The following is a 144,179-nucleotide window of genomic DNA, read 5'->3' as shown; positions in this document are numbered from 1 at the left end:
TATTTCTTCAGAGGAATTGGTTCTAAAATAAAATTCCAGTTCTTCATTTATTAATTTGTCTATTTCCTTATCATGAAGGAGATCTTCATTTAGTCTCCAATTATGAAACGGGGGTGTTTGATTGTTTTGTTTTATTCGTAATGTCACCGGGGCATGGTCCGAGAATGTTATAGAACCAATATTTGTACTTTCGACCTCCTCTAAAAACCTATGGTCTATAAAAAAATAGTCAAGTCTTGAGTACGTCGCGTGCACGGGGGAGTAGTAAGTGTAATCCCTTATTTTTTGATGTTGCATCCTCCAAACATCAACTAGTTGAAGCTGATGTAATTTTTTTTTAAGTTTATTCAACCATACCCCTCCTGTCCCCCGAGCACGCGACGCACTGTCTTTGCCCGGCTCAAGGCATAGATTCAGGTCTCCTGCCAGGATAATCCTCCCTCTCCTGAAACCCTCTAGCTTTAATAAAGCTCCAATTAGATATTTACTTGAATAGTTATTAGGGCAATAGATGTTAGCTAATGTATATACCTCACCGTTTAGTTTTCCCCTCAAAAACAAAAATCGGCCCTCAGGGTCAGACATTCTCTCCTCTATCTGGAAACGGGTTTCCCTAGCAAAGCCGATCGCTACCCCTTTTGCTCCCCTAATCGGGGAGTCGCTATAGAACCACAACGGGTAGTCCCTTGACAGAATCCTCTGATTTCTCCCCAGGTATAGATGTGTCTCCTGGAGGAAGACCACCTCAGCTTTATTGGATCTCAGCTCGCCCATCACGTTCGCACATTTTATGGGCGAGTTGAGCCCCCTCACATTATAGGATATCAAGTTAATTACAGCCATTTATTTCTCTTTTCAAAACCCCATCGCAACTGCCACAGGAGACGAATAAGGTTTGTACTGGTCTCGCCCCTCCCTTGCCCCCCCCACCCCCCCTCCCCTACACCCCCCCACACTCCCTCCCCCCCTGCTCTTGGAGGCATCCAATCTCCCCATAGCCCTACTGACCGTGGCCTCGCCTTCTCCACCCGGCCCTACGGTTGGCCCCTCAAGGGTTGAGCACAGTGCGGAAGCCTTGCATCTCCCATCCCGCCCCAGGAGCTACCAGGCCCCCCCCATTCCCCCGTCACCCCCCCCGGAGCACATCCCCCTCCCCCCCCAGGACTCCGGGCTCTAAGCCCATTGCCACCCGCCCCCCCCCACCCCCAGCCGCACAAATCTCTGACCTACTAGTCAAGGGATAGCTAACTACAATTTCTCCTCTATACTCCTCTCCTTTTATACACAGGTTTCCAATTTTGTGTATCTTCAGTAACATTTTGACCTCCCCCTCTCTCCCACCATCCCGGGATTTCTATGGGTGGAATGTCCAGCTTGCGGCAGAAGTTTTGGGTCTCCTCTGGGAACCTTAATGTCGCTGAGCGCCCGTCTTTTTTCCCAATCAAACATACTGGGAAGCCCCAGGAGTAGTGCACTTCTCGCGCTTTAAGTTGTTCCAGTAGAGGTCTGAGGGCTCTTTTTCTTGCCCGTGTCTCATTCGCCAGATCTGGATAAATTTGTAGACTGGATTCCCCGTATTTCACTGATTGATTCTTTCTCAAACTTGCCCTTATTTTTTCTTTGTCTTGATAGTTATGGAACCTCACTATCACATCACGAGGGGTTTCCCTGCTAATCTGAGCTGGTTTCCTAAGTCTAGCCTGTCTAGTTTGACGGGCTTGTCATTCAGTTTGATTAGGCCTCCGAAGATTTGATCTATCTTTTCCTGTAGGTTTTCACCCTCCCCTTGTGGCTCTGGGAGGCCTCTAATTCTCAAATTTTTTCTTCTACTTCGATTTTCCTGATCTTCCAATTTATATCTTAAGTCTCTTTGTTCACGCTGCATCTCCTCTATCTGGGATCTCAGTATTCCCATCTCTGTCTTCTGGCTCTCAACTGCCATCTCAGCCTCTTCCACTCTTCTCAAAATGTGACCCATATCCCCTCTTATAGCTTCTGTTTCCGCTCTAATAAAAGTTTCCAACCTGGCGAACATCTCCGCTATATCATTCTTCGTTGGCATGACTCCTTCCCTTTGGCTCTCCATTGGGGCTTCTTCTAAAGTTGCCAAAGTCGCTGAGTTTAAACCTAGGGATTCTGCTTCTGCTGCCTGCCTCCTTGTATTAACTTTGGACGGACCGTCAGAGATTTTACTTTTAACTCCCGGACCCTTCCCTGGACTTATATTTATATTATCCTGTACCATGTACTTCCTTATCGTTCCTGGGCTTGCGCTTAATCTGGCGGACACCCCAGTTGGATTAGTTGTTGCTGTTGTTCCCCCCCTACTTGTTTTTCCTCTCATTCTTGTTATCTTTCACCTCCTTAACTTTATTTTACTCTATCAGAAGCTGAGGTTGAGCCGCCACTATGTCGCCCCCCCCCCGCTTGATGGGGAACACAAAGCAAAACTTGCTCCACTTATCTTAGGGGAAGTCAGGGCCTGTACCACCAGTGGCGTCTTCACTTGCCTATTTGGGCTAGTCCCATCCTTTATATGTTTTAAAGATATTTCTCCAGTCACTAGATGGAAATCCCCAATTCAGCAAGTAAAGGGTGAAGTTGTTCTTACTGGCGGTACTGTTATCCTCGAGATACTGTTATACAGCCCTTATCATAGAGCTTATCCCAGAGTCCAAGGGCGGCGGGTTTTTAGATTTTTACATATAGATTATATAAACATAAAGCCGTTTTCAAAAGTTCTCCAAATGAGGATTAAATTGTTCCATATATTGATATAGCCGTTTGATTCAGCAAACTCAAAGCCAAACAGTCCCTTCACAAGCAATTCAAGCGGAGCCATCTATGATAATTCACTCATTGTATATCCATAGGGACTTCAGCTACTCTAGAAACATACAGATAAGAAAAAGGAAATCTGATTCTGAAAACAGTCCCACACGTCTTCTCCTTTAAGTGGATAAAACTTTTATATAAAACCCTCCAAGCAACCTTGAGAGAGCAAATTCAAGACACTTTCAACGGTTTAGTGCACTATTTGGGAGAGATCTGAAAAATATTATACACATCCTTGTCCATGCCTGTACTGCCAGAGTTTTACCTTTATCTCTCCAATGACATTACGGATTTCATATTGATACTCCCGCCATGTTGATATGTGTAAGGCACTTACCCTCTCCTTCCGTCTATTCAAAGTAACTTGTCACTTATCTGAGGGTTGCCTGTCTCCACTTTCTTCAGCTGCTTCAGTGTCCCTTGATGTCTGTCAGCGGCTCCGTCTGTGTTTCCTCACTCCATAGGCTTGAGTCAGTGCTATCCGGTGCTGTCTCAGGGCTCCCCTGCTTGCTGTTTCCACTCCCACCTCCTCGGATACTGCTCAGCCAAAGCTCCGAGGCGAGGAGATCTAACATAGACGCGGCGGGGGGAGGGGGGGGGCGCAACGGGGGGGGGAGGGGGAGCTACAGCCGCGATCATACAGGGACCTAAGTCCCGCGGCGTATCCTGGGGGTAAGGGGTTAGGGGGCTAGGAGGCGGCCGCCCGCACCAGAGATACGGGAGCCATTGTCAGCGTCCTTGCCCCGCCGCTGACCACGAGGAGGAAGGAAAGACCCGCATCCCAGAGCGATGAGGACGAGGTCAGCCCGACTTCCGCATCCGACCCCTCCCCTCACGTGAGGTGAGAATGGCCAGGACAGTTACTGTTAGCCCCCTTTAGGTCTAGGGTACCCCCCTAACCCCCCCTAATAAAGTTTTAACCCCTTGATCACCCCCCGTCACCAGTGTCACTAAGCGATCATTTTTCTGATCGCTGTATTAGTGACGCTAGTTAGGGACGTAAATATTTAGGTTCGCCGTCAGCGTTTTATAGCGTCAGGGACCCCCATATACTACCGAATAAATGTTTTAACCCCTTGATTCCCCCCTAGTTAACCCTTTCACCAATGATCACCGTATAAGTGTTACGGTTGACGCTGGTTAGTTCGTTTATTTTTTATAGTGTCAGGGCACCCGCCGTTTATTACCGAATAAAGGTTTAGCCCCCTGATCGCCCGGCGGTGATATGCGTCGCCCCAGGCAGCGTCAGATTAGCGCCAGTACCGCTAACACCCACGCACGCAGCATACGCCTCCCTTAGTGGTATAGTATCTGAACGGATCAATATCTGATCCAATCAGATCTATACTAGCGTCCCCAGCAGTTTAGGGTTCCCAAAAACGCAGTGTTAGCGGGATCAGCCCACATACCTGCTAGCACCTGCGTTTTGCCCCTCCGCCCGGCCCAGCCCAGCCCACCCAAGTGCAGTATCGATCGATCACTGACACTTACAAAACACTTAACGCATAACTGCAGCGTTCGCAGAGTCAGGCCTGATCCCTGCGATCGCTAACAGTTTTTTTGGTAGCGTTTTGGTGAACTGGCAAGCACCAGCGGCCTAGTACACCCCGGTCGTGGTCAAACCAGCACTGCAGTAACACTTGGTGACGTGGCGAGTCCCATAAGTGCAGTTCAAACTGGTGAGGTGGCAAGCACAAGTAGTGTCCCGCTGCCACCAAAAAGACAAACACAGGCCGTCGTGCCCATAGTGCCCTTCCTGCTGCATTCGCCAATCCTAATTGGGAACCCACCACTTCCGCAGCGCCCGTACTTCCCCCATTCACATCCCCAACCAAATGCAGTCGGCTGCATGAGAGGCATTTTCTTTATGTCCTCCCGAGTACCCCTACCCAATGAACCCCCCCCAAAAAAGATGTTGTGTCTGCAGCAAGCGCGGATATAGGCGTGACACCCACTATTATTGTCCCTCCTGTCCTGACAATCCTGGTCTTTGCATTGGTGAATGTTTTGAACGCTACCATGCACTAGTTGAGTATTAGCGTAGGGTACAGCATTGCACAGACTAGGACACACTTTCACAGGGTCTCCCAAGATGCCATCGCATTTTGAGACACCCGAACCTGGAACCGGTTACCGTTATAAAAGTTAGTTACAAAAAAAGTGTAAAAAAAAAAATATATATAAAATAAAAAAAAATAGTTGTCGTTTTATTGTTCTCTCTCTCTATTCTTTCTATTGTTCTGCTCTTTTTTACTGTATTCTATTCTGCAATGTTTTATTGTTATTATGTTTTATCATGTTTGCTTTTCAGGTATGCAATTTTTTATAATTTACCGTTTACTGTGCATTATTGTTAACCATTTTTTTGTCTTCAGGTACGCCATTCACGACTTTGAGTGGTTATACCAGAATGATGCCTGCAGGTTTAGGTATCATCTTGGTATCATTCTTTTCAGCCAGCGGTCGGCTTTCATGTAAAAGCAATGCTAGTGGCTAATTAGCCTCTAGACTGCTTTTACAAGCCGTGGGAGGGAATGCCCCCCCCCCACCGTCTTCCGTGTTTTTCTCTGGCTCTCCTGTCTCAACAGGGAACCTGAGAATGCAGCCGGTGGTTCAGCCAGCTGGCCATAGAGCTGATCAGAGACCAGAGTGGCTCCAAACATCTCTATGGCCTAAGAAACCGGAAGCTACGAGCATTTTATGACTTAGATTTCGCCGGATGTAAATAGCGCCATTGGGAAATTGGGGAAGCATTTTATCACACCGATCTTGGTGTGGTCAGATGCTTTGAGGGCAGAGGAGAGATCTAGGGTCTAATAGACCCCAATTTTTTCAAAAAAGAGTACCTGTCACTACCTATTGCTATCATAGGGGATATTTACATTCCCCGAGATAACAATAAAAATGATTAAAAAAAAAAAAAAAATGAAAGGAACAGTTTAAAAATAAGATAAAAAAGCAAAAAAATAATAAAGAAAAAAAAAAAAAAAAGCACCCCTGTCGCCCCCTGCTCTCGCGCTAAGGCGAACGCAAGCGGCGGTCTGTCGTCAAACGTAAACAGCAATTGCACCATTCATGTGAGGTATCACCGCGAAGGTCAGATCGAGGGCAGTAATTTTTGCAGTAGACCTCCTCTGTAAATCTAAAGTGGTAACCTGTAAAGGCTTTTAAAGGCTTTTAAAAATGTATTTATTTTGTTGCCACTGCACGTTTGTGCGCAATTTTAAAGCATGTCATGTTTGGTATCCATGTACTCGGCCTAAGATCATCTTTTTTATTTCATCAAACATTTGGGCAATATAGTGTGTTTTAGTGCATTAAAATTGAAAAAAGTGTGTTTTTTCCCCAAAAAATGCGTTTGAAAAATCGCTGCGCAAATACCGTGTGAAAAAAAAAAATGAAACACCCACCATTTTAATCTGTAGGGCATTTGCTTTAAAAAAATATATAATGTTTGGGGTTCAAAGTAATTTTTTTGCAAAAAAAATAACTTTTTCATGTAAACAATAATGCCCTGTACACACGGTCAGATTTTCCGATGGAAAATGTCCGATCGGAGCGTGTTGTCGGAAATTCCTACCGTGTGTGGGCTCCATCGGACATTTTCCATCGGATTTTCCGACACACAAAGTTTGAGAGCAGGATATAAAATTTTCCGACAACAAAATCCGTTGTCGGAAATTCCGATCGTGTGTACACAAATCCGACGGACAAAGTGGCACGCATGCTCAGAATAAATAAAGAGATGAAAGCTATTGGCCACTGCCCCGTTTATAGTCCCGATGTACGTGTTTTACGTCACCGCGTTCAGAACGATCGGATTTTCCGACAACTTTGTGTGACCGTGTGTATGCAAGACAAGTTTGAGCCAACATCCGTCGGAAAAAATCCATGGATTTTGTTGTCGGAATGTCCGAACAAAGTCCGACCGTGTGTACGGGGCATAAGTGTCAGAAAGGGCTTTGTCTTCAAGTGGTTAGAAGAGTGGGTGATGTGTGACATAAGCTTCTAAATGTTGTGCATAAAATGCCAGGACAGTTCAAAACCCCCCCAAATGACCCCATTTTGGAAAGTAGACACCCCAAGCTATTTGCTGAGAGGCATGTCGAGTCCATGGAATATTTTATATTGCGACACAAGTTGCGGGAAAGAGACAAATTTTCTTTTTTTTTTTTTTTTTTTTTTTTTTTTTTTGCACAAAGTTGTCACTAAATGATATATTGCTCAAACATGCCATGGGAATATGTGAAATTACACCCCAAAATACATTCTGCTGCTTCTCCTGAGTACGGGGATACCACATGTGTGAGACTTTTTGGGAGCCTAGCCGCGTACGGGACCCCGAAAACCAAGCACCGCCTTCAGGCTTTCTAAGGGCGTGAATTTTTGATTTCACTCTTCACTGCCTATCACAGTTTCGGAGGCCATGGAAAGCCCAAGTGGCACAAAACCCCCCCAAATGACCCCATTTTGGAAAGTAGACACCCAAAGCTATTTGCTGAGAGGTATAGTGAGTATTTTGCAGACCTCACTTTTTGTCACAAAGTTTTGAAAATTGAAAAAAGAAAAAAAACATGTTTTTTCTTGTCTTTCTTCATTTTCAAAAACAAATGAGAGCTGCAAAATACTCACCATGCCTCTCAGCAAATAGCTTGGGGTGTCTACTTTCCAAAATGGGGTCACTTGGGGGGGGTTTGTGCCACCTGGGCATTCCATGGCCTCCGAAACTGTGATAGGCAGTGAAGAGTGAAATCAAAAATATACACCCTTAGAAATCCTGAAGGCGGTGATTGGTTTTCGAGGCCCCATACGAGGCTAGGCTCCCAAAAGGTCCCACACATGTGGTATCCTCATACTCAGGAGAAGCAGCTGAATGTATTTTGGGGTGCAATTCCACATAGGCCCATGGCCTGTGTGAGCAATATATCATTTAGTGACAACTTTTTGTAAATATTTTTTTTTTTTTTGTCATTATTCAATCACTTGGGACAAAAAAAATAAATATTCAATGGGTTCAACATGCCTCTCAGCAATTTCCTTGGGGTGTTTACTTTCCAAAATGGGGTCATTTGGGGGGGGGGTTGTACTGCCCTGCCATTTTAGCACCTCAAGAAATGACATAGGCAGTCATAAACTAAAAGGTGTGTAAATTACAGAAAATGTACCCTAGTTTGTAGACGCTATAACTTTTGCGCAAACCAATAAATATACGCTTATTGACATTTTTTTTACCAAAGACATGTGGCTGAATACATTTTGGCCTAAATGTATGACTAAAATTTAGTTTATTGGTTTTTTTTTATAACAAAAAGTAGAAATTATCATTTTTTTTCAAAATTTTTTCCGTTTATAGCGCAAAAAATAAAAACCGTGGAGGTGATCAAATACCATCAAAAGAAAGCTCTATTTGTGGGAAGAAAAGGACGCAAATTTCGTTTGGGTACAGCATTGCATGACCGCGCAATTAGCAGTTAAAGCGAAGCAGTGCCAAATTGGAAAAAGACCTCTGGTCCTTAGGCAGCATAATGGTCCGGGGCTCAAGTGGTTAAAACATTGTTATGTCTGGTCTGGGTTTAATAAACCACTTAAGCCTTTTTTTTTTGGCACTTTTTGTTTACAAAAACAAATAACTATTTTTTGCTAGAAAATTACCTATAACCCCCAAACATTATATATATATATATATATATATTATATATTATATATATATATATATATATATATATATATATATATATATATATATATATATATATATATATATATATATATATATATATACTGTATATTTTCTTTTAGCAGAGACCCTAGAGCAGTGGTTCCCAACCTTTTTGGCACTGGGGACCAGCTGCGTGGAAGAAAATTGTGCCAAGGCCCGGCAAGGTGTGTGGGGGGGGATGGACGCACACGCGGGGGGGCGGGGGGTTAAGCGAATTTCGCAGGCAATTTATCGGGGCAATAGCTGGTGTTTTGCTGTTGATATTCAATCATCAAGACACCATGGTTGGTATGGTGTCAGAATGAATGAAGCGTATTATTTCTTATATTACATTGTAATATAAATGAAATAGTTCAACTCACCATAATGCAGAATCAGTTGGAGCCCTGAGTGTGTCACTCAGGGCTCCAACTGATTCTGCACTATGGTGAGTTGGAGCCCTGAGTGTGTCACTTTCCACGTTGCCTGCCACTAGATGAGGAATGCCACTTGCCACGCTTGCCTGCCACCAGATGAGGAATGCCACTTGCCACATCACCTGCCAGTGCCACCAGATGAGGATTTTCACTGCATTGGTGACACTGGTTCAGTGATCGTTCTTGAGTGAGGGCAGGAAAACAGAGATGCGGTGTGGGCGGTGAGAGATGATGTCACCTCTCTGCTCCCCGCCGCACCGCCGACATTCCTCACGCTGTGAGGGCGTTAGAGCGGCGATGCTAGGTAGGTGGAGAGAGATGTCATCTCTGCTTGCCAGCCCGCTTCCCTCACCGATCCACCGGTTAAAATGTCATGCCACCTGCCGCGGCCTGGCTGCAAACACGCTGCGGCCCGGTAGGGGGCCGCGGCCTGGGGGTTGACGATCCCTGACCTAGAGAATAAAATGGCGATTGTTGCAATTTTTTTATGTATTTACACGTAATTTTTTTTTGGAAAAAATACTCTTTAATGGATTTCAATGCAAAAAAACACAATATATAACCCAATTTTCTGGTAACGTATAAAAGATGATGCTACACCCAGTAAATAGATACCTAACATGTCACGCATTAAAATTGCGCACTCTCCTGGAATGGCGACAAACAAAGATACTTAAAAATCTTCATAGGCGATGCTTTCAATTTTTTTAAAGGTTACCTGTTCAGCGTTACAGAGGAAGTCTAGTAATAGAATTATTGTTCTCGCTCTAATATTCTTTTTTTTTTTTTAGGTTAGATCTGCTACAGATATATTACCGGAATTACACACAAAAAACTATTTGACAAGCAGCTCTGCCGCTCAGGTTGTGATTTTTCTTACTACTAAAAAGCATGGGGGCTATTCCCTGTCTTTTTTGGGTCTGGAGCTTGGCCAGACAGAGTGAGGGTGGGTTCCCTATCCACCATTCTATGTCAGGGATTCCCCAGCGTAAAAAAGACACGTGTACTTTGAACAGCAAGAAGATTCAGATTAAATACATTTTTATTGTTGTGCCATTGTAACATCAACAATTCTATTTGTTATAGTAAACTCTACTTAAAGTGGATGTAAACCCACTCTCATAGTTTCTAAATTACTTCCATAGTGCTGATCTATAAGGATATACATGCCTCCTGCATGTATCCTTACCTGTCAAATATTTCCCCTTTAGGTGTTTGGAGCCCTGCAATACTCCGGATTCTGTGGGTGGGTCTGTTGTCCAGGGCTCAGAGGGCAGGGTCGTGATGTCAGTAGACTCCCTGCAGACCTCTACACTCCCCTTGGCCAGGCATCAATATTTCTTACACTGAACTTCTGCTGGTCTCGTGGATTATGCCCCATGATCACTAACATCCAGTCAAAACCTAGGAAGTTCACCACATGACTTCAACATGCCCAATCATGCTAAGGTGTGGAGTAGCCAATCCTGGGAGAACTGGAGAATAAAGGAGGGGGTGGGTGAAGTATTCAGAATGCCTCTCTCACACTTGTGCATGAGATAAGGAAATCACCTGTCACTCATAGCAAGGGGGAAGAACTGACACCTATTTCTCTGTGTGTCTGTTTTATCTTACTGAAGAAAGATAAGAGGATTGCTCAGAGCTGGATTACCTCTTGTGGCAAGACTGGGCCCAAACAAAATGACATCCTCTGCTGTAACAGATATGAGTCTTAACTAAAAAAAATGTTTTTGGGTTTACATCCACTTTAAGGCTAACTGCCAAAACTAAAAATGTCAGCATGTCATCATGTCATACAGCAGCTCTCAACATGCAATTATACAATTGTAATATGATGCAGTGGGGGAGGGAGTGATCTAAATTAAAGGAGGAAAAAAATGGGGGGGGGGTAAAAGGCATCCAATGAGGGGGATGGCCTAGCCACGCTTCCAGGTTTATTAGATATGAGGGGACTATGAATATATATTTATATATATATATGTCTATATATATGCATTTGTCTAGTACCTCGGAGTGTCTGACCCAAATGGTCAAACAGATATAACTATTGCTCTTGCTCTGATATTCATGGCGACACTGATTACATGTGCATGCATGACTTACGTATGCGTTCTCTTTTGCACGTGAGAGGGATGGGGGGGCACTTTACATTTTTTTTATTTTTTATATTTACACCATTCCTTTAAGTTTTTTTTATCACTTTTATTTTATGTAAACATTCCTTGTAATAGAAAAAAGGGACGACGGGTCCTCTTCATGAAGAGATTTGGGGTCTATAAGACCCCAAATCTCTCCTGTACTTTTAAAAGCAAAAGATAAAAAAAGGTGATCTTTTGCTAAAAAAAAGTAGTTTACTTTTGCCCAAGCCGGAAGTGTCATGACATTGCTCCAGTCCTCCTAGATCAGGATCTCCAAACTACAGCCCTCCAGCTGTTGTGGAACTACATGTCCCATGAGGAAACACTGACATTCACAGACATGACTAGGCATGATGGGAATTGTAGTTCCTGAACAGCTGGAGGGCCATAGTTTGGAGACCCCCTCCTAGATCATAGAGGATAGCCCTCCCACATCATAGAGGGTAGCACAGTGGTGTAGCACTTTCACCTAGCAGCAATAGGGTTGCTGGTTCAAATCCCGACCATGACACCATCTGCCTGGAGCTTGCATGTTCTCCCTGTGCCTGTGTTTGGTTTCCTCCGGGTACTCAGGTTTCCTTCCACATTTCAAAGACATGCTGATTAATTAGATTAGGTTAATTAGATCCTGTCGAAAAAATTGGCATATGTGTATGTGTTTGTAAGCGTGTCGGGACCCCGTGGGGCAAAAGGACCGCGCTATACCGCAGATGGACACTGGTGGCAAAAAGCGCCCTGAGGCAATTCAGTTTGCATAGGTAGCGCTATACAAGTCATTCATTCACAGAGGTGATCAGTGACGATCTGGTCTGTTTACCTCTATGGCGAGCCATCAGATTTTTTTTTTCATTTTTTTTCATTTTTTTGAGAAACACTGACAGAATGGGGGGTGGGGTAGGAGGGATGACAGCTCCCGCTGATTCTGAAAGCGATCCAATGGCTAATTAGCCATTTGGACTGTTTTCATGGGAAAGAGAATCGCTGGCTGAAAAAAAAATACTTCAAAATCACAATGTATATTTACGTATTGCATTGTGGTAATGGTGTATGGAAGAACAGGGCTGTGATGCACACAGGGGGTGAGGTGGTGAAAATCCATTTCTAGGGGCAATAAATACAAGATAAGGATGATATGACAGCCAGACAGTGGGAGAGTGGTATCAGCAGGGTTATGGGTCTCACATATAGTGAACGGTTCATGTCCTACTTCCCAAGCCGTCAGTGCCCCACAAATCGCATAGCTCCCAACTGTTCCTGATTTTGTGGGACTGTCCCTTATTTGGAAGTCCCTCTGTCCCTCATTTTGGTCTGATCTATATCTTTTTTTTTTTCAAATTTTGGGTGGAGTTCCCTCTAAAGATTCATACCAGACCCAAAGTGCCTGCATTGTCAGGATCAAAGTCAGATCCCCGTTCATTGAAGTCGGATGGATGTCGGACTTCAAGTCGCAGGGCAAAGTCGGATCCACAGTCGTAAGAGTGTGAACCCGGCCTAATGGCTGTGTGTTGAGTTATTTTTATGGGACAGCAAATTTACACGGTTATACAAGCTGTACACTCACTACTTTACATTGTAGCAAAGTGTCATTCCTTCAGTGTTGTCACATGAAAAAATATAATAAAATATTTACAAAAATGTGAGGAGTGTGCTCACTTTTGTGAGATACTGTATGTGTGTATATCTCAAATATTTAGGGCACCCCCTTAAGTTAGGGTCTAGGAGGTCTAAACTTTGTCCTTGAATCTGGTTGTTTGGTATTATTCGTCTCATTTGTAAGTTGTTTTTATTGTATGCACTTTTTGTTGCCTCTGTTTTACTACTGTTTATTGGTACTATTGTTGTTGTCCTACTCTGCTGGGCATGAGCCTCGGGTGTCAGAGAGTGCAGTACTGCCTAGTGCATCATTAACACCGGGAATAGGGGGAACCCAAGCATCAGCAGCTCATTTTGGGTTAAGTGTTGCACCAGCCTACTTCTCTCAATCAGAGAAAGCCTTGTATTCATTGAAAAAAATACAAGGCTCCTCTTAAATTGCGGAGATGTAGTATGGTTGACTCCTTCTATATTTGTCAGTCGAAGGGAAGTCTCTGGTACCGCTGTCAGAGCACAGCGCCACTTAGGCTGCATTCACACCTGATCAACACGATTCCACCCGCAATTTCAAATCGCTGCATAACGCGGGATGCACCCCAATCACGCCGCAATTGTCCCGCGGCAAATCGCAATGCTTGATGCTGTTGTCTAAAAGAAGCTCATGTTCCTTTTTGAATGACAAGGGGGGTAGCACGTTGCAATTGCAGGGCAATTTACCGCCTGACAATTGTGGCAAAATTGTGGCACAATTGGGGTGCCATTAAGAACTAATGGCAGCGCAAATGTATCCCGTATTTTTTAGCAATTTTAAATCACAGGTGGAATCAATGCGAATCCGCCCACGATCAGGTGTGAATGCAGCCTCACTGTACACAGCTCAAGCTGCTACAATATATTACAGCCTAGGCGGCAAGCAGTCTGTCCTATCCAAGCTGACCCATATTATTTACACCCTTCCTAACTGTGCCATAGCCGAAGGATGGCTACAGCGCGGCGCCTTGCATGCCCTGTGATCACTGTGTCCTTCAGAAACAGCCAATTACAGATTGTGGTAAAGGGTCAATCACAGCGGCCCTTTACCATGTGAGCAGCTGTGTCCAATCACAGCTTATCACAGTGTAAACAGAATTTCCGGTTATCGGCAATCCTCTCCTCATGCTGGAGCCAGTAACCAGCAAGCCTCACAGGGGACATGCACACAAATCAGGGCACCGACTATCAATGCTATCAATGCTGCCCACCAGTGCCACCTCTTTAGTGTCACCTATCAGTGCTGTCTCATCATTTTTATAACAGAAACTAAGAAAACTATTTTTTTTTCTCCACATTCTATGTCTTTTTTCATTTGTTTAGCAAAAAAAAAAAAAAAAAAAAAAAAACCAGTGGTGAATAAATACCACCAAAAGAAAGCTCTATTGGCCTCAAAAAAATGATACAAATTTCATATGAGTACACTGTAGCATGACCACGCAATTGTCATTCAAAGTGAGACAGCACTGAAAGCTGAGAATTGGCCTGGGCAGGAAGGGGATTTTAAATGCCCAGTAGACAAGTGGTTAAAGTTCCAGGTAGCACTGAATTCTCTTTTAAGTGTTGGTATACACAGGTGTTTGCATTTTTTATCTGAGCTGTATTTGTGAAGCATTTTTGAAAGTATTTGAAATGTATTGTTTGCAACATTTTTCTATTTAAAAAAATAAAAAATAAAATTCATATGAAATGCATTGTTATACAAAACAGGCACTGTTTTAATTTCCCTATGAAGTCAATGGGAATGTAGTGTGAACAAATGATAAATCATCTGACGTGTATCTCAAATGCAAGCCATTTTCTTGCTGTGCTTGACTTGCTTCTGAGTCTATGTATGCATACCAACACAGCTTGTTGCAGATATTTACCATTGCAAGCATTTCACCAGCAAGACACATATTTGAGGATTTCCCACCTAGTTCAATTGACTAACCTGTTGGCAAATGCAGTAAACAAAACTTTCAAATTTGCACATTTGTCTTTTTACCAGTCAATTTCAAAACAAACACAAGAGGGCACTATAGCTTATGTAATATGTATTACAGAATACAGTACGGATATAAAGCTTAGTTCTTGATGGAAATATAGGAATGCCAGTTACATAGAAAGGCTAAGAAACTGATATTCAGTTGAACCACATTTTCCAATACACTTCCTTTATTTTCTCAATTTGGTTGTCAAATACAGTGTTAAAGGATAAGTTCACTTTTTGGAAAAAAATTATAAATGCATTTTTTTGGAGGTTAAAATTTTTTTGAGCCTGTAAGCATTGCCCCAGCGATGGCAGATTACTGGTGCCATGCAGGTCTCCAGCAGATCTGCTTGTCCCTACATCCCATACGGATAAGCAGATAGAATCTGATAGGAAGCATGAATAAACTACCAGCGCCGTGGTAGTTCATTGAAAACTACAAGCTGACAGCCACAAAGGCTGCTGGACCTTGTCATTTTCCATGCACAGAGCCCTGTCAATCAGCGACTTGGCCAGAGACCCCCTCAGCCACTTTTATATTTTTAAATTGCGACAGCTAGCTTCCCCACGTGTTAGCTCTGCTTCTCCATAGAGTTACTGTATATTGTATCCCATGGTTTTAGCGCACTTCCTGAATGCTCTTGCATGCTGCAGGTTTGGTGCACGTTCAGAAAATGCACCAAGCACGTGGAACATAATAAAACTCTACAGGAAAGCTAATCCGCTCCAAACTCACAAGTACGCTGAACTTCTCCCATCTTGCAGTCAAACTGCACAGCATCAGTGTGAAAGCAGCTTTAGTATCTCAAATCTCACAATAAAATTCTCCAGCAAATTGCAGGTGTGTCTTCTGCAGGGCACTGCAGGCAATAGACATTAGAATAAAATAGAAAAAACCCATGCCCAATGCAACGTATTCATATCTATTGCTAAAAAATACTTCTTTGCATGATACAAGAGTGATAGGATGGCTCTCTTTTGAATATGTAGCACCCCAATATTGCTTTTTCATTAGTTATGAATCCAATATTGCTTTTTCATTAGTTATGAATAGTGTGCATGATGCAGACAAAGCCTTCTCTGCATGCAGTAGGCAGGCATAAAGCTGGCCATACACTATACAACCTGACTGTACAATTCTGTACAACCCCCCCTAAGTTTACCTAAACTATGTAACATAAAAAACCTAAACAATCCATTCAGTTAATCAGGCACACCCTTCTGCTACATATTTAAAGAGGAGGTCCAGCCCCCCTCGCCAGGAAAAATTAAAAGTCAGCAGCTACAAATAATGCAGCTGCTGACTTTTAATATATTGACACTTACCTGTCCAGGGAGCCCGTAATGTTGGCACCGCAGCCATTCCTGGTAAGGGAACTCGCCGTGAAGCCTTTCGGCTTCACAGCCGGTTCCCTACTGCGTGAAGCGCACTGCACTTTGTAATTGGTCCGGTGGCGGAGGAAGGAGGGGGCAGAACTTCCGGGAGACGTGCAGCGGCCTCGTCTCCCAGAAGTGGGAAACAGTACCTGTCAAAAACAGGTATCTATTCCCCCTGAAAGGTGCCAAAGAGGCACCGGGGGGGGGGGGGGGTAGGGGACGGATAAGCAGAAGTTCCACTTTTGAGTGGAACGCTTTAAGTCTGGTTCATTATAATAACCTGGTGCACTTTCAGTGCTCTAATGACAAAAGTTGTAGTGTTTGTCTCCCTTTAGAAGTAAATCCTTGGAGAGTATCTCAACAAAACTAAAATTTCTATTGAATTGGATGCTTAAAATCTTATTTGCATCTTTGTAAGCCAATTACACAAGAAGTAATTACATTTCTTGAGAGGTTCTGTAAGGGGTTCAACTGTCACTGGCAGGACTGCTGATAGAAATCATGGGGCCTCGTTCAGCCTACTTGACGGGGACTCCGTCAGCCCCACCCGTGGCCCCTCCCCAGACCCAGCCTTGAAACAAAGGGGCAATGAATGTGCATCCCTAACTCAGAAAGGCATGATGACGTACATGTATGGGATCCAACCTGCACGTGTCACCCTGCCACAGTAAATGTACTGAAGGTGGGTGGCAAGCAGTTATAGGGAAAAGGTTGGGGGTGGGTTCACACAACAGGTCTGATCAGATCTGCCTGTCCATTTTTCAGGAGGACCTTATCTGACCCTCTATTCACTGCTATAGAGCGATGGATCTAAACAGACTTGTGTCCATTTACACCCGCCTACCTATAATCCAATCTGCTAAACAAAATGGAAAGGGATCCATTCCCCTCCATCTAATGGATCAGATTGGGGGACAGTTGGGTGTAAACGGACACCCGGTTTGTTTACACCAGCCACCCTTAGAGCAGAGCGGGCTGTGTGGACACGGACCTGTCATCTTCCCACTCCGCTCAGTGGGAGATCAGCGGCAGATCCCCCCCCCCCCGCTGAACAAGCGGATTTTGCCCCATGTGAAAGAAGCCTTGATAACAAACAGCAACACAGGCAGGCCACTTGCCCTCTGGAAGATTCCCCCCCCCCTTCTTGACCAGCCCATTTATTGCGATACGGCACTTCATGACTTTAACTGAATTGCGTGGTTGTGTGATGCTGTACCCAAATAAAATTGATGTCCTTTTTTCCCCCCACAAATATAGCTTTCTTTTGGTGCTATTTGGTTACCTCTGCGTTTTTTACTTTTTGCACTATAAACAAAAAACCACCGACAATTTTGAAAAAAAGATAACATTTTTACTTTCCGCTATAAAACATATCCAAGAAAAAAAAAAAGAAGCTCTTCCACAGCTAACCCACTGTACACTCAAAGCGTCACCCACGCTACCTGCTGGGTACCTGACTTGGCTCTGAGCTAACCCGCTGAATCCTCAATCCTCTGGGTACCCGACTTGAACTCTGAAGCTTTCCCAACTTGTTCACCGTCCCCGGCTAGTGAAAAAGGCCGCTCTGGTACTTCTTCAGACTTCACAAACCTGGCCTCTGATAACAGGAGTAGTTGTCCTTACTGGCAACAGTGTCGCCTTTATCTCTGACCTCTTTTTCCCACTAGCCTCTGGTAACAGGAGTGGTCGTCCCATGTGGCAACTGCTTCTCCTTCACCTCTAGCAACACTCGGTTCCCCGTCCAGCTGAACCTCTGAAACAATCATTCTTCCCTCGGGCTGAGCCTCTACACGCGTGGCTAGGCCTCAGGCTTAGGCCTAACCTTCAGCTGCTGCTTCACACACAGCCCCAAGGCCTCAGCCTGGGGCTAAAAAAACACTGATTACCTGTCTCATTCCCCTTAAATAGACTATCCCAGAATGCTTAGCCTGAACTCACTGTGGTCTTGTCATTCTAATGCCAAAGGCAGCAGTACCACCTATTGACAGAAGAAAGTAATGCCCCACATTCAGGTTTAGGGCAGAAAGTCAGTGGATAAAACTACCAATTATCCAGATTAATTACCACCTAGCATAACTAAATTTTTTAGCAACCCTGCCTAATATCAAAGTGCTACACAAGTGTTTTCTTACTGTGGGGGAGGTGTTTTTACTAACGGAAGACATAGATCCTTGTCCCTGCTTAGCAGGAACACAGAATGGTTGTCCTCCATACTGACAGAATGGTGATCTGCCTTATTTACATAAGTAGGCCTGTGTATAGAATGATCAGCGGATACCGGGGGACATAGAGTTCGCCGGACCCACGGATTGGCTCCAATACCCAGTAATGCAGGATCATATGTATTATATATATATATATATATATATATATATATATATATATATACACACACACACACACACACACACACAAATGATCCTGTAGAAGTAGATCTGCTATGGGGCAGTTGGCAACTGGTTAAGATCAACAGCATTATGATAACACACAGGCACGTTATCATGGCTCTGGCTGGCAGTGCTCTGTAACAATGTAGTCACTCTGCCAGGAAAGGCAAGCCCAGGCCACCATGCACGGAATGCGCCCTAAATTGAAAAATAGTCCTTCCACTCCCAGTCTCCCACCAGCACACATCAGAGAGGAGGGGCACAGAAAATGAAAAAATACACCTCCCTAAAGTAATTGGAGTGATGGAGCAAGGGGGTGCAATTCAGAAAGGCTTTATTTTTTTATGCTGCACTCTGAGATTGCCTAGGCCCCTCCTGCTGAGCTGAGGATGCTGGGCCCGGTTGTACTGGCCCATCTGCGGCCCTGGTCATTGGATCCTATGGGTGTGGTTGGGAGCATTGGGAGACCATAAGACTGCTGGCGGTGGCGAGCGCGTGGCTCAGGAAATGACGTCACATGCATGGTTGTGGTTATGCATTTCAAGGAGGGGCTACCTCTTTCTCAAACTAGTATTGGTTCAAGCAAAACCTCCACCATCAACCATCTTCTGGTCTTCCAATGATCTCCATGGCTCCCATCCACATCCATAGGCTCCAGTGACAGCTGAACCCCGCTCAGCTCTCCCACATCTGGGTGTTTAATGTACAATCCCATGTGAGGCAGAAGACCCAAGTTATAAAAGCTCTTAACCCTTTACTTCGAGTTGCTATTTACATAGCTTGCTTTACACTCACCTATTGCTACGCTTATGCCCCGTACACACGATTGGAAATTCCGCCAGCAAAAGTCCGATGTGAGCTTTTGGTCAGAAATTCCGATCGTGTGTATGCTCCATCGGACTTTTGCTGGTGTAATTTCTGCCAACAATAGATTGAGAGCAGGTTCTCTATTTTTCAGACGGAAAAAGTTCCTATCGGAAATTCTGATCGTCTGTAGCAATTCCAACACGCAAAATTCCTACGCATGCTCGGAAACAATTCGAAGCATGCTCGGAAGCATTGAACTTAATTTTCTCGGCTCGTCGTAATGTTGTACGTCACCGCGTTCTTGACGGTCGAAAGTTCAGAGAAGGCAAGCTTGAGCGGAATTCCGTCGGAAAAACCATCCAAGGTTTTTCTGACAGAAACTCTGATCGTGTGTACGCGGCATTAGTCTTCTACCCCCAGTGGTGTCTCCTTTGCATTACAGCTGCAGGTGCTGCAATCTCTCCCAGAGAAGCTCTTCCTGTTCTGCGAAGGTCCATCTCCCAAAGCTGACCCTGAATGATGTTTCTACATGTATATGTCTGATATCACTACACTGTCTTGAAAGTTGCAAATTGTGTGAATATATGAGTTTTAATACTGCTACATTCAGATGCGGCCTCTTTTGTTCTTCTCTATTACTGTAGGACATTTTCAGGCTCTTGAGAGGTGCTGCACTACAGTGTTTTGGATTCACTACACCACCTCACCCGGACCCCCCCTCCACTGTTATGAAGCCCATAAAAAGCTCTGGTGCAACCAATTACCTTCAACAGTCACATAATTAGTGAAATGATGTCCACCTGTGCGCAATCTAAGTGTCACATGATCTGTCATTACATATACACACACCTTTTTGAAAGGCCCCAGAGGCTGCAACACCACAGCAACAGGCACCACTAACCAAACACTGCCATGAAGACCAAGGAACTCTCCAAACAAGTAAGGGACAATGTTGTTGAGAAGTACAAGTCAGCGTTAGGTTATAAAAAAAATATCCTAATCTTTGATGATCCCTAGGAGCATCATCAAATCTATCATAACCAAATGTAAAGAACATCGCACAGCAGCAAACCTGCCAAGAGACGGCCGCACACCAAAACTCATGGACCGGGCAGGGAGGGCATTAATCAGAGAGGCAGCACAGAGACCTTAGGTAACCCTAGAGAAGCTGCAGAGTTCCACAGCAAAGACTGGAGTATCTGTACATATCACGACAATAAGCCGTACGCTCCATAGAGTTGGGCTTTATGGCAGAGTGGCCAGAAGAAAGCCATTACTTTCAGCAAAAAACAAAATGGCACGTTTTGAGTTTGCAAAAAGGCATGTGGGAGACCCCCAAAATGTATGGAGGAAGGTGCTCTGGTCTGATGAGACAAAAATTGAACTTTTTGGTCATTAAAGAAAACACTATGTCTGGCACAAACCCAACACATCACATCACCCAAAGAACACCATCCCCACAGTGAAACATGGTGGTGGCAGCATCATGCTGTGGGGATGTTTTTCAGCAGTCGGGACTGGGAAACTGGTCAGAGTTGAGGGAAAGATGGAAGGTGCTAAATACAGGGATATTTTTGAGCAAAACCTGTACCACTCTGTGTGTGATTTGAGGCTAGGATGGAGGTTCACCTTCTAGGAGGACAATGACCTCAAACGCACTGCTAAAGCAACACTTGAGTGGTTTAAGGGGAAACATGTAAATGTGTTGGGATGGTCTAGTCAAAGCCCAGACCTCAATCCAATAGAAAATCTGTGATCAGACTTAAAAATTGCTGTTCACAAACCAAACTGGTTTGTGAACAGGAGCTGGAGCAGTTTTGCGAAGAGGAATGGGCAAAAATCCCAGTGGTAAGATGTGGCAAGCTCATAGAGACTTATCCAAAGCGACTTGGAGCTGTGATAGCCGCAAAAGGTGGCTCTACAAACTATTGACTTTAGGGGGGTGAATAGTTATGCACATTGACGGTGTGAGCGGGGGCTTACCAAAACTATTTAATATGAGCACCCACCTGAAAGATACAATCAGTCTGTATCCAATCAGGCAGGCCCTTACACTGCACAATTGTTGGTAGATCTAAAGGAGATTGCACAGATTGTACGATGCATAGTGAGCTTAAATAAACATGTTCTACTTACCTGCTGTGTGCAATGGTTTTGAGCAGCCTGGATCCTCTTCTCAGGTCCCACGTTGGCGCTCCTGGCTCCTTCCGTGCTGTGGGGGCACCCAAACAGGCACACGCCCAAGCTGCAGCTCTGTGTGTCTATTCACAAACTGAGCCGCTGCTTGGCCCTGCCCCCTCCATCTCCTGATTGGCTCACTGGCTGTGATTGACACTGCCAATCAGGAGTGCAAGTCTCCAGAGAGGCAAGGCTCTCGTGGACATAGCTGGATCAAGAATGCATGAAGGTAAAAAAACCTTGTCCCTTTACAACCACTTTAACTCTTGGAAGGAGCAGTCTCCAGCGTTGTTATCTTGATCTTTCACTACTTGGTGAACCAGTGACCTGGAACAAGACTGTGCATATGCTTCTTCTGAGGTCAGTGACTCAGCAGTGAAAAGTAAAGATCATGGTTTAAAAAAAAAAAAAAAAAAAGTACGTAATACGTAATATTAATTGACAATGTTCACTATTGAACATTGCAATGCACTGTATTAAACAGTTCACCATGAAATGCAATTTAAAGCCTTTTAATTGATTTCGGGCAAAAACGCAAAAGGTGTAAATCCAGTCAACAGCACACTCCAGTCAAAGGGTTAGAGCCCTGGACCTGGTATGACTGTTGGTAGAGAGGTGGCATTGCTCATTATCATGCACCTGAACCCGGCAAGATTTGATCCATCTCTGGCTTTAGAAAGCACTCAAAAAACAGAGGATCAACTTTGCACCGGCAAATAGCATTTTTAGGCTTCATGAACAGTACTGCTCATAAAACTAGTTTAGGAGCTTTTTGCATTTTTTTGCAGATGCACCTAAACTCAACTCCATAAAAGCCTGCGTCCATGCACAAATAGACTTTTAGGATCGTTTAGGAGCTGCTGCATTTAGGGAAGGTTTAACCTTCCTCTCCCCAATGCGTAAGAAATCGCAAAAAAAGTGTCAAAAATCGAGTTAAAACGCGACGCGATTTTGCAAAGTTTGCCGTTTTCCCGCAGCTGGCGGTCATAATAGGCTATGTGTACATAAAGCCTTAAAAAGGTTTGGTTAGCAGTAACAGCCACCATATTTCTCACCACAGATTTATTTTATAGTTATTTTATTAACCACATAGCAAATGCCCTATAGCAGTTTTACTGCTACAGGGTGGTAGCCATGTGCAGGATCGCATATATTTTCTTGGTAAAGGGTGCGAATGCGCAACACTGGCAGCTTGCTCCCCTTGTAATTACAGTATTCACAGCGGGAGCCAATGGGCGAGTAGCGCGGGCCTGATGTCCTTAGATACAGAGTCAGAACAGCAACCTGCCTATGTAAACAAGGCAGATTGACGTTCTGTCAGGAGGGAAGACATGGACCCTGTGTCTCTGTCAAAGCACCTCCTACACTGTAAAAAACACTAGCTAGGCACAGAGTTAACCCCTTTGATTGCCCCTGATGTTAACCCCTTTCCCAGCCAGTGTCATTAATACAGTGACCGTGCATATTCTTAGAATCGATTACTGTATTAGTGTCACTGGCTCCCCAAAAAAGTGTCAGTGTACGACTGTCCACCACAATATCGCAGTCCCACTATAAGTTGCTGATCGCTACCATTACTAGTAAAAATAAATATAATTATCCTTTAATTTGTAGACGCTATAACTTTTGCGCAAACCAATCAGTATATGCTTATTTGGATTTTTTTTTACCAAAAATATGTAGCAGAATACATTTTGACCTAAACTTAAGAATTTGATTTTTAACATTTTTTTTATTGGACGTGTTTTATAGCAGAAAGTAAAAAATATTTTTTTCCCCCAAATTGTCTGCCATTCAAAATGAACAGCTATGCAATGCATCAAAGTATGCATTGAGGTTATGTGCGTGGCCAGTTTATAAGAGGTTATGTTTTAACAACATCTATATCTAATAAGGAACATAAAATAGATAACTTTGCATACACTATCCCAGTAAATCAAAATAGCTCAACTCAGTAAGCCATCCCATTCCCCATCAAGAAAGAAACAGGTTTTCATTGTAGTTGGCCTACACCAGGGGTATGAAATTTAAATTCAGGTAGGTCCAATAAGTAACATTTTCTTCCAGCCGAGGTTTGAATCACAAATTTGTGAGATCCTTCAGATCGGAGCCCCCTCCTCTTATATCACAATCCCATTCTTACCAGTTTCCTTAATCTCCCCTTTACAACAGTCCCCCACTTCATGTTAGTTTCCTCTTCACAGTGGTGCCCTCTGCCCCCATTCACATCACCCTTCCACCACACCGGTGTCCAGTGGACCATTCACATGACCCCCTTCACTCTCCTACCTTACATGGGATCACAGAGCAGAGAGCTGGATGCAAGACAGCTCTGGACAGAGGCAGGAAGCGACCAGAGTTAATTTTTCATATTAACAAGCTTTTGTTCACCCTGTGCCCTAGCAACAAATCACCTGCTGATTAACTTTAAAAGGTAACTCCCCCCTATCCGGAGCTGTCCTACCTCCAGCTCTCCTCTCTGCTCTGAGAAGAACAGTGGCAGAGACTTGGGGAAAGAAGTGGCTTTTAAATGGCAGAACTGCTGCGGTCTGGATGGGACAGTGACTCAGTCGGCATCTGGACTGCGGTCCGCCATTTAATAATGCCTGATCTACACCATTTCTAAAAAGAACTTCAGTCAGGATAAAATTTGTTCATAAATTTAGAAAATTATTATCTGGTTATAGCTTTAGCTCAAGAGTTAGGAAACCAACTGTAGAACATATTCCCTGGCTGCACAAAAGCACCTGCTGGCCTCTAGTTTAAAATAGCCGTCTCTGGAATTGGAAAATGACAAAAAATAACCATGGTTAACCTTCATCTGTAATGTAATGTTCTGTGGTGTGAAGTCAGGATGGGCTCAGGCGTGTTCACAGCTCCATGTGCCCAAGTCTGCCATGAAGCTTACACTGCGCAGCGCTAATCACAGACAGTGAGACATTGCCTGATCTCTGCAGCCACGGATCGGGAAATATCTCACTGCGTGTGATTAGCGATCCCGAGTGTAAGCCTCCTGGCCGGCTCGGGCATGTGGAGCTGCAAACACGCCTGAGCCCATCCTTAGTGTGAAGCAGTTAAATATGGTCATAGAGCTACCATTACCACCTGCATAGTTACCGTTACTCAAACAGCAGAAGTGGACATGAAAATAAGTACAGAATGTTGGTCAAGTAAATTGAAAACTAAATATATAAAAGACAATGTGAAGCTTACTCATGCAATATCAACTAAATATACTTCGCAACATAATTTCATATATTTATTTAGGGAACTTGAAAAAAAACAAAAAAAACAAAAAAAAACCAAACACTTTAATCCTCCATTATTTCCAGTCAATTGTACAGTATTATAAAAGTCTTTATGTCCTTAGTGCTTTTCCCTTTGAGAAACATACAAAAATGATGAGTCAGTTGGGCATACATAGATTAGGGCTTTCTACTTTCACAGGACAGCAGATAACTTTAGTTTTGGCATAGGGTAAAGACAGTTGAGAGACTGTATAACGTTAACACTGCGATCGATAACATGACGAGTACAACCAAAGTAAAATGCAGCAATCAATAGAGAGTATGGCATAAAGACATCTTTTTCTATGCATGTTCTTAGTCTTTAGAAATCGGGATAACTGTAATGCCAAAAGAACTATAAAAATTGCAATGTTTAAGATTAAAAATAATCTAGTATAGGAAGCAGATATGGATGCAGCCCCATTATGTGTAGTCAATGTGTGATAAGGACCATATCTGCTGTAAGAACCAGACTTTTGTCTAACTGATGGTTTATCCACAAAGTCCAAAAGATCTTTCATTTCTTCATCTTCATTGACTGGAACTTCACTTTGAGCCAATGCCATTGCTTTTAGCCGTGTTTGCTTTTCATTTACCTCTATTTGGGAAAATATATCTGGAACAGCATTGATAAACTTATAGTTCCTGGCTCCCTTTCTTGTTCTTGTTATCTTGCCCTGTTGCTTCTGCTGTTGAGATATGGCAAATAATTGTTCAATTGCCTCCTCTGTATTCCTTTTATCTGAAAACCTCAGTAACCTTTCAGCAGTCTTCCTAAAACTGGCAGTATTTTTTACATGCGACAAGATCTCTTTTTCCATTTGTTGAAAAACAGGTTTGAAGTGCTGAAGATTTTGCTCCACGACTTTGACATAATCCTTAACCTCAGGGGGAGAAAAACTTTTGATGGATGAGGTTTTATCAAATACAATCTTTTGTCTGTCTGCAACTATTTTAGCATAGACTGACTGACTTGGAGTATCTCCTGTAAAGAGGTAGACAGCATAAGCATGGTCACTAGTTGCAAGGAACACGTCCACTTGCTGATAATCTCCATGAACACTAAAACTTTCAACATCAATAGAAGGTCCAATAAAAAGATATATTGAACGTGTGATTGGTTTCCTGAGATGGGTTGTGACATTCACATAATTAGTTCCATTATACGGGTAACCCTGGGGGTAGTTTATTGATGTGATGACAGCTTTTTCACTCAAGCCAGTGTCATCCATCCAGTACATTTTATAAATATTTTCCTTGTGCCTAAGTATTGCCCCATGGACACCATCAATAGAGGTTTCCTCAAAAGGCAAGTCTACATTGTGGAAAAAAGTAGTTGTTGCATCTACTGGGCTACTATGATCCAAGTGTATATGGTCAACAAGTAGCAGAAGCTGTGGATGGAGTAAAACTAGATTTCTTTGAACACTTTTTAATTTCAGTTTAGGGCTGTAGGCTGACACACTTTCACCCCTGATGAAAACAACTCCATTTTTCTCCATTGCTGCCATCACCGTTCCATGAGAGTCAGCTGCCTCCCCTTGCTTATATTTTAGCCACTTTGAAGTGCAGTCCTCAGTCACCTGTCCTTCCCAAGGAGCAAAGCAGCTTTCTGACTCGGATGGTGAAAACATAAGGACGTTATTTAAAAACGTATATTTTGGTCCATATAGGGCCTCCGTTATAAATGGAAATCCATTAGGAGCAAATGTAAATGAATTTTGGTCTGGGTGCTCATGGCCAGCATTGAAATTCCTCCATCCCTTCACCCAATCTTGGTATTTGTTTTTGTGAACAATGTCAAATATTGCACGTCCTCCAAGTTTTCCTGATTTGAAGGAAATAAATGGCCTGTTGATCTCTGCTGGTAAAGAGCTCCCATAGGTCACTACTCCCCAGTCTTCAAATACATGCAATTGTGGAGTCCCAAAGTCTGGTGGGGGTGTAGGTGTCAATGAAGCATCATACCTAAGGATGAAAAGATAAGGGACATTTTACTACATTTAAATACTAACAGACAAATCAAGTCTTGGCAATTTAATAGCATATCATTTTTGCATAACATTTTACACAATTTGGTTGCTACTGGTTTACCTTTTCCTTATATTACTTATACTGCAGACAGGTGGCCTGTACAGGCACTATAATGTACCTGTACATCGCTGCTTCCTTCCAGGTTCAGGGCGCGTGAGCACACGCCTGCCCACCAGTTCTGCTGTGATTGAACACAGTGGGACTTAAGCCTAGTACACACCAGTAGTTCTATTTTGTTCAACCCAACAGGGCTGAACGAAAAAACAAAACAAAAACAAAAACCAGACAGCTCAAGAGGAGCCGTTGTACTAACTATTTGATGTTAGTACAGTGATCTCCCCTGCTGTTCTATTGTATTCTGACAGGGGGACAGCCCCCCACCAGAACACTCCATCAGTGCTCTTAGGCTCTCGGCAGACCTTTTTTGGTCATGCTCCTTCAACAACTGGACCGACCCCAGTACAGTACGAATGTCAGCTGGTTTCTACTGGACCTGCTTATGCCGGCTGACATTCAGGCCATGTGTGCTAGGCTTTAGTCAGAGGGTCCCAGGCCATTGATTCATGGCCGTGACCTGCTGACTGGCTGTGGCAAATTACAGCCCAGAGCTCTGTATTGACAATTAACACAGGGCTCTGTGCAGAAAGAATGATCTCTGTTTCTTATTCCTGCAAAGCAGAGATAAGAAACAAAGATTTCTTTAGTAAAAATCAAAACACATTACACATTGTTAGGCACACATTTAACCCCTCGATCGCCCTAGATGTTAACCCCTTCCCAGCCAGTGTCATTAGTACAGTGACAGTGTGTAATATTAGCACTGATCACTATATTAGTGTCACTAATGATGTCAGTTAGCCGGTTTCCACAAAGTGTCAGATTGCCCGTCACACTATTACAGTCCCACTATACTTTGCTGATCACCGCCCTTACTAGTAAAACAAAAAAAAAAAGCCTATATACACACACACAGTGCCTTGCAAAAGTATTCACCCCCCCCTTGGCATTTTTCGTGTTTTGTTGCCTCACAACCTGGAATTAACATGGATTGTTTGAGGGTTTGCAGAAATTTACAGAAAATGCCCACAACTTTGAAGATTTTTTTTTATTGTGAAGCAAACAAATAGGACAAAATAACAGAAAAAGTCAATGTGCATAACTATTCACCCCCCGAAAGTCAATACTTTGTAGAGCCACCTTTTGCGGCTATCACAGCTCCAAGTCACTTTGGATAAGTCTCTATGAGCTTGCCACATCTTACCACTGGGATTTTTGCCCATTCTTCCTAGCAAAACTGCTCCTTCAAGTTGGATGGTTTGCGGTTGTGAACAGCAAACTTTAAGTCTGACCACAGATTTTCTATTGGATTTAGGTCTGGGCTTTGACTAGGCCATTCCAAAACATTTACATTTTTCTCCTTAAACCACTCAAGTGTTGCTTTAGCAGTGTGTTTGGGGTCATTGTCATGTTAGAAGGTGAACCTCTGTCCTAGCCTCAAATCACACACAGTGGTACAGGTTTTGCTAAAGAATAACCCTGTATTTAGCACCATCCATCTTTCCCTCAACTATGACCAGTTTCCCAGTCCCAACTGCAGAAAAACATCCCCACAGCATGATGCTGCCACCACCATGTTTCACTGTGGGGATGTGTTCTTTGGGTGATGTGTTGGGTTTGCGCCAGACATAGCGTTTTCTTTGATGGCCAAAAAGTTCAATTTTAGTCTCATCAGACCAGAGCACCATCCTCCATATATTTTGGGAGTCTCCCACATGCCTTTTTGCAAACTCAAAATGTGCCATTTTGTTTTTTGTAATGACTTTCTCACTCTGCCATAAAGCCCAACTCTATGGAGCGTACGACTTATTGTCGTCCTATGTACAGATACTCCAGTCTCTGCTGTGGAACTCTGCAGCTCCTCCAGGGTTACCTTGGGTCTCTGTGCTGCCTCTAATTCATGCCATCCTTGCCCGGTCTGTGAGTTTTGGTGTGTGGCCGTCTCTTGGCAGGTTTGCTGCTGTGCCATGTTCTTTCCATTTGGTTATGATAGATTTGATGGTGCTCCTAGGGATCATCAAAGATTTGGATATTTTTTTTATAACCTAACCCTGACTGGTACTTCTCAACAACATTACCCCTTACTTGTTTGGAGAGTTCCATGGTCTTCATGGCAGTGTTTGGTTAGTGGTGGCTCTTGCTTAGGTGTTGCAGCCTCTGGGGCCTTTCAAAAAGGTGTGTATATGTAATGACAGATCATGTGACACTCAGGTTGCACACAGGTGGAAATCATTTCACCAATTATGTAACTTCTGAAGGTAATTGGTGGCATCAGAGCTTTTTATGGGCTTCGTAACAAAGGGGGTGAATACATACGCACATCCCAATTATCAGTTTTTTATTTCTGCTAAATAGTTTTATGTATATATTTTTCTAATTTTACTTCACCAACTTAGACTATTGTCCTCTGATCCATCACATATAATTTAGATTAAAAGAACATTGAACTAAAGGCTGTAATGTAACAAAATAGGTAAAAAGTCAAGGGGGGGGTGAATACTTTTGCAAGGCATATGTATGTATGTATGTATGTATGTATGTATGTATGTATGTATGTATATATATATATATAGTGGGGACGGAAAGTATTTTTTCACTCTTTGTTATATTGCAGCCATTTGGGGATCCTCTGCCATTCCTCCTTGCAGATCCTCTCCAGTTCTGTCAGGTTGGATGGTAAACGTTGGTGAACAGCCATTTTTAGGTCTCTCCAGAGATGCTCAATTAGGTTTAAGTCAGGGCTCTAGATGGGCCTTTCAAGAACAGTCACAGAGTTGTTGTGAAGCCACTCCTTCATTATTTTGGCTGTGTGTTTAGTGTCATTGTCTTGTTGGAAGGTAAACCTTCGGCCCAGTCTGAGGTCCTGAACACTCTGGAGAAGGTTTTCGTCCAGGATATCCCTGTACTTGGCCGCATTCATCTTTCCCTCAATTGCAACCAGTCGACCTGTCCCTGCAGCTGATAAAAACACCCCCACAACACATGTACCAGGATACATTTTGGCCTAAACTTAATAAATGTGATTTTATTGGATGTTTTATAGCAGAAAGTAAAAAATAGTCCCCCCCCCCAACATTTTTGGTCTTTTTTTGTTTATATAATAAATAAAAAACCCAGTGTTGATCAAATACCTGCAAAAGAAAGCTCTATTTGTGTTATAAAATTTAATTTGGGTACAGTGTTGCATGACCATGCAATTGCCAGTTAAAAGTTGTGCAGTATCGAATAGCAAAAAATAGCCTGGCCATGAAGGGGGTAGAACCTTCCGGAGCTCAAGTGGTTAATGGCCCATGAAAACTTAAAAAGCCATAAAATGAAAACATGAAACAAACCAAAAAAAAAATAATAATAATGAAGTTTTAACGTGCAACTCCAACCAGAATATTTTGTTCTAGTTATGGGTACAGTGTTGAAGGGTTTTTAATTTTTTTTAAATGAGGGCCTCACCACAGAACCCAGTGGTAACAAATACAGATAGGACAAAGTCATGATCATAAGTCTAGCAAGCTCTGTAAAGGATACTGAATAAACAGAGCAGAAACAATGGGGTAAATACAAGCCCTCTATCGATAAGATGTACATAGGCATATTATAGTACTGTATATATATATATATTTTTTAGAGCCCTATTCAACAACATGTAGAAGGCTGAGGGCACAGCTCTCGTGATCGCTCTTCTTACCAAAGAAACTCTGTGTGCAAAGTGCACCAACGCTGTCCTTTGGCAGGTGTCCCTGGTCCTTCTTGCACCCTGTTGGCCTGGATTTGTTCTGCCAACCAATTTCCACTTCCATTTCTCAGAACAAATTTATCCAAAAATACCAACTGACTCTCTGGACCATAGAACCAGTTATAGTTTGAATCTGCTATGGCAACTGTTCTCTGAAAACCTAAAACACAGCACACGGTATAAAATCAATAGATACTATATTGTAAAGTGAAGCCATTATTTTGCAGAGATAGTATTTTGCAGATGGAAAATTATATATGTATTAAATAATTCACCAGATGGTCCAGCTGCACCACAAAATATATTATGTATAATGAGCAGTAAATTACAATAACGATGGGTAAAATTCTGAAACTGATGGAAACATTAGATGAAAATGAAGGTTATTTAAAACAAATAACATAACAAGCATATAACAGGGCCTTTGTTATGAAAGACTAAAATGCACAGTAATGTCAATAGAACAAAATGTTGATCATACTTTGTAGTTTTAGCAAGGACTGAGGATAGATAAAAAAAAAATAAAAAACTGGTCGGGATGTCTCTTAAATTGGTCATGAACCTGCAGATCTTGTTAATGAGCCTGGCTATCAGATGAACAGATCCTAATAAAGGTAGCAATTTCCTAATGTTTGAACAGTATATCAAGTTCTGCATATAAGCAATTAAAAGGACATCTAAACCCATCAGCAAAAAACAATATTTTGCAGCTTATCAGTCTTTTGAGGTGGTGGATTTTGTTTATTTTTCTATGATTTTTCAGTTTCTAGAAAAATGTTCTGCTAGTACAGAAAATTCATGTTAATCTGCTTAGAAATGCAGTGTTCTTGTGATATATGAAATGAACTGCAACCCATGCAATGGAGATGAAAGAAAAAGAGTAAGACATGTGTACTCATAATCAAAAGAGCAACCTAGAGTGACAACTACGGCAATCCCCCCCAGATACAATGGAGTGAGCATAGCCAAAGTAGAACAAGAAGTGGGTTATTAACCCATTACCATGTATGCAGCAGCAGAAAAAGCCTTAAAAGCAGTTGTTACCCTGGACAAAAAAAAAAAAAAAAGGGGGATCAGGTTTCTTTAAAGCACGAATAAAAGCACAGTACTTGTGCTGTGTAATTTGGCCTCTTCTATCACCTAAAATACCTGGTTGATCCTGCCTGAAAATGCCCTCCCCCTGTAAACTGACGATGGTTCATCATGGCTGCTGAGCCCTGACACCGGGGTCAGTTTACATTCCTCCATCATCCGCTGCTCTCATCTCTGCTCTCCCCCGTCCTCTCCCCCTCCCTGCCTGTCAGCTCTGTGTGAGCCGCCCCTCCCCTTCTAGCACCGTTCTAAGCAGTATAAAAAATTACTGCCCACAATCACTGCCAGCCCCTCTGCTAGGATAACATGTAGTATACAGTGTATGCCTTTTAAAATTCTTCTTCTAAATACCTTATTGCTCCTCACCGATGAGCGGTCATGTGACCGCCCATCGCTGTCTTCCTCCGATGTATGCACTACAGAGGGAGGGCACGTGACCCCCCAGCAGACATCAGAGGGAGATCCTGAGCCCCTCCCTCTGTAGTACATACAGCGGAGGAAGAGTGCGACGGGCAGTCACGTGACCGCTGATCAACGAGGAGCAATAAGGTATTTAGAAGAAAATTGTTTTAAAAAAACAGCATACACTGTATAGTACAAGTTATCTTAGCAGAGGGGCTGGCAGCGATTGTGAGCATTGTCTTTTCAACCCCTTTAACACCCAGCTGCTGCACATATTGTATGCGTCTATGGAGAACTGCCATTTTGTGCAGAGGGCACCATTTGCACTGACATGACAACTGTGACAGCCAATCACATCAGTCACATGATCGGGAAGCCAACCTTCATCATTAAGAGGCTGTTGGGGAAAGTGGTTAACAGGATTTTCAGGTGAAAATAAAAAGGAAAAAAATGACTGAAAAAAAACCCAAAAAACTATGCACTGTTTTTGGGTTTTGATATGCTTTAAATTACAGATGCAGCCTCGCACCAGAATCAGATGCCACAGATACTGTACATCCAAATGACCTCCGATTGCCATAACTGCTCTGTGTATGCACACCTTTGGAACACAATTTATATACCGGTATATTTTTTAAAAATTTTAAACTACTTTTCTATAGCTATATTGAACATATTAAAGCTTTTGGTGACCAGATCAAAATTTTCCCATTTTTTACTTACAGCTTTCAGAGACCATAAAAAGACCCACCCAAACTGACATTAGCCAGTGCATCCCAATGGGAAATAAATTTAAAAGAGCCAATAAGAGTCCTGGCTTAACTCCAAAGTAAAAATGCATATAAAAGCAAGGGAGAAGGCCTTCAAAAAATAAAAGGCTGAGGGGATCATAATCAGCATTCCAACTTTACAAAGAATGCAACAAGAAATGTAAGGGTTCAATCAGGGTGGCTAAGATAGAACATGAAGGGCACATAGCGGGAGGAGAGTAAAAAAAAATCCCAATAAATTCTTTAAAGTGGGGTTCCACCCAAAAAAACAAAAATATCTGAAAAATTCTAAAAAAAAAATAAAAAAACATTTGGATATTTTTTTTTTTAACTTACCTCTAAATGCCTGTTGCTAGGTGGTCCCTCGTAGTCTGCCTCTTCCTTTGCCTGGGCTGGTGACATCACTTCCCCCTCGGCACAGGAAGGGCTCGGCTCTGCTCCCTCCCTCCTGTCAACCATCTGGGACCCATTACAGGTCCCAGGTGATTGAGCGGCCAATCACGGCGCCGCTCGTGCATGCGCAGTGGGTGCCAGGCTGTGAAGCCACAGCCCGGCGCCCACAGTTGAAATGGCGGCGCCGACGAGCGGAGGGGGGGGACGAGCGGGGCTTCGATTCACCGCATCGCTGGACCCTGGGACAGGTAAGTGTCCAATTAAAAGTCAGCAGCTGCAGTATTTGTAGCTGCTGACTTTTAATTTTTTTTTTTTTTAATGGAGCCCCTGGGTGGAACTCCTCTTTAAGTACGTAAATAGTAAGAAAGGGAGGTCAGATCATATTTGTCCCATAAACAATGGTGAAGGGAATCTGGTTACTAAGGATGGAGAGAGGGTGAATGTATTTAATTTATTCTTCTCCTCAGTCTTCACGAGGGAAATGGGGGGCTTCAGTAACCAAAACTGCAATGTTTAGCCTCATGACACGTCACAGGAAGCACCCTCATGGCTAACAGAGGAGAGAATTAGAAATAGACTTAAAACTTAACATTAAGTCAACGGGACCAGATGGCTTGCACCCGAGGGTCCTTAAGGAACTCAGTCAAGTAATTGCCAGACCATTGTTCCTAATTTTTACAAACAGTCTACTGACTGGCTTTTCTCCAATCAGCTGTTACCATTCCAATGTAGCACCAATATTTAAAAAAGGGCCAAGACACATCCCTGGGAATTACAGACTAGTTAGCCTAACATCAATTGTATGCAAGCTCTTGGAAGGGATATTAAGAGACTATATACAAGATTTAAGTAATGACAAGGATATCATTAGCAGTAACCAGCATGGATTCATGAAGAATCGTTCTTGCCAAACCAATCTATTAATCTTCTATGAGGAGGTGAGTTGCCATCTAGATAAAGGAAGGCCTGTAGACGTGGTGTATCTGGATTTTGGAAAAGCATTTGATACAGTTCCCCATAAACGTTTACTGTACAAAGTAAGGTCCGTTGGCATGGACCATTGGGTGAGTACATGGATTGAAGTGGCTACAGGGGCGAGTTCAGAGGGTAGTGATAAATGAGGAGTACTCGGAATGGTCCGGGGTGGAAAGTTGGGTCCCCCAGGGTTCTGTCCTGGGACCAATCCTATTTAATTTATTCATAAACGACCTGGAGGATGGGATAAACAGCTCATTCATGTATTGGCGGACAATATCAAGCTAAGCAGGGCAATAACTTCTCAGCAGGATGTGGAGATCTTGCAAGAAGATTTAAACAAATTAATGGGGTGGGCAACTACATGGCAAATGAGGTTTAATGTAGAAAAATGTAAAATAATGCATTTGGGTGGCAAAAATATGAATGCAAGCTACTCACTAGGGGGAGAACCTCTGGGGGAATTTAGGATGGAAAAGGACCTGGGGGTCCTAGTTGATGACAGGCTCAGCAATGGCACGCAATGCCAAGCAAACTGAATATTTTCATGCATTAAAAAGGGGATTAACTCCAGAGATAAAACAATAATTCTCTCACTCTACAAGACTCTGTCCGGCCGCACATGGGGTATGCTGTCCAGTTCTGGGTACCAGTCCTCAGGAAGGATGTGCTGGAACTGGAGAGAGTCCAGAGAAGGGCATCAAAACTAATAAAGGGACTGGAGGACCTTAGTTATGAGGAAAAGGTTACGAGCACTGAACTTGTTTTCTCTGGAGAGGAGACGCTTCAGAGGGGACATGATTTCAATCTACAAATACAGTACTGGTGACCCCACAATAAGGATAAAACTTTTCCGCAAAAGTGAATTTAATAAGACACTAAAATTAGAAGAAAAGCAGTTTAACCTTAAACTGCATAGAGATTTCTTTACTGTAGGCAGTGGTTTCAGTGGGGAGCATCGATAATTTCAAAAAACTATTAGCTAAGAACCTGAATGACCACAACATACAGGGATATACAATACAATACAATATACAAAAATATAATGCTGACATAAAAATCACACACATAGGTTGGACTTTTTTCAACCTTGCCTACTATGTAACTATACATTTTCAGAACAGGAATCATTGAGTAAAAAGATGGTGCTACTGTAGGTCTCATGATATTTGCACAAATGTTGATCAAATAGATATTTTTGATAAAAATATACTAAAATTATTAATACTACATAAACAAAATTTCCAAATACCTAAAAATCTAAAAAAAAAAAAAAATCACAAAACACACAACTTATTAAATTATTTGTAAATTTTAAATTGTGCCTCTTTGCAAAACAGTGAAAATTAAAGGTTACCCCAGTCCCTGCCCTCAAGGAGCTTACAATCTAAGACATATACTAGGGGCAATTTAGACAGGAGCCAATTAACCTACCAAGATGTCCTTTGGAGTGTCGGAGGAAACCTAGACAGGCACAGGGAGAACATGCAAACTCCAAGCAGGTAGTAATGTGTTTGGGATTCAAACCACCAACCCTAGTGCTGCTAGTGCTAACCACTTAGCTAGTTAAAAATCTTAAAGGGATAAGTTCACCTTAAGGAGCATATTACATGTTACACCTATATTTAGGGTGTAACATGCTCCTATCCATCTACCTCCTGCCAACAGTGCTCCTCTCTGTCACAATTTTAAAACAGCACAGTTGTCGCAAAATGCGCATTTTTTTAATTTTTTTACAAAAAGGTGAGCTTATCCCTTAGCTGCACTCCAGTCTTGCCTTCAGTCTTTGACAGCTGAATGGTTTAAAAATTATTTAGCCTGATTTCCTTGCACACTCTAAGCTTCTCAAAGTGTGCATTTGAATCTGTAGAAAGTGAGATAGAATCCCGCCTCATTTCCTGTCCAGAGGATATCCAGCATCATCTAGAACAGAGGTTGTTAACCTCAGTCCTCAAGTACCCCCAAAAGGGCCAAGTTTTGGGAACTTCCCTTAATAAAATAGCTGTAATACATGCCAAGCAAAAATCCAGATTTAAAGCACCTGTGCAATGTGACAGTAATCATGAAAACATGACCTGTTAGGGATACTTCAGGACTAAGGTTAGGAACTACTCATCTAAAATGTTCCTCCCTAGCCTTACTATCCCTCTCCTTCTTTGGAACACAATTCTTTCAATCATGGAGGCTCAGCATTACATATGGAGTTCTGCATGCAAATGCAATCTGCTTATGTGACACCTATAGGCAGTTTGATACATGAAAGAGCCAGTCTACTGCTTGCATCAGAGCTTAGGGTTCTTATGATGGGTACCATGTGGGGTGTTATAATGGTTTTAGGGAACAATGTACAGCACCAGTGGCAGCTAGTGGTATATTTTTTGGGGGTCGGTCGAGTCACCCGCATCTGCCCCTGGTTGCTCACCAGCCCCGCACTTACCCCATCTATGTCGCGGGCAGCGCTTCCTCTGGGCGGTGGCTTTCCCTGTGTCTCTTCCATCTAGGCATCAAGGCGGCTTCCACCGTGCGTCTCCTCCCTCCCCCTTCTAGGTAGCCAATGTGATCGCTTCTCCTCTCGGGCCAATAAAATAGCGAATATTAAATATGTTATTGTCACACAACTGGGTGGGCTCAAGGCGCAGTGCTCTGCGCCCCCGGCCCACCCCCTTTTTAAGCCAATTAGAGCCTCGGGCTCTAATCACGTGCAAAAAAAAAACAAAAGAAAAACCATTGGAATCCATGCATCCAGCATGTAGATTAGGGGCCGGGTGCATGAATTAGGGGGGCTGTGCCCCTGTGCCCTGTATGGACGGGCTGCCACTGTACAGCACCCTTCTGACACTTACCACCAAAATGATCTGCCTGCATTGCGTAGAGAAGCATAGAGACCAAGTGATTATGTCACTAAAAAGGTATGTAATGCAAATGGAGATTTTGTTTAAAATGGTCACTAGGATGTTGGTGGGGTAATGGAAAAATATAAGCAGAAGAAACTTCAGTTTTTATAAATGAAAAACACAGATGCCAGAGTTTGCTCTGGCAGGTAAACAATTCTAATCTCAGGAATATAATTTCATGTCACACAAGTTGCAATATTTGTTAAATCAGTTTAATTACATACACAAAAGGTCCACTTTGCCATAGTGGTAAACTGAAAATGAGGATGGAATTGTAATCTTTTCATCCTATGATCAACCTCAAGCACTCAAGACATGCAATTACAGTGCCGATTCATGTTTTGTATGGTTGTAGTGGCATATAGTGCTTTGTAAACAAACCAGAACAGCCAATTCTTCAAAGAATACTTGATGGACAGAGAGGACAACTTTGTTCAAAAAAAGCCAGACACAGTTATGCAAGCACTTTCCTAAATGCCCTAAGTAAATACAAAAAGTAAAACAAAAGGCAATAACAAAAAGGCAAAGTTACACCATGAAAATACACAGCCATTCAAGAGAAGGGCATGGTTTAAGACCAAATCAGGATGCAAGGGGGGGATGTTAGATGTACTAGCAAATTTAGATACACTAACAAATTGAAGCCAAACTCCAGCTCACACTTTAAAGCAGTTACAGCAAATGGGTCTTTCCTTTGGGGATAAATGTTTTACTTCAATAAAAGCTGACCATTGTAAGCACCAAAGGGAAAGAAAGCCTAAAAAAAAAAAAAAAAAAAAAAAAAAAAAAAAAAAAAGGGGAAAAAAAAATAAGAAATGCAGCCAACACATCTAAGAATTGGTAAGCTGTTATATAATAAAGGTTTGCCTTTGGGTTTAATACGTCTGCGCTGTTAGTATCTATAAAAGTCCATGTTTTGGTAGTAATTACCTAGTGATCCTGCAAGTTCCCTATAAACATTGGCAACCCTATTGTGGGTAATTTACCTCTTCTGCGTTGCCAATTGATGTGCACATGCTCCAGATTCTGTGTGTAAAAGCTGAAAACTTCCTCTTTCGTCCACAGCAATCTGCTCTGTGTGACACTTCTGAAAGTCATGCAGGGTGACCCAAGGATGTGTTGCGTTTGATATAAAATATACAATTTTTCTATAAGGCCCCTTTCACACTGGGGCGGTAGGGGGCGTCGGCGGTAAAACAGCGCTATTTTTAGCGCAGTTTTACCGCGGTATTCGTCCGCTAGCGGTGCGGTTTTAACCCCCCGCTGGCGGCCGAAAAAGGGTTACAACCACTCGTATAGCGCGGCTATAGCCGCAGTATTACCGCGGTATAGCAGCGCTGTCCCATTGATTTCAATGGGCAGGAGCGGTTTAGGTGCGGTGAATACACCGCTCCTTCACCGCTCCAAAGATGCGGCTTGCAGGAGATTTTTTCTTCTCCTGCCAGAGCACCGCTTCAGTGTGAAAGCCCTCGGGCTTTCACACTGAACAAACAGCGGAGGCTGTTTAGGGGCAGTTTGCAGGCGCTATTTTTAGCGCAAAAACGCCTGCAAACCGCCCCAGTGTGAAAGGGGCCTAAGACTGATAAAAACTAGTCTGATTGCTATTCTAACAGAGATCAGGTTTGTCTGAGGATGTTTCTCAAACTAATGCCTTAGTAACAATGGGAACTGTTGACAGTTGGAAGTTTGGTTGTTTTGTAACCATTGTCAAACTGGTAAACAATAGCCCCAAAAAAAAAGAAAGGGGAGCAGTAAAGACTGATAGGAGCCCACTCAACACCGATTAACACCGAAGGACACTCAAATCTGTAATCAGTGAACAAGAAGGTGCCTGTTCTCCAGGAGCAACAGAGATCGTGAACACAGTAACTGGAGCAAAGTAACTTTTGTGTATTTCTACTGTTACAGGCTGTTTATTTGATAGGCATTTTGCTAGTTATAGATATCTGTCAGTCTTGTATTGTATTCCTAATATTGTACTAGTTTTGTATGTACAGCATCTTTTCCTCATTGCTCTGCAGTTTATCTCTGCTATATTTGTGAATAAGTGGGAGGTGCTCTGGTGGTCACATGATTGAAATAAACAAAATCTAAATTTAAATATTATGTAATCCTTTTTAAATATGTGAACAATATCCCTTCTGATAGCATGGGCTGTGAACGGTCCTCTGTGGAGAGATTTGGTGTCCAAGACCCCATTTCTCGCCTCTGGTTTCCAAAGCAGCTGATCAGAGATAGGTTTGATCCTTTGCTGTTCAAGCTGCTAATGCTTGTCAACAAATAAACCACAAACCAGAAGTGATAAAATCTTTGTCGCTTCCGGTTTCTGATATCACACAGTGTGAGGAACAATATATCAGTTCCTCTCACTATGTGCAGGGAAGCCAATGCCACTGTTTGGATCAGTCCCAGGCTCCTAATGAGACAGGAGAGCCCAGGAAAAACGGCGGTGGAAGTGGGGGGACCCCTGCCTGAATAGCTGCTTGGATCAGTTTTGTATGAAAGAAAGTTGCCAGACAAAAAACGAAAACACAGTACTAGGAATCACAGTTGTAACTTCAACCATGAAGTAATTAGAGAAAGTCCTGGACAGCCGCACTCAAATTAATATGTTGCCTTTATTAAATAAAAGTCATAAAAAATAAAGGCCGCAGCAGAAAAATGCAGGAAAGCTATAACTTCAACCATGATCCCGGTATAACCACCTCAATACGAGGCCTATATATTCGCACAGCAGTACTGAGTTGTTTAAATAGCCGTACAAAATAAAAAAGGACAGCTAACACATTCCTTTAGATGCCAAAATATAAGGTTTTTAAAGTTTGATAAGGTCAAATGAGGAATTGCGTCAGGTTTGCGTCTGTTTTTTGTGTTGCTATCACAAGTGCTTAGACCAAAAGATGGTCTAAGCAGTTAGTGCAGTGACTGATGGGCAGAACTTATGCACATAGAGCTATAGAACATATACAAATGGTGCAGCTACTTCCATTCACCATGCTTTGTTTTAGAAATTATTATATATGTTTTGCCTTTCATCCTTTTGTGGGTTCCGATTGTCTTCTGCAATCTCTTTACAGCCTCTGCGTACAAATTAACAGAGTTAACCTTCAATACTTATACCTCCTAAACCATGCATTAGGCTAAAGGTAATGAGCACTGGATAGTTAATGATAGAAAAAAAAAGTCATCCATTGGAACGAATCCCTGTACGGTCATATTGGCAGATTCAGGGTGTGGAAAAAAAACCAGAGTGAACTCATACACAGCACTCAATGAGGGAAGTATCTACTTATTAACCTTGATCAGTGCAGCAAGCAAAGATGTCTTCATAGACATCTTGATGTACCATGATGTGTGGCATGCAGTTACTGGGGCCACCACAGTTCTCCAAAATACCAAACCAAACCCTGTAGTCCATAAGACATTAGGCTAAATACCACAGTGACATTTTCATATGAAAGTAAAGTTATTAAATACACCACTTTATCTAATGTCTCTTACCTGGCAGGATAGTTCTGTACATAAACGCAAAATGCTCTTTTAACCAAGGATGGTTGAAGTGGTTGATATCAAAATGCCTTTGGACAAGAAACATATACTGAAAAAGTGATCTGGTGGTGTAGCTGCCATAGGCCACCCCTTCATAAAGTGACCCATCCGTCACATCATTTAACAGGACTATGGACTTCTCCATTATGGTGAGAACTTGTTTTGTCCAGAAGTAAGCTTCTTGCAAGTACCCTGTAAAAAGATGAAAAATTGAATATTATATAATATCTATTAATATCACAGCCTGACTATAGTACGTTAGCTGCCTAAATATCTCCATGACATCTGAAAACAAGGGGTTTATTAAAAAAAACAACCCTTTAATCCCTGCAAAAGAAGACTTACTATACTGACCCCTTTGGTGGTCTGTGCTACCGATTATTGCTCTGTTAAAGCACTACAGCCTCTTTGGCATTTTTTGCTTTTAGGAGTAAGCAGTGCCTGCGTACCCCACCATGAAGTTGTTTCATCCCCTGATCCCAACATTACTGCTGTGTTGGGAGGTACAGGAGTTGGATAATGGAACTACAAATAAAAACACGTTTTTGACTCAAGCAAAGATGGGTAGCAAAGACCAGCTGAGAGAAATATACCTCTTTTCAATGGAATAAAGATTTTTTTGGGTGGCAACAGTGTTACTTTAAGGATAGTTGTTTCGGAAATCATTGCTTTCTGTACACTGTACTTAAGGAATATATTCAGAGCTAAAAGTATATTCTGCCTTTATTTTGCCTTGCGTTCTCTGGTCCCCCCCCCCCCCCCCATCCCACCCTCCATCAGCATGCCAATGACATTTTTAAATACGGTCAGGTCCATAAATATTGGGACATTGACACAATTCTAATCTTTTTGGCTCTATACACCACCACAATGGATTTGAAATGATACGAACAAGATGTGCTTTAACTGCAGACTTTCAGCTTTAATTTGAGGGTATTTACATCCAAATCAGGTGAACGGTGTAGGAATTACAACAGTTTGTATATGTGCCTCCCACTTTTTAAGGGACCAAAAGTAATGGGACAATTGGCTGCTCAGCTGTTCCATGGCCAGGTGTGTGTTATTCACTCATTATCCCATTTACAAGGAGCAGATAAAAGGTCCAGAGTTAATTTCAAGTGTGCTATTTGCATTTTGAATCTGTTGCTGTCAACTCTCAATATGAGATCCAAAGAGCTGTCGCTATCAGTGAAGCAAGCCACCATTAGGCTGAAAAAAACAAAACAAACCCATCAGAGAGATAGCAAAAACATTAGGTGTGGCCAAATCAACTGTTTGAAACATCCTTAAAAAGAAAGAACGCACCGGTGAGCTCAGCAACACCAAAAGACCTGGAAGACCATGGAAAACAACTGTCGTGGATGACCGAAGAATTCTTTCCCTGGTGAAGAAAACATCCTACACAACATTTGGCCAGATCAAGAACACTCTCCAGGAGGTAGGTGTATGTGTGTCAAAGTCAACAATCAAGAGAAGACTTCACCAGAGTGAATACAGAGGGTTCACCTGTATTCACCATAAGCATTGGTGAGCCTCAAAAACAGGAAGGTCAGATTAGAGTTTGCCAAACATCTAAAAAAGCCTTCACAGTTCTGGAACAACATCCTATGGACAGAGACCAAGATCAACTTGTACCAGAGTGATGGGAAGAGAAGAGTATGGAGAAGGAAAGGAACTGCTCCTGATCCAAAGCATACCACCTCATTAGTGAAGCATGGTGGTGGTAATGTAATGGCGTGGGCATGTATGGCTGCCAATGGAACTGGTTCTCTTGTATTTATTGATGATGTGACTGCTGACAAAAGCAGCAGGATGAATTCTGAAGTGTTTCGGGTAATATTATCTGCTCATATTCAGCAAAATGCTTCAGAACTCATTGGATGGTGCTTCACAGTGCAGATGGACAATGACCCAAAGCATACTGCGAAAGCAACCAAAGAGTTTTTTAAGGGAAAGAAGTGGAATGTTATGCAATGGCCAAGTCAATCACCTGACCTGAATCCGATTGAGCATGCATTTCACTTGCTGAAGACAAAACTGAAGGGAAAATGCCCCAAGAACAAGCAGGAACTGAAGACAGTTGCAGTAGAGCCCTGGCAGAGCATCACCAGGGATGAAACCCAGCGTCTGATGATGTCTATGCATTCCAGACTTCAGGCTGTAATTGACTGCAAAGGATTTGCAACCAAGTATTAAAAAGTGAAAGTTTGATGGATGATTGTTAATCTGTCCCATTACTTTTGGTCCCTTAAAAAGTGGGAGGTACATATACAAACTGTTGTAATTCCTACACTGTTTACCTGATTTTTATGTAAATACCCTCAAATTAAAGCTGAAAGTCTGCAGTTAAAGCACATCTTGTTTGTTTCATTTCAAATCCATTGTGGTGGTGTATAGAGCCAAAAAGATTAGAATTGTGTCGATGTCCCAATATTTATGGACCTGACTGTATAACCTTTCCGCTTTCATTACATGCCTTATTTTAGACACAATGATGGGACCAGCAGGGTGCATTACACAGCTTCCTGAAATCATCACAGCATCTTGCCTCAGTACGCTCAAGAACCTTCAGCACTGATGTAAGAAATGGGTTGGCTCTTGGGAGGAGTTATGGAAATATGAAAAGTCCTCAACGGATTGGTGTACCTAGGAAGATACACCCACATGTGACTATGCACCTCAATGACTGAAATCCAAAAAAGTAAAGGAATTGGGCCAGGGACTGCAAGCCTGGGGAGCAAAGTGCTAGATGATACTGGATGTCAGCAAGGAAATAAGGCAAGCTCTGAGTTTTGAACCTGCATCTTCTAAGGTATACTGTGAAAAGCTCAGTGTGCAGTAAAATCAGAGTGAGCAGTTTTATTACAGGACTGTACAACTGTGCAAGACTAAATTAACTCAGCTATAAAAAAGTGATTTCCTTTTTGTATTCTGAAGTGAAGAAATGTACCGTAAATATCTTCTACTTAAGGAGGGCACCACTGTGCTTCACAGTGAATTAGTGCCAGTTTGGTTCTACTTTCTCAGGGCAAGCCTTTTTTGGTTATACTTCTCTCGTGGGTCACAGGAGTGCAGCTACTTTTGCTTTCCTGTGACCCAGAGTCAACTTATAGCGGAGCTGTTGCTCAATGTTAGCTGACATGGCAGAGCCACTCCAGACTCTGAAAGGATCCCGACCATATTGTCAGAATCCACGCAGCTGCCTAAATGACAGCTGACCCCGTTTCTCAGCATATGGGTGATAGCCGAAGCCAACTGCACCCACCCACCCCTTCTCCAGCGAACGCTGGACGGGCAAAGAGGAGAACAGTGACCTACAGTCACTGTTCTCTGTTCTGAGAAGACTGAGAGCTGAATGATCATTGGTCATGTGATCACTCAGGTCTCGGTCTTAGCCTTGGTTCACACATATGCCAAACTGGCTTTCTATAGAGCCAGTTTAAATATATGCGGGCCAGCCGCAGTGCATTTGATACAACTAACAAAATCGCATCTAAAGTGGAGAACGAAAACACACTGGACCCGTTTGAAAAAAAAAAAACACAATGAAACCATGCCCGGACATGTGTACACTGCGCCTTTGATGTAGGACAGCTGCAGCATCACATCGATGTTTTTTTTTTTAATATACTCCAAACTTCTTAAATTTGTATGTGCAGGTTTTTGCATAAATTAAAGAATAAAAGAAAACAGGATCAGAGAAAACAATTACACGAATGGGATAACTAAGAATTGTTATTGTCACATCTTCTTACCTTGATTCATCATGACTAAACTTCCTGTTAACAGTGCTACACAGTTGGTAGGTTGATGATTGTGGAGATACTGAAACCCCCATCCTCTCCTGTATGACGTTTCATACATATATCCTGAAGCATTGGCAATGACCTCAAGAAACCTCTCTTTTTGGTGCTTAGTAAAAGAGTCATACAAAAAGTCATAAGCAGTGGCAAAGGCCACAAGAGAATGTGCCAGGGGAACCTCATCCCAGGGAGCATCTTTCACCAACCTAACATAAGAAAAGAAAAACAGGATAAATGTACAGTGTTTGGGTTCTTTCAAACCGTTATGCCCTGTACACACGATAGGATTTTCCGATAGAAAATGTGTGATAGGACCTTGTTGTCGGAAATTCCGACCGTGTGTAGGCTCCATCACACATTTTCCATAGGAATTTCCAACACGCAAAGTTTAAGAGTTTGCTATAAATTTTTCCGACAACGAAATCCGTTGTCGGAAATTCCGATCGTGTGTACACAAATCCGACGCACAAAGTGCCACGCATGCTCAGAATAAATTAAGAAACGAAAGCCATTGGCTACTGCCCCGTTTATAGTCCCGACGTACGTGTTTTACGTCACCGCGTTCAGAACGATCTGATTTTCCGACAACTTTATGTGACCATGTGTATGCAAGACAAGTTTGAGCCAACATCCGTCGGAAAAAATGTATGGATTTTGTTGTCGGAATGTCCGATCAATGTCCGACCGTGTGTACAGGGCATAAGCCTACAAATTAAGGCCCCTTTCACGTGGGGCTGTCCGTTTTTACTACTCCACTTGCTCAGATGACAAGTCCGTCTCTGCACGCTGTGCACGAATGGACCTGTCAGAGAGACCGCTCTCCCCTATGGGGGGGATCGGATGATTATGGACCGCCTGTCCGTTTTCATCCGATCCACTCCTCCAGACGGATGGAAAATAGGACATCCATCCGTCTAGATTTTGCGGAGCGGAGCGGATGTCAGTGGACATGTCACCGCTGACATCCGACGCTCCATAGAGCTGTATGGAGCGACCATTCAAATCCGCCTGAAAAAACTGACAGGCGGATCTGAACGGTCTGCACATAAGAAAGGGGCCTAACACAAATGACTAAAAACACAGTTTAACCAAGGTGAACTACAGTTTCAAGCGTGTGTGTGTACCAATACCAACAGTAAAATAATTCCTCTTAAGAAATGTGTGATTTACTGGTTGCCATGGCAATATTTGTGCAATCTGCTATACTCTATATTGTATTGTCTTTTTGCTTGAATTTGCAATAAAATTTAACAAAAAACGTAAAATAATCGAAAATATGTTACCAACATTTTATATTCCTGATATGTGCTTGTACCATGTACTTGTGTTTAAAAAAAGTAACCTGTTCTCCTCATGTTGCATCCTTTGTGTGAAATACTCGGTGATCCTGCCAGTCTCCCTGCTTTCTTATTTCAAACTGACCACACTAGGCATAGAAGCATATCCTTTTCAGCGTGGACAGTTCTCTGGCTGAGTGAGCAGCCTGTCTGTCCACTAATGGCTACCCCCCCCCCCCCCCCCCCATGTACAGCCATTCACTATGAAGATCAGTGTCCTGTTGTCTCTCCAAGCCCTTTATTGCAGCTGAGAATAGAGATTATAAGAAAAGGTATTCAATAATATATATATATATATATATATATATATATATATATATATATATATATATATATACACACATACACACACACACATACACACACACACACAGTTGTGCTGAAATGTTTGCATACCCTGGCAGAAATTGTGAAATTTTGGCATTAATATCGAAAATATGACTGATCATGCCAAAAAAAACTCTTATTTAAGGATAGCAATCACATGAAGCCATTTATTAATACATTGTTTTTGGATCCTTTTTAAAATCATAACCCATATCACCCAAATGCCCCTGGCCATGTTTGGTCTTGGTACAGGCACAGAAGGTGACTCGCACAGGTTAAAATGGCAATTTTAACCTGTTCCATAAAAAAGCTTGGTTACAATATGCCCAACACCTTGACATGCCTCATTGGCTTTTTTGTGGCATTGGCGCAGTAAAGGCTTCCTTCTGGCAGCTTAACCATGCAGCTCTTTTCTGTTTAAGTATCAATGAATTGTGCTCCTTTAAAAACAACCACACCGTCTTTTTGGAGAGCAGCTTGTATTTCTCTTGCGGTTACCTGTGGGTTTTTCTTTGTATCCTGAGCAATTCTTCTGCCAGTTGAGGCTGCAATCTTTCTTGATCTACCTGACCTTAGCTTGGTATCAAGAGATCCCCAAATTTCCTACTTTTTAATAGGTGATTAAACAGTATTGACTGACATAATCAAGGCTTTGGATATCTTTTTATATTCTTTTCCATCTTTGTAAAGTTTCATTACCTTGTTACGCGGGTATTTTGACTGTTCTTTTCTACCTCCTCATGGTTCAGTGTCTAGCCTGCTTAGTGCATCCATGTGAGAGCTAACAAACTCATTGACTATTTATACACAGACACTAATTGTGATTTAAAAAGCCACAAATGTGGGAAATTAACCTTTAATTGCCATTTTAACTTGTGCGTGCCACCTTCTGTGTCTGTACCAAGGCCAAACATTCCAGGGTATGTAAACTTTTTATCAGGGCCATTTGGGCGATTTTGGATAGCATTATGATTTTAAAAAGGATCCAAAGAATCCAAAAAACGATGTGATAAATGGCTTCATGTGATTGCTATGCTTAAATAAGACAATTTTTTTTGGCACGATCAGTCATATTTTCAATATTAACCACTTCACTACCCGCCTATAGTCATATGACGTCCTGGGATGGGATTCCCGGGCATCTAGGGGGCGCGCGCGCCCGCCGCGCTGCTCGGGACCCGATGCGTGTGCCCGGCGGCCGCGATGTCCGCCGGGCACCCGCGATTGCCCGTTAACCGGGCCGGACCGTGGATCTGTGTGTGTAAACACACAGATCCACAGCCTGTCAGCTCTGAGGAGAGCAATCTGTGTTCCCAGAACGGAGGAACACTGATCGGTCTCCTCCCCTTGAGCGTCCCCTCCCCCTTCAGTTAGAATCATTCCCTAGGAAACATATTAACCCCTCCCCGCCCCCTAGTGGTTAACCCCTTCACTGCCTGTCACATTTACACAGTAATCAATGCAATTTTATAGCATTGATCGCTGTATAAATGTGAATGGTCCCAAAAATGTGTCAAAAGTGTCCGATGTGTCCGCCATAATGTCGCAGTCACGAAAAAAAATTGCGATCGCCGCTAAAAAAATAAATAAATATATTTTTTTAAAAAATGCCATAAATCAAAAAGTATTTTGTAGACGCTATAACTTTTGCGCAAACCAATCAATATACGCTTATTGCGATTTTTTTTTTACCAAAAATATGTAGAAGAATACGTATCGGCCGAAACTGAGGAAAAAATTTGTTTTTTAAAAAAAAAATTGGGATATTTATTATAGCAAAAAGTAAAAAATATTGTGTTTTTTTCGAAATTGTCGCTCTTCTTTTGTTTATAGCGCAAAAAATAAAAACCGCAGAGGTGATCAAATACCACCAAAAGAAAGCTCTATTTGTGGGGAAAAAAGGACGTCAATTTTTTTTGGGTACAACGTCGCACGACCGCGCAATTGACGTTTAAAGTGCGACACCGCTGAAAACTAAAAATTGGCCTGGGAAGGAAGGGGGTGAAATTGCCCGGTATTGAACCGGTTAATGCCAAAATTTCACAATTTCTGCTAGGGTATGCAAACTTGAGCACGACTGAATATATATTATCTCGATTTATCACACACACTATATACACAAATTTTGCCTTTGATTACTATTGTAAACAGAATAGGTTGTTTTGTAAGGGTTTGAATATGCTTTAAGGCATTGTACACACAGGAGTCAGCCTGTATAAAAGCAACGTGTACAATAAGAAAATAAATATTTGCAACATTTTTTCAGAAGCTTTAGACAGTTTTGTTGAACCAAGAAACAACTTGACTAACTTACTGCTTGTTTAAAGTGACAGCATGTGACAGCATGTGTGCCTATTAAAATTTTTGTTTAACCCCTTCACAATGACCGCACACAAAAATGCGGCCTCGGCTTAAAAGGGTTTTACCCTCGGCTCTCTCGTCCCACCGGGAGGCCCGAGTGACCAGCCGACACGTCCGCTGGCTGGCGGAAGACCCGAATGAAGCCGGAATCAGCTTTGTTCGGGTGTTTTGATCTAGTAAGTAACCTGTGATTTCATGACATTACTTCCAGTTTACTTGGCAGCCAATGGTGTTGATTTTAAAAAATCCCTAGTATTCCAAAATGCAGATTTTGGCATTTTGAATACTTTTAAGTGCAAAGGAGGGATTTGAGGTCTTATAGACCCCAGATCCCTCCATAAAGAATACCTGTCACTGACTATTACTGTCACAAGGGATGAGCAACTATGTTTCAAAAAATGTGGAACTGAATGGGACTTTAATTGTGCCTCTGAGAAGTGTAAACAAATAGAATGCAACAATAGAATTATGAAAAAAATAAACAATTGTTTTAACTATAAAAACAGTTGAAAATACATTACAGTCTGTACGATTAAGTATGAATTCAGGGTGTGCAGATCCCCAACAATTAACAGAGGTGTGGCCTACGCGCTTCGCAGACAGTGCCGCTTCGTCAGGGCCTTGAAGATAGCACAATATGACGTCGTGTGAATTCTACAGATAAGACATTAATTAGTTTTTACATAGGTGTATGTTAATAACATATCATCATTATTATCATAGTAAGATCTAAATGTATATAAAACATTGAACATGCAAATACAGTTACATTTTCAGCCTTTTGGGAGTATAGCGATGTTTCTCATATGGGGAGTTAGGACAAAGAGGGTCGATTACATGCTGTTGGTTGTCTAGATATATGACATTAGAGTATGGAAATATATAAAGAAATACATGTAAAAGCCATAATGTTTCATGAACGTGTATTTCTCACTCACCAGAAGACTGTAATCAGAGAACACCGGCTTGGCGGAACAATGTGAGGCCTGGGAGCCCATGGGAATGCTCCACCCCACCTCAACCAAGGAGAATGGGTGGGTCCCTATGTATGCAGATAGTAAAGTATGGTAAGCCAGGTGGTTAGATAGAGGCCTCTAGGAGATGGAAAATAGCCAAAGTAACGGAAACAAAAGAAGAGGAAAGAACAAAATAAATGTGAATAGGAGTGGGAAGAGGGAAAAGGGGGGAGAGGGATGGTGAGAGAAGAATGGGACTGGGGAGGGGAAAAAAAAGAGGCGGGGGGGGGGGGGAGAAAAAAAGGGAAACAAAAGGAGGGGAGCCCAAAAGGCAAAGCAGAGAGGGAAAGGCAAGGGGGATGGGAAGCACTGGAAAAGAAGGGGAGAGGGAAAGAAGGAGGGAAGGAGAAGGAAAAGAAAGGGGGAGGGTGGAGAGGAAAGGGGTGGAAAAAGGAGGGGAAGTGCAAAGGCGAAAGCGGGAGATAGGGAAAAAAAGGGGGGGGGGACAAGGGAAGGGAGGACAATGAAAAGGAAGGGAACAAAAAATAAAGAGGAGAAACACCCGATGAAAAGAATATAATATGAAATAAAAATATAAAAACCCCTCCAAAAGTGAGAAAAGTCAAAGAGCAACGATGACACATTTATGGTGGGAGTGTCCAATAACGGAATACTGGCAAGAAGTTCTAAAAAATATAGGGGAGATAACTGAACAAAATATGGACCTGCTTGTTTCACGATAATAAATTACCAAAGAAACAATATATGAGATCAATGGCCCCAAAACTCCTGAATGCCGCAAAGGGTCTGATCCCAAAATATTGGCTAAAAAGTGGAAAACCAGATATAAGAGAGTGGTACGAAAAAATTGACTATTACTGTAAAATGGACTTGCTGAGAAACAGGGAGGGAAGAGATAATAAGTGTAACTGTCTCTGGGAGGGATGGAAATTATATAAAACCTCGGATATATATTTAGACAAGATGAAGGAAGGAGTAGGTATTTGAGCTAGAATGTTAGGGAACTTGGGAAGTAGCAAACCAGATAGAAGGGGGGGGGAATGGGAAGCTGGGGTCAATCGACTGAGAGATAAGGAAGGGACAGAGGAATTGTGGTAATCCCACATCTTGTTTTTTAAATTTTTTTGTAACTAAATAAATTAAATATTTGTTCGGAAAAATATCAAAGATAATCTTAAATAAATCCACAATGATGTGAAAAATGAGAGGGGACAAATTTGAGCTCCAAAGTTGTCCCTGTCCCTCCGGATCCTGGGGATCTATTCCAGTTCCCTGATCCGGGCAACTTGAACGACCCCAGGAACTCTCCTCCCATACACACCTCCCAGGATGCTAATTGGGTGGCTACAATTCCCTACATAAGGTACATCTCCTTAGTCTCTCCTCAGTGGCTCACCTGTTCACTTGTGTGGGGAACGCTGAGGGGAGACTCTGTTTGCAAGATCTTAGGTATGTAAACCTTTTTTCCACTCTGGTCATTGGTCTGAACACATGCCTGTATACATGTTTAAATAGTCTTCCCCTATAAGCTAACATTTTTGCATGTTTGGATTAAATCTCCAGCTAGCTGTGAATTCCGCTCTCCTTCTTACTTTGGAATGTTCTTTCCTTGATCGTTTTTTCCAAGGCCTAGAGATACACACCCTCCTCTTACCATAGTGAATAACCACAATTCAAGCATAGTGAATCTTTCGACTCCTAAGAGCATACTAATTTCCCAATAAGACTCTTTATATACCCCTACGCAGCCACTTGGTAAGCAATCTTAAACATGCTTTAATTTTTATAAGGACATTATTCCTAGTGTTTTTCTCACTGATTACAGTCTTCTGGTGAGTGAGAAATACACGTTCATGAAACATTATGGCTTTTACATATATTTCTTTATATATTTCCATACTCAAATGTCATATATCTAGACAATCAACAGTATGTAATCGACCCTCTTTGTCCTAACTCTCCGTATGAGAAGCATCACTATACTCCCAAAAGGCTGAAAATGTAACTGTATTTGCACGTTCAATGTTTTATAAACATTTAGATCTTACTAATATATACCCATAATGATATGTCATTAACATACACCTATGTAAAAATCTATGTATTAATATTTGTATACATCATGTATTTCATTTTTATTTACGCAATTACATAATTTATGCAGTACTACTTAATGTTTTATCTGTAGAATTCACACAACGTCATATTGTGCTATCTTCAAGGCCCTGACGAAGCGGCACTGTCCGCGAAACGCATAGGCTACGCCTCTGTTAATTGTTGGGGATCTGCACACCCTGAATTCAAACTTAATTGTACTGACTGTAATGTATTTTCAACTGTTTTTATAGTTAATAAAATTGTTTATGTCCCATCCAGTTCCACATTTTTTGAAACATAGTTGCTTATCTTCACGGGATGGTGTAGAAGTAGGAGTATTCCGCGTTCGCCCAACCCTTACACATGTCACAAGTAATGTTTATATTACTTGTGAAAGCAATGTATAAAAAAAAATCTGATCATCTTTAAAGAGACAGTGTAAAAATAAATAAAAGATGAAAAAAATAAAATAAAAAATCTAAAAGCGCCCCGTCACTCCGTGCTCGTTCGCAGAAGCCATCTCATACGCAAGTCACATCCGCAAATGATCTCCTCTGTACCTCTAAACAGGCAACCTGTAGAATTTTTTAAAACTTCCCCTATGGAGATTTTAAAGTACTGTCGTTTGTTGCCATTCCATGAGTGTGCGCAATTTCAAAGCATGACATGTTCGGTATCGATTTACTCTGTGTAGCATCTTTCACATTCTACAAAAAAATTGGGCTAACTTTACTGTTTTTTTTTTTTTTTTGAATTCATGAAAGTGTCTTTTTTCCAAAAAAAATGTGTTTGAAAGACCGCTGCGCAAATACCGTGTAACATAAAATATTGCAACAATCCCCATTTTAGTCTCAAGGGTCTCTGCTAAAAAAAAAAAAAAAAATTATATATATATATATATATATATATATATATATATATATATATATATATATATATATATATATATATATATGATATGTTTGGGGGTTCCAAGTAAATTTCTAACAAAAAATATGGATTTTAACTTGTAAGCAACTAATGTCAGAAAAAGGCTTAGGCATGAAAGGGTTAATATCCTCAAACTAAAAAGTGAAGTAAAGTGAAGTTTAAAGTCTTCAACAAAACTGCCTGGAAGCTTTGCAAATTTTTTAGACGTGTCAGTACACATTGCTCCTATGCAAGCGAAAGCACACGTGCACAAGGCCTTCAAGTGCTATTAACCACTTAAAGCTCGCCCACCGCATACTGTATATACTGCGGCAGGGCGAAATTGAGCGAAACCACATGCCTGAACGCAATTTCATGTAACAGTGTGTGGGCGTGCGTGCGCACCCGCTGCACGGAGGAGGAGCTGATGCTCGTGCCCGGCGGACCCGATGTCTGCCAGCCACCCGCGATCGTAATACAGAGAGGCAGAACGGGGATCTGCCTATGTAAACAAGGCAGATCCCGTTCTGACAGGGGACAACGTGGAGATCTGCTGTTCCTAGTGATCAGGAACAGCGATCTGTGTTGCTCCTGTCAGCACTTTCCCTACACAGTTAGAACGCACACTGAGGGAACACAGTTAACCTATCGATCGCCCCTGTAGTTAACCCCCTTCCCTGCCAGAGTCATTTATACAGTAATCAGTACATTTTTTTTTCTTTAGCACTGATCACTGTATTGGTGTCACTAGTCCCCAGAAAGTGTCACTTAGGGTCTGATTTGTCCCCCGCAATGTCGCTGTCCTGAAAAAAATAAAAATAAAAAACCCCACGCAGAGCGCCGTTACCAGTAAAAAACTAAACAAAAAAAAAAATTAAAAGTCCATAAATCTATCCCCTATTTTGTAGACGCTATAACGTTTTCACAAACCAATCAATATATGCTTATTGCGATTTTTACCAAAAATATTTTTTTGGATATGTATTATAACAGAAATAAAAATGTTTTTCTTTTAACGCAAAAGATAAAAACAACAGGAGGTGATCAAATACCACCAAAAAAAGCTCTATTTGTGGGGAAAAAAAAGGACATTAATTTTATTTGGGCACAGCGTCGCACGATGGTCAGTTAAAGTAACGCAGTGACGTATCGCAAAAAAATGGCCTGGTCATTAAGGGGATAAATCCTTTTGGGGCTGAAGTGGTTAAACCCAAAATGTAGCATAGATGTGGTTGTAGCATTAGTTTTCTTTTTTATGATTTTCCCCTTCTGTTTCCCCCTGTTATCTGGCCAGTAACACACCTCTTGTATTATAGTGCCTACATTCTGGATGAAGGAGTATGGGCCACCTTTGGACTGCAGCATTGTCAGTCTGGGGGGAGGGGACTGTTAGATGTACTAGCAGACTTAAATACAGTAATACATTTGAAGCCAAACACCAGTGAACACTTCATAAGCAGTTACAAGTTTTTTCCCCCCTTTTGGAATAATGGTTTTACAAAAATAAACTGATAATTGTAAGCAACCCTCAGTGGTAAAGGTTTTGTCTCATCCCTGTAACTGCTACATCTGCAGGACAGCTATTGAAAAACAGACAGACATACTGGTTGGATCACCAAGTGAAAAAAAAAGAAAGCTAATACAGTCATCACATCTAAGAACTGGTAAGCTTCAAAATCATAAAGGTTTGCTTTTGAGTTTAATACTGCTCCAAAGAGAAACTGCAATCATACAACTTGCCTCAAGTTGACCAAGTAGCATAACCCTTGTTTATTTCTTTGTTGTAGCACACCAATATAGATTTGAGCCAACTTGTCAGTTGTCTTACAAAAAAAAAAAAAAAAAATTATCAGAACCCTATAAACTACCCATAGACATGAGATGAAAGTCACTCAGGCTGGTCAGACCAGATGAGGATACTGTAAATATTGTATCTTTGGGCCTGGTCTGTTGGCTGATTGCTCTTGGGAGGTAAACAAAATAAATCAGGCAGATCAGACCCACCTTACAATCTATAGACATAAACTTTGGTCTCTAGACCCTGTTAGAAAGCATCTCATAACTGGGCGTAACCCAAAAATATGTTTGGCTTTATTTTCGGTTACTATTTTTAAACAAACATTCAGTAAAAACACTTTATAAAACGAAATGAGCAATACCAGGGAGGACACTGGTTGTCAAGATGTGCTCATTCGAATAGTATATAACAGTAAAGTACATAAAAAAATAAACATTTAAAAAAAAATCTACCAACTAGGCTGTGCTGCCATTCTTTCCATATAATCTCTTGCAAAGCCAATTGCTTCAGTGTTGTCAGGATTCAAGATGCAGTATATTGCCAGTGCTCCCAAATTGTTGCCGTATATTTCATTCCATCTGGCTGAAAAGTCCTTTGGTTCCCAGGGTGGTAGGTATTCGGTGGGGTTAGTCAGCATTGTATGAACTGCCTCATTAATACGTGATGCAATGTACTGATGGCTACCTGCTGCTTGGGCACGCAGTTTCGCCACTTCGCCTTTGGAAAAGTACAACATGGGATAGCCGTCATATTTCGCATTTAAAAATGGGATTTTAGAATTTGTGTTTTCCTCTGTGCCACACACAATTATACAAGAAAGCAGGTATATGAAGAACACACTGGGGGCCACCCGTGTGAGTGTCCTCATTGTAGCATAAGATCTCCAGGCCACACACTCTGCCAGATCATCTTTGATACTGCCTGGGGAAGAGAAGAACATTAAAAATTAATAAAATAAAAAAATATAGCAAAAATAAAACCAAAGTTCCCACAATTCTTCTTCTTGCAGAGGGTGAGGGTAAGTGTTAGAAGTTTAGTTCTACTTTAACCACCTCCTGCCCGCCGTATTGTCAACTGACGGGCAGGCGGCGGTTCTCACGTTCTGGGAAAATGTCATGATTTTGCACAGCGATCGGTGGTGTGCTCTGTCCCTGGGATATGGCACATCACCGATCTTGGTAAAGAGCTGATGACAAGGCTCTTTACCCATGTGATCTGCTGTGTCCAATCACAGCGGATCACATATAAACAAGGAAATGCCAGTTATCAGCATTCCTTTCCTCATACTGACAGCGTGTGAGGAGAGCTGATCAGTGGCATTTCCTCACAGGGAAGATCCGCACAGATAATCAGGGCATTGATCAGTGCACCGATGATCAGTGCAAACCCAACAATGCCCAGCAGTGATGCCAGTCAGTGCCGCCTTATCAGTGCCCATCAGTTTCTTTTTTCGTTTTTTTTTTTAGCAAAAAATAAAAAAATTATACTGATAACGTTACTAAGACACTCACAAAAAAACTTAGTGTCATTATAAATCAGTATTAAATATGTCCATTAGAATTGCCAATATCTGTAAAGAAAAAAAAAAGCCTTATGCCCTGTATACACGATCGCACATTCCGTCAACAAAGGCCATCTGATTTTTTCCGACGGATGTTGGCTCAAACTTGTCTTGCATACATACGGTCACACAAAGTTGGTCGGAAATTCCAAACGTCAAGGACGCGGTGACGTACAACACGTATGACGAGCCGAGAAAAATGAAGTTCAATAGCCAGTGCGGCTCTTCTGCTTGATTCTGAGCATGCGTGGCACTTTGTGCATCGGGATTGTCTACACAGGATCAGAAAATGTGCGATCGGAGCTTGTTGTCAGAAAATTTTAGATCCTGCTCTCAAACTTTGTGTGTCGGAAATTCCGATGGAAAAAGTCAGATGGAGCCCACACACGGTCGGAATTTCCGACAACAGGCTCCGATTGCACATTTTCTGTCGGAATGTCAGACCGTGTGTACAGGGCATTAGATGCAGATGCTGTCTGAACAAAATGAAATCTAGTGTCAGTCATCTCTCACTACACCCGCACCATATTAATGCACAAAAATACACATTTGATGTTCAATAAAGATTTATAAGAAACTATAACATTTTTTTATAATTTATTTTGAATTGCTCTTCTGAAACTTTTTTTTTTTTAGTCATGTGACTGGCACAGCACCAATCAGGGCTGGCCAGACACATACCGTTGAGAGCTTACATCAGCAGAGTAATTAGAAGCCCCTTCCAAATAGCTTTCCCTGCAGATGCCAAAGAACATGTGACCATACAACAGCGGTGCAGGAATAAGGCATGATACTGTGTATATCATTTATGTGAATTAAAGGCATAATGAGCTAGTATGCATACTAGCTGATTATGAAATACTCACCTTAGATCAAAGCTGTTGCAGCGGTCCCCATACACCACTGTGAACAGTGGCATGTCTCTCAGAGTTATTTCCAGGTTTGCGGGCTCCAGAGCTGTTATTGGCCGGAGCTGCGATGACATCACTCCCAAGCATGCGCATGGGAGCCGCCGGTCATAGCACAGTTTCTGAAGAAACGGCACGAGCGAGCCGTTTCTTCAGTGTGCATGTGCCGATGACGCTATTCAGGGTACCTACAGGCAAGCCTTGTTATAGGCTTATCTGTAGGTTAAAGTGGTGTAACAGGTTTTATAACTACTTTAAGGAGAAGATGTAGCCCATTATTGGAACCTCTTTTCATTGCTGGCCAAGATGTACCGGCACATTTGAAATCCAGGGAGTTAGCATATCTGAGCTGAAGAAAGAAAGTAATGCTATCCTTTAAAACTGCTCAGCAGTGCTTTTAAGATAAAAAAAAAAGAAAGTGGGTAATCTAGAAAATATAGATGTCACCACATGGTCAAAATGTCCCCTGTAGCATAGGCCTTAATAGAGTATTTTTTTTTTCTTTTAAAGTAAAATTAAGTGGTTAAAATGTGCTCTTGCTCATTATGTGGGCCAACGGTAGCAGGCTGTATAAGAGCAGTCCTAGGAAAATGAGGCCATGAGCCAAGTTTATTGTGCATATGCACACTTACTCAAGCAATAAGGAATTAATGGCAGATTCTATTTTCACTTCTGGCTAGTATATTTAAACACAATTCTGTCTTATGATTTTCCTTCTGCTCTAACCTTTCCCCTCTGAAGAATGTAAAGAATTCCTTTTCTTTCCTCTAGGGATTTTTGGTCTGCATTGACTCAGACAAGTAGTTGAAAGTAATACTTAATGGCTAAAACACACAAGAAAGTTGCCTGCAGATTATTTTTGCATTTTTTTTATACCAAAGGAGGTTGTAGCTGCATTAATGCACTTGGAATTACTACCGTTATAGCTTTCAGTATAAAAAAAAATTAAATAAAAAATAAATAGATAAAAATGATGTCTGGACTAGAGGATGCATTCAGTATACCAAATAGTAATGCAGCTACTTCCTGTAATGAAAAAAAAACAAAAAACACACACACACTTTTGCCTATTATGCAGAAGCATGTCAAGGTTGTGCATACTATATCAGCCTTATGTTGGATGATTTCTAGCAAGGTAGCAAATAATGGCTTTTTCAGCTGCCAATTCACCCATATGTTAGCCCATTTTTTGCATAGTCAAAAGGAAAAAAGGCAAATTTGATGAAGCTTTCTGTAACCAGGGAAGAAACCGCAGGCTTGGCATTACATGGTGGCTAACCTTCAGTTATACTGGCACTCTTGACACAGCCTTTGGTTCCCAATGTGCATATTAACCAGCGAATTATACATCGCTGACAATTCTCCCTCATTTGGAGGCACTGTCTTTCTCTTGAGACCAAATCCCTCTGTCCCTTGTGCAGCCTCAAATATCCCTTTTGTGGCCTGAGGTGTACATCGCTATACAAAACATACTATAGTCGACCCCTGAAATTTGAGGGAGTTACATTGGTAGAGCACCCGCGAATTTTGAAAAAACCTGAATTTTGGATGTGGTCCAAAAAAAAATGCCTATAAATGCCTAATTTTTAAACTTCTTCTGGCGCTTAGGTTCATTGCTAGAAGCCTTAGAAGGTGCAGGATGTTTGGGCAGCTTTAGGAACAAAATGAAAAACAAGAGAACAATCAGAGAAACACTCAAGTGGTAAACTGTTCTGATGTGGGAATGCTGGGCTGCATTTGCCGGAGAGGAAAAAATCCACAAACGACTGAGGCCATGAACTCTGAACCGTGATATTGCGGGGGGTCGACTGTATTTTACTACCAAAAATGTTATGCTACATTAGACTTTTATCCGACCTCTATTATTGCATTTGTTATTTTGAAAAGCCAATATAAAAATGAAAAAAAATAATGGAAGTCAAAAGTGCACTTGTGTTGTTTAGCCAACCATTTTCTGCATATCAACTTGATAACCAGGGCCATGGCGTGTTCTTTGCCTACATCCTGTGCGCTAAAAGGTGCCCTTCTATCATTTCAGAAAATTAGAAGGTATGTATTTCAGCCAACTTTTGGCATTTGGCAGCACATTGCACTTTGCCTGTGGCATTTGGCAGTCTACTGTATCTAGGACCCACCTGCTCACAGCACTCTTTCACAGTGTGCTGCATCCCATCTGTGGGCCACCCTCAATCTTTGTATAGTTCTGTGTTGCTAAAACAGCATTCTGTGTATTATTCTGCTTCTTTAAACTAAAGAACGTGCCCCAGGACGTCAGATGTGATGAAATGCGTAGGGAGGAGCACTGTGCTGACGTCACCGCGATACACAGAAGTCCTGGAACCACGGGCTGTTACAGACAGCTGGCCGGCTTAATTCCAAAGCATCAGAGTAATCTCACTGTTAAAAGATATCAGTCAGGAGAAGGGTACAAAAGAATTTCCAAGGCATTCAATATACCATGGAACACAGTGAAGACAGTCATCATAAAGTGGAGAAAATATGGCACAACAGTGACATTACCAAGAACTGGACGTCTCTCCAAAGTTGATGAAACTTTATGGTTGAATCATGAACACTGATCTTACATGAGGCAAGTGAGGCCTGCAGTTTTTTAGATGTCGTTCTGGGTTCTTTTATGACCTCCTGGATGAGCCGTCGTCATGCTCTTGGAGTAATTTTTGTAGGCCAGCCACACCTGGGAAGGCTCACCACTGTTCCAAGTTATCTCCATTTGTGGATAATGGCTCTCCCCATGGTTCACTGGAGTCCCAAAGCCTTCGAAACCCTTCCTAGACTGATACATTACTTTGTTTCTAATCAGTTCTTGAATTTTTTTTAGATTGTGGCATGATGTGTGGCTTTTTGTGATCTGTTAGCATGCTTCACTTTGTCAGACAGCTTCTATTTATGTGATATTTTTACTCAACAGGTCTGGCAGTAATCAGGCCTGGGTGTGGCAAGTGAAATTTAACTCTGCTTTCCAAAAAATTGTGGTTAATCACAGTTCATTTATAATTCAGCATGGGAGGGGGCAATTATTTTTTCACATAGGGCCAGGCAGCTGAACATCTTTTTTCACTTAATAAATTGAATAACTTAAAAACTGCATCTAATGCCGCAAGCGGACTTTTCAGCATCAAAAGGTCAGACGGTCTTTCTGATGGACTTTCGACCGACTTTCGGACAACCGGATTTGCCCACACAGTCCGTTGCTTTGAACGGGATGACGTACGAAGGGACTAGAATGAGGAAATTCATAGCCAGTAGCCAATAGCTGGCCTTGCGTCCTTTTTTGTCCGTCGGACTAGCATACAGGCGAACGGATTTTTCGACCGGACTCGAGTCCGTCGGAAAGATTTGAAACATGTTCAATATAAAGTCCGTCTGATTTTCGACAGAAAAAGTCCGCTGAAAGTCCGATGAAGCCCACTAGGGATGAGCCGAACACCCCCCGGTTCGGTTCGCACCAGAACCTGCGAACGGACCGAAAATTTGCACGAACGTTAGAACCCCATTGACGTCTATGGGACTCGAACGTTCAAAATCAAAAGTGCTCATTTTAAAGGCGAATTTGCATGGTAAAAAGGGTTTGGGGACTCGGGTCCTGCCCCAGGGGACATGTATCAATGCAAAAAAAACATTTAAAAACAGCCGTTTTTTCAGGAGCAGGGATTTTAATGATGCTTAAAGCAGAAAAAAAAAGTGAAATATTCCTTTAAATATCGTATCTGGGGGTGTCTATAGTATGCCTGTAAAGTGGCGCGTGTTTCCCGTGCTTAGAACAGTCCCTGCACAAAATGTCAATTTTAAAGGAAAAAAAGTCATATAAAACTGCTTGCGGCTTTAACCACTTCAGCCCCGGAAGGATTTACCCCCTTCCTGACCAGAGCACTTTTTACAATTTGGCACTGCGTCGCTTTAACTGCTAATTGCGCGGTCATGCAATGCTGTAACCAAACGAAATTTGCGTCCTTTTCTTCCCACAAATAGAGCTTTCTTTTGATGGTATTTGATCACCTCTGCCGTTTTTATTTTTTGCGCTATACATGGAAAAAGACCGAAAATTTTGAAAAAAAATGATATTTTCTACTTTTTGTTCTAAAAAAAATCCAATAAACTCAATTTTAGTCATACATTTAGGCCAAAATGTATTTGGCCACATGTCTTTGGTAAAAAAAATGTCAATAAGTGTATATTTATTGGTTTGCGCAAAAGTTATAGCGCCTACAAACTAGGGTACATTTACACAGAGGCATGGTGAGTATTTTGCAGCTCTCATTTGTTTTTGAAAATGAAGAAAGACAAAAAAAAAATTTTTTTTTTTCTTTTTTTAATTTTCAAAACTTTGTGACAAAAAGTGAGGTCTGCAAAATACTCACTATACCGCTCAGCAAATAGCTTTGGGTGTCTACTTTCCAAAATGGGGTCATTTGGGGGGGGTTTGTGCCACCTGGGCATTCCATGGCCTCCGAGACTGTGATAGGCAGTGAAGAGTGAAATCAAAAATGTACGCCCTTAGAAAGCCTGAAGGCGGTGCTTGGTTTTCGGGGTCCCATACGCGGCTAGGCTCCCAAAAAGTCTCACACATGTGGTATCCCCGTACTCAGGAGAAGCAACAGAATGTATTTTGGGGTGTAATTTCACATATTCCCATGGCATGTTTGAGCAATATATAATTTAGTGACAACTTTGTGCAAAAAAAAAAAAAAAAAAAAAAAAAAAAAAAATTTGTCTCTTTCCCGCAACTTGTGTCACAATATAAAATATTCCATGGACTCGACATGCCTCTCAGCAAATAGCTTGGGGTGTCTACTTTCCAAAATGGGGTCATTTGGGGGGGTTTTGAACTGTCCTGGCATTTTATGCACAACATTTAGAAGCTTATGTCACACATCACCCACTCTTCTAACCACTTGAAGACAAAACCCTTTCTGACACTTTTTGATTACATGAAAAAATTATTTTTTTTTGCAAGAAAATTACTTTGAACCCCCACACATTATATATTTTTTTAAAGCAAATGCCCTACAGATTAAAATGGTGGGTGTTTAATTTTTTTTTTTCACACAGTATTTGCGCAGCGATTTTTCAAACGCATTTTTTGGGGAAAAAACACACTTTTTTACATTTTAATGCACTAAAACACACTATATTGCCCAAATGTTTGATGAAATAAAAAAGATGATCTTAGGCCGAGTACATGGATACCAAACATGACATGCTTTACAATTGCGCACAAACGTGCAGTGGCAACAAAATAAATACATTTTTAAAAGCCTTTAAAAGCCTTTACAGGTTACCACTTTAGATTTACAGAGGAGGTCTACTGCTAAAGTTACTGCCCTCGATCTGACCGTCGCGGTGATACCTCACATGCATGGTGCAATTGCTGTTTACATTTGACGCCAGACCGACGCTTGCGTTCGCCTTAGCGCGAGAGCAGGGGGGACAGGGGTGCTTTTTTTTTTTCTTTATTATTTTTTTGCTTTTTTATCTTATTTTAAAACTGTTCCTTCCATTTTTTTTTTTTTTTTAATCATTTTTATTGTTATCTCAGGGAATGTAAATATCCCCTATGATAGCAATAGGTAGTGACAGGTACTCTTTTTTGAAAAAATTGGGGTCTATTAGACCCTAGATTTCTCCTCTGCCCTCAAAGCATCTGACCACACCAAGATCGGTGTGATAAAATGCTTCCCCAATTTCCCAATGGCGCTATTTACATCCGGCGAAATCTAAGTCATAAAATGCTCATAGCTTCCGGTTTCTTAGGCCATAGAGATGTTTGGAGCCACTCTGGTCTCTGATCAGCTCTATGGTCAGCTGGCTGAATCACCGGCTGCATTCTCAGGTTCCCTGTTGAGACAGGAGAGCCAGAGAAAAACATGGAAGACGATGGGGGGGGGGGGGGCATTCTCTCCCACTGCTTGTAAAAGCAGTCTAGAGGCTAATTAGCCGCTAGGATTGCTTTTACATGAAAGCCGACCACTGGCTGAAAAGAATGATACCAAGATGATACCTAAACCTGCAAGCATCATTCTGGTATAACCACTCAAAGTCGTGAATGCTGTACCTGAAGACAAAAAAATGGTTAACAATAAAGCACAGTAAACAGTAAAGTATAAAAAATTGCATACCTGAAAAGCAAACATGATAAAACATAATAACAATAAAACATTGCAGAATAGAATACAGTAAAAAAGAGCAGAACAATAGAGAGAATAGAGAGAGAGAGAGAATAGAGAGAGAACAATAAAACGACAACTATTATTTTTTATTTTATATTTTTGTTTGTGTTTTTTTTTTTTTTTTTTTTTACACTTTTTTTGTAACTGTAACTTTTATAACTGTAACCGGTTCCAGGTTCGGGTCTCTCAAAATGCGATGGCATCTTGGGAGACCCTGTGAAAGTGTGCCTAGTCTGTGCAATGCTGTACCCTACGCTAATACTCAACTAGTGAATGGTAGCGTTCAAAACATTCACCAATGCAAAGACCAGGATTGTCAGGACAGGAGGGACAATAATAGCGGGTGTCACGCCTATATTCGCTCTTGCTGCAGACTTAACATCTTTTTTGGGGGGGTTCGCTGGGTAGGGGTACTCGGGAGGACATAAAGAAAATGCCTCTCATGCAGCCGACTGCATTTGGTTGGGGATGTGAATGGGGGAAGTATGGGCGCTGCAGAAGTGGTGGGTTCCCAATTAGGATTGGCGAATGCAGCAGGAAGGGCATTATGGGCACGACGGGCCTGTGTTTGTCTTTTTGGTGGCAGCGGGACACTACTTGTGCTTGCCACCTCACCAGCTTGAACTGCACTTATGGGACTCGCCACGTCACCAAGTGTTACTGCAGTGCTGGTTTGACTACGACCGGGGTGTACTAGGCCGCTGGCGCTTGCCAGTTCACCAAAACGCTACCAAAAAAACTGTTAGCGATCGCAGGGATCAGGCCTGACTCTGCGAACGCTGCAGTTATGCGTTTAGTGTTTTGTAAGTGACAGTGATCGATCGATACTGCACTTGGGTGGGCTGGGCTGGGCCGGGCGGAGGGGCAAAACGCAGGTGCTAGCAGGTATCTGGGCTGATCCCACTAACACTGCGTTTTTGGGAACCCTAAACTGCTGGGGACGCCAGTATAGATCTGATCGGATCAGATATTGATGCGTTCAGATACTATACCACTAAGGGAGGTGTACGGTGCGTGCGTGGGTGTTAGCGCTACTGGCACTAACCTGACGCTGCCTGGGGCTGGTGCTTGCCAGTTCACCAAAACGCTACCAAAAAAACTGTTAGCGATCGCAGGGATCAGGCCTGACTCTGCGAACGCTGCAGTTATGCATTTAGTGTTTTGTAAGTGACAGTGATCGATCGATACTGCACTTGGGTGGGCTGGGCCCAGCCGGGCGGAGGGGCAAAATGCAGGTGCTAGCAGGTATCTGGGCTGATCCCGCTAACACTGTGTTTTTGGGAACCCTAAACTGCTGGGGACGCTAGTATAGATCTGATCGGATCAGATATTGATCTGTACAGATACTATACCACTAAGGGAGGCGTATGCTGCGTGCGTGGGTGTTAGCGGTACTGGCGCTAATCTGACGCTGCCTGGGGCGACGCATATCACCGCCGGGCGATCAGGGGGCTAAATCTTTATTCGGTAATAAACGGCAGGGTGCCCTGACACTATAAAAAATAAACAAACTAACCAGCGTCACCCGTAACGGTTATACAGTGATCAGTGGTGAAAGGGTTAACTAGGGGGCAATCAAGGGGTTAAAACATTTATTAGGTAGTATATGGGGGTCCCTGACGCTATAAAACGCTGACGGCGAACCTAAATATTTACCTCACTAACTAGCGTCACCAGCGACACTAATACAGCGATCATAAAAATGATCGCTTAGCGACACTGGTGACAGGGGGTGATCAAGGGGTTAAAACTTTATTAGGGGGGGTTAGGGGGTAATCCTAGACCTAAAGGGGGCCTAATACTCACTGCCCTAACACTGTAACTGTCACAAACTGACACCAATACAGTAATCAAAAAAAAAAAAAAAACCTGCTTGGTGTCAGTTTGTGACAGGGGGGGGGGTGATTGGGGGGGGATCGGGGTGTTTTGTGTGCCTGGCATGTTCTACTGTGTGTGTGTGTGTTGGTGCACTCACATACCTGTCTTCTCTCCTCGACCCGGAACGGAAATTACCGAGCCGAGGAGAGATGACATCATTTCCTCTGCCTCTGTGTACAATACAGAGGCAGGGAAATGATCCCATTGGCTGGGAGCGATCGCGAGGGGGGGGCCACGAATGGATGGCCTCCCCCTCACCAACGATCGCCGGGGGAGATTTGCCGACCGCCGCAGGCACCGGGGGGGGGTCCGATCGGACCCCCCACCCGCGGGCAGGCAAGGACGTACCTGTAAGTCCTTTTGCCTGCCCGTGCCATTCTGCCGACGTATATAGTCGTGCGGCGGTCGGCAAGTGGTTAATGTAATGTCGGGTCCTGGCAAAATGGATGAAAATCAGTGAGACAAACGGCATGGATACCCCCCAGTCCATTACCAGGCCCTTTGGGTCTTGTATGGATATTAAGGGGAACCTCGCACCCAAATAAAAAAAGGATAGGTGTGGGGCCCCCAGGCCCTATATACTCTGAACAGCAGTATACAGGCGGTGTAACAAGACAGGGACTGTAGATTTGCTATTAAGTAGAATCTGTTTGTAATTTTGAACTGGTACATTTTTAACGTGTTTAGCGCCAGCCAAAAAATTTGTTTTAAGGTTTTTGGAAAACATAGGGAAGGGTTATCACCCCTGTGACATTTGTTTTGCTGTCTGTGCTCCTCTTCAGAAGATTTCACCTCACTTTTTGTCCCAATGACAAATGTTTTTTGAAAATTTTTTTTGTGAAACAAGGATTGGTGATAAAGCATCAGTGGAAAGGAGAAACATTTTTCCCATATTGACTCTTACAGGAGAGAATTTCCCTTCCTAGGGGTAGATTTCATCTCACTTCCTGTTGTCTCCTTCCGTTTGCAAGTAGGAGTCGTTTGTAAGTTCGATGTTTGAAAGTAAGGGCCTGCCCTATATACTCAACAGAAATTTGGGCCTTAAGTGTTGTTGTGGCCACAACACTGTAAGCCCTCACAGGGCCCTGCTGTGAAATATTAGATCAAGAATTGTAATTACATGCCCCTGTTGAACAGGGGCAGAAAAATTGGGCCTTTGGTGGTGGTGGTGGTGCTGGTGCCACAACACTAAGTCCTCACAGATACTTTTGGTGGGCGCAGAAACAGGCCCTGCTGTGAAATATTAGATCAAGAATTCTATTTACATGTCCCTGTTGAACAGGGGCTGAAAAATTGGGCCTTAGGCACTGGTGCTGGTGCCACAACACTGGAACCCCCCACACAGATACTCTAGTTGGAGCGCAGGAACTAGCCCTGCTGCAAAGAAATGCATGAAAAATTGTAATTACACGCCCCTGTTAAACAGGGGCTGAAAAATTGGGCCTTAGGCACTGGTGCCACCACACTACAAACCCTCACAGATACTCTAGTTGGAGCGCAGGAACTAGTCCTGCTGCAAAGAATTGCATGAAAAATTGTAAATACATGCCCCTGTTAAACAGGGGCTGAAAAATTGGGCCTTAGGCAATGGTGGCGGGACTGGCGGCGCCCGGAACCAAAAATGTTCTTACAAGCTATCATCATGATCATTGAGGAGGAAGAGTATAATTACTCAGTATAACAGGATAGTCACTCAGCATCAGCATAGGTAGTCTTTGAAGGGATCTGACATTTCAAAAAAATGTATTCGGTTACATCAGCATCAGGTGCTTGGTAGCTGGTGGTGATCCAAGACTGATTCATTTTTATGAAGGTCAGTCGATCGACCGAGTCGATCCCGAGTCGACCCTGTGATCGGTTACAAAGCCTCCAGCAGCAGTGAATGTGCGTTCCGAAAGAGCGCTGGATGCAGGACAGGCCAGTAGCTCAATTGCATACTGTGCAAGCTCTGGCCAGTGATCCATCCTCAAGACTCAGTAACCCAGAGGATTTTCGGTGGGAAAGGTGTCCAAGTCAGATCTTGCCCCTAGGTATTTCTGCACCATGTAAAACAGACGCTGGCGATGGTTGCTGGAACCGATCATACCTTGGGGCTGCGGACTAAAAAATTGTCTGAACACATCGGTCAGATGGCCACCTTCTCCACCGCTCCTTCTTTGTCTGACCGAAGCCTCAGCAACACGTTGTCCAGAAACAGGAGTTTGTAACCTCCCAGTCTCTGGGAACGCATTGCACAGACCTTTCTGCAAGGCCTCCCGAAAATGTTTCATCCTCTGCTTCATCTGCAATGGCAAGATAAGGTCTGCAACCTTACCCTTGTAACGTGGATCAAGGAGGGTTGCCAGCCAGTATTGGTCCTTCTCCTTGATACCACGAATACGAGGATCCTTACGCAGGCTTTGCAGGATCAGGGAGGCCATGCAGCGTAGGTTTGCTGAGGCATTCGGTCCGGAGTCCTCTGGGTCACTAAGGACGACATGATCCGCAGCCACCTCCTCCCAGCCACGTACAAGTCCATGTGTTTTTTGGGACTGTAAATGATCCCTTAAAGACTGCTGCTGATGCTGAGTGCCAGGCTCCACCTCCATACTGACACAATCCTCCTCCTCCTCTTCCCGTGTGATCGGCGGGCACGCAGGAACACTGTCTGGATAAAGGGGGCCTTGAGAGCTAAGGAAGTCCTCCTCTTCATGCTTCTGTTCTGCCTCAAGTGCCCTGTCCATTATTCCATGCAGCGTGTGCTCCAACAGGTGGACAAGGGGGACAGTGTCACTGATGCATGCACTGTCACTGCTCACCATCCTCGTGGCCTCCTCAAATGGCGACAGGACAGTGCATGCAACCCTGATCACGGCTCACTGGCGTGGGAAAAAAAAAACAAGCTCATCTGACCCTGTCCTGGTGCCATAGTCGCACAGGTACTCATTGATGGCCCTCTGCTGCGTGTGCAGCCGCTGCAGCATGGCCAACATTGAGTTCCACCTGGTGGGCATGTCACAGATTAGGCGGTTCTTGGGCAGGTTAAATTCCTTTTGGAGGTCTGCCAGCCGAGCACTGGTATTATATGACCGGCGGAAATGCACACAGACTTTCCTGGCCTGCCTCAGGACATCCTGTAAGCCCGGGTACCTGCCCAAGAACCGCTGCACCACCAAGTTAAGGACGTGAGCCAAACAGGGCACATGGGTCATTTGTCCCTGTCGGAGGGCGGAGAGGAGGTTGGTGCCATTGTCGCAAACCACCATTTCTGCCTTTAGTTGGCGTGGCGTCAACCACCTCTGAACCTGCCCCTGCAGAGCTGACAGAACCTCTGCCCCTGTGTGGCTCCTGTCCCCCAAGCACACCAGCTCAAGCACCGCATGGCATCTTTTGGCCTGCATACTTGAGTAGCCCCTTGAACGCCTACGGAGCACCGCTGGTTCCGAGGACAAAGCACAGGAAGAGGCCATGGAGGAAGAAGAGGAGGAGGGGGTGGAGGAGAGAGGTGTGTCACAATCATTAGTAGTGGCATTTTGGAGGCGTGGTGGTGGAACAACCTCCAACACTACTGCACCTTGTCCTGCATCCTTCCCAGCTGCCAGCAGAGTCACCCAATGCGCCGTGAAACTTAGGCAACATCCCTGTCCATGCCTGCTGGACCATGAGTCAGCGGTAATATGCACCTGACCGGCCTATCCAGCGAGGCATGGACATTGCCTTCCACATGCCGGTAGAGAGCCGGAATCGCCTTCCGTGAGAAAAAGTGGCGTTTGGGTACCTGCCACTATGGAACCGCACATTCCACAAACTCATGGAAGGGGGCAGAATCTACCAACTGAAAAGGTAGCAGTTGAAGTGCTAGCAATTTTGCCAAGCTAGCATTCAACCGCTGGGCATGTGGATGGCTGGGAGCGAACTTGTTTCGGCGGTGCAGCAGCTGGGGCAGGGAAATTTGCCTGGTAGAATCTGACGTCGGTGTACTGAAAGCAGATTGCCCACAAGCACTTTGGCTGTGACACACCTAATTCTACACCTTCATTCCTCTCAGTGCAGGTCTCAGAGAGCACTGAAGGTATAGTGGGGTTGGAGATCTCAGCTGATGAGGAGCAAGGAGAGGTCCTCTTTGGTGTGGGTCTTTTAGATACGCTTGCCAACGAACTGCATGGCAGTTCAACATATGTCTGGTCAAGCATGTGGTGCCCAAGCGGGAGATGTTTTGGCCACGCAAGATACGCTTGAGATATATGTTGCAAATAGCAGCGGTGCGATCTGATGCACTCGTCTCAAAAAAGGCCCACACCAAAGAACTTTTGGAATAACGCACAGAGACAGCAGCGCCCTGCACATGCGGAGCTTTGCGGTGTGATGCAGTCAGTGTGCTGCCCTTAGGCTGGCCCCTGGAGGGCATCCTGCCTCGTTGGTGATGTGCCTCCTCCTCTCTCAGGCACCCACGTTGAGTCAGTGACCTCATCATCCCCTCCCTCCTCATCACTGAAGCAGACTTGGCAGTATGCTGCAGCAGGGGGAGCATTACTGCCAAATTGCTGTCCTTCTTGGGCACCCCCTCTGTCCGTGCTCACGTTACTGCCTTCATCTAGCTCAGTATCATCATCAGAGCCTTCTCAACGCTGGGCATCCTCCTGGAGCATGTACCCAACACTGTGGTCAAACAGTTCGAGGGACTCCTCAGGAGAACATGGTGGGGCTTGCCTCTAGACACAGAGCCTGCTCGCCCTCTTTTATTGGCTTATGACTGTCTGCCTCTCCTTGTTGGCCTTCCAGACATACTAATGGCCTGCAGTGAGATGTAGCTGCACTAAGCTGGGAGATTATATATATATATATATATATATATATATACACACACACAGTGGCTTGCGAAAGTATTCGGCCCCCTTGAACTTTTCAACCTTTTGCCACATTTCAGGCTTCAAACATAAAGATATAAAATTTTAATTTTTTGTGAAGAATCACCAACAAGTGGGACACAATTGTGAAGTGGAACGAAATCTATTGGATATTTTAAACTTTTTTAGCAATTAAAAAACTGAAAAGTGGTGCGTGCAAAATTATTCGGCCCCTTTACTTTCAGTGCAGCAAACTCACTCCAGAAGTTCAGCGAGGATCTCTGAATGATCCAATGTTGTCCTAAATGACTGATGGTGATAAATAGAATCCACCTGTGTGTAATCAAGTCTCTGTATAAATGCACCTGCTCTGTGATAGTCTCAGGGTTCTGTTGAAAGCGCAGAGAGCATCATGAAGACCAAGGAACACACCAGGCAGGTCTGTAATACTGTTGTGGAGAAGTTTAAAGCCAGATTTGGATACAAAAAGATTTCCCAAGCTTTAAACATCCCAAGGAGCACTGTGCAAGCGATCATTTTGAAATGGAAGGAGTATCAGACCACTGCAAATCTACCAAGACCTGGCTGTCCCTCTAAACTTTCAGCTCAGACAAGGAGAAGACTGATCAGAGATGCAGCCAAGAGGCCCATGATCACTCTGGATGAACTGCAGAGAACTACAGCTGAGGTGGGAGAGTCTGTCCATAGGACAACAATCAGTCGTACACTGCACAAATCTGGCCTTTATGGAAGAGTGGCAAGAAGAAAGCCATTTCTCAAAGATATCCATAAAAAGTCTCGTCTAAAGTTTGCCACAAGCCACCTGGGAGACACACCAAACATGTGGAAGAAGGTGCTCTGGTCCGATGAAACCAAAATCAAACTTTTTGGCCACAATGCAAAACGATATGTTTGGCGTAAAAGCAACACAGCTCATCACACTCAACACACCATCCCCACTGTCAAACATGGTGGTGGCAGCATCATGGTTTGGGCCTGCTTTTCTTCAGCAGGGACAGGGAAGATGGTTAAAATTGAGGGGAAGATGGATGCAGCCAAATACAGGACCATTCTGGATGAAAACCTGTTGGAGTCTGCAAAAGACCTGAAACTGGGACGGAGATTTATCTTCCAACAAGACAATGATCCCAAACATACAGCAAAATCTACAAAGGAATGGTTCACAAATAAACGTATCCAGGTGTTAGAATGGCCAAGTCAAAGTCCAGACCTGAATCCAATCGAGAATCTGTGGAAAGAGCTGAAAACTGCTGTTCACAAACGCTCTCCATCCAACCTCACTGAGCTCGAGCTGTTTTGCAAGGAAGAATGGGCAAGAATTTCAGTCTCTCGATGTGCAAAACTGATAGAGACATACCCCAAGCGACTTGCAGCTGTAATCGCAGCAAAAGGTGGCTCTAGAAAGTATTAACGCAAGGGGGCCGAATAATTTTGCACGCCCCACTTTTCATTTTTTTATTAGTTAAAAAAGTTTGAAAAATCCAAAAGATTTCGTTCCACTTCACAATTGTGTCCCACTTGTTGGTGATTCTTCACAAAAAATAAAAATTTTATATCTTTATGTTTGAAGCCTGAAATGTGGCAAAAGGTTGAAAAGTTCAAGGGGGCCGAATACTTTCGCAAGCCACTAATATATATATATATATATATATATATATATATATATATATATATATATATATATACTCTGATACTGCAGCTAGCAAAATCAACTGCCTGCCTGTAGTATGAGAACACCACCAATCTTCTGCAAGTAGCTTTAGATGAACACTGTGCAGAGGGCGCACTACACTAACCTGTAGCTTTAGCTGAACACTGTGCAGAGGACGCACTACACCAACCTTAAAATAATGTAGCAGCCTGCGGTAGTGATAGGATCAGGAAAACACCACCAACCTTCTACAGGTAGCTTTAGCTGAACACTGTGCAGAGGACGCACTAGACTAACGTGTAAATAATGTAGCTGCCTGCGGTAGTGATAGGATCAGGAAAACACCACCAACCTTCTACAGGTAGCTTTAGCTGAACACTGTGCAGAGGACGCACTACACTAACGTGTAAATAATGTAGCTGCCTGCGGTAGTGATAGGATCAGGAAAACACCACCAACCTTCTACAGGTAGCTTTAGCTGAACACTGTGCAGAGGTCGCACTACACTAACTTGTAGCTTTAGCTGAACACTGTTCAGAGGACGCACTACACTAACTTGTAGCTTTAGCTGAACACTGAGGAGGACGCACTACACTAACTTGTAACTTTAGCTGAACACTGTGCACTACACTAACTTGTAGCTTTAGCTGAACACTGTTCAGAGGACGCACTACACTAACTTGTAGCTTTAGCTGAACACTGTGAGGAGGACGCACTACACTAACTTGTAACTTTAGCCGAACACTCTGCACTACACTAACTTGTAGCTTTAGCTGAACACTGTGCACTACACTAACTTGTAGCTTTAGCTGAACACTGTTCAGAGGACGCACTACACTAACTTGTAGCTTTAGCTGAACACTGTGCAGAGGTCGCACTACACTAACTTATAGCTTTAGCTGAACACTGTGAGGAGGACGCACTACACTAACTTGTAGCTTTAGCTGAACACTGTGCACTACACTAACTTGTAGCTTTAGCTGAACACTTTGCAGAGGTCGCACTACACTAGCTTATAGCTTTAGCTGAACACTGTGAGGAGGACGCACTACACTAACTTGTAGATTTAGCTGAACACTGTGCACTACACTAACTTGTAGCTTTAGCTGAACACTGTTGAGAGGACACACTACACTAACTTGTAGCTTTAGCTGAACACTGTGCAGAGGTCGCACTACACTAACTTGTAGCTTTAGCTGAACACTGTGCAGAGGTCACACTAAACTAACTTGTAGCTTTAACTGAACACTGTGAGGAGGACGCACTACACTAACTGTAAATAGTCTAGCTGCCTGACTGTGGTACTAATAGGATCAGAAGAACACCAGCAATTTTCTTCAGGTAGCTGTAAATACTGTAACACAAGCCTGCCTGTCAGTAGGAAGATAATAACAGGAACGGATCTAGCTAAACTGAATACAGTGTGTATATATATATATATATATATATATATATATATATACATATACACACACACACACACACACATACACACACACACAAACACCTGGGATGCATATATATATATATATATATATATATACATACATATATATACATATACACAATATATTATGTGCAGCTAACTGACTGACTGTCTAATCTAACTTAAATCAAATGACACTGTCTCTCAACACCGGAACACACTACACAGGGCCGCCGTGCAGGCGGCCTTATATAGTGTGGGGCATTTCCCAAACCCCCTGAGTCATAATTGGCCAAAGCCACCCTGTGATTTTTTCAGCAAAAAATATTGATTTTAACTCAAGAAAGAAGTGTCAGAAAAAGATTTATAGGGCGCACACACGGTCGGACTTTGTTCGGACATTCCGACAACAAAATCCTCGGATTTTTTCCGACGGATGTTGGCTCAAACTTGTTTTGCCTACACACGGTCGCACAAAGTTGCCAGAATTTCCGATCGACAACCACGCGGTCACGTACACCACGTACGACGAGACTAGAAAAGGCCAGTTCAGAACCAAGCGCGGCACCCTTTGGGCTCCTTTTGCTAATCTCGTGTTAGTAAAAGTTTGGTGAGAGACGATTCGCGCTTTTTCAGACTCGTGGCTTTCAGATCGTTTTCTGCCGTTCAGTTTGTGCTTGTGGGTTTGTATCTGCTCTTCAGTGCGTGCAAGCAAGTTAGTCATTGTATTCTTGTTCGTTCGTTACTGTTTTTCAGGTCGCTCTTCACAGGCCTTGCTGTTCTTCAGTGCGTTCTGTTACTTCGTTCTGAGCAGCCGACTGTTTTCTAGCCATGTTTCGTATGCGTACTCCTCGTAGAGTTCGTGCTGTGCGGGGGCTTGGTGTTGGGGTCCTGACCTTGACACAAGTCCAGTCCATGAACAGGGTGGGGAGGAGTTCATGGACCAAGAATTGGTTGCTTCAGCGTGACCAGTTCTGTCATATGCCTTTGCTCCGTGAGATCCGTGAGAATAATCCTGATGATTTCAGGAACTTTCTCAGGATGACGGACCCCGTGTTTCACCGTTTGTTGGCTTCGCTGACCCCCTATATTAGCAGGCAGGATACCTGCATGAGGCAAGCCATCACTGCGGAGCAGAGGTTGGTCGCTACCTTGCGGTATTTGGCCACAGGGAGAAGTCTGCAGGACTTGAAGTTCTCGACAGGCATCTCCCCCCAGGCTCTGGGGATCATTATCCCAGAGACCTGTTCTGCCATCATCCAGGTCCTGCAGAAGGAGTATATGAAGGTAAGATTTTTTTCCTTTTATATCACATTTTATTGTATTGAATGTTTGCTAATATCTTGTATTTCTTTCCTCATTCCCTAATTACCATGATTGTAATATGCTGTGAATGTCCCCTTTGTCCTCATGCATGCTGGATTTTTATGTAATTATTATTTTAGGTCCTTCATACATATTTGCCCTTCAATAACCTCTCCAGCATGGTGTCTCCTGCCCCTATATTCACCTCATGTAGTCACTTAACAATGTATTTTATGAGCTCTATAGTAGTGCTTTACCCCAAACTACCCTAAAATGTTTGGAAATGTTATTTTTTATTTAAATTCAGGCAGAGTGCCAGAGGCTTTTTTTTGTGGCGTCCCCAAATTTTTTGTAACCCTCCCTCCCCCCAACTGCTAAGTCAGCTGATCCCAATTCTCTATCCTCAATCATCTATCTGCTGACTTTGCCAAACCCATACACACTATACCCACCTATTTACTGGTCAGATGTAGGGATGAATTACCCAAAGCATGTAGTGCAAGGGCCTGCCTGTATACTTTCCAATGGCACTGTTTAAAGTTTTTGTATCCTATTATTATCTTGATAGGTAATAGCAGAATGTCCAAATGTCCTCAAATGTGTACAGTGTGTATTTATATCTTTGTATTCAGACACTTCTTACCTGTCCAGTGGTCTGCCAATAGTGTAACTAAGGAGGGTCTGTTCCAAGTAATACCCATTATTTAGGCATTCATCTCTTAATGAAGTGAAGATGGTTACCTGTCCAAGAGTTCCCCCCCTATAATGTTAGAAATGGCCCATGAGAGGGGGGGAGGGGGAATATGATAGGTGTACCTTATACTTTGTTGTTGTTAAATTCCCCTTAATAAATGCTATCTGGAGGTTGCCCCATAATGTTTGTGTCTAATCTGCTTGCCATGTTTCTGTGAAAAAATAGTAATGTTTATTTTTTTTCCTCAACAGTTTCCTTCAACGCCACAGGAATGGCAGACTGTGGCCTCCCACTTTGCCCAGCGGTGGGACTTTCCTAACTGCGGAGGGGCAATTGATGGGAAACACGTCCACATCGTCCCACCACCCAACTCGGGGTCGTACTATTATAATTACAAGGGGTTTAATAGTATAGTGATGTTGGCGGTGGTGTCGGCTAATTACGAGTTCCTGTATGTGGACGTGGGGAAGAATGGCCGGATGTCCGATGGTGGAGTGATCGCCCAGACGGAGTTCTACAGGCGTCTCCAGAATGGCAGCTTGGACTTGCCACCTCCAGAGGACAATGTTGAAGGTCTCCCATTTGTGTTCGTTGCTGATGAAGCATTTGCGCTGGGGGATCACTTAATGCGGCCAATCCCGATGAGGACCCTCACCCCGGAACAGAGGGTTTTTAATTACCGGCTGGCCAGAGCCCGAAGAGTGGTGGAGAACACATTTGGAATCCTGGCCAGCCGGTTCCGATTATTTCTGACACCCATCCATATGGCGGAGTATAAACTGAACCATATAATACTTGCCTGCTGTGTTCTCCATAATTTTTTAAGAAAACATTCAGCCAACTATGCTGGCTCAGTTGGGCCTGAGGCCGGAATCCCAAATCCATCAACACTGACGGCGCTTGAAGGTGGCCGTCCTGGCTTGCCCTCCCTGAGTGCCCGTGATGTCCGGTTACGATACCTGGAGTTCTTTGCGGGTAGGGGGGCTATCAATATGCCAGACAATCTGTGAAACCTTTTTCAAATAAAAAACAACCAAAAGAAATTCTTTGTGGACATTTACTGCTTGTGTTTGTTTTAGCTGACCCTGACAGAAATGTGTTGAGTGCAGAAAATGTCGTGATTGGGTAACCTTATAAAAAACAGTGTTGGCTGGTACTTCCTAAATGCAAAAACACATTTCACTACAAGTGCACTTGCAACTGCACTGAACCTGCACTTGTAGTGCAAAGTGTATTTGCCCTTAGGAAATAACCCCCATTTTTGCATAAAACAGCAATTACATCACCCCAAAAGTGTTGTAGTGTTGAGACAATAATCCACACATTCTTGAGTAAGCCACTTTTTTATACCTGCACAATCACATGTGCATTTACGAAAGGTTTTTAAAACAAACCAACATGTTTGTTGTATAACAATTTTTGCAGTAGCATTATCAAAAATCGAAATATCCATTTCAGATAAAACAGGCCTGTGTAAAACCAACAAGAAAGCCAAAAAACTTGAACTTACAAAGTTCACATATGGGAAAACCTGAAGGCTATATCAGACATCAGTATTTAGGAACTGGGTTTGATATAGCGTTCAGATGGGGGGAAATCACCCCTGGAAAAGCCAAATTTGGAAGATGCACACCAATTTACGAATGTCAACATGTGCTATCTGCCATCAGGGGGGATCAAGGGACGTGTTTTGGGGGAGCAAGCCCTTCCTGAACGCGACTTTATAATTGAGGAAGGGGTTGCACCCCCAAGACGCGTCCATTGATCTCCTGTGATGGCAGATAGCACATGTTGGCACACTGTGTGCATCCTCCAAATTTGGCTTTTCTAAACATTTAAAAAAATTTTAGAAGATTGGACCACAATAAAACAGGTGATTTTGTGGGGTTTAAATTCGCCCCAAAACATCAATGATGTTATTATTTTTTTTAACAACATCATTGATTTGTTGCTGTATGTTGTGCAATTCGAGATTACACCCCATGATCTCCCCGATCAGGATCTGGGCACTTTCAGAAGTAAAGCGTTCTCTATCCCTCACATCACGATCACCTAAAAAGAGATAAAGAACAAAAAAAAAGGTCTCAAAAATCTGCCACCATCCATCTCTTTTACCTGAGCCTGTGGTCGCAGACACTCACCTGTTGTGGTGCCAATCTCCACCACATCTTCTTCTTCCTCCTGCTCTTCTTCTTGTGTTGGTGGTATTTCACCTTCTTCCATAGGTGGGGGGTCTGTGTTCTCCTGGGATGAGGGGTGTCCTCCGAGTCTTTTCTCCCCTATGTAAAACAAAAATGGTATACTTAGCACACAGATATTTGATGGCAGAACTAGAAATAGGAAACATTGCTTGTAAGTGGGGTACAATTGTCTATTTTAGCCGAGTTCCAAGATGTATATTTTTTAGTGGCCTTTGTCAAGCTGCAATACTTTACCTGTTTGGTACAAGCTTCACAGATGTAGCCCCCCCTATAGTATACACTGGAGCACCTGTGTGGCCCCCTAATAAAAATGGTGTTCTGGGGTCCCACACTAGTGCTCCAGTGTCCGGATGTGAAAACAGCTGCTCAGTGTCCTCTCCTTACACACAATTTAGTTGGCATTTCATTCTAGTAACAAACCCATCTACACAAACAAATATTTGGCATCCAAGTAGGCCCCAAAAAATGTGTGAAAATGCATATGGCCTAAACAATGGTGTTCTAGAGGCCGAAAGAAAAATGTTTGATACGAACGAATAATGGGCCCATGAACATTAAAGTTGCCCTTTTAAACGTTACAATTAATAAAAGCATATGGAGCAGAACGAACGGAATAAAGACAGAAAGAATAGGAACACAGCACAACTACTTACTTTTTTGCAGCACTCTCCGGATCTTTCGGTACTGCTCTGGCTCTCTCAACTTCAGGTCCGACCACCGCTTCCTGAGCTGATCTTTAGATCTTCGTACCCCAAAATTCCTGTGAAGGCTTTTGATCACTTTAGCAATGATTTTTGCCTTTCGGATGTTGGGGTTGGGGTAAGGCCCATATTTTCCGTCATAGTCGGACTTCCTCATGATGTCGACCATCTCCAACATCTCCCCAAAGGACATATTTGTGGCCTTAAAGCGTCTCCTTCTGGATCGGGACGTGCCTGGATCCGGGCTTTCCTCCTCCTCCTCCTCGTTGCTAGAATTAGCATGCACCTGCTGTAACTCCGCCATGTGCTCTTCACCCACTGCGCCGAACGAAAAGGGGCGGGGAATAGACTAGAAAGAACGTCAGGGGCGGGCGGAGTTACACGCATGCGCAGTGTGTATAAAGCGTAACACGCGTGCGTATTACGTACGATCTGTGAGCGGAGGAAGGAGCATTGGACGCGCCGATCGTAAGAACGAAGGTAAGAGACAAACTTGTGCCTATACTGCTTCTAGATTGAGGCCTATATTGTAACAAGATTAGGAGAGTTTTGTCTGACATTAGGCTTTGTCTTGTGTTGTGTCTTAGAGTGAACATGGATATCTTAATGAAAGACAATGACTTCATGTCAGTATTCATAGAGATGCTAAGGGAGCTGCCCTGTCTGTGGGAGATTACCCACCCCCATTTCAAGAACCAAGCAAAGAGGAAGGCAGCACTGGAGCAATTGTGTGAAATTGTGAAGCAGGTGATCCCCACGGCAGACATCACCTATTTAAAGATCTTCATTGGTGGCCTGAGGAGCACATATCTGAGGGAGCGCAAGAAAGTCCAGGATTCACAGAGATCCGGAGCAGCAGATGACATCTATGTCCCCAGGATGTTGTACTACGACAGGCTGCACTTTCTGGCAGGCCAGACTGAACCCAGGTCATCCCTCTCCAGTCTTCCTTCCACGCTTCCTTCCCCCCCGGCTGAGGCTTCTGACGCCCAACCTGGGCCTTCCAGGCCACATGTGGAGGAGCCCAGATTGAGCCAGGTATAGCATTCCTCTAAATATTTCTGCTTGTCCAATCAATTATGTTAACTAGATGTTATTTGGGAGTACTAATTTAGGATTGGGATTGATGATGCAAAACATTACAACCATGTCCCTTTTTCATACACAGGGATGTCTCAGCCAGGAGGTGGCCGGGCCGAGCAGGCTGGCTGATCTGCAGGTCCCTCCACCCCCCCTGAAAAGAGAAAGTGGCAGTAGGAGGAGTACCCTAGAGGAGGCTGCTATAGCATTCTTTTGGAGGGCTACAGAGGTCCTGGGAGCACCCCACACCATGGAGGAGAACATTGCTGCCTTCATAGCCTATAAAATGCAGAGGATGGAGGAGGGCCAAAAAGTCTTGTGTGAGGCCCTCATATCGGAGGCTCTGGAGAAAGGTATGAGGGGCCAAGTTACACCTCAGACACACCTTCGCGTTGGTCCTCCTCCTCCTCCTGCAGGTCCTCCTCCTCCCTCTCCTCCAGGTCCTCCCAGTCCTCCTCCAGGTCCCCCCAGTCCTCCTCCAAGTGCCCCCCAGTCCTCCTCCTCCTCCAGGTCCTACTCCTCCTCCTGCCACATCTCCAACTGCACAGCCACAGCCCGGAAGGAAGCGTGGAAGGAAGACCAGACAGTGATTGCCCCGGGTTCAGTCTGGTCGGCCAAAAGATGCAGCCTCTTGTGGTACCACAGCCTGGTGACACACATGTCATCTGCTGCTATCCGGATCTCTGCGAATTCTGGACCAGACTGCCCTCCCTTACATATGGACTCCTCAGGCCACCAATTTTGATGTTGAAAAATTGATGTCTGCCGTGGGGGTCCCAGGCTTCGCTAATTTCTCCTGTTGATCCAGTGTTGCCTTCCTCTTTGTTTGGTTCGGATCCCTTAATAAAGGATTTTTGTTTTGAATTATACTCTCCTATGTGTTTTACTTCAAAAATGACAGTTGGTTTGTGAGGATTCAGGTACATTTCAAATATACAATGTGAAATGAACAAGGGACACCAACACCAAACAATCTCCTGGAGATTAAATAATAAAAGATATCAATGGTGTTGGGGTAACTTGACACACAAAACACACCCAAAAATATTCTGGATGAAAAATAAAAATAACATTGAACAAAGATCAGCCTTGGAAAAAATCCAAACATTAAAGAAAAAAAAAGGCTTAAAATCCAAAAAAAAAAAAAAAAAAAAAATATAAAAAACTGTCAGATGTGACAACTAATAACAATATATTCAGGGAATCCCACTAAAAAAACACAAATAAAACTTTGTGAGAAGTGTGTGTGAATATGAGCAGCAAAATTACTTAATTCTTGTCACATTATAAAGAAGAGAGTGCGCTGTATTAAACCATTTTGAACATTGCAGCGTGACGAAAGTGCTGTATCCATTGCGAACGCTAAGTTTACCAGAACGAGCTCTCCCGTCTCGGAATTTCTTCTGAGCATGCATGACACTTTGTGCGTCGGAACAGGCCACACACGGTCAGAATTAACGCGATCGGATTTTGTTGTCGGAAAATTTTATCTCCTGCTCTCCAACTTTGTGTGTCGGAAAATCCGATGGAAAATGTCCGATGGCGCCCACACACGGTCGGAATTTCCGACAACACGCTCCGATCGGACATTGTCCATCGGAAAATCCGACCGTGTGTACGGGGCATTAGACTTTAAGTGGTTAAACTTCCTGCATTTACACGTTGTTTAAAACTTGGCAGATTGCCCAGGTTATTTGTTTACACAGAGAAGTTTATCCCTTTTGATCTAAGAAGGAAGTTAGATACAATGTTTCAAGTTCTAAACTTGGCAGACTGCCTGGATGTTTTCTTCTGACAGCTGAGTGAGCAGATAATCTCTCCACTTGTTTATATGAAAGAATCGGCAAACTCAGCAGGAGAGATCGTCAGGGGAGGTGAATCGAGATCACGATTTTTTAACGATTAATTGTGCAGCTCTAGCCTTAAATCATTTTCTCAATTGTCTGAGCAATTTGGGATTCCAAGGCAGAGGTTCTTCAAATATCTGCAGCTTAGACATGCCTTACAGATTCAGGCCCGTACGTTTGAATTTAAATTCAGTAACTCTAAAATAATCTCACTGTTGAGGGAGAAGGATCAAAAGCAGGGTCTTATTTCACTAATGTATGAGATATTACAAAACAAGTCTAAAAAACCCATAGATATCCCCTCCAGGGCCCACTGGGAGCAAGACCTAGGACCATTGTCAGAGGATCAGTGGGCAATGGCTCTGGCCATGATCCCAAGGGTCGTCTTCTGCCACACAAAAATTGGCGCAATTGTTTATTCTAAATAGATCAAACTATACCCCAGAGAAATTATTTAGTTGGAAGCGCAGAGATTCCCCCCTATGTCCGCGCTGTGGAGGTACACTGGCAAACTTAATACATATGTTGTGGAGATGCCCTAAACTCCACCAATATTGGCAGGGCAAAATTATACACTTCCAGACCGCCCACCGTCGTTATTTTGAAGGAGGATATCTTATCGCAACAGCTAGCTGCCATAACCCCGGTATCCTCATCTTCAGAGGGCGGTCCGGTTTAAGATAAAAGTGGTCTCTGCGACGGATTCACTGCAAGATCACTTTTATCGGTGGCAGGAGAAGCCCCCCCCTCCCACCACGATCCGGTGCCCTCTGCCGCTTACTGGAGCCGCCGGCAGCGGCGGAGGCGATCGCGCCTGCTCCCTGCCTGGGTATGGAGACGAGTGAGGGGAAGATGGCCCCCACCTATCTCCATATCACTGCAGGGCGGAAACAAGGTCAGAATGTCATTTCCGCCCATAGCTCTTAAAAGGGCCATTTTTTTTTCTTCATTTTTTTAAATGACAAGGTCTTTTTGAACCCAGATCTTATATTTAAGAGGTCATGCTTTTTTCTATTACAAGGGATGTTTACATTCCTTGTAAGAGGGAAAAAAAGTGACACATTTTTTTTCTCTTTAAAAAAAAAAGGTAAAATAAATAAGAGAATTTTTTTTTTTTTTAAACGCGCCCCGTCCCAACGAGCTTGTGTGCAGAAGTGAACGCATACGTGACTAGTGCCCGTATATGAAAACTGTGTTCAAACCACACATGTGAAGTATCACCGCAATCGGTACAGCGAGAGCAATAATTCTCACCCTAGATCTCCTCTGTAACTTAAAACATACAACCTGTAGAAATTTTTAAACGTTGCTTATGGAGATTTTTAAGGGTAAAAGTTTGTCGCCATTCCACGAGCGTGCACAATTTTGAAGCGTGACATGTTGGGTATCAATTTACTCAGCGTAACATTATCTTTCACAATATAAAAAAAAATTGGGCTAACTTTACTGTTGTCTTTTTTAATTCAAAAAAGTGTATTTTTTCCAAAAAAAAGTGCACTTGTAAGACCGCTGCGCAAATACAGTGTGACAGAAAGTATCGCAACAACCGCCATTTTATTCTCTATGGTGTTAGAAAAAAAAATGTATAATGTTTGGGGGTTCCAAGTAATTTTCTAGCAAAAAAAAAAACTGTTTTTAACTTGTAAACAGCAAATCTCAGAAAGAGGCTCAGTTCTTAAGTGGTTAAAACTATTAATGAGGCGCTTCAAATCAAACTGTCGGTAGATCCTGGAATTTGTATATTAAATATATTGGATCTAGTTTGTTGAAAAATACTAAAGATACAATAACGAGAATTTTATTCCAGGCACGCAAGTTAATTGCACAGAAATGGATCTCTGCTTATCCACCAACAGTGGAAGAATGGAGATCGCAAATAAAAGAAACTATATTAAAAAGAGGAATTTACTCTTCTACACAGAAATTGCTGAGGGAAGTTTGGGGCTATTTGGAAAAACTGGGTGGAGGTCCTAGGCCTAGAAATGTGATTTGCCATAAAATGGAGGGGGGATATTGGTTTATGGACTCTCCTGGGGGGTGGGGGGGGGGGGGGGTAGGTGTTTTTTTTTTAATTATTTGCGGGGATATTTTATGTATTGTGTAGTTTTGCTGTATCTGAACAAGATGAATATGAAATGTGTCTGTTATATTAATGTAAAAAAAAAAATGTAATAAAGTTTACTGGATTTAAAAAAAAAAACAAACACTGGGGAGAATTCCAGTCAGGTCCAGATAAACCAGACAAAATTCAAGCCACAGGTTGTCTGTCAGCATCCTCTTGCCAGACATCCTTCGATTTGAAAATCTAAGTAGCCAGGCGTAAAAATATCAAACCGTGGCTGCATCCAATCACATGCATCCTAATCATAATAATTAAAGTGGTGTTCCAACCGAAATGATACTTTTTAAATATAAATACCCCTATAATACACAAGCTTAATGTATTCTAGTAAAGTTAGTCTGTCTCTTTTGTTAGTTTATAGCAGTAGTTTGTTATTTTATAAACTTACAGCATGCCGTGGCCATCTTAAGTCTGGGCATCTGAAGCCAGACTGTATTTCTTCCTTGATCTCATCCTTGCAGATCTCGCACATGCTCAGTGCAGCTCAGTGCAGCACAAGCAGTGTAATAGGTTTCAGGTCAGGTTTCCATAGCAACGGCAGTGTCAGAGGAAGTTGCCGGCCTTTCCCAGAAGGCATTGCAAACAGGAAATGATGCGATGGGCAGCGGCCAGGGAGGAGAATGTGAAAAATGAATACAGCAGATATACAGTAAGTGCTGAGAAAAAAAATTAAAAAATATCCAATTCGTTTACAGTGCACAGTTTAGTGAGGGATGCTGAAGAGTTGTAAAAGTGGGTGGAATTCCACTTTAAGAAAGCTTTTATGGAACTGGGTCAACATAACTGCCTAACAAAATCTTCAGGATAGGCCAGTAATAAAAGTCTACACATTTCTCAGCTCAAGTTTTCTTTATAGAATTTAAATTACCGATGGAGAAATATGTAAACTTCTAAGATAATGACATCTTGAAATTTGGTTAATTTCGGTCAGGTGTTCTAATCATTTCAGGCGTAAGCTTGAGATTTACAAAGACTTGGGCGTCAAACAGTCCAAATCTATTCTGGTAGTTTATAAATGCAAGAAATGAATTACTTTTTCAACTTCCATAGGTTTGTCTTTCTTACATAACCACGTCAATATTATGCTGTACAATCCTTAGACGGTTCACTGCCACTTGTCCCAAGTTGACCAAAAACCACATGGTTACAATATTCTTACGACAAGCCAATATAAAAAAAAAAAAAGAAGTGCTGAATTTAGGGGAGTGGTCTAGCTCTGGTTCAAGATGGTCACTAAATCTAGGAGCTCCAGGAACCAAAGCTCTTTACTGGAGACATAAGCGAAAGATCTTTCTGCACTATGGGGAAGACTGATCAGAGTGCCACGTTGTCACGCTCATCCTAGGACACCAGGACATAGCTCAGCCGCAAAACTCTCAAGCTGTTCAGAACTCAACAGGGCAACCAGCATACAACCTCTCAAGTTTTACTCTAACAGCTGCTCTAAAACAGGAACACCACTTCTGTCTACAAGTACCGTAATCACACTGCAGCCAATCTGGAACAGTTCCCACACCTGACAATTGGTAGGTCTTGACATAGAGAACACCCTGTCGGCAGCCATTTCAGATCTCCTCTCACATTAGAGCTTTGGCCACAATGCTGACAGCGTGGAAAAGACCAAGGCTGACCATAATATGGCACTCCAGCAAGTACAGTGTTACTAGAGCACATGTAGCTCATAATCTTGGATTTGCACAGACCCATGAAGGACAACAGGAGCCAGCAGACATAACTTTGGAGCATACCGGAGTCCATTGAACCAACACAGAAAAAAAAAGGATTACAGCGCACAAATACAAACATCACATTTAACTCCAGCAGGGCTATTTAAAACCACCTGAACATATTCAGAAAATACGGGGGTTTGGTCACACTATATGGTCATAGAGTGCTAAGCCCACTTACTGCGACAAAGTACCCCAAATTAGTTGGTCCTACACTATACATAGAATGGAAGATCCTGCTTCTCTGAACCATGGGAGCATACACTCCTCTAAATGGGAGAATTAAAAGGACTCCTCCTATAAGCCTTGCAGGAGTTAAATGTCATTTTTGTATGTGTGTGCTGTAATCTTTTTTTCTGTCTGTATGGTCTTATGGCTGCACCATCTTTTGTGCATTTTTTAGGATGTGCCCCCCAAATCTTTGTCTAGTGTATGGATTCTGACCAAATCCCCACCCCCTCATCATTGCCTCTTATTAGTGTCCACCTGTGTTCTAGGAGGAGTCCTTTTAATTCTCCGATTTAGAGGAGTCTATGCTCCCATCCATTCCAATTCTATGGATTCTATTCCATTCTATGGATAGCGTAGGACCCACAAATCTTTGTTTGTCCATTGAACCAACACAACGCCAAGGAACGTGGTCTGCAATTTGGTTAGCTTCTCCCAGAGGCTGGGTTCAAACTGAGGAATGGAGTGGCTCACAGCAGGGGGTCCGGTGCATCTCCATTCCAGGCCTGATTTCAGCCCCAAACGAACCAGAAAATGCACAGGACTCCTGTGCAATTCGCACCAGAGATGGGTGAATCATCTCCATAGAGAGACGGTCACAATCTCCTGACATGCAAATTGGATGCGGAGAAATCCACATCCAATTCGCACTGTCAATTCCCACTGGTGTGAACCCAGCCTGAAAGAAGAGATTTTACGCAAGGCCAGGAACTGGGACCACATTATATACAATGATGTGGAGGTCAAGATATATCAAGATCCTTCCAGCATTACCCGCTGTAACAGGGGATTGCATCCCCTTGCTACAGGTTCTCTATCCAGGTTGATACCATATAGTTGGTGGTTTACCTTCTGCTTCTCAGCCTCACACTCTGGCCATACAGCCCATCTGAACACCCCTGATGATCTTGAGGACTTTGAGACTTTGGGCATTACACGGGTACAGCTCCCTGATTGGTACAGCGCATTCTACTACATGCTACCGAGGTTTGACTTGAAAACACAAAGCTTTTAGCTCACAACATCACAGTTCACAATGCTGCAGATCCACTCCTTCTCCAGCTGGTTCATCTAGGGAGCTGATGTTGGGACGGAGCCCAGGCTTCTCGCCTCCCTCTTCTAGAAGCCGTATGGAGAACTGAACACCACCTTGATAATTTCTCAGTTTCAATTTTAAAGTTATTTTAGGGTTTCGTATGTGGCGAGTTACAGGACTGCACCGGAACCACTGTACTTACTTTAACGCTGCATCTGCTCCACCTGAATGAACCCAGTTTGAGATCTGCAGACACCTTTGCCCTCATCTGTTTTTATGCATTTTATGTCTCCAAGTTATGTGGGGCTTCCTACATATATATCCGTATTTTTACAGTGCCTCCATGTGATCATCTCTGCCACCCACATTTTAAAGGGCAGAGAGATCACTTACCCCTACAATCTATCACTAGGTGACACGGTGATCTGAAGCTACGCAGATGAGAATATAGTTCTCTTTCTAGGCCTACACATACTGGTGCTACAATTTGAATGTACATTCTTGCTGTCTTAGCTGAGGCCAGGCATCTCCCAGGGGTTCTGTGGAAAGTAGGCTCTGTGAAATGTGTAACACAGCTGTGCATAATCACAGGGTATAGGCTTTTTTCCAATGGGCTTCAGCTTGTATATGAGCAGTGTGAATAGAAAGCTTTTATGAAACTTTCTGGACGTTTTTGCAAAAGCTTTTGGGAAACTTCAATCAGCTTTCTGTAAGCCACTGCTCACATATATGCAGTATCAGAGAGGGCGACCAACTCGCCTGGGGAGGAAAAAGCAGTGCCACATCCAATGAATCATAAACATAAGACAACAGGTTCCCCTAAGTGGACTTTCCCGGCACTTGCACAGAGTTAGAGAGAATATAGAAGTATAGACTAGTATACCATATAAAAAAATCTATTTATTTAGTAAGAAAATACATTTGTTAAAAACAGAGTGGATATCCTAGATAGCATAATGGTAATACTTAGAAGACATAATAAACATCAAACAGTAAACAATGATGAGGGAAACAGAGAGACTCTATTCAAGACCGACGCGTTTCGGGGTATTTAATATTTGTTGAGTCCTTCTTCAGGGGCATAGTTGAAAAGAGAAGTTCATCTGAAAAAGTTTCATTGATTACTTCTGAACGGGGGATTTTTAATAAAAAAGGAGACCACAAGAAAAGGCAAGATGGGATGGTGGGCAAATGTGGTATAGTAGGTAAGGGTGCTGTTCTTAGGTGGTAATAGCTAGAAGTTGGTAAGCAGAAATCTCCACAGGGGAATGTATCAGTTCACCCATCCCACCCGACCCGGGCACGTATAAGCCAAAGCGATATACTGGGGTCAAGGGAGGCGCCCCTTAAGTAGATTATATGTAGATTCGGCTAACCACGCATCCCAGCATCCGGCATGTAAAGCGCTATATGCAGTGCAGAAAACACAGCGAATCCTGAGCATTTCATGCACTGGAATTAAATTGCACTCAGTTCATGCGATCTGCCACCGGTGTCAATATTAAATTAATGACACCCCAAAACAGGTAGAAAAAACGCAATGGGACTGCATGAATCAGATCGCATGATTGTGAATTCCGTTGCGAAATAATAAATAAATAATAATAATAAAAAAAGGTGACTGCACCTTTTTTGTGCGGTGTGGTGAGAACTGAGCCCATACAAAATGAATGGGCTCAAATCGTACTGCAAAGAATCTCATGTAATCTGTATAGTGTGAATCCAGACTAAGGGGTTGATTTACTAAAGGCAAATCCATTTTGCACTGCAAGTGCAGTCGCTGCAAATCTGAGGGGGAAGATCTGAAATGAGGGGAAGCTCTGCTGATTTTATCATCCAATCATGTACAAGCAAAAATGTTCTTTTTTATATTTTCCTTGCATGTCCCCCTCAGATCTACAGCGACTGCACTTCCAAGTGCACTTGTAGTGCAAAGTGGATTTGCCTTTAGTAAAATAAACCTTTAAGCCTAATTTAATTATACAAGTTGAAACCCATGTGAAACAGGCCATAGTGAATATGTGTGTCACAGAATTCAAAAAGTGAATGTGTGAAATTCTTCAAAACTGCAGCTGGTTTTTAAACTTCAGTTATGATTAATAGTTGTAGGCTAGGAATAGTTGAAATCCAAAGTGAATACATAATTTCAAATTTTGACCAAAGATACACTTTAAATGTTTGGGGTGTGTATCTGAGAAACAAAGTATGGTGTTTCTATCCATAGGTTTCGAAAAAAAAAAATGTGGAAATCTTACTAACTCTCCCTAACACAGCCACATCCAGAAAAATCAATGGAACTGTTGGAAAATGCAGGGTTAAATTCAATAAAGGCATGTGCAGAATTCAAAACGCTAACATATCAAGTTCACTAGAGGTGATTTTCCAAATAGCAAAAATATTGTCGATGTATCATAACCAGGCCTGAACATAATTTCAACACATCGATGAAGTAAAAATGCATTTCCCTTGTAGATTTACAAGTTGGCAAAAGCAGAAGTTATAAAACTTTTCATCTCTGTGCCCCAAATCGGCTTGTATATAATAAACTAATGTCCATGCTGGTAAAGGCATAACTTGGGGATAATTCAAAGAAAGTAATTTGTTCTGGATCCAATGGAATCTGTTGATAGGTGGTGAAGTCTTCTAACAAGAAACCACGTCTATAATTTGGATAGTCCAAAAGGTCTACTGCACCTCCTTTTCCCTCAGGTTTGAAAATTGTGCTTTTATCCTTCCTGGGGAGTCAAGGGAAGCAGGTTTAGAAATATCCAAATTGGTGTATGGCTTCTTGTGGCTGGCAAGTGATAAGGTTATCTTTGCAAACTGTTTGAATAATTATATACAAGTTTCCTGGTGGAACCCTGTTTGTAGCCAGACAAAAAGAAACAAAGTGATATTTGAGCTTAACCACTTGCCTACCGGGCCATTGCCGAAAAACGGCAACATCGCAGTCGGCTAGTTCTGGGTGGACGTCCATGGACGTCATTCCAGAATGTTGCTCCCGCGCGCCCCCTGGGGCGCGCACTCGGGAACATCTGTGACCGCCGGGTCCGGAGGACCCAGCGCATCACGGGTTACGGTAAATAGCCGCTGATCGCGGCCGTTTACCACGTGATCGTTCCGTCAAATGACGGAGCGATCACATGTAAACAAACCGGCGTCGCGTCATGACGCCGGTTCCTCCCTCCCCTCTCTGTACCGATCGGTACAGTGCGGGGGAGAGGGGGAGGAGAGATGGCAGCGCTGTGGGCTGGATGTTTAGCTCAATATAAAAAATGGCAATAATCTGCAACACTGCAATACTCTGCAACACTGTGCAACACACTGTAATACTCTGCAACTCTGCCAATACTCTGCCAATACTCTGCCAATACTCTGAAATAAATTTTAACAGAAACAAAGATTTTTTTTTTTATCGAATTTTCAGTCTTTTTTGATTTATAGCGCAAAAAATAAAAAACCCAGCGGTGATTAAATACCACCAAAAGAAAGCTCTATTTGTGTGAAAAAAAAAAGACCTAAAATTTCATATAGGTATAGTGTTGCATGACTGAGTAATTAGTAATTGTCATTCAAAGTGTGAGAGCACCGAAAGCTGAAAATTGGTCTGGTTAGGAAGGGGATTTAAGTGCCCAGTTGTCAAGTGGTTAAAGTGGATGTAAACCCGAAATCTTTTTTTATTTTTTATTTTTTTTATCATACTGTAGAGTATAAGATTTGCTATCATTTGAGCCCAGTCTTGTTAATCCATCTCTGAGCAATCTCATTTTATTGTTCAGTGAGACAATTCTTGACAAACTGAGAAAAGCTTTGTCAAATACTCCCTGTTGTGAGTGACAGGTGATTTACATCTCATGCATTAGCCTAACTGCCGGTTCACACAGGAGCAACACGACTTGCAGGTCAACTCATCGAGGCGACCTGCACACGACTTTAGCGGCGACTTGCAAAACGACTTCTGTATAGAAGTCAATGCAAGTCGCCTGAAGTCGCCCAAAAAATAGTACAGGAACCTTTTTCTAAGTCGGAGCGACTTGCGTTGATCCTATTAGAACAGTTCCGTAGTACAGAACAGAAGGCGACTTGTCAGGCGGCTAAGTCGCCTGACAAGTCTCCCCTGTGTGAACCGGGGCTAAGAGACATGCAGTATTTTTAAATTCCCTCCCCCACTCCTTTCTTCAGCAGCTCTGTAAGGATTGGCTGTTCCACACCTCACCATGATTTGGCATGCTGAAGTCATGTGGTTACTTTCCTGTCTTCCTGTCTGGATTTTCCGACACACAAAATTTGAGAGCAGGCTATAAAATTTTCCGACAACAAAATCCGTTGACGGAAATTCCGATTGTGTGTACACAAATCCGACGCACAAAGTGCCACGCATGCTCAGAATAAATAAAGAGATGAAAGCTATTGGCTACTGCCCCGTTTATAGTTCCGACGTACGTGTTTTACGTCACCGCGTTCAGAATGATCGGATTTTCCGACAACTTTGTGTGACCGTGTGTATGCAAGACAAGTTTGAGCCAACATCCGTCGGAAAAAACCCTAGGATTTTGTTGTCGGAATGTCGGATCAATGTCCGACCGTGTGTACGGGGCATTAGAAATACACAGAGAAAATGCATATTGACAAGGTGAGTGTAGAGGTGGGCGGGGAGTCTACTGACATCACGACTCCACCCACCGAGCTCCAGACAACAGACCCACCCACAGAATATGCAGTTTTTCGGCTCTCATAACAGACAGAGGGGAGACATTTGACAGGTAAAGATACATGCAGGAGGCATGTATATCCTTATAGATAACCCCTATGGCAGTAGTTTAGAAAGGATGACATTGGGTTTACATCCACTTTAAGTTGTCTCTCAAATTCAAATCGATCCACATCCAGTTAAAATATACACACACAAATTACAGTTTGTTGGACAGGAGGAGAGTCAACAGTTTAGGAGGTTTCATTCTCCCACTGGCAGCTGGAGAGGTTAAAACCTGCAATTTACTTGTTGGATTTTGCTGGTTTCTTGAAAACCTCAGGATTGTCCCTTTTACTTTTTGTTTTTCCTGCAACCCCTCCTGGACATCCCACAGTTAATGAAAATATCCCTAGCATAACTAATAAATGTAGCCAAAAAGGAGGACAATGCAGGGGTGCTCTTTGCCCAACCAACCAGATCTGGCTCCTTTCCAAGAGGAAAAAATTAAAAGCGCTTCCTGCACTTTGCCTAGCTTTCCAGATCGGATCCCAGTCCTGGGATGGACCTTGCACAATGTAGGTTACCTCCTATTCAATCCCACACAGTTGTGACCTTCAATCACTTGGTAGACAGCTATACTTTTAAAGTATTAATTGGTCCCATAGATGATCCCATAGCAGCACAAACCACCTAAACGCAATATGAATGCACTGAGGTTCACTTGTTATGAAAAATCCCTGGTTATTAAATCATCAGATAAGGGCGGTACTACTGTCATTATAAAACAGCATTGACTATCACTATGAAGTTATGCTCCAAATTTCTGAGCCTATTGTCTACTAGATTCTGATCCTCTGTCCTCTGTTCAACTTGCTTTGCCTAAAATCCACAAGAATTAATGACTCTACGGGTTGCCCCATTATTGCCAGTACTAATACGGTGTTTCAGCACACCTTGCAGTTTTTCTTGATTCTTCAACCCACTGTGAAGACGATTCAGGAAGGTTTCTGGGTCTGGAGGAAGAGGGCATGGCATGCCGTCTCATACAGGATCTCAGCTTCTTCAGTTCTAATGAATCTCAGCCTTTACTTTGGAGCATTGAATATTATATGAAGTGATAGTTCTTATTTAAACCCAAAACAGTTATGTATTCTAGTGGTTCTTCCTTTTTGCTCTCATTCCAGGCAAGCATATTCAAATTTTACGAAAACACTGGCTGGTGTTATCCGGTGCGCCTCTCTGGAATTTTTCAGGAGCCTCCTCTCTTGGTCTATGAACGATCCAGGAATTTTTTTAACAGACTTGTGCATGCAGACTGTTGGACAGGTTAATTTGGTTGGTAAGCAGACTGGTTGGTGAGTTGAGCTGAAAATTTCTTCTGGTTTTGCCTTTCATGCATTTGCCCTTCTATGTGCTCCTTGTTGTGAAAGCCAGTTATAGATGGGGGCAGGAGTCATCTGTTTGTTACTGGTGTAAATTTGGTCACTGGACACCTTTGTGGCCATTGTGCTATGTGCTGGGTGTCCAATGTGCCCCTGTGCCTTTAAGGAGGACTGGGCTACCTCCAGACCCACCTGCCCCTTATCTATCCATTAGAATGCATGCACTCCCACTGTGGATACACTCAAATTTAGTAGTGTTAGGACTGCAAGCGATACACGGGGTGCCATGAAGAGGCCTTGCCACTTACACATGCGTTTGCAAATGATGCAATGAATGCAATAACTAAACCCCTGTTTTTAACGCAGACTGTTGGACAGTTGAGCTGGGAATTTCCTCTTGTTTTGTCTTTCATGCATGCTGACTTTAGCCTGCCCAAGCTAAAAACAGGTACTGTAATTAGCTTGCTGTGCTACTTACGTCTAAATGTAATGTTCCTTGTGGCCATTATACTTAGTTCTTTAAAAATTGCTCCTTTACAGTCCCCAAGCGCCCTTCCACCGGCTGTTTGCAGGTGTCTCCTTTAGCTGGCTGGGTGCTAAGGAGACACCCATATGCATGTTAACTCCCATCTGTGCCCTTTGCCAAGCTGTTTGGGTCCACAGAGCCACACAGCATCCAACAAGCCACGCCCCTACTACCTCCTTCTCCTGGTAATTTGACTAATAGCAGCAGAATCCTATCACTCCTGTACCCTCATTATGTGCTTTGATATGGATGGACCACAGGTAGGCGATTGGGGAAAAGGGTGCATAGAAAAGTACTGGAGCAATTTTATCTTAATGCAAGAATGCATTAAAGTGGATGTAAACCCAAAAAGTGTTTTTTTAATTAAGGCTTGTACCTTTTATTGGGCGTACACATGGTCGGACTTTTCGGCTACAAAAGTCCGACAGACGCCAACGGACCAAATCCGGCAGACAATCCGATTGTGTGTGGGCTTCCCCGGACTTTCAGCGGACTTTTCCAGTCGCAAATCTGACGGACTTTAGATTTGGAACTTGCTTCAAATCTTTACGTCGTAACTCCGCCGGACCCAGAAATCCGCTCGTCTGTATGCTAGTCCGACGGACAAAAACCGACGCTAGGACAGCTATTGGCTACTGGCTATAAACTTCCTTATTTTAGTTCGGTGTACGTCATCACGTACGAATCCGTCGGACTTTGGTGTGATCGTGTGTAGGCAAGTCCGGTCGTTAGAAAGTCCGTTTAAAGTCCGCCGAAAGTCCGTCGGACAGGCTGTCGAAAGTCTGTCGGACAGGCTGTCGAAAGTCTGTCGGACAGGCTGTCGGACATTTGTAGCCAAAAAGTCCGACCGTGTGTACGCCCCATTAGAGTATAGGATTTCATGTTATCTGTGCCAAGTCTTGCCAGGAAGAGTTAATCCAGCTCTGAGCAATCCTCTTATCTTTTTTCAGTAAAATAAAAACAGACACACAGAAATAGGTGTCTGTTTTTTCCCCCCCTGCTGTGACTGACAGGTGATTTCCTTATCTCATGCACAACTGTGAGAGAGGCATTCTGTATAGGAATGAGCTGAACACCCTCAGCCCCCCCCCCCCCCCCCCCCCCATGTTCGGTTGGCACCAGAACTTAGGAACAGGCAAAAAATTTGTGCGAACACGCAAACACAGTTAAAGTCTATGTGACACGTACATGAAAAATCTAAAGTGCTCATTTTAAAGGCTTATATGCAAGTTATTGCCCCAGGGAACATGTATCAATACAAAGAAAAGTTTCAAAAACTGCAGTTTTTTCAGGAGCAGTGATTTTAACAATGCTTAAAGTGAAACAATAAAAATGAAATTTTCCTTTAAATATCATGCCTGGGGGTGTCCTTAGTCTGCCTGTAAAGTAGCACATATTTCCTGTGTTTAGAACAGTACCACAGCAAAATGACATTTCTAAATGGAAAAAATGTAATTTAAAACTGCTCACGGCTGTAATGTATTGTCGGGGTTCAGGCAATATAGATAGAAATCATTGAAAGAAACAGCATGGGTCCCCCATCCCGCCCCAGGTCCATTACTAGGCCCTTTGGGTCTGGTATGAATATTAAGGAAAACCACGTACCAAAAAAAAAAATTAAAAAATGGGGTGGGGGTCCCCCCCAAAATCAATACCAGACCCTTATCCGAGCACGCAACTTGGCAGGCAGCAGGAAAAGGGGGGGACGAGAGAGTGCCCCCCCGAACCGTACCAGGCCACATGCCCTCAACATGGGGAGGTTGTTTTGGGGTCCGAAAAGCGGAAGTTCTATTTTTGGGTGGAACTCCGCTTGAAGGTAAAAAATGCCCAGCATAAAAGCAGTTACGGTGGTACTAAATCTCAGTTTGTATACGTCCTTTTATTTCCTTGTTCTATACAGTACACATTACAACTGTGTTTGGCTATATAGTACTATATGGAAATTGGTATCACATTTCTATCTTTTTAGTGGTCCAAAGTACAATACTCTTTGGACATCGCCCACTCCCTCCTTCAGGACTATGCCTTTAAGTTTTCTTTGCCTGCTTATGGCTGCTACAACCCCCATTTGATGCTGGTCAAGATGCTGCATTCCAGCGTCGTGAGAAGGGAGTAACCCCAATAAGGCAATTTCCCCGAGACCTCACTCCCTCCTACCTTGGCTGGGTGCCATCATAAGATAATTTGCTTGATACTATTGCATTTCATCTCTTAATGTACTTTATACCAATCTATGTAGTTTGCCACATTGCCTCATACTGTATATTTTACTTTTTCTAGTATGGCTCTGTTCGGTATTTATTCTATACTTTTTCACATTAAATGTACACAAACGTTAAGTGCCGGTGTGGTGTGCAGCCCAACTTGCACCGTGACTTTGCAAGGTGATATGTACACAACTTCAGCGGTGGCTTGCAAAATGACTTCTGTATAGAAGTCAATGCAAGTCACCCTGAAGTCATCCCAAAGTAGTACAGGAATCTTTTTCTAAGTAGGAGCGACTTGAGTCGCTCCTATTAGAACAGTTCCATAGTACAGGACAGTTCTATAGTACAGAACGGAGCGCGACTTGTCAGGTGGCTATGTCGCCCCTGTGTGAACCGGCACTAATGCCGCGTACACACGAGTGGACTTTGACTGGACTGGTCCGACAAACCAAATCTGGCGGACAATCCAACCGTATGTGGGCTCCATCTGACCTGCAGTGGACTTTTTTGTCGAAAATCTGAAGGACTTAGATTTGGAACATGTTTCAAATCTTTCTGACGGACTCGAGTCTGGTCGAAAAATCCGCTCATCTGTATGCTAGTCCGACGGACTAAAACCAATGCTAGGACAGCTATTGGCTACTGGCTATCAACTTCCTTATTTTAGTCCGGTAGTACGTCATCACATACGAATCTGTCGGACTTTGGTGTGATCGTGTGTAGGCAAGTCCGTTCGTTCGAAAGTCCGTCGGAAGTCTGTTGAAAGTCCATTGGAAAGACCGTCGGACTTTTGTTGCCGAAAAGTCCACCCTTGTGTACGCGGCATTAGAGTGCTAGTCTTGTCTTGCTTTTAGTTGTTTCCCTCGTGGATCTTCACTTGTACTGTCCTCCTGAAATTGAATTCAGTTAGGCAGTGTTCTGTATCACTGTCAGAGGATTTATCTTCCATAAGCAGGTTATGATCCGATGATTTGGGACTGTGTTTTTTGGAATTGCTTCCACTGCTACGTGTAAGTTGGAAGAGTTTGTGCTGTGAACTCACGCATTCCTTATTGTAGCCCTGGCAGACATGTTTTTTATTTGTCTTTTATCATGTTTCACTTTATTGGTACAGAAGAATGCAATTACTCAATTTCTATACATCGTAACTCTGTAGTATGAGGATTCCAAATTAGACTTCTCTGGAAGTGTAAGGCCCCTTTCACATTGGTGCAATTTTGCATGCTTTTTCGGGCCAACAAAAGCACATGAAAACGATTCCCCATTAAATCCTATTCAACTGTTTACATTGCAGGTGAACTGTGCTTTGAAAAGTCCCGTATTCTGCATCTGCCAAAAAGGCACCTTCCATTGTAAGTCAATAGGAAGGCATCAAAAATCCATAAGTGTGAAAGGGCCTTAAATTCAAGTGATTTTACGGTTAAAGCTGGAGGGATGTTTGGTTTGCAACTACAACCCACCCTTGGAAAAATGGACAGAAGAAACACCACCAATATTTCAAGGGTACATAGACTGCCTTGACAACCAGAGATGGTGACAAACCGAGATGCATAAATCACAATCTTGTGGGAATATACTGCATATGCACACATTTAAAACAAGCCAAGACCCTTCTCTAATTGTTATCACTCGATACTACCCAGAGCCTCTCAGGACTTCACCAGGCACATTACAAATAGCTGCACTAGCCAAGGTGGCAAAGTGGTATTTCTTATGTGCTATCCTGGTTCTTCCCGGCCTTTGCCATATGTACAGTCAATTGCAGTGCATTTTCTCAGTGTTAACTTTGTCTATTGCTTAGCAACTGTCCAAGAACCTTGACTGGACAATCTGAACAAGAAATGCGCTTCTGATTATTCGCAGTAGCTTTTTATAGTCTGTGGAATACACTTGGTTTTTGGGTGGAACGCACACTGGTGCAGCATCCTCCCATCTATGCATGCGTGGGTTTGTTTCGCTGTTTTGCTTTTGTAAGTTGGCGTGCTGGCTCTGTTCTGCATTTAATAGAATCCCTTCCCTGCGCCAAAACTGTGGGTGTGGTCAGACCAACAGCGGGCGAGGTTTAAATGGCCAAATGCTTTAGCCTGGGTTCACACTAGCGCAATCTCAGAGATTGCATCTGATTCGCACCCACACTGCAGGTGCCGATCACATGCGATCTCTGAGCAATGCTAGTTCAAGCATACAGTTGTATGGCTGGATTCGCACAGAAAATAGTGCAGGGGCTTGTTTTTCCCTGAACTAGAATTGGATCTCATGGGTGTTCTCACCTATGCGATCCGATTCCTGTGCAAGTTCACAGTTCGCAATGTGATCTGTGAACTAAACTGGGGGTGTTAATGACACCCGCATCAGTTCGCACAAGGCAGTGTGAACTGCCTGCGAGAGAGGAGCGATGCGGAAACCAGCGCTGTAATCGCAATGGTTCCTGCATCCCATCAGTGTAAACTCAGGGTAAATGGCTGCCACAAGCGAGTTTATAACAGTACAAACCTCAGTACACTCATTTGAATAAAATAAAACTGTTCTATTGCATATCCTTTACCACACACAGCTAACCTTAAAGTGATATTAAAGTTGTTTTTTGTTTGTTTTTTTTAATGACAAACATGTTATACTTACATGCTCTGTGTAATGGTTTTGCACAGAGCAGCCTGGTTTCTCCTCTTCTCGGGTTCCTCGCTGGTTCCCCTGGCCCCTCCCTCCTGCCGGGTGCCCCCACAGCCACCAGCTTGCTATGGGGGATCCAAGCAGGTGCACTCCCACCCACTCAGTCTCCTGATTCCAGGGCCTTCTCCGCAACCCCCCAATCCTTTGCCATACCAACCCCAACTTCCTAGTCCAGGGCTTTCTGCGCACAAACCCCTCTCCTTGTCCCAATAAATGCCTTCCAGTTACAGGAAGTCTCTCCCATGTGGAAGAGTCACTCTGGAACGCCTTTCTATAGCACTGATGGGCAGGAGGAGCAGAGTGATTCAGCGCTAGTGAGCCTGTGCAAGCTCCCTCCAATTTGGTTTTCCAGTATTTGACACACTATGCAGCAGGCGCTGCCTGTCCATTACACGGCAGTGACACCCTTAGAGCAGCACTTCCCAGTGCGGGTGGGGGCAGAAACCCTGGCGGCGCCCCCCCCCCCCCAGACTTGTCACCCAGGGCGTGTCCCCCCCCCGTTTAGGCCCTGGGTGTATTTTTAGGAAGATACACTGAAGATGCAGAAAGTAAAACTTTTCAGAAGTGTAGCACACAGCCTTGTAACGCAGCACACAGATGTGATCAGTTTCATGTCATTTAAAGGGGACTATTTTTTATGCGCTTTTAAAGCACTGAGCAAAGTGTTGTAACACGGTGAAAATGCTCATATATGAATGGGCCCAAAAGCCATTTGAAGATTCAGTTTACAGCTAAATACATTCCAGGTGTATCAAAACAAAAAAAAGGTGTACAAAGGGACATCTTCCACCGGAGTTACTTCCGGGTTCGCAGCTTCAGCGCTGTGATCGGCCAGAGCCGCAATGATGTCACTTCCCCACATGCGCACGGGAGTGGCCGGTCACGACACAACTCCTGAAGAAACGGGACCAGCAGCCTGTTTCATCAGTGCGCATGCGCCGATGACGTTGGCAGCAGTGCATATACTGAATATCTCCTAAACTGTGCAAGTTTAGGAGATATTCACGATACCTACAGGTAAGCCTTATAGACTTAACTGTAGGTAACAGTGGTGTAACAGAGTTTACAACCACTTTAAAAGAGAAGTATGGGATTATTTTTATCCCATATTCATACTTACCTAGGTGGATGCAGCATCGGTCCGATTCTGCATCTGTCCCCCGCCCCATCATCACTGAGAACCGAGCCAATCGAACACATTAGACTTAATGTACCCGGAAAGGTTTTACAACTTCTCCTGAACGATTTAACTTGACAGATAGTAACCCACGTTAAAACGTCCGTTTTGCCACGTTTACATGCCGCGTTTAGAAAAAAAAACAAACTTTTTTTTCCTCAAATAGCCAAAAATGAAACGCGGCTAAATGTGAGTTACCGCGTTTAGAAGCTTTGAAATGCCTCTAAACTCAGCATTTGAACTAATTTTTTTGCTTTCCAAAAAGGCCTCTAAAAACTCAACTGCCTAGAAACGACTATAAATGACCCTGTGTACATGTACTGATAAGGCCTCATGCACATAAGACGCCGGTGCAAACTCTGCTGAACACATGTTTTTAAAAGCTGAACCGGCGTTTAGAAACGCTTGTTTTGCCGTGTTTGCATGCCGCATTTGCATCTAGAAGCGTCTGCACAACATTTGGGGTTCCTAGCACCATGTGACCCCGAGATATGGGGCCCCAAATTTGGGTCACAAAATGTCATTCTCTGCTGTAGTTTACCATGTTTTCTGGTCCAAAAAATAGGGTTCCTTTAAAAACACTTATAAACGCAAACGCAGCTAAACGCCGGTACCGGCGTTTAGCGTCTGAAACGTGGAAAACGTTTGCGTCTGAACCCATTTTTTTGCTTCTGGAAAAACGAGGTTAAACGCAACTGCCTAAAAACACCAAAAAACGAGACTGTGTACATGGACACATAGGATAAGACCCCTTTCACACAAAAGGCATTTTCAATACCAAAAGCGGTATTCCCGAGCCAGACTCGGGATCGCATCGCAGGATCCATATAGATCCATGTAGAGTTTACTTACCTTGTCCCCTGGATCCTGCGATGTCTCCCTGCTGTGATCTGCGAGCCGCTGTGTCTCGCTCGATTCACAGTGCCGAGCTCCGTTCCCTACGAGCATTGCAACGCACCGGGACGGAGTTCGGCGCCAAATTCAAAAAGTAAAAAACACAGTATAGATAAAGTTTACTGTAATCTTACAGATTACAGTACTGTATCAAATAATTACATATCCCCTTTGCCCTAGTGGTCTGTCCAGTGCCCTGCATGCAGTTTTATATTATAAAAACTGTTCTTTCTGCCTGGAAACTGGAGATTGTCCATAGCAACCCAAACTGTCCGTTTACATCAAAAGTGGTTTTAGACCAGCTAGAAAACAGCGATGATAAATTAGAATCACTTGCAGAATTGAGGGAAATCCCTACTAAAAGTAACGAAAGCGACAATTCTGCAACTGAGCAAATTTCAGTGTTTTTGATTTGATTACATTATTGAATATTTTTTATTATTATTATATTATTATTTGTTATAATTATTTATAATATTATATTTTTTTATTTTGTTTTTCAAACTATCATAACCGGGATGTCTACTAGACTCTGGTTTTGACAGATTTAAGTGAGTTATTCCTAAAAATTACAGGCCTACAATATAAAACACCAAATTTCTGTGCAAAATAAGGGTACCGCTTTCAGCATCAAAAATTTGAAATAATCATACCGCCAGGGAGGTTAATGAAATGAGTTTGGAGGAATGGTTTAGAGTTACTTTAGGTGATAAGACACTCAAACATTTTATGATCGCTGTTCATAAGCAGCATCAGCTGATGTAAACCATGCCACGCTAAAAAGGAGCCCTCTAAGATATACGATCAAGAGTTGTTGATTTGCCTAAGGATGGAAAGGGATGCCAAAGTGTTTAGGCAGCCATCAGTTAGACAAACTGTCTATAGATGGAGACAATTTAGTACTGTGGCTTCTCTTCTTAGAAGAAGTGGGTGCCCAGTCAAGATACAATGCAAAAATGCTGCTCTCCAAAAAAACATTGCTTCATGCCTGAAGTTTGCCAAAGTGCACCTTGGCAAATCGCAACACTAGTGGGAAAAGGTTTTGTGGACTGATGAAACAAAAGTCGAATTGGGCGGGAAGAATACTCAGCACAGTGAGAAAAGCACACAGCTTACCAACATCAAAACATCACCCCAACGGTGAACTATGGTGGAGGGAACATTATTAATTTTCAGCTTGCATCACTGCCTTAGGGTCTGGACCACTTGCCATCAACAAGGGGAAAATGAATTCCCAAGTTTACAAAAATATCCTACAGGATAATGTTAGGGTGGCTGTCCGACAGCTGAAGCTTTGTAGAATTTGGGTAATGCAGCAGGACAATGACCCTAAGCATTGAAGTAAATCCACCACAGACTGGCTTCAGAAAAATAAAAAATGTGATTTTTGGAGTGGCCCAGTCCAGAACCTAACCCCATAGAGATGCTGTGTAATGACCTCAAGAGCCGTTCACACCAACATCCTACAAATGTGTCTGAGATGAAGTAGTTTTGTAAAGAGGAATGATCGAAAATTCCTCATGAATGTTGTGCAGGTCAGATTCAGAGCTACCGAAAGAGCTTGCTTGAGGTCACTGCTGCCAAAGGAGGTTTGACCAGCTATTTTCTCCAGGGGGTTCACCAACTTTTTCCTGCAGCACTGTAAATGTTTAATGGGTATGTTCAACAAAGACATAAGAAATTAGAATTGTTTGAATTAGGCTAGCCATAGACAGAATCTCGGCCGGTTCAGCAGTGCAGGCTGAATGTGTTAAGTTGATGAACCAACTTGGGTACAACCAGCCTGCCACATTTTATATGCAATTATCGCTAGCGGCTGGTACAGCCACTAGCAATAACCACCATCTTCTCCCAGCGAGGACGGCTTCCCCCGCCGGGAGAACACAATGGCTCCGCAGGAGGGATTCCCCTGTTAACATGTCTGTGTTGAAGGGGGAATCAAGCAAATTTATGTCCTGCAGCTCCATCTATGGCCAGCCTTAGAATTAGAGTTGGGTTATCAGCTTAAAGGAGAAGTACAGTCAAAGCTTGTTATGAACTCCTGTAACCCGTTTTCAGCAGAGAGCGGGCTGAAGTCCGCTCTCTGCTGACGTCACAGAGTGGGTCCAGGCTCTGGCGTCATCACGACCATAGAGTTGGGATCCGCCCAGGTCAGCCTCTCAGCGAGCCGCTGAGAGCCTAAGCTGGCCGCTCCCTCCACAGCCCAGCACTCCAGAGCAGAGAATAAATAGTGTAGTCCCTCGCGCTATCAAGTGAATCAAACTGATCTAATAAAAATTGCAGCTAGACCTAATGTGTATACAGTGCACAAAATTGGTGTAGGATAAAAAATGATCAGCGTAACTTAATAGAATAAATGCATGTTACTTGTGAACAAATGAAAAGATCTCCTATGTAAAATATAATCCTGTGCAAAATAGAAATCCTGTGCAAATTTATACAATGAAGTGTACTGTGCAAGATGACAATAAATATTGCAAGATACAAAATAAACTCCTGTGCAAATAACGTAATGTGCAAATAGGTAATAAATAGATAAACAAACTGGGCAAATAAGCATGAAGTCCCAGATATAGTTGTATATATTTGAGCTATCTGGGACTTCATGCTTATTTGCCCAGTTTGTTTATCTATTTATTAGCTATTTGCACGTTACTTTATGTTCTATATATTCGAGCTACCTGGAACTTCATGCATGGCCGCCATCAGGGGGGTACAGGCATTACACCTGTAAGGGGCCCGCATGTTCCCAGGGACCCGGTCGTCGCCCCCCCCCCCCCCCCTGATAATCAGCGCGTCGCTGGTGAGAGGAGGAGAGTGACATTATCTTTTTCGCCAGCTAGCGCCCCTCCCCCCGCTTGTCAGGTGGCTGCTGAAGAGAAGGAGAGAACTTGAAGGGATGACACTTTCACCACGGCCAGTGCACTCTGCTCATCCATTCCTTTCGGAGGCGGAGCCTGATGGCTGTTGCAGGATTTGCTCGGACTGTGATTGTGCAGGACAGGGACAGGGGGAGTGGCCAGCTAGTCCGCAGTGCACATGGACACAGACACCAATAACAGATTGGAGAGTGCAGCATGGAGGGTAAGTCGGAAATATTTAATATGTGCTGCTGACTGAGCCCCCTGTGCTGTCTGTACATTTTAGTGGGACTTTAATTTATCTCCTTCTTCTTGGATGGGACACCCTGAGGCTGAATAGCTGCCTAAAATTGATTTGCATTCTGAAAATGGATGACTCTGGGTGCAAATGAGTTACATTTTGGAGAGCCCACTGCCCGCCTCTTCACTATGTAACTATCATCCCCATCCACAGTCATCCTCATCCATTTTCACAACTCAATCATCTTCATCCGCACCCAGCATGTACTCCATTCCCCCAGTCTCCACAACGTATGCATCCCCACCCACGCCGAGCACCATTCATCCCTCCAGTCTCCACAACGCACGCATCCCCACCCACGCCGAGCACCATTCATCCCTCCAGTCTCCACAACGCACGCATCCCCACCCACGCCAGGCACCATTCATCCCTCCAGTCTCCACAACTCACGCATCCTGACCCACGCCGAGCACCATCCATCCCTCCAGTCTCCGAAACGCACGCATCCCCACCCACGCCGAGCACCATCCATCCCCCCAGTCTCCACAACGCACGCATCCCCACCCACGCCAGGCACCATTCATCCCTCCAGTCTCCACAACGCACGCATCCCGACCCACGCCGAGCACCATCCATCCCTCCAGTCTCCACAACGCACGCATCCCCACCCACGCCGAGCACCATCCATCCCTCCAGTCTCCGAAACGCACGCATCCCCACCCATGCCGAGCACCATACATCCCTCCAGTCTCCACAACGCACGCATCCCGACCCACGCCGAGCACCATCCATCCCTCCAGTCTCCACAACGCACGCATCCCCACCCATGCCAGGCACCATTCATCCCTCCAGTCTCCACAATGCACGCATCCCCACCCACGCCGAGCACCATCCATCCCTCCAGTCTCCACAACGCACGCATCCCCACCCACGCCAGGCACCATTCATCCCACCAGTCTCCACAACGCACGCATCCCCACCCACGTCAGGCACCATTCATCCCTCCAGTCTCCACAACACACGCATCCCCACCCACGCCGAGCACCATCCATCCTTCCAGTCTCCGCAACGCACGCATCCCCACCCACGTCAGGCATCATTCATCCCTCCAGTCTCCACAACGCCCGTATCCCGACCCACGCCGAGCACCATCCATCCCTCCAGTCTCCACAACGCACGCATTCCGACCCACGCCAAGCACCATCCATCCCTCCAGTCTCCACAACGCATCCCCACCCACGGCAAGCACCATCCATCCCTCCAGTCTCCACAACGCACGCATCCCCACCCACGCCGAGCACCATCCATCCCTCCAGTCTCCACAACGCACGCATCCCCACCCACGCCAGGCACCATTCATTCCTCCAGTCTCCACAACGCATGCATCCCGACCCACGCCGAGCACCATCCATCCCTCCAGTCTCCACAACGCCCGTATCCCGACCCACGCCGAGCACCATCCATCCCTCCAGTCTCCACAACGCACGCATCCCGACCCACGCCGAGCACCATCCATCCCTCCAGTCTCCACAACGCACGCATCCCCACCCACGGCAAGCACCATCCATCCCTCCAGTCTCCACAATGCACGCATCACCACCCACGCCGAGCACCATCCATCCCTCCAGTCTCCACAACGCACGCATCCCAACCCACGCCGAGCACCATCCATCCCTCCAGTCTCCACAACGTACGCATCCCCACCCACGCCGAGCACCATCTATCCCTCCAGTCTCCACAACACATGGAATGTTGGGGGTCGGGCCCCGGGGGGCCCAGGCCTAAAGCTTTGTAAGGGGCCCCAAAATTTCTGATGGCTGCCCTGACTTCATGCTTATGTGCACAGTTTGTTCATCTATTTATTAGCTATTTGCACGTTACGTTATTTGCACAGGAGTTTATTTTGTATCTTGCAATATTTATTGTCATCTTGCACAGTACACTTCATTGCAGAAATTTGCACAGGATTTCTATTTTGCACAGGATTATATTTTACATAGGAGATTTTTTCATTTGTTCACAGGTAACATGCATTTATTTTATTAAGTTGCGCTGATCAATTTTTTATCCTACTCCAGAGCAGAGAGCCGCTGACTCACAGTGTTCGAGGCGTCGAGGGACAAATGCAGCATTGGACCGATGCTGCATCCACCTAGGCAAGTATGATACTAAAAAAGCACATGGTATTTGTCTATTGTTGTGACTTAGACAAGGATCAGATCATGTTTTATGGCAAATTACGGCAGAAAACTAGTAAATGCCAAGAGGTGCACATACTTTTACACACACACACACACACACACACCTTTATACTTTATAAAGACAATTCTAACATACTAAATGACAACATGCTACTGTAAATGCATACTCGATCAATTTCCCTTCCAGGCTTAAAGATAAAGCATAAAATGCAATTTAATACAGCCAAACCGATGGACAATTTCTGAGGGGTGATACGGGGGTACTGTGCTTTCTAACTTTGCTATAGTAGTTCTAGCTGGCATGTTGCTAGGAAAAGCTAAATTCCATCTTAAAATAGGTGACAAATATCTCTTTGTGTAAAATAGTTTGCATCCTTATACCACAATACCAGAGTGCAAAAACGTGAACACTCCCACAGGGCACATAGAGATAACAGATTTTCAAGAAAATAGTATCCATTCCTTACATAAGCCATGCCAACCCTAGACAAGAGTGTGCTACTGCCATGGTAGTTGTGATAACAAGACATGGGCTATATTTCAGCTCTGGTTGTTGTAGTGGCTTTCGGCCTGACCTCGCGGACTCTTTCTCTTAATCTTCTTCTTCTCTTCCACTTTCCCTACTATACTTCCTTTCCTTTATTTTTCTTATACTATCTTATTCTACGATTTTGAAGCTCTAATTGATATTTAAATAATAATCTCTATTATTGCCTAGATATAAAACAAGACAAACGTTGTAGCAGAACTTACATAATTCTGTTAATTTTATTCTTTCCAAATAGATAAGAACTCCAAAGTTCTTTTTCTCTATCATTTCTTTATTTCCTTTTAGAAAATATTGTCTTGTTCTATGTTATTATTAATGAATTAATTATTTTATAAATGTAATTGAGCTTCCTTATATTGAATGTATGTTAATTATTCAATGTATTTTGTGCAAAATCTTTGTAATCAATAAACTATTTTGACAAGGAAAATAGTATCCATTCACTAAGCAATTTGTAATTAAAGCATGTTTATGTCAAAATGCCACCATGAATACTATGGAACTTGTCTAGAGGTGAGTGCAGCATTTGTACACTGTGAGTGTACAAGTATAGGGAAGATTTGACATCGATTTATCTGCTGTCTCAGGTGCATGTTCTTACATACTATTCAAATTACTAAACATTTTTTCTGCTTTGTTTTACTTGTATGTTTTCCATGCAGATCTTTCCAAAAACCACATTGCCAATCAAGCTATAACAATAACTACATTACACTAAATTATATTGGTAATTCATGTGGTTTCCCTCTATCTTTTTCAGACCACATAAGTACAGTGCTGGGACTCTACAAAGCAGAAGATCAACTATTCTGTGCAGGCTGACCATCTCAATGGCAGTGTACCAACCAATTTTCAAACTTGGGATATTTGGACCAATTCTTACTATAAGGCCTCATGCACATAGGGCATTTTTACAGCTGCTTTAAGCAGTCAGCTTTTTTTTTGCAGCTTAAAAACGCCTTTCCACGTTATTCTATGGCCTTGTGCACACACAGGCTTTTAGGAGCTCTAAGTGGCATATGAGTTGAAGCTGCAAAAAAAAAAAAAAAAAAAAAAACCACAACCGGCGTTACAGCTGTAAAAACGTCTGACACTGCTAAATGTGGCTTAACGCTGGATACAGCGGCATTAAGCCTTGTCAAGCTTTTTTTTTTTTTTTCCGACATTTTAAAATCAACAGTTCCCTATGAGTTCTCAATGATTTTAATAGTCATCACACCACCAGTTGTAGTTGGATCATCATGATCCGACTTGTAGTGTGACTTCTATTCAAATCAATAGGTTCTCATAGGGGACTATTGATGTGATACAAATGTGATAAAAAGTCCATATAAATCCAAAAGAGCAGAAGGTGGACTAACAGTCCCAGCAGGAAGAGATTCCACGTGAGAAAATTTCAATGCAAGAGTGACTTTCCCTCCACCTCCAGAGCACTCGCTTCGCTCACCTCTAAGTGTGGACCACTGAACTAACAGATGCTTAACAACACATGTCCCATATAGGTATAACCTCCAGGTAGGGTCCAGGTCCACCGACCGATATCCCAAGGGGTAGGTATGGTAAGAGAAAAGCAAAATCTAACTGCTCACTGGTAACGTTATTTTACAAGGCTTTATTGATATAAAAATGGCTACTCACAAGGGCTTCAATACACAGCGCATATCAGAGCAGACACTGAGGGTATGGAATTCCAGGATGGCAGCGGGTGACGTCAGGACATAACGTTACCAGTGAGCAGTTGGATTTACTTTTCTCTTACCATACCTACCCAGTGGTGCATTTAGGTTTTGTGCTGCCCTAGGCCTGACTAAATTTATGCACCCCCTAAGTTAAATATGACCCACCCCTTCCTGTCAAGACCACACCCCTTTCTGTTTAAGACCTGCCCTATCACCTGTAAACCTCACCCCTTCCTCTTTAGGCTCCACCTTTTCCTCTTAGAGCTCCACCTCTTCTTTTCTATACATTAGCACTCAGTATCACACACCATCAGTTTCATAATATCACAACTTATTAGCATATAGGAATTATGTATTGATTATAGCACGGAGCACTTTTAATGAGCATTGATTTCAGCATGGAGCATTTTGCACATGCTGAAATCAATGCAAACTCATTAACCACTTGGAGACCATCCATGGAATATATACTACCTGTACGTTGTTTCCTGCACGAGATACTGTGGGCGCCCGCTGCACGGCGGGGGAGCCAATCTGTGGGTCACCTGCGATCACTCCACCATGTAAACAAGGTAAATCCCTGTTTTGATGGTAAAGTACACAGAAATCGTCTGTTCCTAGTAATCGGGAACAGCAATCTGTGTGTTCTTACTGTCAGTCCATCCCCCACTCAGTAAGCACAATTAGAGAACACATTTAACCCTTTGATCGCCCCTGATGTTAACCCCTTCCCTGCCAGTGTCATTTATACAGTGACAGTACATTTTTTTAGCACTGATCACTGTATTGGTGTCACTGGTCCCCAAAAAGTGTCGCGTAGTGTCAGATTTGTCCACCGCAATCCCGCTAAAAATCGCAGATCACTGCCATTACCAGTAAGAACAATTAAAAAAAGGGTTTTTTTTCAAAATTGTCGGGCTTTTCGGTTTTATAGCGCAAAAAATAAAAACTGCAGAGGTGATCAAATACCACCAAAAGAAAGCTCTATTTGTGGGAAAAAAAAGGACATCAGTTTTATTTAGGTACAAAGTCGCACGACCGCGCAATTGTCAGTTAAAATAACGCAGTGCCATATTGCAAAAAATGGACTGGTCAAGAAGGAAGGGGGTAAATCTTCTGGGGCTGAAGTGGTTAAACATTCCACATTCAGTGAAAGTTTGTGTACTTCAGTTTACAGTACATGAACTTTCACTAAGACCCCTTTCACACTGAGGTGTTTTTCAGGCGCTTTTGGGCTAAAAATAGCACCTGTAAAGCTCCTGAAAAACGCCTCCCCTGCAGTCCCAGTGTGAAAGCCAGAGTGCATAAACACAGGGACACTGCGGTGACAGGACGTTAAAAAAAGTCCTGCAAGCAGCATCATTGGAGCAGTGAAGGAGCGGTATTATACAGCTCTCCTCCACCGTTTCTGCCCATTGAAATGAATGGGCACTGCTGCGGAAGCGCCTGCAAAGCGCTGCACGGGCACACTTAACCCTTTATTTAGCCGTTAGCGGAGGATATAAGCGTTCGCTAGTGGCCAAAGAGCACCGCTAAAAATGACGGAAAAGCGCCGCTAAAACTACGTTTTACCGTCAACGCCCACCTGCTCCAGTGTGAAAGTGCCTTTAACCACTTAAGGACCAGCCTCATTTTGGATTTTAGGTGTTTACATGTTTAAAACTGTTTTTTTTTTATAGAAAATTACTTAGAACCCCGAAACATTATAAATTGTTTTTTTTCTAACACCCTAGAGAATAAAATGGCAGTCAATGCAATACTTTTTTTTGCAACATATTTGCTCAGCGGTCTTATAAGTGCACTTTTTTGGAAAAAATTCACTTTTTTTGAATAAAAAAAATAAGACAACAGTAAAGTTAGCCCAATTTTTTTTTATATTGTGAAATATAATGTTACGCCAAGTAAATTGATACCCAACATGTCACGCTTCAAAATTGCGCCCGCTCGTGGATTGGCGTCAAACTTTTACCCTCAAAAATCTCCATAGGCCACTTTTTAAAAAATTCTACAGATTGCATGTTTTGCGTTACAGAGGAGGTCTAGGGCTGGAATTATTGCTCTCGCTCTACCGATCGCGGCAATACCTCACATGTGTGGTTACTGGTTTGACCACCGTTTTCATATGCAGGCGCTACTCACGTATGCGTTTGCTTCTGCACGCGAGCTCGTTGGGACGGGGGGGGGGTTTAAAAATTTTTTTTTAATTTTTATTATTTATTTTACATGATTTTATTTATTTTTACATTGTTTAAAAAAAAAAAAAATATGTCACTTGTATTCCTATTGCAAGGAATGTAAACATCCCTTGTAATAGAAAAAAGCATGACAGAACCTCTTAAATATGAGATCTGGGGTCAAAAAGACCTCAATAAAAAAAAAAATAAAGTCATTTAAAAAAAATTACATTGAAAAAAATGTGCCTTTAAGAGGCGTGGGCGGAAGTGACGTTTTGATGTCGCTTCCGCCCAGCAGTGTCATGGAGACGAGTGGGCGCCATCTTAGCCTCACTCGTCTTCAGGCACAGAAGGGAGACGGACGTGATCGCCTCCGCCACTACCGACGGCTCCAGTAAGCGGCAGAGGGCACCGGATCGCGGCAGGAGGGGGGCCCCTCTCCCGCCACCGATAAAAGTGATCTTGCGGCGAATTTGCCGCAGAGACCACTTTTATCTGAAAACGACCGCCGCGCGAAAACGGGGATACCAGGGTTATGGCAGCTAGCTGCTGCCATAACAACGATATCCGCCGCCAAAGTTTGGACGTACATCGGCGTGCGGCGGTCGGCAAGTGGTTAATGTGAATTCTTTAATTCGTTTATAGCACGGATCACTTTATTGCAATAAGATCTGTATATTTATTCAATCCATATTTATATTTGATTGGTAGCTTGTCACACGCACATGATTACAAAAGTAATAGCAATTGATTTATTTTACTTGCTGCTGTTCTGGCTGCCTGGGGGGTTCCTGTTGTTGTCCTCCCTCTCTCTCTCCTCCTCCTTCACAGACAGACCCTGCCCCGGGCCGAGGAGAAGATTCAAAGGAAGGACGCTGCGCAGAGGAGGGTAGGCGGAGCGCGGTCTGGCCAGTCACCGTTTTATTGGGGCGCCAGTTTCTCCCCCACCCGGCCAAGTGTGCTACACTAATGCCTGCTATGACATTAGGAAGTGCCGCGCTGTAGCAAGCCGGGGGCCGGGCGCTGTACTCGTGCGGGAGATGGCCGTGGGAGCCAGGACTCGGGGGGACGGATGGGGGGGTTTGTGCGGAGGGGGGGGGGCGGCTTTTTTTCTGCCCCCTGCAAAGTGCCGCCCTAGGCCTGGGCCTTGTCATCCTAGGCCAAAATACAGCACTATACTTACCCCTTGAGATATTGGTCGGTGGACCTGGACCCTACCTGGAGGGTATACCTATATGGGACATGCATTGTTGACCATCTGTTAGTTCAGTGGTCCACACTTGCATCGAAATTTTCTCACGTGGAATTTCTGGCTGCTGGGACTGTTAGTCCACCTTCTGCTCTTCTTTTGGATTTATATGGACTTTTTTCACATTTGTTATGTTTTATTGAGCCCTGATATGCGCTGCACTCCTCTGTATATTATTACCTTTTGGATTATGTGAAAGATCTTTTAGTGTTCAGCTGCATTTTATTGCTTATCTATACTTTTTTGCGCTGACTGTATTTACTTACATTCACATCTAGCGTTTTGGAATCTTGAACAGAATTACTGCGATTCTGCCCGTGATCCCAAATCTCACTGCAATAGTGGCAAAACACATAATGCGTGTTCAGGTGCCAATCATTGTCGAAGGCACCTAAGCGCGGTGCTGTTTTGCAGCGATTGTAAAGTGATAAATTGCGCTGCAATCACAGCAAAATGCATTACGAGAAGCCAGTCACCAAAAATAAGCTCCTGCGATGCAGTTCCCTGCAATTGCAGCACAATTTATTGCACAACAATCCTGGCAAAACCGCACAGCATTTAGGTGCCACTGAAATTGAATGGCACCCGAACATACATGGTGCATGTTGAAGCTGGATGGTTTCATATGCACAGCTGCACCAGATTCGGTGTGCACCACTTTTAGCAAATCCCCCCCCCCCCCCCAATAGGTCTCCTTTGCATTAAAGTGTCTTATCTGCCTGTTCTCATTCTACACTGAGCTGCCTTGCCACTGTAAACCACTATTACATTCCTTCCTAGGTGCTGCATGCTTGAAGCCAAAATTAATGGTCAGCTATGGAACCTGGAAAGTGACATCCCACTTCATGGACTTGGAAGGGGGTTTTTCAATGGGTGGACCTTCCATCCACCAGGAGTTGCCTGCTTCTGGAGGACACACAACCACCACATCTGAGCTCTGACAGGTGGCACCATTGGCTTGGAGAGAATGTCAGAAGTTGCCTGCCTCTGCAATTATTTTAGTGCAGCCAGGATCTGACTGCTGGGATGCTCTCTTTACGACAGATGCCCCCAGCCTAAATCTGGTCGGTACAGCCATTTATAGGCTTTACCAGGGCTTCGTGACACAGAGGTAAGAAGATAGTTGTCATCCGTAACAGAAGGTGGCTGAACAAGGACATTCATGGCAACATTGGGCAGCACAGTGGTGTAGTGGGTAGCACTCTTGCCTAGCAGTAAGAAGGGTTGCTGGTTCGAATCCCGACCATGACACTACCTGCCTGGAGTTTGCATGTTCTCCCTGTGTCTGCGTGGGTTTCCTCCGGGTACTCCGGTTTCCTCCCACACTCCAAAGACATGCTGGTAGGTTAATTGGATCCTGTCTAAATTGGCCCTAGTATAGGTATGAACGTGAGTTAGGGACCTTAGATTGTAAGCTCCTTGAGGGTATAGGGACTGATGTGAATGTATAATATATATGTAAAGTGCTGCGTAAATTGACGGCGCTATATAAGTACCTGAAATAAATAAATAAATAAACATCATCAGGTATTGTATTAAAAAAAGCTACAGACTTAAAAATGTAGAAATTACATCAGCACGTTAATGCTTAAACACGATTTATGCTATTGGGTTTACATCTACTTTAAAATTTGAACAGACTAAAGTCCGCATAGTCCTAGAAAAATAATATAGTAGTAGCAATAATACGAACATGCAGCTCAACCCTGACTGGTAAAATTATACATGTCAGTCCAAAATGATGATATTACACATGCCTTGGCTTATATTGCCCTATCAGCATCCTAGACTAAGTGGAAGGAAAGAGAAATGGTAAGATGATGTTGGAAGACATGGTGAATCCCTTTCACTCTGTCAGTATTTAAAGTGGAACTTCACCCAAAAGGGGAAGTTCTGCTCCCCCCCCCCCCGCCACGCCACAGGTCCCAGAAAGCTGTGTGACCATTCACAAAGTGCAGCACGGCTCACAGATGTGCAGTTGTGGCTTTCAAACCACAAGAAATCACAGCTGGCTACCCACAGTTCAGATACTGGCACCAGGACCTGAAGATCGGTGAAATAAAAAATGGTTGAGGATGGTGCTGGATCCCTGTACAGGCAAGTATCCATTTATTAAAAGTTAGCAGCTACAGTTTTTGTAGCTGCTAATTTTTAATTTTTAAAGAAATAACTGAAGCTCTTTAAAGTGGTTCTAAAGTAAAGTTTACTTATCTTAATGCATTCTACTGCATTATGGTAAAAAAACCTTCCACAGTGTGTTCCTGTCCTCCCCCTCACTAATACTGACCTGACTCCTGTATAGATTGAGAGGTGGCTCAACACACTGCAGGTCTTCTATCCCTCTTTTCCTGGTCTCACAGGCTTTGCTGAGAGAAGCGGAAGCCATTAACTCCCGCTGCTGTCAGTCAAATCCAGTGAGCAGAGAGTGGGGGGAAGAGCAGCACTGTGTGTGTCGAAGGACACACACAGCCCAGCTTGGGAGCATGTCTGCAGACACAGAAGAGGAGGAACTAAGATTACGGGTAGAGGGACCCCAGGTAAGGGCAGCTCTGTGCAATACCCCTGCACAGAGCAGACAAGTATAAACCTGTTTATTATTTTAATAATAATGATAAAAAAAAACTCTATACTTTAAAAATGTATCCTTTTACTCTCTCCCTATCAAAGTCTGAGCATTAAAAAAAAAAAAATATCCATTAATATTTTTTTTTTGTAGTTTTTATAGCTAAGAAAGTGAGAGCAAGAAGAGGTATAGACAAGGTCCTCCAATATCCACACCTCCCCTTAGCATAGGATAGTAATATCAGCCAGAGTAGGAGCTGTATCATGATTTTCAATGGCTCCATATTATCTTAATATTAAAAGATAAGTACCTTACAATTTAAAGTGATATGTTATACTTACCTGCTCTGTGCAATGGTTTTGCACATAGCGGCCCTGAGCCTCCTCTCCTGGCTCCTCTTCGGTGAGTGCCCCCATAGGAAGCAGCTTGCTATTGGGGCACTTATGCATGCTCGATCTCGAGCCGCGATGACTGCGTCTATAGACAGCATGGCTATTTCACCCCCCCCCCAAATCGCTAATCATATGATTAACAGCCTCTGTGTCCTATAAGGAGAGAAAAAAAAAAAAACAGAGCCTCTGCTCTTGGACACAACGCTGGATCGAGATCAGGCTTAGGTATACAGGGGGGGGGGGGCTGGGGGATACTGATCTCAGATTTTTTTTTTTACTTTCATACAGAGAAAAGGGGACTGGGGGGGGGGGGGTACTGGTCTCAACAGGTTTTTTTTATTATCTTAATGCAGAGAAGGGGGGCAGATACTGATCTCCGAGCACTCGAAGAAAAAAAAAAAAAGAAAAAAGACTGACTGATGTCTGACGGACATGCAGCAGTAGACTTGTTATAAATGTTAATTTCCAGAACATTGGTCCAATTTTCTAATGGTTAAAAGGAGAAGTCCAGCTTGAGCTCATTCGGCTGGGCTTCTCCTATGGGTTACAGGAGTGCATCTCGTTTTGCACTAATGTAACCAGTTTTCAGCAGAGAGCGGACTGAAGTCCACTCTCCGCTGATGTCACACAGATCAGTCCAGGCACCGCGTCATCCCGACTCTGGAAGTCTGGATCCGCCAGGTGCCTGGACTGATGGCCGTCTAAGCCTCTCAGCAAGCCACTGAGAGGCTGAGACAGCCACACTCCACCCTTCCACAGCTCAGTGCTACACTGAGCGTGGAGGAGCAGAGCAGGAGAGCTGCCGATTGACAGTCAGCAGCTCTCTGCTTGGGGAGCTGTGAGAAGCGAGCCATCGGCAATGTTCGATGGCTTGGTTCTCAATGTAGAGTTGCCGGGGGACAGCTGCAGCATCGGACCGATGCTGCATCCACCTAGGTAAGTATAATGGGGAAAAAACAAAAAAACAAACCCATACTTCTTTACTGGGGTCAAATCAACTTTCAACAATAGTTAAGGAAAATACAAAGGATGGACACATTTTCTTGAATAACCAAACAAATTTCTAACTTTGAATGCACTTTTCATTCAGGAAAAAAAAAAATAATCAAAAAACGTATTGTAATGAAACCTGTTGAATAAATCTGGGATTCCATTCAAATTACAGGTCTGGAGCAAATTTAAAAGGCTTTCAAATGAGTTTAGTTGATTCAATGATGACGAGAAAGAATGTTCTGATAAGTTTCCTATGAACATTTGAAAGAAAATGAAAACCTTGCATGTCTGGCATAAAGCAGAACTGAAATTCCACTGTAAGCAACAGCAAGCAGGCTTTTATTGCAGAAGAGATATGCACGGTCTGTTCTGCAATAAAGTGCCCCTACCTGCCTGCTGTCTTCTTCGGCGCTTTAAACTGAGCTGCGCATGAGCAGCTCAGCTTACAGTGCTGGGCCGGTCTGTGTGTGTCTGGAGAACTAGCTCCTTCATACGCGCAGGAGTGATGTAATCCCCTGCAGAAACAGCGTTTTTTTTTTTTTTTTTTTTTTTTTTAGGACTGTATACAGTCTAAAAAAACTGTAAAAAAAAAAAAACACAAAACGCGGAAAAAACGCTGTAAAAACACGGCAAGCACCACAAAAAACACTGCAGAAACGCTCAAAAGCAACATGCATAGATGTGAATCAAGCCTTAGACAGGTTGATTTGGTTGTCTGCAAGTTGGTCGGTAAGTAAGCTTGGTCTTTTTCCCCTTGGATTTATCTTTGGCCTTGTATTTATCAGCCAGTGAAGAAACTTGAAGACCAGCGCTTAGAACAGTGGTTCTCAACCCCCTTGGGGGTCGAATGACCATTTGCCAGGGGTCACCAAATCCTGGGCTGTTCCTGAAGCCTGCACCGCTCTCCCAGGCTTTTCGCAGCCGCCCATTCAGTTCACGGCATGGCTGGGGGGTGGAGACTGGAGGTCAGCTGACTGGTGAGAAATGTGAAGTGGGAGGGGCTGGAGGAGACCCTATCTCCTGATTTCGGCATAGGTGTCACTGCTGCGAGACACCAAAAAGTCAGAGACACAGTGAGTAACACCTGTGATCACATTTGTCATTAAAAGTCCGCACTATATTTCTCAGGAGAGCAGGTGACCTTGATCAAGAGCACCTAAATTCAGAACTCCCCCCAGCACTGCCACTGATCCCCCCCCCCACCAGCACTGCCACTGATCCCATCCCCCCACCAGCAATGCCACTGATCCCAACACCCTGCCAGCACTGTCACTGATCCCATCCCCCGCATCAGCACTGCCACTCATCCCAACTCCCTGCCAGCACTGCCACTGATCCCATCCCCCCACCAGCACTGCCACTCATCCCAACTCCCCGCCAGCACTGCCACTCATCCTATTCCCCCCACCAAGGAGTAAGAGAAGGAATAAAAATAGAGGATACATGGAAGGAAGAGGAAAAGAGGGGGAGGAACAAAGAAAAAGGGAGAGAAAGGAATAAGAGAAAGAACAAGAAAGATGGCTAGAGAGGGATGGGGGGAAAAAAACAGGAAATTACAATAGAGAGATAAAAGGCAAAAAAAGGAGAACAAAGAGTGGTACATCCTAAACTGTACCATAAGGGGTTTTAATACTGTACGAGTGGAAGGGACTCAGGGAGCGCTAAATGTCCGTGGGTTAGGGGTGCAAATTACTTGTCTTGCCTTGGGTGCTGACAACCCACGCTACTAAAATTATTTTTCTGTTAGGGGTCCCCACAACTTGGAAAATGTTATCAAGGGGTCATGACACTGGCTTAGAAGATGCCGGTGCCAGTGAGCGATCATTGCAGAGATAGGTATTTACCCTTTAGTTCCGCTTTAAGAGCCTGTCCGTTTGTCATTTTTAGGGCTCATTTAGACACGCAAAGAAATTTGAGCTCCCATTAATGCACCGAATGCGTAAGGACGCGTTAATGACGTTTTGATGCGTGTCACATTAAAAACGCTTGCCAGGTGCCCCCTCTGTATTCTCATCTCACTAGTAACGCTTTCTAAAAACACCTCAAACACACTGTAAATGCCAAATTCCACATCAATGGAAGCGTTTGGGGAGCGACAAAGCCTGGCAAACGACATATGTCAGGTCAATTTTGATGTGACAGCACTAATGAAACCATGAGCGCTGCAATGCATTCAATTTTGACAGGCATTCATGGAACGTCAAAAAAATGCCTGCTTTGAGATGTGCTTGGGTGTCCTATGAACTAATTTCAATCTGAACATCAAATTAGATTTTTACTCCAATCAGTTGCAGGCTGGGTCATTCCCAGTAAACAAAGGGGCAGGATGCTGGTGAGGTCATTGGCCTTATATGGGCAAACACCCATTTAGCTAATGACACTGACCTCACCAACATCCTGACCCTTTGCTTACGGTGTCCATATGAAAGAGCACTGAAGACACTAGAAGACGGTCTCATTGTTTATGTGTGCTGCAGAGCCAGAAATAATCTGGCCCACTGCCAGTTAAGGCAGATCTCCACCTAAACCCCCCCCCCCCCCGTTTTACCCCTGCTTACTGTGAGGTGGGATCTGCACATTTTAGGTATTCACCCCTGCATTGACCTGCTGAGATCCTCTCGTGCCCTGCCACTGCTTGGTCACGCCCACCATATTGTTTGACATCATGAGGCCAGGCAGCTGTTCCGGGTTCAGCAGGCAAGCTTCCTATAATGCGCCACTAGGCCTGCCCTCCTCCTCCTCTTTAAATGAAACCATAAGACCCCCTGGGATATGTGGTGTACATATACAAACTTGCTAAACAAAAGGGCCAGTTTGCTGTCTTTCAGATTGAAGGGGGGGCAAACAGTGGCCATTGGGAGTAAACAATGCCTCATCTTTGGAATCAGTGAGATGAATTTTGCCCCATCGATGGTGTCATTGGCAGGAATTGTGCCCAGTCATTGGGAGGAACTGTGCCACATTGGTGTCATTGGGCCCCATTTTTTCATGTCATTGGGAGGAACTGTGCCATCCCCCTAACTGGCGGGGGAGGTGAAAGTTTGGAACTGCCACCTGGAGTGGTTTATCTTCTATGTGCCTTATTGTTGTGGTAATCGTGCCCAATGGGAGAAAATGTGCCCCTTCTTTGAGATCAATAGATGAAACAGTGCCGAATAAAAGCAAGCGAAGTGCTGCACCTGGCCCCCCAGGCAGGAATTTGGAGACTTGGCCTAGGCGAATGAGGTGTATACAGCAAGCGACAACACAGCGGGCTGAATGAAAAAAAACCTGAGAGATTGCCGTACCAACACAAGCAATGTTGCTGCAGCGATCTCCCCGCTGGGCTACTGTGTTCTACAGGGGGACTCCCCCCAACAGAACACACTGATCAGCGCTGCTCTTTGTTGTACTTACCAATGAGCTCCTGGAATGGAACTCATTCATAAGTAGGGGACTTACTGTACAGGGAGCGGAGGAAGGGTGGGCAGAAGACACTTTCGATTTTAGACTGAAGATCCGCTTTAACCACTTGCCGACCATGCTAGAGCAAAATGATAGCCAGTTATGGGAGGGTGTGAAATGATGTCCTCCCATGATCACGTCCCTGCAGCACGCTCTGAGATCGCTATGTCCTCTGGACACACCTGACCACAGATCAAGGTAAAGAGCCAATTTAGCATGATCAGCTGTGTCCAATCACAGTTGATCACAATGTAAACACACTTGCCAGTTATCAGCATTCCTTTCCTCAGGTTGTCACAGTGTGAGGAAAGGAGATAGCTGATAACTGGCTAGTGTGAAAAGAGACATCTGCACTGATAATCAGGGCACTGATCATTAGTATCCTGATTATTATTATATGCACCAAACATTCAGCCACTGAAAAATATCGGTCAAATATGGTGTTATCAGCATTTTGCCAATAAGAAAAAAAGGTGCAGATAATGATGCAGAAAACGCATGCAATCTTGCCGTGATTTTGCATCGATTTTACCATGCTTATGGTTAGGTTTTCATAGGTCATGTGACTCAAAAATCGCTACAAAAATGTAATGGGTGTGTTATTGATGCATTCTTGCTGTGTTTTAAATTTTTCTTTTTAACTGATAAAAAATGCAGCAAGCAGGATTTGTACACCACAACGGAAGCACAAGGGACCAGCGTGAAGACACCGGAAAGTATTCACTGCATTTCACTTTTTCCACATTTTGTAGCCTTATTCCAAAATGGATTAAAAGCATTATTTACCTCAAAATTCTACAAATACCCCATAATGACCATGTGAAAGAAGTTTGTTTAAAATCACTGCAAATTTCTAAAAATTTTATATACACTCGCATTTGCGAGTGGATTTTGAGGGCTGAGAGATTATATACCCTGTTTCCCCGAAAATAAGACCTAGCGTGATTATCGGTGATGGCTGCAATATAAGCCCTTCCCCCCAAATTAGCCCTAGTTAAAGTCCTTGTAGGTCTTATTTTGGGGGAAACAGAGTAGGGCTTATTTGGGGGGATAGGGCTTATATTGCAGCCATCACTGACAATCACGCTAGGTCTTATTTTCGGGGAAACAGGGTATATATATATATATACATATATATATATATATATATATATATATATATATATATTTTTTTTTTTTTTTTACACCACTCAAAACTGAGCTTAGGTGTATCCTGTTTCCACTGATCACACTTGAGAGGATTGGACATGATTTGGAAAAGCACACACCTGTCTTCAATTGGTCCCACAGTTAACAGTGCATGCAGTGCATGTCAGAGAACAAACCAAGCCATTAAGTTCAAAGAATTGCCTGTAGACCTCCAAGACAGGATTGTATCGAGGCACAGATCTGGGGAAGGGTGCAGAAAAATTTCTGCAGCATTGAAGGTCCCAATGAGCACAGTGGCCTTCATCATCCATAAATGAAAGAAGTTTGGAACCACCAGGACTCTTCCTATAGTGGGCTGCCCAGCCAAACTGAGCGATCGGCGGAGAAGGGCCTTAGTCAGAGGTGACCAGGAACCTGATGGTCTTGCAGAGCTCCCGTTTCTCTGTGGAGAGAGACAAACAACCATCTCTGCAGCACTCCACCAATCAGGCTTGTATGGTAGAGTGGCCAGACAGAAGCCACTCCTCAGTTTGCCAAAGGGCACCTGAAGGACTTTCAGACCATGAGAAAAAAAATTCTCTGGTCTGCTAAAACAAACCCTAAACACTTTGGCCTGAATGGCAAGCGTCGCGTTAGACACCGCTCATCACCTGGCCAATAACATCCCTACAGTGAAGCACGGTGGTAGCAGCATAATGCTGTGGGAATGTTTTTCAGCGGCAGGAACTGGGAGACTAGTCAGGATCAAGGGAAAGATAAATGCAGAAATGTACAGAGACATCCTTGATGAAAACCTGCTCCAGAATGCTCTGGACCTCAGACTGGGGCAAAGGTTCATCTTCCAACAGGACAACAACCCCAGGCATACAGCCAACAAAGCAGTGGCTATGGGACGACACTGAATGTCCTTGAGTGGCCCAACCAAAGCCCAGACTTGAACCCAATTGAACACCTCTGGGTGTTGAACATTCAACATCTCTGGAGCAATCTAAAATGGCTGTGCACTGACACTCCCCATCCAACCTGATGGAGCTTGAAATTTCCTGCAAAGAAGGGGAGAAACTGCCCAAAAATAGGTGAGCCAAGCTTGTAGCATCATACTCAAAAAGACTTGAGACTGTAATTGGTGCCAAAAGGTGCTTCAACAAAGGTATTGAGCAAAGGCTGTGAATACCTATGTACATGTGATTTTTTTTTAATTTTTAATAAATTTGCAAAGATTTCAAACAAACTTCTTTTACGTTGTCATGGGGTATGGGGTATTGTTTGTAGAATTTTGGAGGAAAATAATGAATTGAATCCATTTTGGAATAAGGCTGTAACATAACAAAATGTGGAAAAAGTGAAGCTCTGTGAATACAATAAAACCTTGTATTGTGAGCATAGTTCGTTCAAGAAACATGCTTGTAACCCAAAGCACTTGTATATCAAAGCGAATTTCCCCATGAGAAATGATGGAAACTCAAATGATTTGTTCCACAACCATTTATTCATAAGTCCTTCAGTTTATAGTCCATATAAAAAAAGATTAAAGCAATGTGATAGGTTGTGTAATCATAAAATGTCCATTCACAAATGGCAGCCTCTACAAGGGGATTAGAAGCAAAATCCAGCAGGAGCTACAGAGAATACAAGAGAGGTGCCTCTAAGTGTAGCAATATGGTTATATTTAGGCTGCTTTCACACTGGGGCAGCGGGTTCGTTAGCAGTAAAGCGAAAACTGCTAGTTTTAGTGGTGCTTTACCACTGTTTAAGCTGTGCTTTTCGGCTGCTATTAAACCTCAAGAAGGGGTTAAAAGCGCATGTGTTGTGGAGCTTCGGAAGCGATGCCCATTCATTCCAATAGGCAGGGGTGGTGTAGGAGCGCTGTATACAGTGCTCCTACACCACCCTAAAGATGCTGCTTGAAAGACTTTTTTCCCGTCCCGCAAGCGCACCGCCCCAGTGTGAAAGCACTCAGGCTTTCTCACTGGGGAGGCATGAGAGGCGCTTTACATGCACTATTTCTAGTGCTAAAACACCTGAAAGCTGCCTCAGTGTGAAATGGGTCTTCATGAAGATACATTTAGCAACTCACATGGTTGATGATTAAAAGAGGCACATCTAAGTACGCAGGCATCCGGGATAAAGCTGTCCACATAGACCGTCCGCCTCACCGCCGGCTCTCACCGATGTCAGTCTGCAATCGTGACCGGGAAGACTACCCTGCAGTAGAGCGATCTGAAAGCGAGGCTTGAACTGCTCGTTGAGTGCAGCGCGGAAGGGATGACGTCGATGGCGGTGCGGAGGACAGTCTATTTGGAAAGCTTTACCTCGGATGTCTGCATACTTAGATGTGCCTGTTTTAATCATCATCCATATGATTTGCTAAATGTTGTACCTTCATTATATGTAACCATATTGCTACACTTAGAGGCGCCTCTCTTCTCTTTTATACTCAGTTGTGACATGACGCTACTTGTATATCAAGACAAAATTTACTTAAAAATGTTGCTTGTCTTGCAAAACCCTCTCAAACCAAGGTTTTACTGTACTTTCCAGATGCACTGTACATAAAGGAATACATTTTTCTTGTGCTAAAGGTGGCAATAATGGCTGACAATAAATTAATAGTTATTTAAATTCATTAGATTAAAAAGTTGAATACAATTATATATAAAAATATATACAGTATCTCACAAAAGTGAATACACCCTTCACATTTTTGTAAATAATTTATTATATATCTTTTCATGTGACAACACTGAAGAAATGACACTTTGCTACAATGTAAAGTAGTGAGTTTACAGCTTGTTACAGTTCCCCTCAAAATAACTCAACACACAGCCATTAATGTCTAAACCGCTGGCAACAAAAGTGAGTACATCCCTTTCAGACTGAGGCAGTTTTAGGGTGTTTTAGAGCTAAAAACTGCCTCTAATGTCTCCCCAGTGTAAAAGCCTGAGTACTTTCACACTGTGGCGGTGCGCTTGTGGGATGGGAAAAAAAAAGTCCTGCAAGCAGCATCTTTGGGTGGTGCAGGAACACTGTATACAGTGCTTCTACACAGTCCCTACCCATTGAAATTAATGGGCAACACTTCTGAAGCGCCTGAAAAGCACTTTGGAAGCACCGCAACATGGGCGCTTTTAACCCTCTGTTAACCCCTTCTTGGGGGTTAAAAGTGACCCCGCTAGTGGCTGAAAAGCGCTGCTTAAACAGCGGTAAAGCGCTTCTGAAACTAGCAGCGCTTTACCACTAACGGACCACACTGCCCCAGTGTGAAAGGGGTCTAAGTGAAAATGTCCAAATTGGGCCCAAAGTCAATATTGTGTGGCCACCATTAGTTTTCCAGCACTGCCTTAACCCTTTCAGGCATTGAGTTCACCAGCGCTTCACAGGTTGCCACTGGAATCCTTTTCCACTCCTCCATGACGACATCACAGAGCTGGTGGATGTTAGAGACCTCAATAGGGTTTAGGTCTGGAGAAATGCTTGGCCAGTGCATCACTTTTACCCTCAGCTTCTTTAGCAAGGCAGTGGTCATCTTGGAGGTGTGTTTGGGGTCGTCATGTTGGAATACTGCCCTACGGTCCAGTCTCCGAAGGGAGGGGGTCATGTTCTGCTTCAGTATGCCACAGTACATGTTGGCATTCATGGTTCCCTCAATGAACTGTAGCTCCCCAGTGCCGGCAGCACTCATGCAGCCCTAGACCATGACACTCCCACCACCATGCTTAACTGTAGGCAAGACACACTTGTCTTTGTACTCCTCACCTGGTTGCCACCACACATGCTTGACACCATCTGAACCAAATAAGTTTATCTTGGTCTCATCAGACCACAGGATGTCCTTAGTCTGCTTGTCTTCAGAAAACCGCGGGCTTTCTTGTGCATCTTTAGAAGATTCTCTTGAAGTCTTCTTCTGAGACGACAGCCATGCAAACCAATTTGATGCAGTGTGCGGCGTATGGTCTGAGCACTGACAGGCTGACCCCCACCCCTTCAACCTCTGTAGCAATTCTGGCAGCACTTATACGTCTATTTCCCAAAGACAACCTCTGGATATGATGCTGAGCACGTGCACTCAACTTCTTCGGTCGACCATGGCGAGGCCTATTCTGAGTGGAACCAATCCTGTTAAACCGCTGTATGGTCTTGGCCACCGTGCTGCAGCTCAGTTTCAGGGTCTTGGCAATCTTCTTATAGCCTAGGCCAGTGATGGCGAACCTTGGCACCCCAAATGTTATTGAACTATATTTCCCATGATACTCAACTACACTGCAGAGTGCATGAGCGTCATGGGAAATGTAGTTCCAAAACATCTGGGGTGCCAAGGTTTGCCATCACTGGCTTAGGTCATCTTTATGTAGAGCAACAATTCTTTTCTTCAGATACTCAGAGAGTTCTTTGCCATGTTGAACTTCCAGTGACCTATATGAGCGGCTGAGAGCGATAACACCAAATTTAATACACCTGCTCCACATTCACAACTGAGACCTTGTAACACTAACAAGTTACATGACACCGGGGAGGGAAAATGGCTAATTGGGCCCAATTTGGACATTTTTCAGTTTGGTTAGTACTCACTCGTTGCCAGCAGTTTAGACATTAATGGCTGTGTGTTGTCACATAAAAATATTTACAAAATTGTGAGGGGTGTACTCACTTTTGTGAGATATTCAGTACCAAAATTTCCATTCAGTGCACCTCTACTTGATTATCAGTGCAGCCTTCATCAGCGCAAATCAGTGTGTAGGAGAAAAATGTACTTTTTGCTAAATTTTAACAGAAACTAAGAAAAATGTTTTTTACAAAATGTTCAGGTCTTTTTCATTTGTTTAGCAAAAAATAAAAAAATAAACAGATTTTGCTGTTCAGAGAGAGAGGAGTTCAGATGATGTGTAGTCTCAATGGAATGAGCTCCCTGTGCAGGTGAGATGTCACTCCCATCTCTAGCAATGGGACTGACAAGAGGCCTCTTTAGCGATCCTGCGGCTGGCGATTTATCTTTGGCTGGCAAGTGGCCCATCTGCCATCAGCCTAGGAAAGAAATCACCATCAAGGCAGCATCACTCATTAGGCTCAGCTCCATTCACACTTGTACGACTCCAAAGTTTGGGGTGCAAGTTTGACGCAACTTTGGATGGGTGCAACTTGATATGACTTTGGCTTTGACCAGTGATAACGGACAACTGGTGCACACAAGTTGTATTGTATAACATTCAGGCTTGATTCACACCGCAGCACGAAGTGGCTCACAGCAGGGGTCCGGTGCACCCCTGTTCACCGTTTCAGGTCCAATTTCAGCCAAATTTGTGGCTGAATTCTGACCTGAAAAATGGACCAAAAGACGCACAGGGCTCCTCTGCAATTCGCACTAAAGCCACCCCAGAGCTGTGTGAACCGGCTCCATACTGAGCCAGTCACAGTGTCCTGACATGCAAATTGGATGCAGCAAAATCCACATCCAATTTGCAGTAGTGTGAACCCAGCCTCAGGTACGACTTTGAGGGTTAACATTGAAGTCTATGGTCCTCAAGCTGCATGACCAAAAGTAGTGCACGAACTACTTCGAAGGCACAATGGTGTAGTGGTTAGCACTTTCACCTAGCAGCAAAAGGGTCACTGGTTCGAATCCTTCCCACGACACTACCTGCCTGGATAAATCTATCAATGGGTCCGCGCTTCAGACTTCTAAACACTGCTGCCCCCCTATGTAGGTAGGGAACACCTCGGTGTTACCCCAAAGAGGTTAAAATCTGAATATAGGGGATGGCGCTGTGTAAAACAAAGTGTGTGAGTGTGAGTGTTTTAAAAGTGACAAGTGCTTTGGTGCGTGATACAATCCTACTTAAATAGAAAAATAAATTAAATAAAAATAAGTGATATAAATTAAAAAATAAATTATATAAATAATAAAAATGTGAGTGGACCAAAAAATTAATATATATTTTGTAAAGTGATAAATCCTTAATAAAATTCAAGTAACTATAATCCTAATACATTAATATATTGAGCAACCACAATCCTTATTTTTCTAAATAGTAAGACATGTGTTAATCAACTGCAAAGTGACAGGTGTTAAAGTTGAGAAGGTTTAGTAGTGCACCCCACACACTACAATTATGTGAAAAAACGTTTGAAAATTAAAACCAGTCCATAAATCAAGTGTATCAAAAGTTGTGTATCAAAGATATATCAAAAATATATATATATATAAAAATATAGAAATATAAAAATGTGTATCAAAAATTATGTGAAAACATATGTAGTCCCAAATAGTTCATCTAGTGATACAATATACAGTGCAATAGCGCATTTCCCAGAAGATTCTTCTTTATCAATGGAGATCCATGCAATACTTTTAGCAATTTCCCCCCAATCTGATTGCACTCACCGGAGCTCCCTGCCCCTGCAGCGGTATGAGCGTGTGATGTCTGCCTTTAATCGCTCCGATCCCACCGATGCCAGTATCCTTCCACTTAACCCAGTGCAGATGAACCACTCGTTGAGGAGGGGAGGGGGACTCACTGTCTGCATCTGACATCACTTCCTGTCTGTACCTGGATGTCAGGTACAGACAGGAAGTGATGTCAGATGCAGACAAGAAGTTCCAGGTGAGAGTGGATGCCTGGTTTGGCTATGTGCTGCAGTAAGGGGCAGTGAGTTCCCCTCCCCTCCTCAACGAGTGGTTCATCTGCACTGGGTTAAGTGGAAGGATACTGGTACCGGTGGGATCGGAGCGATTAAAGGCAGACATCACACGCTCATACCCCTGCAGGGGCAGGGAGCTCCGGTGAGTGCAATCAGATTGGGGGGAAATTGCTAAAAGTATTGCATGGATCTCCATTGATAAAGAAGAATCTTCTGGAAAATGCGCTATTGCACTGTATATTGTATCACTAGATGAACTATTTGGGACTACATATGTTTTCACATAATTTTTGATACACATTTTTATATTTCTATATATATATATATATATATATTTGATATATCTTTGATACACACCTATTGATACACTTGATTTATGGACTGGTTTTAATTTTCAAACGGTTTTTCACATAATTGTAGTGTGTGGGGTGCACTACTAAACCTTCTCAACTTTAACACCTGTCACTTTGCAGTTGATTAACACATGTCTTACTATTTAGAAAAATAAGGATTGTGGTTGCTCAATATATTAATGTATTAGGATTATAGTTACTTGAATTTTATTAAGGATTTATATCTCTTTACAAAATATATATTAATTTTTTGGTCCACTCACATTTTTATTATTTATATAATTTATTTTTTTAATTTATATCACTTATTTTTATTTAATTTATTTTTCTATTTAAGTAGGATTGTATCACGCACCAAAGCACTTGTCACTTTTAAAACACTCACACTGACAACTTTGTTTTACACAGCGCCATCCCCTATATTCAGATTTTAACTACCTGCCTGGAGTTTGCATGTTCTCCCTGTGCCTGCGTGGGTTTCCTCCGGGTACTCCGGTTTCCTCCCATACTCCAAAGATATGCTGTTAGGTTAAAGGTGTTGTAATCCCTTGTGTTTTTTAACCTTAATGCATCCTATGCCCCCATCCTTAATGCCCCCCAGCCCCCCCCCCCCCGTTTTACTTACCTGAGCCCTGGAACTTCATCCAGCGGGGACGCGCTCTTCCTCTGCCCGGGGTTCTTGGCTCTTGATTGGATAGATTGATAGCAGTGCAGCCATTGGCTCTCGCTGCTGTCAATCAAATCCAATGACGCGGGCATCGGGGTCAAGTCATACATTCGGTGGCTATGGATGCCGAATCATGGACTCGGGAGCGAACCTGCAAGGTAACCCCCCCCCCCCCAGAGAGCGCTTCTCCTGGGGAGTTATTAGATGTGGGGAGGAGCCGCGAGGGCCGCTGAGGGACCCCAGAAGACGGTGTTCAGGGGCCTCTCTGTGCAAAATGAGCTGCACAGTGGAGGCAAGTATGACACGTTTGTTATTTTTTGTAAATAAACGAAGCTTTACAATCACTTTAATTGGATCCTGTCTAAATTGCCCGTGTATGTATTAATGGTAATTAGGGACTTTAGATTATAAGCTCCTTGAGGGCAGGGACTGATGTGAATGTACAATGTATATGTAAAGCGCTGCGTAAATTGACAGCGCTATATAAGTACCTGAAATAAATAAAAATAAGTTGCTTGAACTTTAAGTTGCGCATATATATGAATGAGTATCATTGGAAAATGACTTGTCATGCATCATTGATGTCCAAGGTTGGATGACAAGTTGCACATGTGTAAATGGACCCTTACAGTTGCAATATGTAACAAAACAAATACAGCTCTAGATACACAAAAAAAAGATGCACAAAAGACGGCCCTAGTAGAACACTACCTTCCCATAAGGAATGCATTAGGAGCCTTCCCTGCATTCATCACCCACATGGGCCCCAGGAATCTCTGCTATCACAGTGCTACAAACTTCACAACCCGTCACTCATTTTCTTCTTATTGCAACCAAATCTGATCAACAAAACCCTGTGTCTGTGAGAAGATGCTCTGCACCTTCGTGTACAGTCCCCCAGGGGGTGAAACCACAGCTTCCCCTCACCCACTAATGGAAGTGAAGAAAAAGCAACAAAAACGTAAAAAAACAAAAAAAGTGTGGAGTAAAAAAAAAAAAAAAAGTGTGTAATAAATACAAAAGCGTGGAATAAAAACAAAAGCATGGAATAAAAACAAAAGTATGGAATAAAAACAAAAGCGTGGAATAAATACAAAAAAGTATGGAGTAAAAACAAAAGTGAAGTAAAAACAAAAAAGTGTGGAGTAAAAACAAAAGCATGTAATAAATACATAAGCATGGACTAAATACAAAAGTGTGGAATAAATACAAAAAAGCGTGGAGTAAAAACAAATGTGGAGAATAAAAACAAAGTGTGGAATAAAAACAAATAAAGTGTGCAATAAAAAGAGGTAAAGTGTGGCGCCTCACCCAGGTGTGGATCCCTGTCAGCATTGGGCAGCTTGCGCTTGTATAGCGCCCGGTGCCCCCTGAGCCCAGCACTTCGCGCTCAGCATCCTCCTCGGGCTGCCCGGGCACTCCTCCCGGCTCATGCTCGGACCCTGAACTGAGGAGATGTCAGCCGCTACTCAGTCAGGAGCCGATGCTCCGACTACAAGTCCCGGCATCCCAGTGAGAGCTAAAGGGGGGGACACAAGTTCGGCAAGACACCGTCTTCCTTGAGCTGTGTTGGCAGTCAGGCCCCACCCCAAGCATGCATTAACCCCGAGAAGCCTAGGGGGGGCTAGGAAAAAGGAGAAGGGCCGTCTCTACAAGTTTGCTGTTCTGCAACGTCAGCAGGAGACGAGCTGTGTTTGTGTTCCATGAGGCAGGGGAAGTGAGGAGCACAAATCACACTGATAAACAGCATGTAAAACACCATGAGCTGCCTGAGGAGCAGACAAGCTCCATTACCATGGTACACAGAGACTGAGCAGCCTCAATTATCACCTCACTCTGTGGTGTGAATGGAGCTTGTGTTGTGTCAGTAAAAGGTTCCCACTTTGGTGGGTACACAAACATGCCTGTTGGCAGCCCCTTCACCCATAGAACTTTTACTGCCATTCCACTAAGCAGATTGACAACATGGAGTGAAATCAGGCTTCCAGATTACAGAGGATTTGCGGCCTTTGCGCCCGTAATACCGAGCGCCAGATTTGCAAAGTTCTGCAATAGATTGCCCACGGGACATTTTGCTAACTCTGCTAGACGCCTTTCCTCCTGGCAGCAGTGTTTTGGCAGAAAAGAACGTGTTTAGGTGTGTCAAGCGCTTGGGTGTTAATTCATTTCATTGACCAGAATATTCATTTATACTGGCCATTGAAATGAATTGACACTCAAGCGCTGAATGCACCTAGAATTTAGGCATGTTTGGACAGGTTTACACGCATTAAAGCCGTGCAAACTGATAGCTCCGGTCGGGAGCTGCTGTACTACTAACCATGCGAGGTTAGTGGCTGCTGTACTACTAACCATGCGAGGTTAGTCCACCAATCTGCCCCTGCTCCCGCTGAGCTGTTGTGTTTTCACAGGAGGATGCCCCCCCCCCCACCAGAATACTTTCTGTCATTGGCTGAGAGCGCTGATCGGGAGACGGTCGACTGCTGTTTTTTCCTAACGGCCAGCTTTTGTCGGACAGACATACACACAGGCAGAATGTCGGCCAGTATTTTTTTGTACCGGTGTTCTGTCGAAATAGCCAGCTCGTCAAAACCTCCAACTACGTCACTTCCGGTGACTCTCCAGCAGCAGATTTTGACAAGTTGACTCTACTGCCCATGCGCATGCACGACAAAATAACAGAAACCCCTGACAGCATTTGGAGAACTCAACAAGTTTTTAAAAAAAGGTAAGTGATGTACTTTGAGCATGCACACTGCAGCGATTGGTAGATCCGAGGAAAACTCATTGAGTTCTCCAACATCTGCTGGGGGTTTCTGTTATTCTGTCAGGTGCACGCATGCACATGGCCGGTGGGGCCAACTCGTCAAAATCTGCTGCTGGAGAGTCACCGGAAGTGACGTAGTTGGAGATTTCAACGAGTTGGCTATTTTGACAGAACACCAGCAAATGTCTCCCGACATTCTGCCTGTGTGTACGGGGCTTAAGTGTTTTCTTTACCAAAATGCCGATGATCCTGGACTTTGGAGATTTTTCTAAATGCCCTGCCTTTAAGAAATTTCTGCCTGGTATATAGCAGATTGACGACCTAAAGGGACGCTCCTCCTTCTGGGTGGATATCATACGGTGTCCTCCTGGAAGCAAGCAGTGCAGGGATCAGTGGTGAGCTGTGTCCCTCAGCACATCATCAATCAGGGTAAATAGCCAACAACATAGGCTCTTTACCATGTGATCAGCTGTGTCCAATCACAGCCGATCCCATATAAACAATTGCCAGTTATCGGCATTTCCTTTTCTTGGTGCTGTCGGTGTATGATGAAATAACTGGCTTTCCTGTGACAGGGGACATTTACACTTATAATCAGGGCACTGATCATCAGTGTCCTTATTATTAGTGCAGCCCTATCGGTGCCAATCACTGCATCATATCTGTGCAGCATTTCAGTGCCGTATGACAGTGCAGTCTCATCAGTGCCTCTTCATCCGTGCAGCCTCATCATTGCTCATCGGTGTAGCTCCATTATTGCTCATCAGTGCTGATCAGCTTAGCCTCATTATTGCTCATCAGTGTAGCCTCATCATTGCTCATCAGTGTAGCCTCATCATTGCTCATCAGTGTAGCCTCGTCATTTCTCATCAGTGCTCATCAGTGTAGCCTCATCATTGCTCATCAGTGTAGCCTCATCATTGCTCATCAGTATAGCCTCATCATTGCTCATCAGTGTATCTGTATCATTGCTCATCAGTGTAGCCTCATCAGTGCTCATCAATGTATCTGTATCATTGCTCATCAGTGTAGCCTCATCAGTGCTCATCAGTGTAGCCTCATCAGTGCTCATCAGTCTAGCCTCATCATTGCTCATCAGTGCAGCCTCATCAGTGCTCATCAGTGCAGCCTCATCATTGCTCATCAGTGTAGCCTCATCATTGCTCATCAGTGTAGCCTCATCATTGCTCATCAGTGCAGCCTCATCAGCGCTCATCAGTGCAGCCTCATCAGTGTAGCCTCATCATTGCAGCTTCATCATTGCAGCATCATTAATGCAGCCTATCAGTGCCCATCAGTGCAACCTATCAGTGCCTGCCAGTCAGTGCACATCAGTGAAAAAGATAGATTACTTATTTGCAAGTTTTTGTAGCAGAAATTAAGAAAAGGGTTTTTTTTTCCTTCAACATTTTCCATCTTTTTTTCATTTGTTGTGTAGAAAAAATAGAAAATCAAGTGGTGATTAAATACTGCCAAAAGAAAGCTCTGTCTAAAAAAATGATAATAATTTTATATGAGTACAGTGTTGCATGACAGCGCTGAAAGCTGCAAATTGACCTGGGCAGGAAGGGGGTAAAAGTGCCCAGTAGGCAAGTGGGTAAACTCCTCTAAACATCATATGTGCATGGACACATAGACCAACATACAGGGGCGTTTGAAGGCAGAAAAAAAAATGCCAAACGCCCCCTAGGAGTAGCAGAAAAAACATCCAGTGTGCAATAGGCCTTATAACTGTAGATGTGATAGATTTTCACTCTAAACCAACAGTAGGCTACCCTTTGAGTCTAGTATGCCCTTAAAAGGCCTCAGGATCACAAGGCCATAGAATGTTAGGTCCATAAAGGAAAACAAAATAAACAAGAAAAGTGCCCTTGTGGAATTGTTACCTCAATCACCCATTTGTTTTTAAAAGAGAAGTATGACCAAAGCTTTTTTGGCCATACTATTCTTGTGGGTCACAGGTGCACTTACTTTCAATCTCCTGTGACCCAGAGTTAGTTAATAACGCTATTGCCTGTTAGCTGATGAGGCAGAGCTGCTTCAGGCTCTCAAAGGATCCAAACAATATTTTTGGGATCCACCCAGCTGCCTGATTGACAGCTGGCTCCAGCTCTAAATGCATTGCTGAGAGCCAGCTGTACCCACTCACTCTCCTGCCTGTCACACCAGTGAGTTCTAGAAAAAGGGGAGAGCAGTGACTGAGAGTCACTCTTCTCTGCTCCCAGAACTTACCCATCAGTGGTCATGTGATCGCTCAGTTCTTGTTCTTAGAGCTGATGTGGGACAGTTGCAGCATCACAGCAGTGCTGCAGTATAGAGGAGAGTACCATACTTACCTGTATACTCCTGTCACTGGGGAATGTCCTCAGGTCTGTCATCTGAACTTACCTCTGGATTCAACCTTCATTTTGAATATTCTGACCTGTTCCTCTACCCACTCTATCCTTTGATCAATTTTTCCTTTGTCGTTGTCAATTTTTATGGGGAAAATGTCGCCCACTTTGTTGCTTGGTGTAAGGTATTGCTGCTTGTGTCTTGGAGACTAAACATATTGGTCTGTTAATGGTTAACAGTGGTTCTTTTTTGTAATAATGGTTAAAGTGACCATACATGACAATAGGGATGAGAGTGGCCTAACAGCTGCGCCTAGTAGTATTAATCCAAAGGGAAAAAGGCAAACTATTGCCCCTGCAACTATGACTCCTTATTCCTACCAGGATTCCTGCCACAACAATTACCTAGGTACACAGAACCAGGTTGGCAGTTGGGTCTAGAGATTGCTGAGCCTGATGTGCTCAGCAGGCAAAATTTGCATATTTATGCCTCAGATGGGGAAGCAAGAAAGTTAAAGAACAACTTTTCACACACTTTATATAGTTCATTTGGGCCAAGCTGACCCAAATGAATTATGGACCCCACTTACCTGTGAGGCCGCTCGATGTGCCGTATAGACTGTATATAGCTGCGGCTACATACAGCATACAGCACTGTGTTCCTGGTCCGAGCCAAGACTTCCCATCTCATACCCAGAACACAGAAGAGTCTATGGAAGCAGTGCTCAGCTGCTCAGAGCAAGCAATGTATTCTATCAATGAATACAAAGCTTCCTCTGATTGGCTGAATCCGAGGTTAAGACATCATCAGCATGCCTCTCTGACTCAGCCAATCAGAGGCAGATTTGTATTCATTGATAGAATACACTGCTTGCTCTGAGCAGCTGAGCACCGTTGCCGTAGACTCTTCTGTGTTCTGGGCATGAGACAGGAAATCAGTGAAATATGCTGTATGTAGCAGCAGTTACATACAGTTAATAACGCACATCCAGCGGTCTAACATGTTGGTGAGGGACATGGTTCGTTTAAGCCAAGCTTGGGCCTTTACTATGTAAAGTGTGTGGAAATATGAAGTTTGTCTTTAATCCTGCAGCTCACAGAAGACCAGGATTTCCTTGACAAGATAATGAACCTATCTGAAGCAGTGACATTAGGAAATCATAGGGCTTAATTCATCAGCAGAATTCAGAGAATAGGAGCATCCATTATGCAATATGCACTGGGCCTGCATGACATAGCAGAGATATACCTTAGGGAAAAGGACAGAGTATGGTGGTCTAGCTAGGGTAATTGCTAAAGGAACATTTTGTAGATGGACAGCTGCACAACAAATTCAGAGAAACCTTGCAAGTGAGGGATAGAAGCAACTTCAATTTGAAGTTACATGAACTATTAGAAGTGACCATATCGTGTCAGGAGCAGAAACATACATACATGACATCATAGGTGGGAAACCAACAGACCTATCTGGAACTGAACAAATGGCTCCATAGGAGGTGGCCATCTGGAAACTGACAGAAAGTATGGCTCAGCTCCAGACAGAGTTATTCACATTGTTTTGCAGACAGGAATACTCCTCCCAGGGGCAAGGAGGGGATGTCCCTTCATGGAGAAGGTGAACACTGCCTTGGATGCAGACAAGGTTACCATACCCATGCTAGGACTCCCAAACTGGGCCATCTCCAGCCCTCAACCATGCTCAGTGAAAACTGTTAAACTGAAATGCCCCACTGCTAGGAGTCAAGCAGTGGGATGTCAAAGTGCAAAAACTCCCCATCTAAAAAATGAAGATGTGGATGAAGAAGGCGAAAAGATAGAAATCCCTGACTTGACTGGAGGAAGACTTAAGCATAGGGATTAGGTGAACCTCAACCATGTAATAGAAAAGGTCATAGTGACAAGGGCCTGGGCTCTCACTGTGGCAGAGAGGATCCCCTTGGAGTAGGACACTGGGGTGTCAACAAAGCATTCATCTGGTTCAGTAAGCAAGCTGTATGGGTGGGTCTGTTCCAGTTGGTTGAACAACACAGGAATTTGCGGTTCCTTCTCTTGCACACACAGCTGCATATTGTGCCTGGGGCTCTTTTCCTGGACACCTGACTGCATGGCTTCCAACATTATCAGCTTCCTCTTCCCTGCCTTAAGAGCAGCTGCTAAGAGGGGATATCAAGCAAAGCAATCAGTTTCCTGGTACCTGGAAGGAGAGTGGGAATTCTCTGCTAGGTGTCACATCTCATCTCCTGTTTGGCTCAGTTTTTTTACCACTTCCTCCTGTGTATGAAGGCAGGATGTCTGACTTGACACAAGAGGGATCACTCCTTTGCATTGGAATGCATGGAACAGGTTTCTACCTGTCTTTGTGAAGTCTGCGGCATCCCTACGGAGTTGTCTGAGGGGCTGTCTTTGCTTAGCATGTACACCTTCACAGCATTTTCAACTCGCTTTTTCATAATCTGGTTCTCTCCTTAAGACCCCTTGCACCCCAGGGTTTTCTGGATTCCCTGGATTCCTTTTATTTTCAACATAGAACCCACTTTATCACAGTTCAAGCCTTCTAAAAATAATTCCCTTACATTTCTTGTGTTTCATTTATTTTGAGGGTCCACAGATCACTGCGGCAATTGCAGACTCTATACACTCAGGTAGTGGGGAAGGGAAAAGAAGCATTAGATAAACATCTAAGTGAAATGCTAAAGTTTGTGGACCCCCCTGGGCAGCTTCAAGCCTAGTGCTCTGCTAAGGCGTTTCTACATTGCTCCTTTTTTGATTGCTTCTTTTTTAAAGAGTGAAGGCATCTAACCTGGGGGCTTTCTATGTCAAAACATTTTTTTTGGGGCCCAGTGGTGAGTCGACTGCTCTCCATGCTTATCGATTCCACAACTGGAAGAATGTTCCATTAAAGTGGTTGTGAACTTCAGACACAAAATATGACCAAAGCATATCCATCTATAGTGTGTACTTGTCTCAATTAAGAGCACTATGTGTCAGTTCTGTCAGCTGCCCCATTCCTCTCCTATCAGCATAAGTCACTTCTGACAAGTTTTCTTGACACCAAGAGAAAAATGGTGATGGGGAGGGACCTACAGCTGATTGACAGTGTCAAGTATGTTCCTGGGTGCTGTGTGAGGAGGGTTGTGTCTCTTCCTTTCAATCAGCTCTCAGAGTTCTCCTCACTGAGCTCGGTAGAGTGTAACTTCAGCTCTCTGACCCCTTTTTTCTGAACTCTCAGACCAGCTTTATAATTTAGCACTTTGAGCAGATGTAGAGAAGAGAAGACTGCAGATAGACAGTTACAACTTATGTAGGATGATTTGTCTAATCTCTGTGTATCACCAGAGGCCAGTCACTTTACTGGGTATATGTAAGGGTTCACAACTACTTTAAGGCTCCAACCCCCAGGAAGAATTGTCTGTTGCGCGCTCGATGTACATCGTCATGGAATCCCTGGTAGATCTAGTTTTGACCACAGCACTTGTTACTAAGACAGAGGTTATCCTGGTATGTAGCATTGCATGTCACCCATCACTGCATAGTATCCAAGTGCATTGCAAACTTTTTCAGTTTATACCACTGGCTGACTGATACAGAAGTAGAGATTTACTGCAACGTTGTATTTATCTGTCAACTAGCAGTACAAGTTTTAAATGTTTGCAATACACTTGAATACAATTTTATGTTTTTATTATTGTGTGAGTTTATCTCACTGTGAGAAGGACAAGTGGCATGACATACTGAATCATCATCTTTGGTATCTATTTAGTCTATAGTAGCAAGCCCCAGCTGATCTATTATTTGTATTTAGGTTTCAATTAGCAGGAGGCACTGTTAATTGAACTGTAAAAGCACATGTAGGCACATGATCTGAACTATAGGTGTACCAGACATGCCTATCAAATGTATAGTGCCATGGGATGGGCCATTTGAAATCAATAATTGCAACATTCCTCATAGTATTACATGAAAACATGGACATTGGGAGTTTTCAAGTGCTACTTCAATTAATTCAAACATGAAACATTTTTTTTACAAAACGTCTTTTTATTTAATACACAGACAAGTTATAGAAAACATATCGTTTATGACTTTTCTGTATGTTAAATAAGAGACTTTCTATTTAAGAAAATGTTTATTGTATGAATCCTATTGAAGTAGTACCTGAAGAGTCCCAATGCCCATGTTTTTATGTAATACCAAACAGACCAGTGGTGAAGTTAAACATTCTTTCACCTGGGCAAAGACTCAGTTTGGCACCCCCACCCGAGAGAGATGGCCTACACAATCATCGTGTAGGTGAGGTTTGAGCAATTTCAAGCTTCACTACCAAAGTGAAAGATTAGGAGAGGCACTACTGAAAAAAAAGAAGTGAGCCAAGGCTTGCTTCTGTGCGCTCTTCTTCCTTCCAAGCGATGGGCTTCCTGTTGCAGAGGTGAGGCTTGAAACCATAGGAATGCTATAGGATTGTAAAAGACCTGGGACACCTTTGTGTGCCCCAAGGAGAGCAGTAAGGCGGTGAACAGTAGGTGTGGCCAAATTGCATTAACAGTGGGAGGGGCTTAAAGATGCATGCTTAAATAAAACATATTCTTGCAGCCATAAAATATGCTTACATTAATAAAGCAAATGTTTGTAAACTTCAGCCTAGCTTAAAAGTGGATGGCAGGGCTGATGCAAGGATTTTTTTTCTACACAGGTGAAAGTGCAATTTGCTTCCCGTAGGAGTGTGCTACTTACAGAATGCAGGGTTTAGGGATGTGCTACGTACAGAATGCAGGATTCAGGGGTACGCTACGTACAGAGTTCAGGGTTCAGGGGTGCGCTATGTACAGAGTGCAGGGTTTAAGGTTGTGCTACCTAAAGAATGCAGGGTTCAGGGGTGCGCTACATAATGAATGTAGGGTTCAAGAGTGTATATGTCATTGGCCATCCCCATTCTCCCATCTCTAAATCCCCATCCTTGACAAGGCTGACATCTCATCCAGTCTAAATCTTATTCCCCTGCCATCACGGGCACCCCCTCACCTGTACAAATGCACACCACAACACTGGTATCACATGCAGATTTTTCTGTGCAGGAATCTGCAACTTGTATTCAGTTTTCTGCACAGGAAAAAACTGACGTGACATAAACATTGGTGTGAACAGGGCACATAACTTAGGCACATGAAAACTGATGTCAACATGCATGAAAACTGATGTCCACGTGTATGATAAATGGAAAATTTTATACTTACCTTTCCATAATTCTCCTTTCCTGGAGCATCTCATGGCACACACTGGGTTGTGACTCCTCCCCCACAACCTTATAGGACTGGTTAGCTATAAGTTTTGAAGAGAGGCCCACTACAGCATTCTCCGTATCTATGACCTTAAATGGGTGGGAATCTGTGTGCTACCATGAGATGCGCCAGGAAAGGAAAATTATGGAAAGGTAAGTATACAATTTTCCACTTTCCTGTCGCATCATGGCAGCACACACTGGGAAATAACTCGCTATATGGGTGGGTGCTTAGAAAGTATTACATTTCAACAGTTGTCAATTGCACAGGATCCACTCTGTAATGTGACATGACTGTTGTACTTGAAGACAAGTTGTCGCTTTGCATATTGTTTTCGGAGATACCGTGCAATATTCTGCCCCACAATGTTGCCACTGCCCTAGTAGAATGAGCCCTTAAGCCTTCAGGTATTGGAAGTTGTTGTGCCTCGTATGTTTTTTGATGTTTTTTTTTTTAACCATGAGGCTATTGTACGTGAAGACGCTGCTTGGACTCTTCTAGGGCCGTGAGGAATAACCAGAGGATTTACTGTCTTCCTGAATGGGCTGGTAGCCGTCAGGTACAAAACAATAGTTGTTTAGATGTCCAAGGGATACAGATCCCCATGACTAGTAAGGAATACTGGTAGGTTGATTTCTTGATTAAAGTGGAAAGCGGATGTTACTTTAGGGATGAACTGATCTGAAGGTCTTAGAACCACTCTATCTAGGTAGAAGATCAGATGAGGTTCTTTCATCAGTAAGGCTTGCAACTCAGATACCCGTTTACCTGAAGCTATGGCAGTAAGGAAGGTTATTTTAAGCGTTAAATTACAAAGGGATTCTGCCTCCATGGGATAAAAGGAAGAATTTGACAGTGCTTCGAACACTGTGGAGAGATTTCAAGCAGGAAAAGTTGGTTTCCTCAGTGGTTTTATCTTTAAGCATGCCCTTAGAAATTTAATGATAATGGGATCTAAAGCCCATTTTATTCCAATCATAGCAGATAAGGCAGAGACTTGTACCTTTAGCGTACTTGAACCTAGGCCTTTGTCTAGGCCCGATTGAAGGAATTCTAGAATTTGAGACACTATGGGTGCCAACGGATTCCAGGATTGCTGCTGTGCGAATTAAGTGAATTTTTCCCACACTTTCTTGTAAGTGTTGTTAGTTGAATTCTTCCTGGCTTGCTGCAAGGCAGTTACCACCTTAAGTGAGCATCCTTGGCTTAGCAGCCTATCCCTTTCAATTTCCAAGCCATCAGGTGTAGTTTTTCCAGTGCTAGGTGTAGGAATTGGCCTTGTGAGAGCAGATCCGGTGTTACTGGGAGAGGAAATGGGTCCTCTATGCTCAGTTGTAGAATGGTTGTGAACCACGGTCTTCTCGGCCGAAAGGGTATTACTGCTATCACTGTGGATGTTGATCTTCTGAGTCTCGATAGAAATCTTGCTGCTAAGGGTATTGGGGGAAACATCCCAGCTGGAAGTTCCAGGGTTGGTGTAGGCAGTCTACCCCTGCCGCCGCTGGAAATGCCGCTCTCACCAGAAATTTCGGACACTTGGCATTCATTGGGGTTGCTGCCAGATTGATGTTGGGAACACCCCAGGTCTGCGTCAGAAGAGAGAAGGCTTGGGAACTCAGAGACCATTCGCTGTTTGAAACGAAGATTCTGTTCAGATCATTGGCCAATTGGTTCTGGGCTGTTGGGATGCATACGGCTTTCAGATCCATCTAATATATCTGACCCCAGATAAAAATTGGGCGTACCTCCTTCATAAGTGTGCAACTTCTGGCTCCTCCTTGACTCTGTATGTCGGCTACCGCTACTTTGTTGTCTATACGTAGCAAGACCCTTTTTCCCCTGAGACGTGGCCTGAAATGCCAATGTCCCTGCACGGCTCGATCCTGATAGTGATCTGCCCATCCTTCCAGGCTAGCATCTGATGTAATTATTTCTGGCAGAGGAGGAATAATATGAGGTTGTAGACCCGAGTCCACCACCATACTGACTGTTTCACCGTCTGGTGGTGAATATAGATCGGCTAAAGCATTGATGCTCCATCCCACTGCATTAAAAACGAATAAACCTGTGAGCCTGGCTCCTACTATTTCAGGCTGGACGGGCGCACCTTCAAAAGGATTTCTGTTGATCCCCTGTACTAGCAGGTTTTGACTTTTGTAACCTCAGAAAATAAGATTGGTTATTTCTCCAATTTTGCTTGAATTCTTTTCCCGGTCCATATGACCTCGCCTCTCTCTATCTCTCTGGGAGATTGCATATATATGGTGCAGTTTTTTGTTGCTTCGGCCCTCTGTCGGACGGAATGAGGCCCGATTTACCACCTGTGACCTTTGAGATGGCCGAGTCTACTCTTTCACTAAACCAATTTGTTCCGTCATAGGGCAGTGTTTTGCACCAGTTTGTTTTGGAAGCTGAATCCGCAACCCATGGTGCATCCGAGATACGAGGGAAAAATACTTTTCAAATGTCATTTTTCAAATGGAAATGCAGTCTTTTTAAAATTTGCTACCGTCACGGCTGAAGTAACGCCATCTCCACGCATGCTCAGACGTGATCCACAGCACCCACCGCTATCTTGGAGACTGTCAGAATGGGTCACCATGCGCATCACTTCCGCTTGCACATGCGCAGAGTCAGCCGCAGCAGCCATCTTGTAAAGGTGACCGAGGTACTAGAGAGCCCAGCCAGTGCAGAAAAAAAGAGAAACATGATAAAAAAACAGCAGGAGAAAGGGGAGAGGAATAAAAAGGTCTGTGCATGTAAAGGTAAGAATAGTGGAGGTCGCTGTAGGTATTTTAAACCTAATTAAGGCTTGTATGGCACCAGAATGAATAGACCCCTGAGGCCATCAGAGTGGGATTCCCTTCATTTAGCTAATTAAGAGACTGTACAGAAAGGGACTTCCTCTAAGGAGAGGCTGAACCTGGCTGGAGCAGTGCGGTAAGGGTTCGGAGCTATCCATTCAGTCCTGAACAGGTGAGGAAAAAAGGAGAATGCTGTGGTGTGCCTCTCTTCAAAACTTATAGCTAACCAGTCCTATCAGGTTGTGGGGGCGAAGTCATAACCCAGTGTGTGCTGCCATGGTGCGACAGGAAACTGATGTGAAACTGATGTCTCTGCATTTTAAATCTGCACAGTGTTCCCATCAGTTCCCATCAGTTTTCATGCATATATGGTGGGAAGGAGGCCTAAGGCCTCCTTCACATCATGGTGCAGAGACATCAGTTTTTTCTGCACACGTTCTGCAAGGGCTCAAGAAAACAATGGTTCTCTATATGCCCTGTTCACACCACAACTTGCAGATTTTTTCTGTGCAGGAATCTGCAACATGTATGCAGTTTTCAAAATGGAAAAAAACAGACAGGAAATCAACATTTGTGTGAATATAGGGTACATAACTGACATTCATGAAAACGGATGTCCACGTGCATGAAAACTGAGATAAACTGATGTAAACTGATATCTCTGCAAGTGAAATCTGCGTAGTTTCCCCGTCATTTTTTCATGAATGTATGGTGTGAACAAGCCCTAGGTCAGCAGTATTTTTTTCTTTTTTTTTTAAAAGGCTAAGCAAAAAAAGAAATTGCAATTCTGTCATATATTTGTTTTGAAAGTACTGCACCACGGTAAGCCATTGACTGAAAGTTATCAAATATGTTGTGAGCCATATTAGTTTGAAACTAATGTCAGATGTCAATGTCAGATGGACATGTATGCCAATGGGCTTAAAGTGACCCTGTCACCACTGTATACTTTCCCAGCGGCCCATATTTTCAAACACCACCACTTCACTTCTCCCCCAGCTGCAGCAGATATCCAACGCAAGGACAAGAATTTATGGCAGAAGCGGAGGGGCAATTACAGAAGGATGCCTTGTGTTGTGCTGGTTTCGCTGGCTTTCAGCTCCTGCAAGGAGAGACACAGACACAGGGCATCGTTCCTGTAATTGCTCTCCCTGCACCGAGCCCCCTCCCTGTTCTGCCTGGATCTAACCCCCCCCCCGTGTGCTCCCTTGTCACTGTGCTGCCCCCCCCCCCACTTCAGTGGTGCTTCCCATTTCCCAGTCCTGGGAAAAAAAAAAAAGTAATAAATACTTTTTAGAAATTGTAAAACAAAATCATTTTAAAAATGTAAACATTTAAAAAAAAAATTATAATTTTTGTTAAAAAATGTAAAAAACAAATGTTAAAGGGGCTAATTCACACAGGTTCTCTGTTATGTTTGTGTCCACTAATAATGATTTTGGTGTATTTTTTGTAAAAATACTGTTTCAATATATTCGGGGGGGGGCTGCCAGTTAAGCTGTAGGGGGCCCCGTAATTTCTAACAGCAGCCTGACAGTGTATAAATTATAGGGCAGACATGCCTGAAGAAAACATATTCCACTCTAATGCCCCGTACACACGGTCGGACTTTGTTCGGACATTCCGACAACAAAATCCTAGGATTTTTTCTGACGGATGTTGGTTCAAACTTGTCTTGCATACACACGGTCACACAAAGTTGTCGGAAAATCCGATCGTTCTAAACGCAGTGACGTAAAACACGTTCGTTGGGACTATAAACGGGGCAGTGGCCAATAGCTTTCATCTCTTTATTTATTCTGAGCATGCGTGGCACTTTGTCCGTCGGATTTGTGTACACACGATCGGAATTTCCGACAACGGATTTTGTTGTCGGAAAATTTTATATCCTGCTCTCAAACTTTGTGTGTCGGAAAATCCGATGGAAAATGTGTGATGGAGCCTACACACGGTCGGAATTTCCGACAACAAGGTCCTATCACACATTTTCCGTCGGAAAATCCGACCGTGTGTACGGGGCATAAAAGGTGCAGGGGCAAACCAAAAGCCCAGCACAGCACAATGGCAGCTAGGCTATGGCCATTCACGATATGCATCACATATTTTATGTTCTTTCGTCAGAGCTATCAAAAGACAAAAAGTGTAGGAAACGAGGATACATGTAGATCATTGACCTGTTTGTAGTATCCCACTTCCCCTCTCAATGACCACCACTCAAAACACAGATATGAAGAAAGATTGGGTGAATGCATCTGATGCAGGTGATTTAATGAGCAGCAATTGTACTTTTGCATATAGATCATTTATCTCTGCAAGAGTCCTGTTTTTACTTTATGATTAATAAGAAAAAAAATCCAATGTGCCTTTACCTAATATAGAGTTAGCTTAAAGTGATAATAAAGACAGATTTTTTTTTTTTATTACCATGTTAAACTTACATGCTCTGTGCATTGGTTTTTCAATGAGCAGCCCTGATCCTCCTCTTCTCAGGTCCACCCCCCGCCACTCCTGGCCCCTCCCTCCTGCCAAGTGCCCCTACAGCAAGCTTGCTATAGAACACACGAGCAGGCTCCCTCCCGAGCCTTTGCTCTGTGTACACACAAAGAGCAGCTCGGCCCTCTCTCCTTATTGGCTCACTAGCTGTGAGAGACAGTAGCGGGAGCTGATTGCTCCTGCTGCTGTCTCAGCCAATGAGGAGGAAGAGACCCAGGAGAGCCACTGGGCTTGTGCACATCACTGGATGGAGATGGGGCTCAGGTAAGTAGTAGGAAGGCCTGGGGGAGCTGCTGCACACAGAAGGTTTTTTTACCTTCATGCATAAAATGTATGAAGGTAAAAAACCTTGAGCCTTAAAGTGGTTGTTAAGCCACTGAGTTTTCTTGCTACAATCTTCTCTGTTATATTAAATGATTTGCCCCAGTGTATGTGTTTTAAAAAAAATAAGCCTCTGTACACCTTATTTTATAGTGCCGCTCGGTGCTCACGTGTCCGGCCGCCTCTCTCCTCCTCCACTGAAGTCAGCCAGGAGAAGGAGAGGAGGAGAGAGGCGGCCAGGTACGTGAGCGGCACTTTAAAATAAGGTATACAGGGGCTTATTTAAAAAAAAAACACATACACTGAGGCACATCATTTAGAATAACAGAGGAGATTGTAGCAATAGCAGCAGGAGGGGAGGGCCGGGAGTGGATTGGAGCTGGCAGGCAGGAAGGGGAGAGAGAGGAGTGCAGAGGAGAGCTGCGGATGATGGAGGCACATAAAATGACCACGGTGTCAGGGCTCAGCAGCATGACAAACCGCGGTCAGTTTACAGGGGGAAGGGGGGGGGGGGGGCAGAACCAGGCGGGATCAGCCAGGTATCTTAGATGATACAAAAGGCCAAATGACACAGCATCAAGCATATTCATGTTTTAAGGATACAGGATAATTTTTTTTTTTTTTTTTAGGGTTACAAACACTTTAAAGCTGGCCATACATGGATCAAAATTTGGCCAGTTCAGCAGGGACCAGACAATTTTTGATTCATCTATGGCCACTGTGGTTGAACAGAAGTTATTCTACCAATTGACTTTTGTTTAACCGCCCTGTTGGAAACTTTCTGCTTGATCAGCACTACAGGCTATAAACTGCAGCACTGATCAGTGTATTCTGACCATGGGGTAGTCTCTCTGCTGTCAGAACACAATAGCTCAGTGGGAAGGATTCCATCATCCACCTCAGATATGTGAAGGGGAGAATCGGGGTTGGTTGAACGAAAAGAACGGACTTATCTAAGGCCAGCCTATTGCCCCGTACACACGGTCGGATTTTCCGACGGAAAATGTGTGATAGGACCTTGTTGTCGGAAATTCAGACTGTGTGCAGGCCCCATCACACATTTTCCATCGGATTTTCCGACACATAAAGTTTGAGAGCAGGATATAAAATTTTCCGACAACAAAATCCGTTGTCGGAAATTCCGATCGTGTGTACACAAATCCGACGGACAAAGTGCCACGCATGCTCAGAATAAATAAAGAGATGAAAGCTATTGGCCACTGCCCCGTTTATAGTCTCGACGTACGTGTTTTATGTCACCGCGTTCAGAACGATCGGATTTTCCGACAACTTTGTGTGACCATGTGTATGCAAGACAAGTTTGAGCCAACATCAGTCGGAAAAAATCCTAGGATTTTGTTGTCGGAATGTCCGAACAAAGACGACCGTGTGTACGGGGCATAAGACTATGAAAAAGTACGTAGTTTTATTTTTTCAAGATGGAATGCTGATGTGGAAAATTTTGTAACCCTATAGCAACCACCATTCATCTAATGCTAATGTGACCAGCATATGATGTTTGATCAAGGGTTGTTACATTTTCCACATCATCATTGCTTTTACCCTGGGTTAGTAAATAGCCTTGGAAGTGCAGTAACTGTGTGAAATTTCAGTTATATACTTTGTACTGCTTGAATTTTAAGTACAATGTAAAATAGCAATAATGAATTGACACTTAGCAATATAAAGTCTAGTAGTTAAAATGTACCTTGTACTGGGTATACAAACGTATACACATTGTACAGTATGTGGTCTGCTTATCACCTTTATGGTGCCTAAGTATGTGTTACTGTGTTTTCCTACCCTATACTTTACTATAAACCTCTGCCCAGACACTATA

At 43.4% G+C, this 144,179-nt stretch overlaps 1 protein-coding gene across 3 annotated transcripts; it reads right to left on the bottom strand.

The window, feature by feature from the left end:
* Positions 1-24,698: 24,698 nt before the first annotated feature.
* Positions 24,699-127,960, bottom strand: DSE (dermatan sulfate epimerase). Of its 3 annotated transcripts, none has more exons than XM_073627120.1 (6): positions 127,657-127,960; positions 54,697-55,161; positions 44,391-44,644; positions 40,588-40,827; positions 30,513-30,720; positions 24,699-26,707 (listed from the first exon to the last, which is right to left on the bottom strand). In XM_073627120.1, exons 2-6 carry the CDS (start codon positions 55,110-55,112, stop codon positions 24,958-24,960), a joined length of 2,868 nt encoding a protein of 955 aa, XP_073483221.1. In that variant the 5' UTR covers positions 55,113-55,161; positions 127,657-127,960; the 3' UTR covers positions 24,699-24,957. The 3 variants fall into 3 exon arrangements, with proteins under 3 accessions (XP_073483221.1, XP_073483220.1, XP_073483222.1); XM_073627119.1 differs by having other exon boundaries at positions 54,697-55,165; positions 127,657-127,959; XM_073627121.1 differs by lacking the exon at positions 127,657-127,960 and having other exon boundaries at positions 54,701-54,823.
* Between the last annotated feature and the right edge of the window lie 16,219 nt (positions 127,961-144,179).

Source organism: Aquarana catesbeiana, linkage group LG04, assembly GCF_042186555.1.
Source record: "Aquarana catesbeiana isolate 2022-GZ linkage group LG04, ASM4218655v1, whole genome shotgun sequence".
NCBI classification, from domain to species: Eukaryota; Metazoa; Chordata; class Amphibia; order Anura; family Ranidae; genus Aquarana; species Aquarana catesbeiana.
The sequence above is the reverse complement of the archived record's forward strand: the minus strand, read 5'-3'. Positions and strand labels throughout refer to the sequence as shown.

Coding starts and splice junctions, on each gene's coding strand:
- DSE (XM_073627120.1), bottom strand. CDS start 55,112: ATGAGGACACTCACACGGGTGGCCCCCAGTGTGTTCTTCATATACCTG. Junction 40,828..44,390: donor TTTAGTCATGATGAATCAAG/GTAAGAAGATGT, acceptor ATCTTTTTACAG/GGTACTTGCAAGAAGCTTAC. Junction 30,721..40,587: donor GTACAGAACTATCCTGCCAG/GTAAGAGACATT, acceptor GCTGTGTTTTAG/GTTTTCAGAGAACAGTTGCC.